We start from the raw sequence: 103586 nt of genomic DNA, 5'->3' as shown, positions 1-103586 counted from the left end.
TATTGTTATTGTGTACGTTTCACTTGGTAACTGTACCACGTGGTGCTGTTGCCAGAGGAAACGGGTGTGACTGTTGAATAGTACGCGTGCATAGTATTCGTTGTCGACGACGTTCCATTGTTAAGTATGGGTGCGTCGCAGTCAACGATTCCGGATCCCTTAGGTTGTATGGTGAAGAATTTTAAAAAGGGATTCAAAACTTGTGATTTTGGGGTTAAGATGTCTCCTGTACGTTTGGTTACTTTGTGCACTAGGGAGTGGCCTACTTTGGTTGCGGCATGGCCGCCACGTGGCAGTTTGGATCCAACTCTGGTACAGCGCTTACACGTGGCTGTATCGGGTAGGCCTGAACTTTACGGCCAGTTTCCTTATATTGATTGTTGGAGACAGGCCGTAAATGACTCGCCAAAATGGCTCCAGACATGCCACGAGGAGCAGTGTCGCCTCATGGTAGCTAGGACTTGTTCGTCCACTAGGACTGGTGTTAGGCCCATTTTGGACACGCCCCCTGAGTCCGAGATCCCTTTGCCGCCCCCTTACTTTCCGTTAAGAGGAAGTGACGCAAACGCAGGAAGTCCTGCACCCCTCCCCTCATTACCCTCATCCACTTCCGCTTCCTCCTCCAGTACAGGATCCACCCCCCCTCGTACTAAATCTCCCCTTCCGGAACCAGAACCCACCCCCATTAGAAACGAATATCCTGATTTGGCGCCACTTCAGACTTCCGGTCAAGCTTCATCTAGCTCGACTCGAAGTGTTTTATTTACAACCTTTTCCCAAAACCAACCTCCCACATCCCCATACCCTATCTCTCCCCGACCGGAACCCATGACTGACGCCCCTCTACGTAGCCCCATCCAAACCCGACAGTTGACTGGTGCCCAACAATTAAAGCACTATCAGATGCCTCTTCGTCTGAATCCCGGGTCAGCTTATATCGATGCCGCAGGTCAAATGGCACACGCTGACCCAGTCTTCGTATATGTCCCATTTACCACAACCGATCTTTTAAACTGGAAGACCCATAATTCCTCGTATACTGAGAAACCACAAGCTATGACTGATCTGTTCACCTCAATAGTACAGACGCATAATCCGACATGGGCTGATTGCCAGCAGTTATTAATGACTTTATTTAACAATGAGGAAAGGACAAGAATAAATCAAGCAGCCATTAAAGCATTAGAAGATAAAGCCCGTACTTTGAACCAAGCTAATCCAGCAGCATGGGCCGCAACACATTATCCCAACACTGATCCCGATTGGAACGTAAATGGTGCTGATATGGTTCAACTCTATAGAGCCTATAGAGACGCTATAATTGCTGGCATGAAAGCCGGAGGAAAGAAAGCTATTAACATGTCGAAGACAGTTGAGGTGATCCAGAAAAGCGATGAAGCGCCCAGTGTCTTTTATGACCGATTATTGGAGGCATACCGCTTGTATACCCCCTTTAATCCGGAAGACGCAGATAATTCCCGAATGGTTAACTCCGCCTTTGTCAGCCAAGCTTACGGAGATATTAAGCGCAAGCTACAAAAGTTAGAAGGGTTTATCATGTCCATCACCCAACTAATGGAGGTAGCAAATAAGGTTTATATGAACAGGGATACAGAAAGTAAGAAAGAGGAAGAGCGCAAGATGCGTAAAAAGGCTGATATGCTAGCGGTAGCGATCGCAGGCGTAGATAGACGGGGCCCGGATAGAGGCGATAGTAGATGGAATGAGGAACCTCTAAGTAGAAATCAGTGCGCTTACTGTAAGGAAGAAGGGCATTGGAGAAATGAGTGTCCGCGAAGAGAACAGTCTGAGAGAGACAGACCTAGGTCAGGTTACGGAAACTTTAGAGGCAGAGCGAGAGGTAGAGGAGGCCCCGGAGGGAGTAATGGTAATAGAGGGAGTAATGGGAACAGAGGAAGTGTTAGGGAAGACAGGTATATTCCAGCAGCGCAAAGGTCCCGCGATAGAGAAGGTAGGGACTTTGTAGGATTGGCTGACACGGTCATGGAGGACTATTGATACCGACCGGGCTCCATCCCCCTTGGTCGAGCGGAGCCTATGGTCGATGTATCAATAGGGGGAAAAAGGAGTGCGTTCATGATTGACACTGGTGCTGAACATTCAGTGGTGACTAATCTAGTTGCTCCTCCATCTGGAAGGACTATTACTGTGATAGGAGCAACTGGAAGAAGTGCTGAAAAACCGGTTCTTAAAAGTCGACTCTGTACATTGGGAGGCCACGTAGTAAAACATCAATTCCTTTATATGCCTGAATGTCCAGTCCAATTGCTGGGACGTGATATGCTATCTAAGTTACAAGCGCAGATTACGTTCCTACCAAATGGAACAACATCTTTAAAGTTTAATGGACCTTCAGGTATTATGACTTTATCCGTACCAAAGGAAGAAGAGTGGCGACTTTATACAGTGTTGACTAGCCAAAACCCTAGGAGTGATGAATCCTTATTCAACATACCAGGAGTTTGGGCAGAGAACAACCCACCAGGACTGGCCCGCAATATTCCACCTATAAAAATTGAACTAAAACTTGGGGTTTATCCAGTAAGCCTAAGACAATACCACATCCCGCAGAAGGCTAAGAAGAACATTCAATCTTATCTGGATAAGTTCATACGGTATGGTATCCTAAAATTCTGTACTTCCCCCTGGAACACCCCATTGCTGCCTGTTCAAAAGCCCGGTACAGATGAGTATCGACCTGTGCAGGACTTAAGAGCAGTCAATGATGCGGTTGTTAGTATACATCCAGTCGTGCCCAATCCATATAACCTGCTTGCTTTAATTCCGGGCGGGGCTACTTACTTCACAGTCTTAGATCTCAAAGATGCCTTCTTTTGCCTCCGAATTGCCGCAGAAAGTCAATGTATTTTCGCTTTCCAATGGGAGAACGCTGTAACGGGCTCAAAACGCCAGATGACTTGGACAAGACTGCCCCAAGGGTTTAAAAATTCACCTACCCTATTTGGTTCAGCTCTAAGTCAAGATCTACTGGATTTCGAGTCTATCCCAGGAGAGTGTGTATTGTTACAGTATGTAGATGACTTGTTGATAGCAGCAGTTACAAAAGAAAAATGTCAGCAAGCAACGCACGATCTACTACACATTCTCTGGAAGGCAGGATACAAGGTGTCTAGAAAGAAGGCTCAGTTGTGTTTGCCAACTGTCAAGTATCTGGGATTCCATATCTCTGAAGGTCAAAGAATTATGGAGCCAGAGAGAAAAGAAGCTGTCTGCCAAATACCAATACCCAAGAATAGAAGACAAGTGCGAGAATTCTTGGGGGCAGCAGGCTTCTGTAGGATATGGATTCCCAGCTATGCGATACTGGCAAAACCTCTGTACGCAGCCATCAAAGGTACAGAGCACGACCCCTTCTTATGGACCCAAGAACAGCAAACGGCATTTGAAGATGTGAAGAAGGCTTTGATGAGTGCCCCAGCATTAGGTCTACCTGATCACACACGACCATTCTACCTGTATGTACATGAGCAAAGAAGAATGGCTGTGGGAGTATTGACACAGTACTTGGGATCATGGCAAAGACCTGTTGCCTACATGTCTAAGCAACTGGATGCAGTGGCCAGCGGACTTCCACCTTGTCTAAGAGCCGTAGCTGCAGCCGCCCTGCTAGTAGCTGAAGCCGATAAACTCACTCTGGGTCAAGAACTTTATGTACGAGTCCCACATGCAGTACAGACGTTGTTGGATTACAAAGGAAATCATTGGTTTAGTAACAGCCGTATGACCAAGTATCAAGCAATGTTGTGTGAAAACCCAAGAGTGCATTTAGAGACTGTAAACACCTTAAATCCAGCTACCCTTTTGCCACAACCTACTGAAAGTCAACATGATTGTTTGGAAGTAATGGATGAAGTATTTTCAAGTAGACCAGATCTTCGTGATTTTCCCATCCAGAACCCCGATGTTCAATATTACACCGACGGCAGTAGTTATGTGAAAGAAGGGATCCGCTATGCAGGATATGCAGTAACAACAATAGACAAGGTGATAGAAGCTCGGCCACTGGCAAAAGGAACATCAGCACAAAAGGCAGAATTGATAGCACTGACACGAGCGTTACAATTGGCTGAAGGTTTAAGAGTAAATATCTATACGGACTCTAAGTATGCGTTTTTAACCACTCATGCCCACGGAGCTTTGTATAAAGAAAGAGGACTACTGAATTCAGAAGGCAAAGAAATCAAGTACGCAGCTGAAATCCTACAACTATTGGAAGCAGTGTGGGAGCCGAAAGAAGTCGGTATTATACATTGTCGAGCGCATCTGAGAGGAGATGGTGATGTAACCAAGGGAAATCGGATGGCAGATAGTGCAGCTAAGCGTGCTGCTGAATCAGGAAGACAGGAGTATGTGGGGCATATAGCTGCTCTAATACCAACCCCACTGTCTCAATGGACTCCAGTTTATACAACTCAAGAAGAGGAGTGGTTAAAGACTGAACCGGGAAAGTATTTGGAGAACAAGTGGTATCAGCTAGAAGATGGAAGAATAGTTATACCAGCATCACTAGCAGTAGAAATTGTCCAGAACTATCATAACGGGACACATTCTGGGAGAGACAGTACAGAAGAATCTCTCAGGAAACATTTCTACATACCAAGATTGTCCAACTTGACTCAGGCCATTGTACGCAGATGTGTAACGTGTGCTAAAAATAATGCAAGACAAGGACCAGTAAAGCCACCAGGAGTCCAGTTTATGGGGGGACTCCCCATGTCCGATCTACAAATAGACTTCACAGTGATGCCTAAATCGGGTGGACACCGTTACCTGTTGGTAATTGTGTGCACCTATTCAGGCTGGGTAGAAGCATGTCCTACTCGTACAGAGAAAGCAGGAGAAGTTGTGAGATTCCTGCTACGAGAAATAATACCCCGATATGGACTACCCTGTTCTATAGGATCGGACAATGGTCCAGCTTTTGTTCATCAGTGCCTACAACAACTGACTCATATGCTTGGTATAAAGTGGAGGCTTCATACCGCATATAGACCCCAGAGTTCTGGTAAGGTAGAGAGAATGAATAGAACTATTAAGAACCAGTTGGCTAAAATGTGTCAGGAAACCCAACTTAAGTGGAACGTTCTCTTACCCATAGCTCTATTGCGAATCCGCAGTACCCCTACCAGAAGGATGGGCCTCTCTCCTTTTGAAATTATGTATGGGCGACCACCTCCCGTACTTGGTAACTTAAGGGGGGATTTGAGTCAGTTGGGAGAAGGAATTACCCGGCAGCAGGTTGTAGAGTTGGGTAAGACTATGGAGGAGGTACAGAAATGGGTACAAGATAGATTACCTGTGAATATTTATCCCCCTGTTCATAGTTATCATCCAGGAGATCAAGTGTGGATTAAAGAGTGGAATAATGTGCCGTTAGGGCCCAAGTGGAGAGGTCCTTATGTTGTTCTTTTGTCTACCCCTACAGCGATAAAAGTAGCCGAAGTGACTCCGTGGATACATCACTCCAGGGTTAAACCAGCAGCAGTCGATTCTTGGCAAGTTACAGCAGATCCAGAGAATCCCTGCAAGATCCGGTTGAAACGCACTACTCAGTCGGAGTAACGAGGAATTATTGTGGATTACAAATTTTATTGTTACAGGGATTTGGTACGTGAGTGAGAAGGCCATAATAAAGCCTGTCCGCTTACCAACACATAGTTTATAAGCCAGGAAAGTCCCGAAGGGACACCTGTGAAGACGAGCAGAACTCCATTCCCTGCAGCCCTCACATCCTGGAAGCTGAGGCACCTTCGCACGGACGAAGACTGAGGATGACGGCGAAAGATGTGCTTTTGATTGTGTTTATTTATGTGTTTTTATATTCAGGAAGGTAGAGGTACCGACACTCCTAGCTGTGAGGTATGCATTAAGACTACGAGAACAGGTAACCATATTTCCCAAACCCTAATCTGGCATTCACAATACGAGTGTAAAGGAGATGTATCGAGATGTAGATACCTAAATATAGACTATAGTGTGTGCCATTTAGGAGTAGGAGAACCCAAGTGCTTCAGTCCAGAGTATCAACCTCGTACAATTTGGTTGACTCTCAGGAATGGAGATCCTCAGGGGACCCTAATTAATAAGACGGTGTTAGAATCCGTATATTCTTCGGGTGTTCTGCTATTTGATGCATGTAAGGCGATATCAAGTGGTAGAAAGCCGTGGAATGTATGTGGGGATCTTAGATGGGAGAGGACGTATGGGTCTAATGATAAATATATTTGTCCCAGTAGTAAAAATAAATATGTGAGTCCTAGATGCCCAAATAAAGACTATAACTTTTGCCCATATTGGTCTTGTGTGGGGTGGGCGACTTGGGGACAGACAGTAGACAAAGACATGATAGTGACTAAGTTGCCGACTAGCCCTTATTGTAAGTCTATGGAATGCAACCCAGTCCATATACTTATAAATAACCCCGACCAGTTCTTAGATAAGTATGGAAATTTATTTGGGTTTCAGATATACGGGACGGGTTTAGATCCTGGGACATTATTGTTTATAGGAATAGAGACTGATACGGTATCCTCCCAGACTCATCAAGTATACCATTCCTTTTATGAAGAGATGAGTACAGATAATAAGATCCCCCATAACGCTAAGAACCTGTTCATTGACCTAGCTGAAAGTATTGCCGGTAGTCTTAATGTTACCAACTGCTATGTGTGTGGAGGTACTAACATGGGAGACCAATGGCCTTGGGAAGCAAAGGAGGTAATGTCCGGTTCTGAGGCAGTTGACCAACTAATATCTACACAAGCCGATTATCATTTGAGTGTTAGAGGTAAATCTGAGTGGAGATTAAAGACCTCCATCATAGGTTATGTTTGCATAGCAAGGAAAGGAATAATGTATAATACTTCTGTAGGAGAATTAACTTGTCTAGGGCAAAAAGCTTATGATGATGATACTAAAAATACAACTTGGTGGTCGGCTTCAAATGTCTCAGAACCATCTAACCCGTTTGCTAGATATGCCAGTTTAAAGGATGTGTGGTTTGATCTATCTATCACATCTACCTGGAGAGCCCCAGCAAATTTGTACTGGATCTGTGGTAAGAAAGCCTATTCGGAGCTGCCACAGGACTGGGAAGGGGCATGTGTGTTGGGTATGCTCAAACCATCCTTCTTCTTGTTACCGATTGAAACAGGTGAGACTTTAGGTGTTAAAGTGTATGATGTGAATCATAGGAAGAAAAGGGGACCCTTAGAGATAGGCACCTGGGAAGATAATGAATGGCCTCCCCAGCGTATTATAGATTATTATGGGCCAGCCACGTGGGCAGAAGATGGTACCTTTGGTTATAGAACCCCTATTTATATGCTCAACCGCATTATAAGATTACAGGCGGTGGTTGAGATTATTACTAACGAAACATCACAAGCGCTCAATCTCCTAGTGAAACATAATACCAGGATGAGGACAGCAGTATACCAGAATAGATTAGCCTTGGATTACCTTTTGGCAGTAGAGGGAGGTGTATGTGGGAAGTTTAACCTAAGCAATTGCTGTCTTCAAATAGATGACGAAGGGCAAGCAATAGCTGAGCTTACTAGCCATATGGTTAAACTAGCGCATGTGCCTACTCAGGTATGGAAAGGGTATAATCCAAGTAGTTGGTTTGGTAGCTGGTATGAGTGGTTTGGAGGGCTTAAGGCAGTGGTAGGTGGAGTCCTACTGATTTTACTGTTGTGTCTACTCCTACCGTGTCTTATACCCTTAGTAGTTAGGTCTGTGCAAAGCCTGATAGAAAATATAGCAGAAAGGAAGGCTGCTGCACAGATAATGGCGATATATAAGTATAAGGCTCTAGATCAAGGAGAACCAATGCAGGAAGATGAATGTTGAAGATTCACATCATAAGATAAGTCTGGTCTGGTTCAAGGTAACTTGCGGTGTAAGCAAAACTAAGGTTATGTGATGCCTCAAGTAATTGTAAAATATCAAGAGGCATCAAAGGGGGGAATGTGGTGGAATCTCGGTAAAAATAAATTTAGTAGGCCGAGATTACCACGTGGCATGTGTACGTGCATATGCTGACGTATCGATCAGTTGGTTGCACGAGGCAAGATACGATCAGTAGTGTACGGAGCATGTGCAAGAATACAGGATATAGTATTCCCCTCCTCCATTGTGCTGGACAAGCCATGCGGTCAAACAGGAAGTTAATTCTTATTTGTGTTGATTGGTTAAGAGAATGTGCGGGTGGAGCTTAATATGGGAGGAGTTATATGCCTATATAAGGAGCCTGCACTATTGTCCGGGGCTCAGAACTTGTGGTATTTTGGTGACGCTAGTCCCTCTGAGTCCCGATCGGTGATCCAATAAAGAATCTCTTCCTTCCTGAAGAAACCTGTGTCCATCTCTCTGTGCTTGGCTTCCGTCAGTTTCTCCGGTATCAATATGCAAGAATTTGCATTGTGATTTTAGAATGTATACCGGTAATTAAATAATGATTTTGCTATGTTATAACTATACTAATACACACACACACACACACAAATATATATATATATATATTTATATACACACACAAATATATATATATATATTTATATACACACACAAATATATATATATATATATATATATATATATATATATATATATATATATATATATATATATATATATATTATTATTATTTATAAAATATTTTACCAGGAAAGATACATTGAGATTTCTCTCGTTTTCAAGTATGTCGTTTTCAAGTATATATATATATATTTGTGTGTGTGTGTTTATATATAAATTTAATTCTAATGTATCATATATAATTATTCTATTTTATATATTATATATTGGAGGACCTGCCTGACAACCCAGGCAGAAATATCAGAGAATTTAATTAGCAAATCCTATTTTTAATCCTGTAAATTTCCAAAACCCAATAAAACCTGCAGATAAGGGGTGCTGTTGTACTTGCGAAACATTGCTGAACACAGACATGACTGTTTTAAAACAATAAAAAGTATAATGACAGTATCATCAGTGAAGCTGCAGTTTTTTGTGAAAAATGCAAAAAATAAATCTGAACACTAAGTTTGGCCAGGGTTTGTGACTAAATGTATTCCTGACACTACGGTATTTAACTAACTCTTTAGGTGACCAGCCCCTCTCCGACTGCATGGGAAAGGTGAGTTTAGGTACCTTTATTCCCACGCCGCGTTGGTCTTGCCGCGGCTTGCCCCACCTCCATGACTAAGATAATCAATCTTGATGACCTCAGACAATCCACTTAGGAAAGCATTAGAAATGCTATTCAAATAGGAAAGCATTGGGAGGCTATTGCACATGTGTGACAAAACGCCACTTTGAGCCAATCGGCATATCCTCATAGAGATGCATTGAATCAATGCATCTCTATAGGGTGCGTTTAGTGTGATGCTGAATGCCAGTGCTGCAGAGAAAGTACCTCTAGTGGCCTTCTTAGTGACTGTCACTAGAAGTGTTACTAGGCAGCAATGTAACCACTGATTTTTCTCTCAGCGTTTACATTCTTGAGCTTCAGGGACATGCTACAGACACCAGAACCACTACATTAAGCTGTAGTGGTTCTGGTGACTATTGTGTCCCTTTAAGTTGTTATGGTGCCAAGACTTAGGAGTGTTCCTTTAAATCAAACTAAGGGCAGTTTGGGTGTTCCTCCTTTTACTGTATGAGAATATAAACAGTGGACAAAAGAAAAAAAAAAGCAAATATGAGAATATGATACACATTTGAATGTATCTATACAACTCTCAGAATAAGTTAAAAAAAAAAAAAGTTAAAAAAAAAAACAAAAAAAAAAAAAACTGTGTGGCTTGTGCAACATAAGATTAGTAACTAAGCCATATAGCTAGTTTTATCTTTAAAAATCCTTCTGATCACAGGAATTCTACATTGCTCAAAATAAATACCTAAATTGTGTGTACGTACACTCACTTTCTGACACTTAATGGCCAAACCATGCAATGTATTAAACACACTATGTTTATTTCCCCTAGTCTTCTGGTTTCAGAACGTTAGCAGGCTGTGTGTGTACACTGTACGTTGCTGTGTTACTACCCAGTAAGCTGCCATTCTACAGCCTGTGCTGTTACTGGTTAATTCATAACGTGCAGAGAGCACCGGTCACATGACAGCTTTCAGCCAATAGTAGTTGAAGAGTCATTCGTGATATCACATGCCATTTTGCAATAGTACTTTAACCCTGTGTCTGCAAGTCAAGCAGGTAAGAAGAACCCCTGCAGCTGCAGCTAGATCCAGTACAATACTGTGTTATAGAGCACAATAACCTCCTGACAAGTGTGTGCACTGTATTTTAATTGCATACCACAGACTGAAAGAGGCAAAATAGACACTTGGTTACATGTTAGCAATCAGTAATCATAGGGGTCACTGGGTCTCCATGTACAAAGGTTAATATATCACCATCATTATGGGTACAAAATACATGCAAGTATGTGGTTCTTTATTTTTGTTTTTGGGGTAATTAGCATTAATGTTGATTCTAGGTAGCACTGTTTTGCACCCATTGCTTTATATAAACTAAAGCAAAGGTCTCATGAAGGTAGAAATCCACCCTTCTCTCAGACAAGTTTCAACAGGGAACAGAGATGGTGAACATATTTATATGAGAGGGAGAGGGGTGGGTGCCTGTCTGTGCAAAACACAAAAAATGTGTGTATCAACAATGTAACAGAACACATTTACAAACAACAGTGTGTGTTCTTAACCCCTAAATGGACCCTATAGTCACCAGAACAACTACAGTTTAATGTAGTTGTACTGGTGTGTATAGTATGTCCCTGCAAGCCTTTTAATGTAAACACTCCCTTTTCAAAGAAATTGTTGTGTTTACTTTCATTTTGGCCTTTTATCCGTCATTATTTGTAAGTTGCACCATTTGCACCTGCAAGGCAACCTAAAGATAGGAGGAAAAACCATTTAAAGCTTTTTTCAATCTGTTCCTTTTCTCTTCCTTATTCCTAAACTTTTCTTCTTTTTCAATCTATTTCAACAAAAATACATAAGGCAAAGTAGGGACTTCCCAGCCTCATGTATTTTTCCCTAGCTTGACCAATCTTGACAAAAGGAACAGAGTTACCTTTGTCAAATTGTGTCACTTATCACATCCATCGCTAGTGATGTCTGGGGAATAATGCATTGTCTCGCTCATCTCAAGACAAAGCTGTGATGGACAGATTCAGGTAAGTAAAACTCACTTTCCCCTGGATCCCATGGCCACCAGACACCAAGCAGTGAAGTTGCCCCAAAAAGTGACTGTAACGGACCGTTTCGCTCACAAGGGGATAAAAACCGGATAGGCGATAATCCCCTTTCCCATAGACCAGCAGCTACTGCAAGCACCAATCTCCCGAACTGCAAACTGTACAAATCTTCCAACACCCGAACTGGAAACACACAAACCCTGGAATAGCTGAACAGGAAGAGCATATAATCCGCTTACACTCCTGGCAGTCAGCATACAATCCAATTCCCCCAATAACGAGACGACACTTCATTTTGAGGGTCAAGCAGAATCTCAGGTGCTGGCACACCCAGCCTGGTTTTTATTACAGTCAGGTACAAACAGAACACACCCAGGGGGAGGTATAAAACAACCAATAACATAATAGTACAGCCCACAGTTTCCCTCCCCTCTGCTTGGGAGATAATTGAGTTTCCTACTATATCTACTCAATTATCTCCAAGCTAAAACGTACACATTTTTATAACTTTAAAACCATACATCACATTCACATAAAAATACATATCCACAATCAATCCATTCAGGGGAACAACATATTAAAAAATGGCATGAATCAGACCAGGGGTTCAAAAGTTAGTAAAAGTATCTTTTGTTCCCCTGGCTGGCAGCATAGAAATCTGGCTCAAACAGGTTTTACAGGGGCCTCTATCCTGGAGACAAAGGGGAAAGTAATCCGATTATCCAGGGCTAGAGGCAGACTCCATTGAGCACATGGTTGCAAAAAGACATAAAACACTTTCAAATACATAAAGTCACCTTTTACACATAACACACAGACATTTCACATATCCCCAGATAGCTGGGATCTGAACACACAAAACTACCGAATAGCGCTCAGATCCTATTCACACAGTTCAATTGCCATGGAGCTAAAGTCTTTCCCATAGTCTTTCATTATATGAATAGGCTCCATGGCATAGCTATCTGGGGGTATCACCGCTCACACAGGGCAAGTACCGAATGGCCCCACTGTGTTTAAAGGGCCAGAATGAGTGACATGCACTCTATTAGGGCCGAATACGTTTTTTAAAAGGGCCCAATCTCCCAGGGCCATAGTCCAAAGGCAGAAGGCGGGCAACCAGGCTCCTCCAATGCAATGTGGCGAGATTGGTCTTGTCACATCTCTCCCCTTTTCCAAACAGACTAACAGGGTACCTGACCTCCTGCCGGTCAGTGCCCTTGTTAGTCCAGCAGCCCACCCACAAAGCAGAAAAAACAGTACAGCCCACCCACAATAAATGGTTACTACACCTGGGTAGAAGAGAAACTTTTCCATGTCCAGGTGCCTCACCACGGCTGTGTGGGGGACTGGTAGGCTGCCTTGGTGGGTTGCTGAGTGGGCAGAGACCAGCGGTACTCTGTCCTGGTGCCAGTACTACCACAGGAGTAGTCTGGTTGGAGCCTGGTTGCTGGAGACCGACTGTCTCCCCTTTAGCTGCACAGCTCTGCTGCTGGAGACCGACTGTCTCCCCTTTAGCTACACAGCTCTGCTGCTGGAGACTGACTGTCTCCCCTTTAGGTGCACGGCTCTGCTGCCGGAGGGGGAGACTGACTGTCTCCCCTTTAGCTAAACAGCCCTGTCGTGGGGGGGTAAGTTCAGAGACCACGGTCCCATCTGCACAGCTGTGGGGCTTACAGTCTCCCCCTGGTACATTAAGATGTCGCTGGGGAGAGGGGATACCAAGCTCCTCTCCCGATAGAACACTCTGCCGCTGGGGAAAGGAGACTGAGCTCTCTATTCCCTGCCCATTAATGATCCGCCGCTGGGGAGAGGTGGTAGCAAGCTCCTCTCCCATACATACTTTCATCCTCTGTGGAGGGAGACCGACTGTCTCTGCCCCCAATACAGTGTCCTGCTGCTGGGGAAAGGAGACTGGGCTCTCTATTCCCTGCTGGACACTCTGCCACTGGGGAATGGAGACTGGGCTCCCAATTCCCGGCACATCACTCGGCCGCTGGGGAATGGAGACTGGGCTCCCAATTCCCGGCATATCACTCGGCCGCTGGGGAATGGAGACTGGGCTCCCAATTCCCAAAAAATCACGCTGCTGCTGGGGGGCAGGAACAACTACCTCTGCCCCCTGCAACTCAGCCTGCCGCTGGGGAGGGAGGACGCTGCTCTCCTCTCCCTGCATTTCACACTGCCTTCCCAGCATATCACTCTGCTGCTGGGGGGCAGAAACAACTACCTCTGCCCCCTGTAACTCAGCCTGCCGCTGGGGAGGAAGGACGGCTCCTTCTGCTCCCTGCGGTACACACTGCCGCTGGGGAGGAAGGACGGCACCTTCTGCTCCCTGGGGTACACACTGCCGCTGGGGAGGAAGGACGGCACCTTCAGCTCCCTGGGGTACAATCTGCCGCTGGGGAGGAAGGACTGCACCTTCAGCTCCCTGGGATACACACTGCCGCTGGGGATCCTCACAGGACCAGTCTAGGATATCTGCTACCTCGGGTACCGCTGGTTGCTGTTGGGAAGGAGGACCGGTTGTCTCTTCCCGGGCCTCATTGATGAGTCGCAGGTAATCCCCCTCCAGGTTCCATTCTTTGGCGACCAAATACTGTAGGTCTGCCTCGAGGTCAATAGCGCTAGGGAATCCCAGCATGTCTTCTCGGTCGTAACACAGGTCCCAAAAACGAGAGTCGGTAGCTTTCCCAAAGTCCTCATCGTCAATATTATCCCAAAATCGGCCAAGGTCAGTGTAATCTCCGCCTTCTGGGAACTCATACTCTGCCATCTCGGGGACACACTGAGCTGCGTACCATTGTATCGCCTGGTATGCGTCGTCTAGCGCCAGTTCTGCATATACTAGAATCTCGAGTCTAGTCATCCACGTTTCTTCGGTCTGTTTTCTCAGGAGGGGCATCCGCTCTGCCATTCGAGCCAGGATTCGCTGCCTTCTGCTGCGGCGCCGATCCCCTCGCGAATACTGTACTTCCTCTAGGGCTTCGTCCCACAACCTGGCTCTGACAGCTTCTCTGTACATCAACATGTCCTTCTCTGAGACTGCTCCAGACCCCAGGACGCAATCTATCTTGAAACTTCTCCTCCATTTTCTGAGTTCCTTTGTAGATAGGGTCGCTGTACGGGTACTAGCGTTGCCCTCAATTTGTAATCCAGGAATGGTGTTGTCTGTAGCTGTCCCTCTGGTTGTAGGAACGATCCCGCCGCTTGCCACCCGCCGCTTGCCACCAACCGTTTCGCTCACAAGGGGATAAAAAACATTTAGGCGATAATCCCCTTTCCCATAGACCAGCAGCTACTGCAAGCACCAATCTCCCGAACTGCAAACTGTACAAATCTTCCAACTCCCGAACTGGAAACACACGAACCCTGGAATAGCTGAACAGGAAAAGCATATAATCCGCTTACACTCCTGGCAGTCAGCATACAACCCAATTCCCCCAATAACGAGACGACACTTCGTTTTGAGGGTCAAGCAGAATCTCAGGTGCTGGCACACCCAGCCTGGTTTTTATTACAGTCAGGTACAAACAGAACACACCCAGGGGGAGGTATAAAACAACCAATAACATAATAGTACAGCCCACAGTTTCCCTCCCCTCTGCTTGGGAGATAATTGAGTTTCCTACTATATCTACTCAATTATCTCCAAGCTAAAACGTACACATTTTTATAACTTTAAAACCATACACCACATTCACATAAAAATACATATCCACAATCAATCCATCCAGGGGAACAACATATAAAAAAATGGCATGAATCAGACCAGGGGTTCAAAAGTTAGTAAAAGTATCTTTTGTTCCCCTGGCTGGCAGCATAGCAATCTGGCTCAAACAGATTTTACAGGGGCCTCTATCCTGGAGACAAAGGGGAAAGTAAAACAATTATCCAGGGCTAGAGGCAGACTCCATTGAGCACATGGTTGCAAAAAGACATAAAACACTTTCAAATACATAAAGTCACCTTTTACACATAACACACAGACATTTCACATATCCCACGATAGCTGGGATCTGAACGCACAAAACTACCGAATAGCGCTCAGATCCTATTCACACAGTTCAATTGCCATGGAGCTAAAGTCTTTCCCATAGTCTTTCATTATATGAATAGGCTCCATGGCATAGCTATCTGGGGGTATCACCGCTCACACAGGGCAAGTACCGAATGGCCCCACTGTGTTTAAAGGGCCAGAATGAGTGACATGCACTCTGTTAGGGCCGAATACGTTTTTTAAAAGGGCCCAATCTCCCAGGGCCATAGTCCAAAGGCAGCAGGCGGGCAACCAGGCTCCTCCAATGCAATGTGGCGAGATTGGTCTCGTCACAGTGACACAGACGCTTTAATAGCCTGGAAGAGATTTGGGCTGAATTTGCACTTGGAATTTTCAGCTTTTATAGATCAAACCTCCTAGTGTATCTTTGAATATATCTTGAATGAATCATACATAGCAGATAAACTTCTTGCATTTCATCAGATTAATTCTAATATAATCCATTTATTGGCATGGTATCAGGTGGATTTTAATTCACAATCAATCATTGTGTGCTAACCAAGGGACACATCTACCACTATAGTGACTGTGCTATCCAGACATCTCATCTTAACAGTGAGATTCTGCAAGGCTGGGACTAGATTGGATTGTGATTATATGTTCTCTGTTTAGGGGCACTCTTTTAGATAACTTTTCCCACATATAATTTTCTGTTATTTTATAGCAGACTACACTAGCCCCATCCACTTTGGGGCATTACTTAGGTGGGCACTACTTGTGGAATTCCCATAGATACCGTTAGACCGTACTGATACATTGTATATATGCGCTACTTGAGCAAGTGTACCGTGCAGACTACAGTTACGATTCTCTGGTGTGCCGTATGTATCAGATTGATGTTTTGAGATTAAAATAGATATTGTTAGCTTACAATAAGAAACTATACTTTTGCTACGTTTGGCTAACATATCGTACATTGTGTACAGCCACCATTTTAGGGACATATCTACTTCACCGTTTTCGGTGACCTGTGCCCCCGTCTTTTTTCTACGTATTTTGTCCTTTCACTTCCCGTTTGTACATACTCCTCGCTTAGTACTTGTAAGTTTAAGTCATCTTTTCTGCCTCAGTTATCCATCACTGCGGCAGGGATGACCATTGATTTTGTCATTACCAGTGTGTGTTTTTAGATTTATTTAATAAAGGATTTTTATTGATTTTTTCTGACATTACACAGGGACAGAACTGCTCTCTTGTTTCTTCGTATAATTCACAATCAAGATATTTTCCTGGAAATAAGACATCTTGCCTGCAGCAGAGGAGGCTGTGTGAGTCCGGACCCGAGTTGAAATGATAATAAAGACTGTATGCAGGATAAGAGTGTGCAAAGCCACGTGGTGTTAATCCTTACTAGTGTTGCCATCTTTCGCAGCTGGCTACGGGAAGAGGTTGATGTCCATGAATTGTGACCAATCAGAACAGACAGGTGCGTGCTTCAAGAAATATACATGAATAAGGTTTTACATCTGTTAAGAGAGGCAACATGGAAAGAATATTATTGAAATTAAGATCTATAAAAGAGACTTTATTAATCATAAAAGAGAAACGTCTTTTTTTTTAGCTGCAAATAGTTTTGGTGATAAATTGTGCAATAGTGCTAGACAAATTAATAGCAAATTTATGTCTTTACATAAATAATCAATGTAAAACATTTGCTGTCTTTCAATCTGACTGTAAGAGACTGTCATATTGCCCTCAAACACAGCATCTGACTCAACTTATTTTCTGGTCTTTCTCAGGAACTTTTTATTTTGTATTAATAAGTGAGAATGTCTGTACATCTGCCTGTTCACCCAGCATGCTTGCATTTTGCCTGATATTTTCTTTGATCTGTCTCAAAAAATTTTTTATTGGACAGATCTGTAAGGATTTCTGTACATCTTCCTGTTCACTCAGCTCTAAAACCAGATGTTACCTCAGCCGCTACTTCTCCCTTGGCTGAAATCACAGATGATCTCAGCCACTGCAATGCTTAACAAAAGGGAAGCATTGAAGGCTAATGCGCATGCATAGCAATCGCCACTCAGTCAGTTTCTCTTTATAGTAATGCACTGGCTCAGTTCATCTCTGTGGAAAGCTTTTGGCATCTTCATGTAGAGCGTGAAGAAGCTGATTTTTGGTCCTCAAAAGATTGCAAGACCACTCCAGAAACCTTATTAGACATCCACTATATTTCCACCTTAGGAAACAGTGTAAACGTTTCCTCTTCCCATTGCTGAGACAGTAGGAAAATTACAGGCTACACGGCAATAGCAATACAAAATCAGAGTTTTATTGTCAGATGAGCCTTTTTGTAAAACATATGTTTTGGCTTCACTGCCTTAAAGGAACTATGTATTCCTAATACTATAGTGCCCTAGTCACCATTTAGGTGAGTGGGCTCACTGCCAGGGTTGAAAAGGGGAGTTTACTTACCTTTTCTCCCTCTCAGCGCTGGTTTCCGATGATGATCTCAGCCAATCTAGTCCTCTCTGAGACCATCTTATTAAAATTGTGGACTTTTACATCTCTATACATTTCAAATGTCAAGCAGTTGTGTATTTTAACATTATACAGAACCCAAAGCCATTTTAGTATGGTCTTGTCAAAAAGATTGATCATATTGTAAAGCCTGTTAACTTAAAAAGACACTATAGTCACCAAAACAACTACAGCTTAACTACAGTTCTGGTGGGTATGATCATTGCCTTCAGGCATTTTTATACAAAGACTGCCTTTTCTCAGAGGCAGTGTTTACATTGCCCCTAGGGACACCTCCAAGTGGCCACTCCTCAGATGGGCACTGGAGGTGCTTCCTGGCTCAGGGCTGCACAGTAGGCAGCAGTGCCGTTCAGCGTCTCCACGCTCTGCATGGGGGCGCTAAATTTTCCTTATAGAGATGGATTGATTCAATGAATCTCTATGAGAAGGTGCTGATTGGCCAAAATGACGCTTGGCTCTGCCCCCTTTGCCGATTTCAGTCAATCCAATGCGTTCCCCATGGGAAAGCATTGGATTGGCTAAAAATTGCCAATTCTGATGATGTCACCAATGGGGCTAGCTCCGGCAGACCCGCGCGGCACTGGAAATAAGGTGAGTTTTAATTGCTTTTAAGGGGTGGCAAGCATCCTAAATGGTGGGTTAAACACTATAGGGTCAGGAATACATGTTTGTGTTCCTGACCCTATAGTGTTCCTTAAATTGAAAATGTCGATACAACAAACATAAATAAGATTTAAACAAGGACCAAAACAGCTTTAGCTTAATAAGGGTGGGTTTGGTGTATCGATCATGCCCCCTGCAGTCTCACTGCTCAATTATCTGCCATTTAGGAGTTGAACCACTTTGTTTATTCAGCTATAGCCACATCTCCCCTGGCTGAGATGCACACAACTTTAGCTACATACTTCCTAAAAAATTATCATATGTGTTTAGCTTCCCTTATTGCACAGTATGTTTGATTTAGAATTTTGTATCTCCTGCTCTGTTAATAGCCTGAAACAGCCTCCTGTGTGTGATTAAAGTTCAATTAACAGAGCATAAAAACTTCGTTCCTGTTTGAAAATGAAACCTTTTTTCATGGAGGCATTGTGAGTCGCAGCCATGAGAGGTATGGTTAAAGGACCACTATAGTGCCAGGAAAACAAACTTGTTTTCCTGGCACTATAGTGCCCTGAGGGTGCCCCCACCCTGATGGCCCCCCTCCGGCCGGGCTGAAGTTGGAGGAAGGGGATAAAAACTTACCTTTCTCCAGTGTCGGGCTCCCTCGGCGCTGGGGACTCTCCTCCTCCTTTGGAAGTCATCGGCTCAATGAGACAGCCACTAGAGGCTGGATTAACCCATATGTAAACTAAGCAGTTTCTCTGAAACTGCTATGTTTACAGTAGGCAGGGTTAACCCTAGAGAGACCTGGCATCCAGACCACTTCATTGAGCTGAAGTGGTCTGGGTGCCTATAGTGGTCCTTTAAGGCTGCATAAATGGCAGAGAATTGTGCAGTGAAATTGCAGGGGCAAGATCTATACACCAAAACTGCTTCATTAAGCTGAAGTTGTTTATGTGCTTATATTGTCTCTTTACAATTACAGGTTTCTTCGTTGCACAGGAAATAATATCTTGACTGAAAACTCCAAGCTAGGGTCACCCACTCTAAAACTAATGTTTTAGCCCTTGAGCCTAAAAGGATCTCCCACATTAACATCAATGTTTTTGCAACTGCACCAAAAAGCCTTAGCCTGTTTGTATAAATAAACTTGTTGACTTCAGAAAAACCAAGTGCATCTATCTGAAAATCCACATATTTCTATTCCTGATCATTCGGTTAGCAAATCTACAGCCAAAATAAACTTTACCTTTTCCATTCATTTTTGTATGTCCACACAAAAACAAGGACACTGTGTTAAGTAAAGATGATGATGTAAATTAATGACTTGGACCCCAGCACTTTGGTTATATTACGGGACCACTGTATTCAACTCTGGATCATGCTGCACCTTGTGTGCCAGACCCTGTTAATTTCCTGTTTTTATCCCGGAATGTAAAGGGAAGCGAAAGTAGTTCAAGACCATGGAAGTAGGTCAACTGGTGATGCTTAAAGATGGTGGGTGGGGTGCTGCTCTGACTTGTTGGGCTCTGCACACTTAACCCCATGAGATGCCATGCTCTGTTCAAAACCAGCTGCATCTTTAGTCATCAACAAAGGGCAATATAATCATATATATATATATATTTATTTTTCTAACGCACATTTAAAAATATAAATAGTCCTTACAATGTCATTTGTAATAATTTTTTAAGCAAAAATGTTTTTGTTTTTGTCACAACTTTTTTTCTTAATAATTGGTTTATTCACTAAACTAGAAATTGTAGCGAATTCATAAAGGAATTGCAAGTTATAAAGGAGCTTTAGTACGTTATTACAATGTAGTCGTTCTTATGCTGAATAATGTGATGGTTTTTTTTTCCACTTATACTACTCATATAACACCAAATCCGTCAGCTGGCTCTCATTCCCACACTAATTTACATTTTTAAATATCTTACCTAATATAGCACTACAAACTTGGAGGATAAAAGATAATGACAGTGGAAGAATTGACAGAGGATCCTTGCAAACTTAAAATATTTTGGATGAGAAAAATATAACTACCTACAGAAGGTTATATATATATATATATATATATGCTAAAATGTCCCTTAAATATGGACATTGAAATACATAAATCTCAACCTTTGATGAGATTATCAAGATGTGATGAGCTGTTTGCTATCACATGTTCACATAGAGGTCATCTCACCAGGCTTCTCCTCAGAACATCTTTCTTATTTGACTTGGTGGGGACATCCAGGGTAGCCTAAATAATTCATCTAAACTAAGTTGCTTTGGTGCATGGAGGTCCTGGGTGTCATCTTACCTTAACAGTTTAAACTGTTTAAATATAATTTAACCCCAAAGTGGTCTAGATGACATATCTTCAACCTGAGTTCCTGGTTTCAATGAGGAAAACTCAGACTTTGCACCAGTAATAGGCTGACTGTGTTAACCCTGTCAATGTCCAGGGTTCTAGGCAGGGGCCCGAATCTATTTAATGGAAATTAATTTGTGTCTGGACAAGTAGATTTGGCAAATTTACAAACCCCTGGGAGGGGCTCAGGCTTTGAGGCTGGAAAAGCCCTGTTTTTTTCCCTCCAAACTCTCAAAAGCAGTTTGAAGAAGACTGGAGTGACTACTGACAATTTTCCCTGTAGTGATTATGGCACTTTAAGTTATTTTCTTTCCCTAATCTTGTTTTTTCTCTCTTTTCTTCTGATTTTCTTTCTCTTATTTTCTAGGTGACGAGTTTCCTATATTGGATGCCTTTAATACTGTCTATTGTTTCATTAAAATGGTTATATATTTTGCCCAATATTGTTACGCATTGCCAGCCCTCTTGTTTTCATATCCTTTCTACCCATTCCTTTCAAAAATATATGTGTGGTTTATATTTTAATTTCAGACAAAATGAACGTTAGAATTGAGAGACATGGGACAATTCTGACAATCGGCATCAACAGGCCCGAAGCCAGGAATGCAGTTAACCCTCAGACAGCTGCTCAGCTTGTTCATGCCTTTAATGAATTTGAGAAGGATACATCCTTAACTGCTGCTATACTTCACGGAATAGGTAAGTAATCACTTACATCAAGGCTTGACAAATCCCAGATGCCAGGTCGCCATGGTGACTAGCAATTTTAGCCTGGGTAGTTGTCAGCCCATTCCCTCTGAGGTGGGCTGCTGGCTGGGGTAGAAGGAGGTGGGCGGCAGTCTGGGGGAGAGTGGAGGCAGGAGGCTGTAAGGAATGGAGTCAGCGAGGGGACTGTACTCTTCTTGCTCTGTTCCCTTGCGTGCCCTGCAGGGAGCTGGAATCACTAAAGGGCATGCAAAGGAGAAGAGCAGGAAAATGACAGCAGCCCCAATTGATCCTAGGAACAGGATCCCCACTGGACCCCAAGGAAAGCCAATCCACTCCAGCTCTCCCAAAGGTAGGGCGGGTGGACTTAAATTTAATTAAAACAATTATTAATTTTTGAGTGTATAAAAGCATGTGTGTGTCTATCAATGACTGTGTGTGCGTCTGTGCAGCACTGAGACAGGAAGCACGTTTGTGGTCATCTGAGTGACTGCCACTAGAGGTGTTACTAGGCAGCAAACTAAACACTGCATTTTCTTTGAAAAGGCAGTATTTACATTGAAAAGCCTGCAGTAACAGGCAGTAGACACCAGAACCACTACATTTCTACATAGTCACATACAACCCACATTGTTCTCTATGTAGGCACAATTTGAGTGCATACAGGATAATGTATATGTGAGAGGATTATCCAATATGTGAGGAAAGTATCAATGGTACACATTCAAAAATGCTATTTATATATAACACTGTTTTTCTTATCTGTAATGCTTGGTAGTGAAATGGTTCAAGCCAGTAAAATGGTCTGTGAATTTAGGATTGCGACCATCTTGAAAGCTTTTGCCCCATGGCATGTTAACAGCACAGGATTACTTTGAATGTTTGCATCTCGCTATATTATTGGCAAAATGCTTCAACAGCTTCAGATAAAAAGAACAGGGTAGTGTTTATTTTCAATGAGTAAAGGAAATACTTATTTTTGAAGCGATAGTGCCAGGAATATCCCTTTAAGATCCCTTTAAACGTGTGTTGGCAGAAGAAAAAAATCGGAAAAAAAGCATTTCCTTAAATGGATGCTTCTCATAGTGAAGAAGTGAAACGAATAAGAAGTATTAGTACCTGCTCACAAGGTAGCATCCTTCCAGAGTGGGGATTCACAAATTCACAAATCTTTCACCACCCCTGATCTCCCTTGAGTATCTTTGACAGCTTTGTTCACTTAAATCTTCAGCTGTTAAACTAAGAGTTCTGAGTTGATCTAGCTATTGAACCCTTAGCCATTATGGCTTGATAGATCAATGAGCACTTCTCTGTCTGTAACTTAAGTAATTATAGTCGTACTGTATGGTCAGACCATAATGCCATTTCATTAGAGCTGAAACAAAACATATCTGAAGGAAAAATAACTAATTGGTGCATGAACAACCTTATTTTAAATGACAACAAAGAAATAAAACAAATTAAAGAGAAAATTAAGGAATATTTCCTACACAATAATAACAAGGAAGTATCAGCACCTATAGTATGATGTACCTTTAAGTATGTAATAAAGGGTCACCTAATAAAAATAGGAATGCAAATTAAAAAGAAAAACCCAACATATCTTCCGGATCTATAAAACTAGCAGAAAGATAAGGAATCTCCCACAATCATTTTGACCCAGATGATATAAAATATGCATATACCGGTAAATAAAATAATAACCGAAGATGGCCCTCAAATATCTCCCCCAAAAATAGGAGAGGCATTTAATAATCCAGATTTAAATAATGATATTATTGAACCAGGTAAACCTAATGAGATGAAAACTATTACAAAAGAACAACTTAAAGAATTAAACATACCTTTTACAGTAAGATAAATGTCATTAGCTATAGATTTATTTAAAAAAGACAAAGCTCCTGGCCCAGACGGGTTCCCAAATATATTCTATAAGATATTTAAGAATGAAATAATGGAAGAGTTGACTAATACATTTAATGAGATGGTAAAACAAAAAACTATGCCGGAAGCGATGCTATATGAAAATATTGTCCCTAGTTTGAAACCTGAAAAAGCTCCGGAACTAATATCAAACTATAAACCAATTTTGCTGGTAAATTCGAATACACAAATATATGCATCGATATTAGCCAATACAATACAAAAGATAATGATGAACTTGATCGATTTAGACCAGACAGGACTCATAAAAGGAAGATCCTCTGTAAATAACATAAGAAGAATGATGGATATCTTAGACAATGTAGACAGATCAGGAATCCCATTTGTGGCCCTATCTCTAGATGCTAAAAAAGTATTTGATAGGGTCAGATGGGACTACCTGAAGTCAATATGTAAAGAACGAGGACTGACTGGTTAGATTTATGAAGCAATATGGACATTATATGCAGGCCCTAAAGCAAGAACGATGGGGGGGATATCTTCATATTCAGGGTGACTAACGGTACTAGACAGGGGTGTCCCCTGTCCCAATTATTATTTGTATTGTCCGTTGAGTCTCTAGCAGATGATATTAGAAATAATAAAAAAAATGAAAGGGTTCGTAAGTAATAAGAGAGAATATAAGATCTCTTTGCGGATGATGTTCTTATAACACTGGAAGATCCACTATCTTCACTGAAAGAATTAATGAGAAGTATAGTTGAATATAGTAAACAATCTTAACTATAAATTAAATATAGACATTGATTATAGATAAAAATCTAAGCTCAGACATTAAAAATAAATAAAATAAAGAGCACATATGAGTTTAAATGGGCAAAATAACGAGATTCAATATCTGGGTATAAATTTAACAAGAAACCCTAGAAAAATAATGGAGAATAATGTACTGTTCTTAATTAAACAAATGAATAAACAACTTAATATCGTCAAGAACTCTTATCTTGGTTACGAAGAGTAAATATAATTAAAGCCTATGTTTTTCCAAAATGACTATATATCTTACGAATGATACCTTTAAAAATACCAAAACTTTAGTTAACAATGATCTAATCCTACTTTAATACATTTATTTGAAAAAAAATTATCTAGAATAAATTTTAAAACATTATCTTTAAGATTTAAAAACTGGGGACTGGGCTTCCCAAATATATTCCAATTAAATGAGGCATGCATAATTTCTCATATAATAAATAACCTAAGACAGGAGGCAATAGAGGAACCATGGTACCACATAGAAATAGCAAGTATGGGAACCAATGATATTTTAAAAAAAATCTGGAATTTAAATAAAAAACAAGTAAAATCGTTGATAAAATCTTCAATAATAATGAAAGATATGTACCCAGTATGGGATAGCATAAAAGATAAGTTGGATATTCAAGTAAAACTGATGGATGAACTTCCAATTGAAGCTATAGAGATAAACATGGAGAATCTAGACATGAGGAAGTGGAAAGAAAGGGGGATAAAAAACAAAAAGGGGAGCTTATAAAAAAAACAAAGATATGTTATCATTTGAGCAACTTAAAAAAGATTGGAAGTTATCACCAACAGAAAACTTTTCATATTTATGAAATAAAAATAAAAAGTTTTCTAACAAAACATAGGAAAACCAATCCAACAGACCAATCAATTTTTTTTGTTAAAATGGCAAAAGAAAGCGGGGGGTGTGGCCGACCGAGCAGCAGAGAAGACGTGTTTACACAGAGCTCTGTCCCAGAAATCAGAAAAGACGATCTAAACGCGGATTCCAAATCCCAAAACACGCTAAGCGACAACCGCCCTCGTACAGAAGGCTCCATGGGGCGAAAGCACAAAAAATCTTACCGTCCAGAGGCTCCAAAAATGCAGGATATCAGATTATCCTTTGAGAGGCCTACACCACAGGCCCGAGCCAAAATGGCTCCCGACCCGCCTAGCGAAGATGAGGCCTTGGAGACTTACCAAGAGGAAGAGGAAACCCCGGCCTCACAGTCGGAAGGGACCCCCTCTAATGAGTCAGTCAGATGAGGATTCCTCTCCAGCGACGAAAATAGATATTAAAAATCTCCTGCTGGATATGCGACCTGTGTGGAAGGCTGACCTCCTAGACACACGCACGGAAATAGGGACCCTCAAACAACGAGTCACGGAGATCGAGACAAGAGAATCTGCCAGAGACCAGAGTGTGCAAGACGCCCACAATAAGCTGCAAGCATTAACTGAACAAGTAAGCAAACTTACCAAATCGCAGCTAGTGATGGAGTCCAGACACAGACGGAAGAACATCCGCCTCCGAGGAATTCCGGAACACATTGATGGGGACGCAGTACTACCCTTCCTCAGACGCTTCATAACCTCACTGGGTATAGGGGGCCACTCAAATCCAGAGACACTAACGTCAGCGTTCCTGGTCCGCAAATCAGCGGCTGCCCCAGCTGACGCCCCAAGAGATGTAATAGCCACGACAAAAGACATCACAATCCGGTCAGGGATCATGGCCAAATCGAGGGAGATGGGCACCATACGCTTCGAAGGATGTGATATTGCCATATACGGAGACCTCCCATTTGCCGTCCTCGCAGTCAGGAGACAGCTAACGCCAGTGGCCCAGCAGCTAAGAGAGGCGTGAATCAGATATCGGTGGGGGATAGATGGCTCCCTCCTGGTAACACACGGCAACGATGTACTCACCCTCTCCTCTCCGGAGAATAAAGAGACTTTCCTCCAGAAGTTGACTCCGAGCAAGAATATCCCAGCGACAATACAAAAGCCGGGAACTGACACACAGGGTCCCACCAGAGTTCGCCCTTTAAACCCACTGACTAGACTCCTAGTAAAACCACGCCACCTGTAGAGAGACCACACACATAGCGGCCTTTAGTAATTCCCAGCGGCCCTTAGTAATTCCCAGTAGCCAAACGACGAGACACACAACAGTGGCCCAGCATTGTCCTTCAACGAACCCTCTGGTGGATAGCACCCATCAGCGGCATCCAACGCAGAATTCTGCTAGAGAGCATGACACATAATAGCTGCACGACATTCCCAATTATGCATACAGGTGGAGACAGGGAAACAGTAGCTTAACCCTCTTATGGGCCTACGACAGTCACGTCAACCAATGGGTATTAGTGGGGCCACATACACAACGACTGAAGGATCCCCCTATCTCCACACATAAGGCTCAATACGACCAAAATACAAGGGCACCTTTGGACTGCCAATATTCCACATATCGCCCACTCACAGTTTATTGTTCCAGATTTAATATGTGAACTTTATCACTTCTTGTATTATGTGAACGTTATCATTTTTTATATTTTGTTCCAGATGTATTTTGCATTTTCCATTGTGAAAACTCCAATAAAATACAAATTTAAAAAAAAAATGGCAAAAGAAAAAAGAGTTATACAACGATAACTAAAACAATGCATTTAATTTCTCTATATACCAAACATAATGAAATTCTGGCTATAAAATCCTGGAATAAAGATCTACAGTTAGAAATAGGAAATAGAGAATTGTCTAAAATGCTAACTCAAACAAGCAAAGCCATTCATTAACAAGAACACAATGTGTGCTGGCACTCAATTACGCAAGGTGCAGGTATTCGAGGTTTAACCCCACAACAACCTCCTAATCTCAATCATAAACAAATATGAATACCGCACTCAAAGAGATTTTTGGCAATAAAACTTATTGCTAATCCTGCTTTTTATTTCAAAATATTTATTGTATTGATTTTAGATGAATTCATAAAGATAATCGTATTTCCTCATAGTGACACTCATTTCAAACTATTTACATATATATACACACAGAATCCTCCCTCGTCCGTGATAAAGTTCATAATATATAGGTAATGATCCAAAAATAGAAAAAATAGAAAAAATGAGAAAAAATAGAAAAAATATGAAAAATAGAAAAAAGTAGAAAAAATAATAAAATAAAAATAAAAAAGAGAAAAAGAATAATAATAATAATGCAGTCCTGACTAGGTAGCAGTCCAAAATATAGTGCACTATATGTTTCACTTTTTTATGGATGGATCTCACCAATGTATCAGTAGCTGTTTGATGTCCATAGTAGGAGGATGCTGAAGATTACAGATGTAAATGTAGTAGAAGGGGATGAAAAAAGATTCCTGTTCAATGCAAAAGCGGTCACTTCATCATCAGTGTGCTGTATGATCCGGTCAGACTGGCAGGTCGCTGGGCAATCCTGTAAATGGGCCATTCATTGCCTAAACTAAATAGAGGTACAATACAAGTTGGCTAATAGGTGGTACTATGATCCCCTAAAACTATCTAAAATATATTCATCTAGATCATCTGAGTGTTGGAGGTGTGGTAAAATGATATGCATATATGGTGGTCATGCCCTGAAATACGCAAGGTTTGGCAGATGATTTTTAAATGGATAGAGAAGTGGACATCAAAGAAATTAGAGTACTCTTCCGCACCCGCATTTCTACATATAGGATGGCAAAAAATAGAAAAAGACAAGCGAGATCTAATAATCCATACTCTATTAGCAGCAAAATTACATATACCGGTAGCAAAAATTGGAAATCCAATCATCCACCAAAAATAGTAGTGATAAAACTCCAAATTATAAACCAGTGCCAAATGGAACAGTGAATAAATGAACATTTAATTTAAGCAATGATACAAGTTGGGAAGAATGGATAGAAAAGATCAAAAAAGAGTAATAGTAGAAAGGAAAAAGAAAAGAAAAAGATAATAGAAAAAGGAGGACAAATTATATGTAAAATATTGATAATATAGGCAAATAAGTTACTAGAATGTACGCTATAGGGGGAAAAATCATAAGAAATAAATATTTATATAGTTGTGTTATCATTATGTTCCCATAAACTTACTATATGATTAAGGAGAGACCTATCCCGGATATTGAAATTTGGGAAAAAGATATAGATATATAAAAGGGAAAAGAAAAAAGATGAAAAGATAACTTTAAAGAAAATGTAAGGTACCACATTGTATCAGCACTAGTCAATATGATCTGTAAAGTCTGTAGGATAATGAGATATATTGATGTCTTTTTGTTATTTGTTATGTTAAGCAGTCATTGGTTCAAGATAGAATGGGTTGATATTTACTTAATACGAGCACTTTGTCTTTCTGGGACTCTCTATGACGTAATATAGTTATGATAACATTTAGAAGTCAGGAAGACAGAAGAATAATTGTAAATAATTACAATTATTGTTTTCATCATTATATTTATTATTATTATTATTATTATAATTTTTTCTTTTTTTATAAATTTTCTATTTACATTGCTATTAGCCATGATGCTCTGCCTTTCCTCGATCTCAGACTGTATTGTGATATGTGAGAAGCTTTGTTTCTGCCTAAGCATGGTTCTGACTATATGCTCATCGCAAACCACCAGCCAGAAGAACTCTGTGCGTTCCAACATGAAACGCATGCTATTAATGACGACGTCATAGACACACACGAAAGTGGATACTCACCATGCAACACACGCCGGTCCAGATGCCGAGTATTATTCCTCAAGCGCACTAGTATATAAGAAGACTCTCCTGGAACATCCACATTGATCCCTGAGGAAGTCCCAACGAAACGCGTAGGACTTGTGTATACTTTTTTTAAATGTTTTATTTCATTTGTATATTTTATTGATTATCTTCCACCCTGCATGTGTATTTCCAGAGCTTCCTGCTAGCCTTTGAAGTCTGGTCACCACGCTGGTTGTGGAGATATGCTTAATTGTATCTGCTATTCTGTAAGTGCAATGTTGTCTAATAAATTTGTTTAATTTTAATACCATCTGCACTATATTATTCTTCTTTCTGTTACTCTGAGCCATCGGGAAGATGTTGCATGAAGATAATCCATCTACTTTCCTGACCCTATTTATGGAAGAAATGCTTGAATATACATCCATCTAGTGAGTTCTCTACCACCCGCACCCCGATATTTATATTTAACATACTACACCATATATATTTTTTACTTATTTTACAGAATACGTTGTATTGTTTTCTCAGGTTGTATATATATATATATATTTTTATTATTCACCTATTTGGTATTTGGTTACATATATTTTGTATCTATTTATTTTATTTAGTACCCTTTTTTCTTTTTTTCTTTTTGTCTTTACTTAACTTTGAGTGTTTTAATACGGAACACTTTTCCTTAAAGTGTCTATTTGTGTTTTGGGAGCATATATTGAACCATTCTTGTGTACAGGAAGACACTCAATGATATATGATTACATCAAATTGGACTCCATGGATGGATAGATATCCCAATTAATAGCCTCAAAAACGCTCAGAAAGTAATCAAATATCTCCCTTAATTAGCCTTTCCTACTATGTTTGTTTTCCAGTTATAAAACTAATCTTATTGGGAATGTCTTGTTCTTTTAACATATTCATCCTTCCCTTGCGGTATCTTCTCTCAGCGGCCATGCGTCAGTGTACCTGACTCCTGCAATATGTTGATGAACGCCGGCCGCTGCGGATCCATGCCAAATTATAGCCCCTCGTCTGCCCTCGGTGATGACGACGTTGTCGTGCGTGTGACGTCACGCGGGAAACTCGCGCGCACGTTCTGGAGTCAAAGGCTGATTTCGGCCAATCAGATTTGTAAAGGGCTTAATTAAGCGCATTTTTACTTCTCCTCATTGCCCTGTCGTGGTTTCCCTTAGTGGTTGTCTGACCTGTGTCCCAGACCTCGGCAAGTATTCTGACTATTCTTTGGTACGTTAAGTCCGGCCATTCTAAGGCCCAGTAAGACGTTACCTTTTAGTCCTAGGTGTGATACAGTTCTACGTGTTGGATCAATTAGTAATCCTGACAGTTCTATACTTGATATGTTTTATACTCTTATTTCCCGTTATTCTGACATTTAGCGGGTGTTATAATAATTACCATGGACAAAGATTTTGTATTTGTTTTATGTGTCTTCTATGTAATGTATTTATAAAAAAATTGGAAGCATGTCAATAAAGAATACGAAAAGTTAAAAAAAAAATTATAGTCGTACTGTATAATTTCATTTAAATGTAGCTGTAAAATATAATACAGCCTTTAGGTGGCACCAAAATCTGTTTTATTCTAGCCTTTATGTTTACAAGCACCATTTGAAAAATTATAAAATAGTTTTGCATACAAACAATAGGTTAGTAAATTATATTTTAATTATTTCTAATTATAGATAAAACTAATTGTGTGATCTGTATTTAATTACCAATTGAAAATTATTCACAACTATTTATTAATATACATTTGTGTTGTCATTTTATTGACAATAAGCAGTTAAACAGAAATATTTTTATATACTTTAATGCAAATTCTATACACAATATCTAACCATTTCATCTCACTGAAGTGGTAATGTTGCCTGGAGTCTCTTGATGTAATTTCACTGTTCAGTGTGGAATCATTTTTTTAAATTCTCCAGGGAACTGAAGGCACCAGAATCACATTAATGAAAGCAAATGTTTTGGTGCTGGGAATATTCCTTTAAATCTTATTTAAAGGGACAATATAGGCACCCAGACCACTTCAGCTAATTGAAAATGTCCCTTTTGCACTTAGTGCTGCAATGTTAAACTTTGCAGTTCTAGAGATCTACCAGACAGCCACTAGAGGGCTTCCGGAATCGAAACTGACTTTTGGTCCGTTATCTGACACTGGACATCCTCACGCTCTGCATGAGCATCTCTAGCTTCAGGTTTTCCTCATAGGAAAGCAATGATTAATGCTTTCCTATGGAAAAATCCTAACGAGAGTGCAGCCATTACCCCTTCAGCCCCGCGGGAGGGGAGGTGCGAGGAAGGGGGGCTCCTTAGAAACTTATAGTGCCAGGAAAACGGCGTTGTTTTCCTGGCACTATATGATACTTTTAAGTTGGAGGACAGATAACTGTCATTTTACTGATTTGTAAATATTAGTTAATTTGCCTTATAAATAATGTTTTTATTTTTTTATTAGAACAAAGACCTTAATATTTTTAGATAAGCTATTTATATTACATTGTTACATAGTTACATAGTTACATAGCTGAAAAGAGACTTGCGTCCATCAGGTTCAGCCTTCCTCACATTTGTTTTTTGCTGTTGATCCAAAAGAAGGCAAAAAAAATCCAGTTTGAAGCACAATTTTGCAACAAGCTAGGAAAAAAATTCCTTCTTGACCCCAGAATGGCAGTCAGATTTATCCTTGGATCAAGCAGTTATTACCCTACATTGAAAGATTATATCCTTGAATATTCTGTTTTTGCAAGTATGCATCCAGTAGCTGTTTGAACATCTGTATGGACTCTGATAAAACCACCTCTTCAGGCAGAGAATTCCACATCCTGATTGTTCTTACAGTAAAAAACCTTTCCTTTGCCTTAGACGAAATCTTCTTTCTTCCAGTCTAAATGCGTGGCCTCGTGTCCTATGTAAAGTCCGGTTTGTGAATAGATTTCCACACAATGGTTTGTATTGGCCCCGAATATATTTGTATAATGTTATCATATCCACTCTCAGGCGACGTTTTTCTAAACTAAATAGGTTTAAATTTGTTAACCTTTCTTCATAGCTGATATGTTCCATTCCTTTTATTAATTTTGTAGCCCGTCACCGGCACTTTTTCTAGTGCCATAATATCCTTCTTTAGAACAGGTGCCCAAAATTGCACCGCATATTCAATATGTGGTCTTACCAGTGATTTATAAAGAGGCAAAATAATATTCTCGTCCCGAGAATGAATGCCCTTTTTCATGCATGACAATACCTTACTGACCTTGGCCACTGCTGATTGACATTGCACATTGTTGAATAGTTTGTTGTCTATAACAATTCCCAAGTCCTTTTCGTGTGTTGTTATCCCCAATTCGCTTCCATTTAGGGTATACGTTGCTTGTGTATTATTTACGCCGAAGTGCATAACTTTGCATTTTTTTAAATGTCATCTGCCATTTGATTGCCCAGTCCCCCATTCTATCTAAATCCCTCTGCAGCAAAGTAATATCTGGCTCACATTGTATTATTTTACAAAGTTTTGTGTCGTCTGCAAACACTGAAACATGACTTTCAATGCTGTCTTCAAGATCATTTATAAACATGTTAAATAGAAGGGGTCCCAGAACAGACCCCTGAGGGACACCACTTGCCACCTCTGTCCAGCTTGAAAATTTACCATTAATGACAACTCTTTGTACTCTGTTTTTAAGCCAATGTTCTACCCAAGAACAAGCATTTTCATCTAGACAGATTTCCTTGATTTTGAACACTAATCTATTGTGTGGAGCTGTATCAAATGCCTTGGCAAAATCCAAATAGATCTCATCCACTGCAACACCCTGATCTATACTTCTACTTACTTCTTCGTAGAACGCAATCAAGTTAGTTTGACATGGCCTGTGCTTCATAAAACCATGCTGATTTTTGCTGATAACCATGTTCTTCTCAAGGAATTCTTGAATATTATCCCTTAATAAACTTTCAAATATTTTACCAGCCACAGAAGTTAAGCTCACAGGTCTATAATTTCCAAGCAAGGATTTTGAACCCTTTTTGAATATAGGAACCACATCTGCCTTCCTCCAATCCTCCGGAACACATCCTGAAAGAAAAGAATCTTGAAAGATTAAAAACAGAGGTTCACTTATTTCTACACTTAGTTCCTTAAGTACACGTGGATGGATACCGTCAGGCCCTGGAGCTTTGTTTATATTAACTTTCTTTAGTTGCTGCAGCACCTTGTCTTGAGTTAACCAATTACAATTATTCTGCAAGTTTTTAGTAGCAATCATTTGCACATCTATTGCCATGGGTTCTTCCTTAATATATACTGAGGAGAAATAGTTATTTAAAATTCCTGCCTTTTCCTGGTCTTCATTAACTAACACCCCCTGTTTCAGTTTTTAGTGTACCTACACTTTCATTTTTGGGTTTCTTAGAATTTATTTACTTAAAAAATGCTTTGGGGTTGGTTTTGCTTTTTTTAGCTATAATTTTTTCATTTTGAAGTTTAGCAAGTCTAATTGCCTTTTTGCACGCATTATTTGCTTCCTTATATCTTTTATAAGATGCATCTGATTTGTCCGATTTAAATGCTTTAAATACCCTTTTCTTATTTTTAATCTCTTGTTTTACTTCTCTACTAAGCCACGTTGGTTTTAATTTGTTTCTTTTATACAGGGAGTGCAGAATTATTAGGCAAATGAGTATTTTGACCACATCATCCTCTTTATGCATGTTGTCTTACTCCAAGCTGTATAGGCTCGAAAGCCTACTACCAATTAAGCATATTAGGTGATGTGCATCTCTGTAATGAGAAGGGATGTGGTCTAATGACATCAACACCCTATATCAGGTGTGCATAATTATTAGGCAACTTCCTTTCCTTTGGCAAAATGGGTCAAAAGAAGGACTTGACAGGCTCAGAAAAGTAAAAAATAGTGAGATATCTTGCAGAGGGATGCAGCACTCTTAAAATTGCAAAGCTTCTGAAGCGTGATCATCGAACAATCAAGCATTTCATTCAAAATAGTCAACAGGGTCGCAAGAAGCGTGTGGAGAAACCAAGGCGCAAAATAACTGCCCATGAACTGAGAAAAGTCAAGCGTGCAGCTGCCAAGATGCCACTTGCCACCAGTTTGGCCATATTTCAGAGCTGCAACATCACTGGAGTGCCCAAAAGCACAAGGTGTGCAATACTCAGAGACATGGCCAAGGTAAGAAAGGCTGAAAGACGACCACCACTGAACAAGACACACAAGCTGAAACGTCAAGACTGCGCCAAGAAATATCTCAAGACTGATTTTTCTAAGGTTTTATGGACTGATGAAATGAGAGTGAGTCTTGATGGGCCAGATGGATGGATTGGTAAAGGGCAGAGAGCTCCAGTCCGACTCAGACGCCAGCAAGGTGGAGGTGGAGTACTGGTTTGGGCTGGTATCATCAAAGATGAGCTTGTGGGGCCTTTTCGGGTTGAGGATGGAGTCAAGCTCAACTCCCAGTCCTACTGCCAGTTTCTGGAAGACACCTTCTTCAAGCAGTGGTACAGGAAGAAGTCTGCATCCTTCAAGAAAAACATGATTTTCATGCAGGACAATGCTCCATCACACGCGTCCAAGTACTCCACAGCGTGGCTGACAACAAAAAGGGTATAAAAGAAGAAAATCTAATGACATGGCCTCCTTGTTCACCTGATCTGAACCCCATTGAGAACCTGTGGTCCATCATCAAATGTGAGATTTACAAGGAGGGAAAACAGTACACCTCTCTGAACAGTGTCTGGGAGGCTGTGGTTGTTGCTGCACGCAATGTTGATGGTGAACAGATCAAAACACTGACAGAATCCATGGATGGCAGGCTTTTGAGTGTCCTTGCAAAGAAAGGTGGCTATATTGGTCACTGATTTGTTTTTGTTATGTTTTTGAATGTCAGAAATGTATATTTGTGAATGTTGAGATGTTATATTGGTTTCACTGGTAAAAATAAATAATTGAAATGGGTATATATTTGTTTTTTGTTAAGTTGCCTAATAATTATGCACTGTAATAGTCACCTGCACACACAGATATCCCCCTAAAATAGCTATAACTAAAAACAAACTAAAAACTACTTCCAAAAATATTCAGCTTTGATATTAATGCATTTTTTGGGTTCATTGAGAACATGGTTGTTGTTCAATAATAAAATTAATCCTCAAAAATACAACTTGCCTTATAATTCTGCACTCCCTGTATTTATTTCCCAATGGTACATACTGAGAAATGTACCTTTCTAATATTTGTTGGAAGATGATCCATTTATCCTCAGTGTTCTTTTCACTAAAGAGTTTATGCCAGTCAATATATTGTAAAGCTTCCCTTAACTTATTGAAATTGGCCTTTTTAAAATTATATGTTTTAGTATACCCCATGTGCTTTTGTTTTTTTTTTGTTTATTTCAAAGGACACTATATTGTGATCACTATTTCCCAAGTGCTCACCTACTTGAATGTTGGTCAAAAGATCAACGTTGTTTGTTAAAACCAGGTCCAGACACGCGTCCATTCTAGTTGGTGCTTGTACAAGTTGTGTCATGAAGGTGTCATTTAACAAGTTTAAAAACCTAATTCCCTTTGTTGAGCTACTAGTCCCTCTGTCCCAATTTATGTCCGGGTAATTTAAATCTCGAATAATTAACGTGTTACCCAGATTTGCAGCTTTCTCAATTTGCTCAAACAGCTCTTGTTCCCCGTCAATATTAACATTAGGTGGTTTATAACATATCCCAACCAATAGTTGTTTTCCCATATTTTCCCCCAAGCAGATGATATATATGATTTCATACTTTTTAGTAAAATGGAAAAAATATTTATTATTTAGAAAAATATTTTAATATATTATTTTATATTTGTTGATATTTCAATATGTTGAAGAAATAATTTAAAAAAATGTATCCAAAAATGTTAAATCATTTGAAAATCTTAAATCGAGGCCTAATTTAGCAATATTTATCACATGAAATGGCTCTCAATGATTATTCTAATGTGCCGTATCCAAAGCTTCTGATAACAGTACGGTGTTTCTCCTCAAAGTGAGAATAGTACAACTATTGAGGTTATTTGAAAAAATAAACGTTCATGGCCCCTCACAGAGTCGGAATTTGTTAGACTGTAATGATGTACAATATTTCTCTAAAATGTACTAAAATTGTACTTGCAAGAAAAGTAACATTGTAGTGTATAAGTCTAGTGTGTTCCCTTTTAATCCACACATTTGTTTTCCACAACCTCTATTTGAGAGAAAATGACTAATCTTGGTTACTCCAACCTTTTTTATTTTTTTATTTTAAGAATGCCATATTAGACATTATTTTTAAGGTTCACTTCCCCCTAAAAGATGCTTTGGATCCCCCCTAAAAGTTTTAAAATAAAGTTTACTTACCTATAACTGAGCTCCCGGCAATGCTCAGTATGCCTCCTTGTGACATCATGGGTGCACATATGTGCACTTGAAGCCAGCGGCAAGGAGGGGATGGAGTGGAAAGGGAAAGGAGGAGGATCAAGGGCTGGAGAGAAACAAATAGTGGTGGGTATAGGTAGGAGGGAGGGCTACAGTTAAGAAGAGATAGAAGCAGAAAACATCTATCACCAGCGTGCAGAGAGCGCTGACGACATGTAACATATGCACAGAATCGACATTAAGCAGCCCAGAACAGAGTTCCAGGCTACCTAAGTCGTAAGTTCCAGTGGTGTAGCACGCTTCCGGGACACAATTGCAAATAGCTCAGGATTTACACTGCACATCCAGACTCTTACCACATTGGCCAATTCAAAAAGCATAAGTGTTCATGATGGTTGGAGTAGTCCAAAATCCCGACTCATAATTTTGCTTGACCCTTTAACCACAACTATCTTAAAGGGACACTCTTAGCACTCAAAACCACGTCACCTTAATTAGTGTTTTGGTGCAATAAAATCTGTACCTATATTCTGGCAGTATTGGGTCATAAACACGCCTGTAGTGACTGTCAGACTGATAACCACTAGAAGTACTTTCTTATTGGAGACTTTCAGTTATTCAAAATGCTGTGAATGCTTCTCGTAGAGAATCAATAGATTCAGTGCTTCTCTATGAGAAGCATCTAATTGGCTGAGCACAATAAGGCAATGTATTGAACAGATGATCTCCTTTTAAAAAGCAAACAGTTCCATATACAGTATCTCATAAAAGTGAGTACACCCCTCACATTTTTGTAAATATTTTATTATATCTTTTCATGTGACAACACTGAAGAAATGACACTCTGCTACAATGTAAAGTAGTAAGTGTACAGCCTGTATAACAGTGTAAATTTGTTTTCCCTTAAAAATAACTCAACATACAGCCATTCATTTCTAAACCTTTGGCAACAAAAGTGAGTACACCCCTAAGTGGAAATGTCCAAATTGGTCACAATTAGCCATTTTCCCTACCCGGTGTCATGTGACTTGTTAGTGTTACAAGGTCTCAGGTGGGGAGCAGGTCTGTTAAATTTGGTTTTATCGCTCTCACACTCTCTCATACTGGTCACTGGAAGTTCAACATGGCACCTCATGGCAAGGAACTCTCTAAGGATTTGAAAAAAATAATAGTTGCTCTACATAAAGATGGCCTAGGCTATAAGAAGATTGCCAAGACCCTGAAACTGAGCTGCAGCATGGTGGGACAGGTTCCACTCAGAACAGGCCTCGCCATGGTCGACCAAAGAAGTTGTGCACATGCTCGGCGTCATATCCAGAGGTCGTCTTTTTGAAATAGACGTATGAGTGCTGCCAGCATTGCTGCCAAGGTTGAAAGGGTGACGGGTCAGCCTGTCAGTGCTCAGACCATACGCCGCAGACTGCATCAAATTGGTCTGCATGGCTGTCGTCCCAGAAGGAAGCCTCTTCTAAAGATGATGCACAAGAAAGCCCTCAAACAGTTTGCTGAAGACAAGTCTCCTGCAAATATTAGATAATTGACTGGAAATAAAAAAAGTTAAAACAGTCAGAAGTTTTGTTAGAAAAGATATTGTGGACAAAATATACAAAAAAAAATATACTAGAGTGCAAGAACTAAAAAATAACAATAAAAACATATTTAACAGCACTTAAATTTGGTTTTTATTTCTTGCAAGAAGCTGTACCTAAAAGTCAGAGGTCAACATTTAACTTTCTGAACATCCTTTTTAAAATGTAAAAAAAAAAAAAAAGACAGAGTTGTTTTAAAAAGGATTTGCCGTCAGACTGTAATGCTATCCAAAATACACTAATCCCAGTAGTACTTTTGACGTTTAGGCTGAGAGGCCAGGTGTAAGTTTCCATGTTCCCCATTCCTTCATTCCACACACATATACTGGCTCCTTTTTTAAGTATTTGCAAAGAAAATATGACTTGCACCTTTTGTTACATAATCAGGATGTCAGAACTGCGGGTTAGGAAGCTATTAACTTTTAACTTTTCTGAGGATCTTGTTTTTTCTTTCACATCCTCCTACATTTTGTATCTGTGGAAAAAAAAATCTGCCATAATTGGGCTCTGACTGTGTGAAAGACCCACTTATTATAAGTTTAAATGTAGTGACATCATTGATGAAATCATGTTTAACCCATTCACACTCATTAACCCTACAGTGTAAAATTTAATGTTCTTGTTTTTAGTATTCCTCTAAAAAGCTTTTGAGTTCCTAATAATGGTGGGATTTTTGTTTGTTTTGTTCATTAATATAATTTTTTTGCTGAACAATGTTGTTGGTTACTTAACTTACTTTTATTCCAATACAGCACCCATCAAAATTATGTGGCTTTCAGTAAATTCGTTTCACTTGTTCATTCACAACTACTGTAGCCATATTCCCCCACTACTGTATGTAACCATACAGAACAGCCATCTTGGACTTGCCTTATTATGAGTTTTACTAATTGGTGCAAGTGTATGATGAATTGGTATGGAGTTTTGAAAAAAACACCATCATATTTCAGGTAGTACAAATAATACATGTATATAAAATGAAATGTAAAGTATTCTTTACATTTTATCTTTTTTACATATAGTAAAATTACAATAGTGCTTCTGATTAACCCATTGTCCATTAACTGTACATAGGCAACTGAATACATTTTGTAATTACATTTTCTGAATGCAAGGACTCTTGGGGTATAGGGAATAGAAACATAATGGCTTTTTCTTGGTCTGAACCCTTACTATTTGATAAAGGTTTTCCACAGCATTATAGAGGCACTGCATTAGAACCATCTTTCTAGGCAAATTATAAGCGCCCATAATCTCCCATAGATCCTTGTTTTTAACTGTCATGGAAGTGTAAGAGTACACTAGTGGCATGGCTACTGGTAGATTAAGCTGCAAATAGCCAAAGAACAGCATTGAGAAGAAAATAATGATGCCAAACAAAGAAATGCTCAGATAAGTGTATCTACCTTGGGCGAGTCTGTGTAAACTGCCCAAAGTGCTCACAACTTCTCAAAGCTCTGGAAATTTGGACAGATGAGGAATATTTCCTCATCACCTAGGCGGCAGAAACATGGGCGTCCGCAGGAATTTTTCCAGGGGGGGTGCATAATTGTAATGACATCCATGCTTGGTCCCTTTTTGACAGTGTCATGAAGGGGAGGAGCATATTCAATATCACATAAAGCCAGGGTGAATAGCATTTTCACAACTATGGTGTCAGAAATACATGTTTGTATTCCTGACACTATAGTGTTCCTTTAAGCAAATTAAAGGAACATTCTGGTCACCATAACAACTTCAGCTAAATTAAAATGCTATGATGCCAGGAAGCCCCTGGGTCAGTGGCATACATACCAGGGTCGCAGGGGTCGCGACCGGGCCCGGCCCACCAGGGGGCCCGGCCGCCCCTGCGACCTGGTATGTACGCACTGGGCCAGCCTCTTCTCCTGGGGGGCCCAGGAGCAGGCCACCTCTGGGCCCCCCGAGGCTGGCCCTGCTTACACCCGGCTGGCCGGTGCGCGAGGGAGCACTCTCCCCTGAAAAAAAATGCGTTAGTGTGTGTGTGTAAGTGTTACTCTGAGTGTTAGTGTGTGTGTTAGTGTTACTCTGTGTGTTAGTGTGTGTGTTAGTGTTAGTGTGTGTGTTAGTGTTACTGTGAGTGTTAGTGTGTGTGTTAGTGTTACTGTGAGTGTTAGTGTGTGTGTGTTAGTGTTACTGTGAGTGTTAGTGTTACTGTGAGTGTTACTGTGTGTGTTAGTGTGTGTTAGTGTTACTGTGAGTGTTAGTGTGTGTGTTAGTGTTACTGTGTGTGTTACTGTTGGTGTGAGTGTTAGTGTGTGTGTTACTGTGTGTGAGTGTTACTGTGAGTGTTAGTGTGAGTGTCAGTAAGTGTGTGTCTTCTAGTGAGTGTCAGTGAGTGTGTTACTGTGTGTGTCTGTTACTGAGTGTGTTTGTGTTAGTGAGTCTGTTTGATGTCTGTTAGTGAGTGTGTCAGTGAGAGTGTATGTTTTGTAAGTGAGTGTGTATGTATGTCTGTCGCTGAGTGTGTCTCTGTCAGTAAATGTGTGTGTCTGTTAGCTAGTGTGTATGCGTCTGTTCGTGAGAGTGTGTGTGTGTCTTCAGCACTTACCTTTCTCCAGCGCCGGACTCCCTTGGCGCTGGGGATCCCTCCGCTGCTCAGCTCCGAATGCGCATGCACGGCAAGAGCCTTGCGCGCATTCAAACCGCCCATAGGAAAGCATTACTCAATGCTTTCCTATGGACGTTCAGTGTCTTAGAATCGCGGAAGCTCCTCTAGCGGCTGTCAGTGAGACAGCCGCTAGAGGCTGGATTAACCCTCAGTGAAACATAGCAGTTTCTCTGAAACTGCTATGCTTTTAGCTGCAGGGTTAAAACTAGAGGGACCTGACACCCAGACCACTTCATTGAGCTGATGTGATCTGGGTGTCTGTAGTGGTCCTTTAAGTGTGTGTGCATCTGCATGCACTGGTGTACATGCAGGGGTCGCAACCCTGCAACCCCTGCGACCAGGTGCCCGCCGCCATGTGTTGCGGCCCTGGCCTGCGCAGAGTAAGCGTGCGGGGGGGTCCCACGGATCAATTTTCGCACCGGGGCCCCATAGGTCATGTGTACACCACTGCCCTGGGTGCTCTCTTTCCTTTAAGGGGTTAAACTGCTCTCAAATGGTTTAACCCCAAAGGCTTTCTCCAGCTCCAGATTTCCAGGTCGCTCAGTGGTATTCGGCTTCTGAAACGGAGTGTCAGGAAGTGCAGATTGACGTCAGGCATGGGTGCTACAGATTGGCTAGAGTGGTCAGTTGACGCTCTAAGCCAATTGCTAGTTCCCGGTTCATAAAAATGTTTTACATTTTTTATGAATGGGGAGCTACTGATTGGCTTAAAAGTGACAGCTGACCGCTCTAGCCAATCAGCAGTGACACCCCTCCCCAGCGGCCCTCTGTGCTTCCTGACACTCAGTAAATAAAAGTGAACACATTAACACTGATATTTTATTTTTACCTGGGGAGATGAGAAAGTCCAAAGTTTCCCTGCCAGGCCCAGGTACCAAAGCCTTATGATGTGGTGTCCAGAATAAAGTGGAGGGTTCACTTGTCCTTCCTGCTCCAATCTCCTTTTCTTCTCCTTCATTTGACACAGTCTTTTTTTTCTTCTGACACTGTCTTCTTTCCTCCTTGGTCCCTTCTGCTCCTTTCTGCTTATTGTGCTCCCCCTTCGGCTCCTTTCTCTTTCTGATCCCTTTCTGCTCCTCGTAGACCCTTTCTGCTCCTTCTCCTACTTTACCTTTGTGCTCCTTACTGTCCCTTTCTGCTCCTTGCTACATTTTTCTGCTCCTTCTCCTACTTTACCTTTGTGCTCCTTCTGATTCTTTCTGCTCCTTTACCTTTGTGCTCTTTCTGTCGCTTTCTGCTCTTTGCAGACTCTTCCTACTCCTACTTCCTACTCCTTGCAGACCCTTCCTGCTCATTTCTGTTCCTTCTCCAACTTCACCTTTGTGATCCTTCTGTCCCTTCCAGCCCCTTTTCCGCTCAATTCTATTCCTTCTCCTTTCTGCTCCTTCCTTCTCCTTTCTGCTCCTTCTCTTACTTTATCTTCCTGGTTCTTGCTGACTCTTCTTGTAGGCTGTCTCCCCCATCCCTTACTTACCTGGTCTATAGGCTGCCCCCCCCCCCATGCCCCACTTCTCTGATCTGTAGGCTATCACTGCCCCCCATATGCCTCCCTTCCCTGATCTGTAGGCTATCACTGCCCCCCCCCCATATGCCTCCCTTCCCTGATCTGTAGGCTATCACTGCCCCCCCCCATATGCCTCACTTCCCTGATCTGTAGGCTATCTCTGCCCCCCCCCCATATGCCTCACTTCCCTGATCTGTAGGCTATCACTGCCCCCCCCCCCCATATGCCTCACTTCCCTGATCTGTAGGCTATCTCTGCCCCCCCCCCATATGCCTCACTTCCCTGATCTGTAGGCTATCTCTGCCCCCCCCCCATATGCCTCACTTCCCTGATCTGTAGGCTATCACTGCCCCCCCCCCCCCCATATGCCTCACTTCCCTGATCTGTAGGCTATCTCTGCCCCCCCCCCCCCCCCCATATGCCTCACTTCCCTGATCTGTAGGCTATCTCTGCCCCCCCCCATATGCCTCACTTCCCTGATCTGTAGGCTATCTCTGCCCCCCCCCCATATGCCTCACTTCCCTGATCTGTAGGCTATCTCTGCCCCCCCATATGCCTCACTTCCCTGATCTGTAGGTTATCTCTGCCCCCCATGCCTCACTTACCTGATCTGTAAGCTATCTCTTCCCCCCCCCATATGCCTCACTTCCCTGATCTGTAGGCTGTCTCTGTTGCCTGCATGTGTTGCTCCCCCGTGGATTCAGTCAGAGAGAAGCAGGGATAAGATGCAGCTTCCTATCCCTGTCTCTCTCCATATATCTCTCCTATCCCTGTCTCTCTCGCCAGTATTGCACTGTATTTTCAATCTCACACGAAAATTAGCAGAACAAGCTGAAAAATACAGGAGGGTGGCAAGTGCCCCCTCCTGTGGACGCCCATGGGCAGAAAGGGAGGCCATTGAGTCCAGGTGGACTCTGTTATTTGTCAAATAAATTGATAACAGTTTGACAAAATGAGACAGTAGTCAAAGGTTCCACATCTCTTTATTAATATAATATGATGTTTAGACTAGAGTTGCTCTTTAGAACTTTAGAAAAGATAAGAATTATGATTATCACGTCTTGTCATTGAGACAAGGAAATATTTGCAAAACCCATGGAATGAATGCAGGAAACATTGGGTTACTGGTTTGGCATTAAGAAAGAAGGAAAATTGGTTCTTGACATGAAATATGATTTCTAACTTGAATTCATTACAGTAGATTTACAGAGAGTTGGAAGTGTCACAAAAACCCAAGAGGAAAGCAAAACATTGTGGGCTACATTTATTAAGTAGTGCTTCAGCGTTCCACAGGATTCTTTACAACCCATTTAATAGACCCTGAAGGTGTTTTCAGTAGCATAATGATCCTTTAGCACACAGTGATGCATATGAAAGCTGTTCTGTTATGCTTGTATTGGCTGGAACATTTTTAGCTGTGGAACAAAAACATTTGACCCTTTATGGCCTTTTGGAATGCATGCGTGATAATAATCTATAATTTCTGATGCTGTGCTAAGCAGCATTTAGCTACATTCCAATTTCTATTAATATGTACTAGCAATTTTCAGATAATTCCACGGATTGCCAGTGGGATTGAGAGCAGCATGTAACACAAACATTGTAAAATATTCACTTGCTGAATCACTTCAATGGTGCATTAGCCTTGTATTTGAGATATTGTCCTGCTGTCAGATTCATCTCACTTTATAGTGTGCTGGGATTGTAGCTTGTCATTGTATCTTGCTCTATCTGTTGTTATCCCAGTAACTGTTAATCAGCAAACCCTACACTTTGATGCTTCTACCAAAATTAATCATTATTGTTATGGTGTGGCTTGAGCCATCTACATCTTTGTTTTGCTCCATGTATAGTTTTATACAAAAAGTGCTATCTTTGTATCGTCTGACCCCAACAGCTTTTTTGCACCTCTTGCACTAGCTTTGCAACAAACTCCAGATGTGCATGCAGATGATACTTTTCGAATATGCAGTTCATTTTTTTTTTCCGATATACTGATTTAGTCACTGGAATTACTTGGGTAATTAGACATCCACAGCCAGACCATGGACATTTTGCCTCCACTGTTCACATAATAGGTTCAGATGTATTTAGCAGATATAATGATCATCAACAAATAGTCGATAATAAGAGTCAATCTACTTTTAGAATCTGTTCAACCTAACGTGCAAAAGCAAAATTATTTAAGCAGTATAGTTACTCCATTTATTTTATCTAAAGCAATGGAAAGATTCAACGTTTCAGTCAGTACTGGGGATACTTTATAAATGCAGTTTTCTTGAAGAATTATGATGTCAGACTTACTCTTTTTCACCTCTTTCTAAAAAAAAAGTCTTGGTTTATGAGGGAAGTTAGGATCCTTAATATTAATGGGGATTAAACTAATATTGAATCCCATTAGATAGAAATTGAGTAACATGGTTTAGAATTTCTAATTCTCCGCTTGCAGCATAGCCAAAAAGAAAAGAGCAGGAAAAAAGCAAGACAAGGGTAATATTAAGAAGAGAAGTATTTTAGTAATGCAAACATAGGCCACTATTTAATAAGTTTCCAAATGATTTGTTGACTGAACTCTATGGAGATTCTTGGGGATAAATAATTTGGAAAGTTTTCTAACAGTATTGCATTAGAAAGCTTAATAAATTGAAGCCATGATGTCTGGACTTATACAAAAGTCAGGTGTACAGCACCATAGAGCAGACCAAACAAGAGTAGTTGATCAGCATTAAAAAATGTTTCAGTCTCACTAACGTTCTATGCTTAATAACCATCTTTGCCATTCTTGTCTAAACATCCTCCACTCTGGAGCTGAGGGCACTAATGTCCTGAGCTACAACTAGCTGATTTCTCTCAATATCAGAGTCAATACATTCCTGTACCCCTGGTAAACAATTCAAGATGGCTTTTATATATAGGATGTAGTGGCCAAAGGTTTTGAGTTACAGAGGTTGTAGTTCCTGCCTGTGAGTCTTCCATGCATCTCAGTGTTAAGTTTGGGGCAACAATTGGATCTTTGCTCTTGTTTTAATTAGGTGGGACCAGTATATAGTCAAAATGGTTGACCCAGTGTGAAGGTAAGCAGGTGCATAAACATTTTATGGAAAAAAATAACTTCCAAGAGATTTAGTACTTGACAGGTTGTATTCAGGTATAATAAGCTGAAAGCAATGTCTGTATTTGTCTTGCTTTGGTAAAGAGGGACATACAAACAGAGGCTGTCAAAATCAAATATCTGATATTCAGCAAGTTTTAACGTGCAGGGTGGCAGATGTGGTCTGTAGGAGGCCATTATATCAGTGCAAAGTGGGACAAAGTCAACACCATGTGGTGAAAATTCTGTCCAGGTTGCTGAACTAGGTGACGTTGCAGCTGCTGAGGTCAGAGAGAGACCACAATTTCTAGTGCTGTAAAATAAAAATAAAAACTACACCCGCACAATGATGCATAACTGAAGACAAGGCACATAGGGGAACTCACAGTCAACAATAGCAGGTTAGAATGGTGCGAATAATTCAATAAGTGCAGGATTCTGCAATATAAAGTCATATCCAGTATAATGGACATCCCGTTCAGCTAATGCCTCGTTTCCACTGAGCGGAACGGTTCGGGTAGGTACAGTTTAGAAGGGTTAGAATGGTCCAGCCTATTCAGGTGAGCGTTTCCACTGCAAGTCAGACCTTCAGGGGCCATGCGGGGTTTAGAAAAAATGCCTAGCATGTTATTTGTTGTAAGCCAATCAATGGATTGTATATTGTGACACTAGTAGCTCCGCCCTAACTGTACCGTACCATTTCCTATGGCCCTACATCTGAAGGAGGACCATGAATGGTGCAGTACAGTTCGGTTGTATGGGCTACTTTCATAATGGAAACTCAAAATAGCGTACCAAACCGAACCGATCCACTCAGTGGAAACAAGGCACAAGCCATACCCCTTCATGCCACACTCCTGAAGCTCTTTTAATATCTGTGGGATTTGTATGTTTATCACACTGGCATGCTGATTTTAATGCTAGCACATCTATATGTGAATGGAATATCCTAGCATTTCCTCATGCCCCAGGAAAAGAGTGAAACAAAATAGTTACTTTATGCGTTTGCAATTCTACTAGCACAACGTATGGATTAAATCCTTTGCAGTTTAAAGTGACAAGCACCTCAAGTCATGTCAGGCAAGGGAGGCACACTTTCAGATTTCTATAGGTGTTCAGGACAGCAGTCGCTATCACAAAATCAATAGACTCAACCAAACAATTTTCACTGTTTATTAAACCTGACCACAAGCATGCGGCACTTCTTTTCGACCTTTTTTGAAAATTGATGTAGGTCAACAACTATATTTCTGCTGCTCAGGAAGCACAGCTACCAATACATATGAACATTACAGCTCTGGAAAAATATGAGTAAGTCAGTAAGTGGGTGCTAATCCTTTGTCTGAGTGGTACTTGCCAATAGTTTAGTTTTCAGTTCCTGTTACTCAGAACAGTCAGTCCTGTGTTGGTGGGCAGCTTTGGGAGAGATTTGTCACTGTGTTGTAGTGGCACAGAACCCCTTAGCACTATGCCGTGAGATAAATCACGTAATTATGGAAGGTCTATATGCTTTTGGCCATGACATTGTGAGTTGGCAATGCAATACATAACTCACATCATTGCTAACCACGCAGAAATATTGGATAAAAAACACTCAGAGGTTGACTCTTGCATACCAACTGTTTTTAATAAAACAACACTTTTGTAACTAATAAGCAGGTTAAGGAAAGTAGAATTTCACCTATAGTCAATCTCCTTTTTGCATGTCAAAATTAAAACGATATCTGGTCCTGGACAAGAAACTCTATCCTCCAGAACACACACATATATATACTACTTCTTTACAGCTTGCTCAAATATTTGTATGTTTTCTGAGCTGTAGGAAACAATTGCTAAGTATGAGGCATGCAGGGTGCCTGATATTCCTTTTTTTCCTTGAATGGTCCCTACTCCATCCTGTGCTGTGATGAAGTCTAATAGAAAATGATGAGTTACTTAGAATTTCTTAACAACCAGCATGGGGAAGACAAGTGCTTTCTTCGCCATGCCTTCTATAGGCTACATCTCTCACCATCTGTGCTGTGGGAACAAATAATGTTCAAGAACAAATAATGTAGAACCAGAGATGCCCAACATTTCTGATAGTATACGCACAATCAGATGAAGTCCTTATCATAAAATGAAATCTCGGTGCCACACATTTGCTCTAAAATATATGCAGCTAGTACTAAGCATTATCAAAATTCATACTACGTGGTTGTAGGTCTTTGTTTGATAATGATGAAAGTGATAATGTCTCTAAAATGTCACCTGCCGTTTCAGAATAGCTAAACAGCTTTCAGTAACAATAATGACAACGTTTATAACATCTTTGTAATGTAAAAATATAAGAAAAGGATCACTTTAGGATCCTTGTAATTGCAAGATGCTTGACTGCTTGGCCATGACAGGTGATGACATTGCTGTGTGAACACATGGCTGGATAACAGCTGACTCCAACCTAAGATCACTGAAATCTTTGACCACTTTAAGCAAAGGCGAGAAGTTGGAAATCTATTATCTCATCCATTTATGCTTGCATCATTAAATGGTAACCGACCTTAAATCAAGTGAAGTATACATAACATAGAAATAGTACTCCAAAACAGTCGATACAGCAGCTGTCGCACATGGAGCAAAGTGATTCACAAATGCATATTTAAATGTACATAACATGTACTTGGAGTGAATCACAGGGCATTTGTGAGAACTTCACCTTCAACACTCAGAATATAGGAATCCCTAATTGAACACCACCAGGCAGCCCATTATCTTGACACCACTTAAGAGGCTGGCATGGTACCAGTTAACGTTAATTAAATTATGAGCATGCCCACTCCCAGCACCATCCCCACCAACCTCGCCCTCTTCCAACTATTATTACTAAACAAAATACTTTCTCAGTGCATAAATGAAAAAATATACTGAAATATAATGTATGACACAGGAATTATAGTTGGTATTACTTAGAAACATAGAATGTGACGTCAGATAAGAACCATTCGGCCCATCTTGTCTGCCCAATATTTTAAATACTTTCATTAGTCCCTAGCCTTATCTTATAGTTAGGATAGCCTTACTTCTGATGCATTAACCAGGCTGCATTTATGGAGCAAATTATACCTTAAACAATTTGCTTATATATATATGTATTAGACATGTGCAATTCGTTTCGGTCCGAATTAAAATTCGGCCGAATTTCCGATAATTCGGGCATTCAGGTGCTTCCGAATGTCCGAATAGTTGAATTGCCGAAGTGCCGAATTGCTGAAGTCCTGAAGTGCCGAAATTACCGAATTTCCGAAGTGTAGTAGTGCCGAATTGCTGAAGTGCCGAAGTTGCTGAAGTTCCGAGGCGTCAAAGTGCCAAAGTTCCGAAGCACAGTATTGCCTAAGTACGAATATACTGAAAGAAGAAGAATGTTACATTGTATACAATTTCAAATAAAAAGTATACAAACATAGACAGGATGCAGCTGTAAGCATTTGCAACACTTACAACAATCAAGTAACATACATTCATATAAAATGTAAGTTACTTGGCCAGTCAGTGTAATGACAGGAATGAATAAGTAGATAACTCCCTAATTCCCATGGTATTAGGGAGCTATCTACTGAAAGGCTGAAATACCTAAATTGGTCTTTCAGCCAAATTTACTAATACTAAGTAAAGATTACTTAGTATTAGTAAATTATGCCCCTACTCGCTATACCGTGAGTAGGGGCATGTCTATTAAACAGTGAGCAGTCTGTGGCTGCTCACTGTTAAAAAAAAAGGTCCCCTTTCCCGAGCCCCCACCCGCGCATTTAAACTAAAGGGGGGACCAATTGCCCTCTCTACATTTACCTGTCACAATTCAGCACTTCGGCAAAAAAAATAAAATAAAAAAGGGTCCCCCCTCCCTGAGCGGGTGGGGGCCCTAAAGTAAAAAAGGGGGGAGGACCTATTGTCCTCCCCACCGGCACCCACCCCTGAGCGGTGGGTGGGGGCCCTAAACACAAATGGGGGGGGACCTAATGTCCTCCCCCCTGGCCCCCACCACTAAGCGGTGGGTGGGGGCCCTAAACACAAATGGGGGGGACCTAATGTCCTCCCCCCTGGCCCCCACCCCTGAGCGGTGGGTGGGGGCCCTAAACAAAAATAAGGGGGGGAAAACCTAATGTCCTCCCCCCTGGCCCCCACCCCTGAGTGGCGGGTGGGGACCCTAATTACATATTTAACCCCCCTCCCCCCAGGTGACTAGGGGTCCAAAAACCCTTAGTCACCCTCTCCCCCCAAAAAAACAACTCCTACCTACCCCCCTCACCCTAAAAATAATGAGGGGGGACCTTTAACTAAATACCTGTAAAAATAAATAAAAATAAACTTACCATTCAATGTTTTCTTTCTTCTAAAATCTTCTTTCTTCAGCCCCAAAAAGGGCAAATAAAAATCCATAATAACCGACACAATAAAAAAAGAAAAAAAAAAAAAAAAAAAAAGAGCGCAAAAAAAAAAATCCATCTTCACCAGGCGAGGGCTCCACGCAGACTGAGCTCTGCAGGGCGGGGGAAGGCTTATAAAGCCTTGCCCCGCCCTGCAGTTAGGCTCAGAGCACTCTGATTGGTGGGTTTAAACCATCCAATTAGAATGCTCTGACAGGTAAATGAAGAGACTGACAGGTAAGTCTCTACATTTACCTGTCACAGCACTCTGATTGGTTGGATATGAGTCAAATTACACAGCGTGGGAAAATGCCGAAGTTGCCAAAGTTGCCGAAGTGTCTAAGATCCGAAGTTCCGAAGTGTCTAAGATCCGAAGTGGCGAAGTTCCGAAGTGGTCAAGTGCCGAAGTTGCCGAAGTTCCGAAGTGTTGAAGTGCCGAATTGCCAAAGTCCCGAATTGATGAAGTCCCGAATTTCGTAATGCCGATCCGAGCCGAATATTTTCCCCATGCACATGCCTAATATGTATTAATATAATATTGAAAAAAATAAAACTCATATTTCCAAAGCTGTAAAATGTTTTGTTCTTCACCACCAAGCCTTAACCCCTTAAGGACACATGACATGTGTGACATGTCATGATTCCCTTTTATTCCAGAAGTTTGGTCCTTAAGGGGTTAAAGAAGACAAATAAACCAGTTCCCTTCCAACTCAGTGATTTTCATCCAGATGTTTTGCAGCGAGAGAAGCGTAGTGTAATTAAAAATACATTTTGATATTGTAAAAGGAAAAAGTTATATCTCTGAAAATTTTTCAAATGAGTTTGAGTTTATATATGAGATTCTGTGGTGGTTATGGTAGGGGAGACTTCAGCTTTTCCTGACTACTCTACTTCTTGTTACTCTGATTCGCAATACACCAACCAAATAAATTGTCCCTTCCGTCCTAGGTGGCTGATTTTTCTTTTTGCTAACCATTCAACATTTATTATCAACATTTAACTCATTTTAAGTTACATATGTTGCCTATTTACTAGCCTTATTCACGAGAATAGTATTTAGTGTTGGGTGTTGGGTTGCAAATTAGCATAAATCAATTTAATGTTCTCACCTTGTAATAATCTAGCATTTGTCAAATACATCTGATCTCATTTTCCAGGAGGAAATTTCTGTGCAGGCTTTGATTTGAAGGAGGTTGCGCACGGCTCCAGCACACTGACTATAGAGCCCGATGTAACTAAAGGCCCTGGTCCAATGGTAAGCGTAATTAGATGCAGTTATGTTTATAACTTAGTGAACATTGTAAATGATGACAGTTATCGAAGATGAAAGGATTTACTTAAAGCATCACAACCACTACAGCCCGCTTATTTAATCGCCATTCATTGGCTGAGAACGTCAGCTGACTGGCACACTGTGTAAAAAACATTTGTACAGAATTGATATTAGCCAGCCTACAACTAGATGGAGGTTAAGTGGAGGTGCTAAGGGAGGTGGAGTTACCTCCGGTATCCATTGGGTTATACTCGATATGTGCAGCTATTGCACTGCAAAACTCTGTACATAAAGGCAACTGGAGAAAGCAGCACAGAGTGGGAGAAAAGGTAAAAAGTAAACTATCATGGCTCCAGGCGGCACTCACAGGGGCGGCATTCACTTTTCCTGATCAGCTGCTCCGCCAGGGTGGGAAGTGAGGCCGTCCCAAATTCTAATACGTCAGGGGCGTCGTGAAGACAGTGGAGGGGTTGCCCAGGCACAGGGTTATGGGAAGGTACATGCAGTGCGAGACGGAACTTCAGCATTCAGGTGCTGTGGCAGGGCTGCTGCTGTTGCTGTAGGTTGGGCAGAGCGGCAGAATCCCACTCCATGTCTGACATGCTACCACAGGGCAGCAAAGACGGCAGGACATGGAGCTCCCTAATGCAGGAACCGGCAGACAGGAGTCAGGCAACAGCGGTGGGGACGTGAGGAGCAGGGTAAGTTTCATGATTGGCTGTAGTGCACACACTGCATGTTGCATATAGTAAGCCAATCCCAGATACTCGTAGACACACTGCACTTCCCCCCCAGCACTCACACAGGCACACTACATCCCCAGCACACTCATAGAACCACACTTAACCAGTGGCATCACAAGGCAGGTGCAGGGGGTGCGGAACGCACCAGGGTGTGCATCATGGGGCGGGGTAACACCAGGGCCGGCGCATCCTTTAGGGTGCACTGGCTCTGGGGGGCGCAGGATATGAGCGACCTGGTAGGAGAGAAGCGCACAGCGCTCCCTCCTGCCAGTCACTCTCAGTAGCGTGGCCAGGTGGGGCGGACTGCGGTACAGGAGCTTTTTGTACCCGGTCAGACTTACAGGAAGTGCTCTCTCAGTGAGCACTTCCTGTCAGTCCGGCCGGGTACGGGAAACAGAAGCTCCTGTACCGCGGTCCACACCGCCCAGCCAGGCTACACAGGAAGGTAGGAGGCACACAAGGGAAGGGGAGATACCACCGGGGGGAGAGGGAAGAGACCACAGGGGGGGGAGAGGGAAGAGACCACCAGGGGTGGGGGGAGAGAGGGAAGAGACCACCAAGGGAAGGGGGAGAGAGAGACCACCAGGGGAGATGGGAAGAAGAGAGACCACTAAGGGACAGGGAAGGGGGGAGAGCACTAAGGGACAGGAGGGGAGGGAAGTTTACTAAGGGACACACAGAGGGGCTCAGGAGAGAGACACACAGAGGGACCTGGGGATGGGAGGGGAAAGACACACAGAGGGGCCACAAACCCTCTCTTTCACACTACACACATACACAATGCATCCTTACACATACACAGAAACACACAATGCATCCTTACACACACACACACATAAACATACAATGCATCCCTATTCACACACCGAAACATATATTGAACCCTACACACACACTTAAACACACCATGCTTCCCTTACACACTCAGCCTTACACACAATGCATCCATTACACACACACAATGCATCCCGCACACAAACACACACACAATGCAGCCCTTGCACACACAATGCATCCCTTATATACAAAAACACACAATGCATCCCTTATGCACACACACAAATGCATCTCTTACACACACAGAAACACAATGCATCTTACACACACTCAATGCACCCTTTACACACCACAGAAATACACCTTGCATTCCTTACACATCTAAACACAGATTCACACAATGCATTTCATCCTGGGACCCAGGCAGCACAATGTCTTGGGCCGGCCCTGGCTCTGCCTCTGTCATATGGTAATTGGAGGCCAGGTTGCTGGGGACTGAGCATCTCTGCTACACAGTGAGTAAACCATTTACCAGTACTGCTGGACCCAGCACCTACAGATAACAGGCAACATAACCACTTCAACAAACGGTTTAAGTGGTTATGGTGTCTACAGTGCTCCTGTAAGGACTATATTTTGCTTTGCAAAGCAAATGAAACCAATAATATGTATACGGTGAACATACTACCTAGGATAATCGTAAATGTATATTGTGCAGGGAGTTACAGCAGCATTCTTACTTTTGAGTTGTTTTAAGTATATAGTAAACAGGCTAAACAGACATGTCTAGTTCAGATTGCTAATAAGAGATAAGTGTCTATTGTAGATCGACATGTTAAGATGAGGCAAACAATTAATAATCAAGCTTACATACCATATGTCAGCGAGTAGAGAACTAAAGAAGTAAATAAAACAGGCTAAGCTTACTGACTAAATGGTTAGTCGTAGTAAAAAAGTATTTGAATGCAAGCAATATCATCAGGCTAATTCTTAATAGAGAAGTGTAGTACAGGAGTCCACTACAATGTAAGTGTAGATGATGCTTATGTCGATGGGTTCACTACAGTGATTCCATGAACCCAGTGTACCTTCAACTAATTCCCAGTTGGAGGGGAGACTGCAGAGCTCTCAGTAGGAGATTCCCTGCAAGTGGGTTTTCGCCTTTTGGGAGTGCCACTTGTGAATGCTCACCACACTGCCACGTGATCCGCCACAGAGTATCTGCATAGGTATGCCGAGTAGTTGCCTTCCTCTCCTCCCCAACCTGTTTCAGGGCCATCACCCCTAAGCCACGGCCTCGATAACTTTGCAAGGCCAAGTCCATCCCATGTGAGGGGCAACTGAGGTCCTTGATGATTTGGAGCCTATTTCGGCCTTCGGGCCTTCGCTGGTATGGGCGGTGTCGTGGGCGCAAGCTTCTTTTGTCCCTTAGTCTGGGTGGGCGGACAGCTTGGGTATTGCCCTGGTTGTACCCTCTCACCTTCTCTCCCCGGTGTCTCTGTTATTTCACCATAGGTGAAGGGCGTAATGTCGTCTCGTCCTTTTTCAGGCGGACGAGGGGGGGCAGATATGTTGCGCTGTGCGACTGCATTTGAATCTTGTGATGAGCTGCAGCTCCTACTGAGCTTCCTGGCTTGACTTTGCTTACGTTCTAATTTCAGCCAAAAGTCAGTGAATATTTTATCAAGCCGGGCCAAGCTTGTCCCCAGTGGGTCAAGTGCAGTAGGGGCTTTTGGGGGCTCCGCCATTTTAACTCGATCGGTGTCACAGGCTTTGTGCAGCCGAGGTGCTAGCCGGTCCACAGTCCCTCCAGCAGCAGGTAGGTAGAGTCGATTAGCTGATGCCGGGATATCCCTCACCAGTGGCTCCCACACAGTAATGTAAATAGAGCCGATACATGTCTTCCTGCTTGTGTTCTTTAGTAGTATTGCTGTGACAGAGCTCTCCTCCCAGTTGAGCCTGGGCCTTAAGGGAAACCCTTGGCGCAAGTCACGGCCTGGTCACGGCAGGGTCACGGCCTGTGGGTGCTCCAGATGTTGTGGAACCTTCTGGGTACTTGGGTGGCAGGGTGGACATACCTCCTGGTGGACCCCAGAGCAAGACCGGTAGTCTAGCACAGAATCACAATTCTCCGGCAAATCAGGTGGGGTAAGAGTGCTCAATCAGCTGTGAATTCGCCTCCAAAACTCCTGGCAAAGCATTTCAAATTGGGTCCTGAAATGTTCCCACCAGGTCCCATTCTCCAAGCCCCCTTGAGCCCGAAGAAGCTGTGGCTCAGCGGCCATCTTAGGCACACCACATGGTCTCCAATGCGGCACTACATTTTGCTGGTGCAGAGAGGTGAGTATCCCCAGCGGTGACCAGTATATCCCCCACCAGTCTAAAGTGAAGGTTGCGGGGGGTGGCAGAACAGATGCTGTTTGATGTGTGCCAAGTAGCAGGAGATCGGCCACCTCCCCCGGCCACAAGGTGATCAGGCCTTGTACTTGAACGGTGAACGTAATCCCGGGCTTCCACTGCGTATACCAGTTGTGTGCTGCTCAATCAAGGTTGCCTCCAGTTCAATATTGAGTAATAAATGCTAATAAAAGTTAGCTCTGTATTGTGGGAGCTGAATAGAAGCATGTCCGGCCATCTTGGCTGCGTGGCCCTGCCCCCTACTTTTGAGTTTTTCAAATAGGATAGTTTATATAAATAATTATTTTTACTGTATTTGAATTTATTTGACATTCCAATCCAATCACAAAACATACATGAGACAAAGTAAGGGCTACATTGTCTCATTGACCCAATTGTTGGCAAAATACAGCAAAGAACAAATCTGCTTCCACATCCTGTCGTTTTTCATTAGCCATCGCTTTCAACAGTTGATGTGAACATTTATATTCTCATGTGATGCAGAGTAGATGCCTGTGGTATCTTAAAGGGTGTGCAAGAGAAGACCAGTGCAAGAACTCATGGTCTTGCAGGTTCTTCCATATATCACCCATTTTGTTTTTGATTGACATGGCTTCTGGAAATGGAAACCACCAGAAACCAAAGGAACATAAATAGTGGCCATGCAAGTGGACATGTCATCTAGGAGGGTCTTGGTAAATAATGTAAAGAACCCACAAATGACAATTCCATTTTAAGCCAATGCAGTGTAATGCAATGTACCAACACCCTTCAGCAACTCTTTTCTAACATTAATATTGTCTATTTGTTTTATTAGACTTTGATGCTTCGGATTCTAAATATTATTTTTTTTTTTGCATGAAACTCTTTCATAGGGATAAGCAATTATTGCGATGTTTTCACAGGGACCATCAAGAATGCAATTTTCAAAACCTGTTATTGCTGCAGTGAGTGGTTATGCTGTAGCTGGTGGTCTTGAGCTGTCACTTCTGGCAGATCTTCGTGTGGTGGAGGAGAGTGCCACTTTTGGAGTGTTCTGCAGACGTTTCGGTGAGGTTTTTTTTACATTAAATCTTTTAAATAGTTTCACTTCTTTTTGTATTACTTGTATTACCGATACAGGAGCCAATTTAGTAGTTCTCTTAAAGACTCGCATAGTGCAAAATAAAATGTGTTAGGCTTATAATTCAGAGCTGTAGCAACTTGTATGTGAGCCTATGAGATCAAAGGAAAACACACACAACATTGCTAAAGGCAAAATAAAAGACTAAAAATACCTAGATATGTAATTTACATATTTTAGGTATTTTGATCTATAGGGCTTCAGAAGATCATTGGATACACACATTGCACACTCTTGTTATCTAGAGACATTTCTAGACATACATTCATTGACATATTTCTATTTTGATACATATTTTCTATTTATTTTCAATAGTGTACATGACTGCAAGCACCCCAAAAGCATTAAATTGAGGTGTTTGTTTATTACTAAAGCCCATACTTTTCCTGTAGTTTATTTATTACACTACCATGCAATATGTGTTATAGTAGCCACATCTACAGTATTTGTAAAGCATTTATAAAATGGCCAATTTTGTGACACATATTTTGAGATTGATTTATTGATCGTCTTGTATTAGCTAAAGTTTTCAAAACAAACATATTTGCTACTATCTTCTTGTTTCTGGTCTATTTCTGCATATTATTCAGTATTGTGCCTTTATTTTATAACATTTTGTTAATCATGTTTTAATGTTTCTCTCAGATGTAGCTTCTCTTTTCAAAAAGAAAAGTGTTGTGTTTGTGCTTCTCTGTTTGCATATAGAATTTTTCACTATTTAGTCATTTTTGGCTTCTATTCATTACTTTGTGAACCTTCTATATAATTGAGGAAGCACTGCACTTGATTTAAATGAATGGGCCTCTTTGCAAACTGTATTTCCACAGCAAATTGGCTTTTTTCTCTACTAATAAACAGAAGGATTAGTTAAAAAAGCTTCTGAAAGGCAACATATGTTGGGGGATAATTAGTATCTCCCAGAAGATCCAATAAGAAATAAAATGGAGTGTAAAGGGAGAGAATAAAAAAAAAAAAAAAAGGTGGAGGAGGTAATAAAAGCATTATTTTGGAGAGAAAAATACAAGGGCTGCAATCAAAAAAATAACCACTGTTCCTAGAAATACTGAAAATAGTATATCAAATGTAAACACCTTAAAATGCTTAGATTACCTAAAATGTGTACAAAGCTCTATATGAGGTAGGGGAGACAAGAACAGACAGGTCACACTTTAAAATGCTTCAACTACCAAAACATACATATAAAAGATCCTACTGAGATAAAGTGTTCAAACTAGGAATTAAAACTGTTACATAAATAACAGAACTTTGTTTTAAGTGCAGGATTTTAATGCAAAATGTCCCTGGTGTCAGGTTCCCTGCCTCCGCGCTGCTTGCTGCGTCCTTGTTTACCCCATCACCGCGAGCGGCGTCTTCCAGTTCCTGTCCACGGCTTGCGGCTGTCCCTGCCACCGCTCCCCAACCTGACAGTGTTTCTGACGCTGTCTGCTCCAAGGCAGCTTACTTATATGTGTGTCAGACCTGGTCATGTGACCCGACACACAGTGATGACTTCACTGATCACAAGAGAAGGAAAAGACACATCCCACGTGTTGTAATTAACAATAATGAGAAGTTAGCGAATCAGACACACCCTGTGTGTATATAAGTTTACCTCCCCCTTGTCTCAGTGCCCAGTTGTGGTCTTTCACAGACCAATAGTTTGTTTGTATTGTGGTTCATTCTCTGGTTATTGACTTCGTCTCGTTTCTCGTTTACTGTGATCCTTGACCTCGGCTTGTACCCTGACTACTCTATCTCTTTTGCATAGCCCGGCCATTCTTAGGACCGGTATTGCAATTCTGTGTGTCTGTGATCTGTCAGCGTGTTTGGGTTCTTCTGGTAATCGTGACACCTGGTGTGCTGAAAAAGTCTATGGGTGTGATAAATTCAATTGTAGTCTTTCAAAAAACCATCTGTGGTCTTTGATATCTCTCAAATGCAGCCAGACATGAAAAACAAGACAAAGAGGAAGAAAACGGCCTTTTCAGTGTTTACATTGTCCCTAGGGACACCTCCAAGTGGTCACTCCTCAGATGGCCACTGGAGGTGCTCCCTGGCTCAGGGCTGCACAGAAAGCAGCCCTGCCATTCAGCATGGAGACGCTGAATTTTTCCTCATAGAGATGCATTGATTCAATGCATCTCTATGAGGAGGTCCTGCTTGGCCAAAACGGCATTTGTCATGCCCAGTGTCGATTATAGCCAATCCAATGCTTTCCATATAGGAAATCATTGAATTTGCTAAAAATCGACCATTTTGATGGTGTCACAAAGTGGGCGCAGCGAGCACCGGTGGACTCGCGCAGCGTTTGAAATAAGGTGAGTTTTAAACTTTTATAGGAGGGTTAAGGGGGGGCAAGCAACCTAAATGGTGGGTTTAGCACTATAGGGTCAGCAATACATGTTTGTGCTCCTTTTTACCAAAAGTATTTTTTTCACAAGTTGTTTAAAACAAACAGATGAATTGAATTCTCACTTTTGTATATCACTACACAAGTTGGTGCAATCACCACCAGAGTTCTTGTGCACCTTCTGCAATGCTGTGTTCCATTGAATGCAGGGTGATTTGAGAGGGGCTTCTTCTGGGCTTTGTGCCGTCCAGTTAGTGTAGAGGATAAGAATATTGAAGAGTTGTCATCCTAAGCATCCAGATGCGTTTTGCCCCATTGAAGGTTGGGTGTCTGTAGCAAATTTCATGTTACAGTATTAATAAATCTTTATTTGCACATGTCTGTGCCATCAGAAGCTGCAGTAACCCCTTAATGACCAGTTACAGCATTTTCCAGCCAGGACTGTTTCCTTACTGGTAACTGGGAACCCTGGATATAATGTAATACCTGTCAGCTTGGGCAAAATAAGTGACCCCACACTGACCAGTGAGCTATACTCAACACCCAAAAATGAGCCCTTTGCATGCAGATTTATATCCCAGAACCTGCAAATTGGTCTGAGCAGAGTTAAAACCCTGCTCATGTCAAGAAGACTGAGATATCAATACCTGAGGCACCCCTCTGTTAGCTGGGGCCGTTTTTAGCATTCTGTATCAGAGGTAGTAAATTTAAAAGGTTACTCCAAGCACTGTGACTACTCCAGTGTTTTGAAGTGATAATGGGGCATGACGTTTGTATGTGCAGCATTCTCACTCTGGAGACTACATGTTAATGAAGCACACAGAGGGACACTATCAGCCACTACACGGGCAATATTTGTAGACACTGAGATGGGCTACATACCAAGATTGGTTCTTTAACAATTTCACCTTCCATGCCCCCCCCCCCCACAGTGCATACTTACCAGGTGGGATTAATTGTGGGGACATGCCTGGTAACTAAGGCAGTCCCCCCAGGACCCAATCGCCATGAGTTGCATGATTACAATGTTACAATGCTCAGTGACTCTGCTTCTCTCTTTCCTCACCTTGATCTGGGGCACAATTGCATCATGTACAAAAAAAAAGAAAGAGGAAGATAAACAAAAGTGGGGAAAAAAAAACAACGATAATCCTATGAATCTAAAAAACTATCTCATGTAAACCATAAATTAACAATTTAAAATGGTTATTATTTAATAGAATTGTAATTTAGAAATGTCAGAATTGTTAAGAGTACAGGTCACGAAAAGCTCCATAGAGTGGATCCCTTTATTCAGCTACAACTTTATTCAGCTATAGCCAAATTGATGCAGGAATCTGTGTCTATGATGCATTATAGAGATGTCTAATGCCCAGTTTCCACTGAGCGGTTTGGTTAGATTCGGGTAGGTACGGTCTGGTTCGCTACTTTGGGTGTTTCCATTATGAAAGTGGCCCATACAACCGAACCAAACCGCACCATTCCTGGGTCCCCTTCAGATGTAGGTCCATAGGAAATGGTACGGTACGGTTAGGGAGGAGCTACTGGCGTCACACTATACAATCCATTGATTGGCAGAAAGGAAAACGTCAGTGCTCACGACAAATGACACGCTAGGCATTTGGTCTAAACCCTGCATGCTCCTTGGCCGTCCGACTTGCAGTGGAAACGCTCACCCGAATAGGCTGGACCACTCTAACCCTTCCGAACTGTGCCGACCCGAACCATACTGCTCAGTGGAAACGAGGCATGAGTAGCCAATTTTTATACCCCTTAATTGGTAGATCACGATGATGTAATAAGAATAATGCTGAGATCAATTTCACATGAGTGTCAGATACATGAGAAATAGTTTTTTAAATTACAGACCAAAAAAAGTAAGCTCAGGACAGTCCCTACAAATATGTATATAAGTACCAATGCTTCAAACTAACAAACAAACTTGAACACACACGCACACTAGGTATGCTTGGGGAAATGCAATATAAATAACCATCTAAACAAGATTTTATCACTGGACTAGTAAGCTCCTCTACTGGCCATCTCAGTGACTGCTAAAAGAGGTGTTCCTAGGCAGCAATATAAACACTGCTTTTTGTCTGAAAACAACTCAAAAATAAAAGGTTAGGTCTTAATGGTTGACAATTTCTTTCTTGTTATATGTAAATGTTACACAGTGCCTAAATTACATAAAACAAAGTGACATATAAAAGGAATGTAGACAAATGCAAAAAAAAATTAGTTGTGGTTCAATAAAAGCCAGCTCACTCTAACCTCATAGCCAGTTTATTATACCTGGTTTATTTAGGTTACTGGAGCAAATCCACCTCGGAACAACAGATAGATTGTCTCTAAGATCCTTATATGTGTGGATATGTTGTCATACAGACACATAAATGACCTATGATCAAAGGGGTTCACTTCGCGCCAGAAGAGACCAAGACAAGAAAACCAGGTTAACTCCTGAAATGCTGGGACAGATTCATGCCCTCAGTGCATGACACACCTACATTCTTATTAAATAATTACAATGAGAATGATTCTTAAATGGATTTAAGGTAACAATACCAAAAAATAATCAAACCATGTATTTAGATAATAAACAATACATGTGTGTGTATGTGTATGTATAGATAGACAGATAACAGATTTACTGTCACCACATTTTACATATTTACATAAAAATCACTGTGTTTTTTATTTTATTTTTGTCTCTCCATCACAGTGAAAATCACAAAATCTTGAATTTGGAGGATAGGTGGTATCTACTATTAAGAGACCTTATCCTATTTAATTAGCATTGTGCATCTGAGTTTATATTTTTCATTCTGTAGTTCATGCAACAGAAAGCAGCCTGAATATAATCAACATTTTAATGATCAAAGTATCAAATATTATTTATTTATGTAGCCCAGGAAGATCAGCTTATTTCCCGATGCATCTTTTTCACCATGGTATAAACAACAAGGGTTAATATGTTCATAAAACTTAAAAAAAAGTAACTCATAATTGTAAGTTTGTTTGCTTTTGGTATTTTGCTGGATTGTTGTATTTTTTTTTTTTTAATTCTTTATTTTACTTGTGCAAAAGAATAACACGCATGAACAATGTGCCACAACAGCACGCATTCATATGACAACGATGGGTTTGTACTGGGCACAGAGCAAACTGCACATTTTTATTTTTATAGAAAGGTGAAGGCTATGTTAACATCTGGCAGGCTAGCTTATCTACCCAGTCATCATCATGGTGTTAACAGTGAATATAAACTCTTTGTGTGTCTGTTTGGAGATAAGGGATCATTGATAAACAGAATCCTTGGTAGGTCTCTCATTACAGGTATATGGATATAACGTTATGACCTGTAAATGGACAGCACAGTTTAGGTTTTAGAGGTGTATTCATGAGTCTCAGTTGGTTTAAGTCAGGTAGGGGTTTATGAGGGCTAGTGGTCGTTCCGTGTGGGGTGGGGGAGGGGGGGCTGTTAGTGCTTCATCTATGTTTAGGTGGAGCTCTGGGTGTGCGCCATAAGCCTATGGTGGCAGTCTGTGGGTGAGGGTGTTTGCTGTATGTCTGAAGGTAGGGCTATACTAGAGGTCAGCGTTGGGGCCCGTGGTCATGGGGGGTTAAACTGTGCTGGTCGGTGTTGAGTTTAGGTGGCTCCGAAGGGGTGGTGTCTCGTCCCTGATGTGCGTGAGTTAGCCCGTTGCTACATGTGGGGTGGGGGGTAGTCTTGGGTCTCAGTCCCCTGTTTCTTATTTCCTACTACATAAGTGTTAATCCCACGTGGAAAACGCTGTAGCAGGAGGGTATGGAAGTTGAAATAAAGGTAAAGTAGAACCAAAGGAGGAACATAAAATAACACAGGCAAAGTCAATCAGAGCATTTGAACGTCAACTGCTGGTGTGGCCGCCAGTCCCAGTGGGTTGGAATCCGCCGGACTCTGCAGAGTGTCCATGGCCAGTCAAGTGGTGATCGCCACATAGGCGCCTGGCTGCGTCCCCTGGGGTACAAAAGGGAGCACTGTGTCCGGGTTCCATGTGTGGGTTGCTGGGACCGTGGTATGTGGTTTGGCTGTTTTCAGGGCATCCTTAGGCAGTCCCAAGATAGGCAGCAGGTCGCTAGTTTCCCGTAGATCCCGGATAAAGTGTGTTGCAGTGCCATGTTGGACCTCCACAAGGTGTTGTAATTTCCATCAGTATGAGATGCCTTTGGCTCGGAGCAGGGATGTGAAGGCCTGCAGTGACCTTCTCCATGCCATGGTGTATCCTGAGAAGTCCCTATAGAATGAGAGCTGCATTCCTTCAAAGGCGTAAGGTGAGTCGTTTTGGACAGCTCCCATAACTGCTAATCTATCCTTGCTGCTCTGGAATCTCAGCAGTAAGTCTCTAGGTGCTTTCGCCGATTTAGGCAAGCGGAAAGTCCCCTCCAGGCCCACCTGTTTTGCCTGCTTGGGTGGCAGCAGCGCTGCAAGGAGTCGCCGCAGCATGTGTGGTATCTCAGTCTCCGAGGTCTCCTCTGATATACCTCTTATCTTGAGGTTTAGACTGCGCCTCTGGTCCTCCGCCGCCGCCAGCTTCTGATCAGTTCTAGCTTGTTGTGTCTGTAGCTCCTGTACAGCCTGCTGAAGTTGGGCGGTATGCTGGGTATTTTTGCGGGCATCACTTTCTATGGCCCCCATGACGTTTGTTAGGCCTCGTACCTCTTGTCGGAGTTGGGCCGTGTCGGCCTGGAGGTTCTGTCTGAGTTCCGCAAGGAGCTCCCTCATGATTGCGGTCGTTACCGGAGCAGATTCTGGCGGAGAGATGAAGGGTTTGGTGGTCTGCCACTCCACTGTGCTCCCCTCCGCCATTCCCTGGGAGTAATCCTCCGAGATTTCTGTGTCTACATCTGAGCCGTCGGCCATCTTGGGCACCTCTCCACTGCGGGCCTGGTGCCACAGGTTGCCGATATTCATGCCCATATGCGGTTTTTCGGATCTCAGCTTTTTGTTTTTCTTCCCCATGGCTGGTGGGTCAGGGCTCGTGGTGATTTGCCGGTAGTTTGGGGCGTTAGAAGACCAATTATGCGGCTATATAAGCGTTCGTCGGCTCGGAGCCTTAGTGACATGCGGCCGATCGGTTCAGTTGAGATACAATTATTTGTTGTGACTACTTTTTTTTTTTTTTTTAGTCTGACTAGTTAAAATTATATATTTCTGTATCTATTCATATTATTCTAAATCTTATTCTATAAATTGCTTTATCCTTGGTTAATTTGTGTTGATCCGTTCTACATAAATTTATAAAGTACACATATCCTGTCCATATTTACTACAGAGATCCTATATATAAAGAAAAACTGCAGCAATGTCAGGTAACCCTCCAAATTCCAGTTGTGTGCTATTTATTGTTTATTTGTGTGACATTCAGTAGATGAAAAAATAGTGATCCATGGTCCTTTTTATACATGTAACTTTCCACACTTGATGTTGACACATACGTCACACACCCATCATTCCTCAATGGTTGATAACGGAAGCAGATTGACGTGTATATTGGTCATGAATTACGTGGTGAACCTGTATTATGTGCCATTCATTGCAGGGTAGTCAAACTTTGTTGACAGCTCCACAGGACTAAAAAAAGAGACTACTTCACCACATGTAAACATAGAGACCTGCTTCCATGAGCTCTGCTACTGAATGTTTACCATCATGTGGTCTGTTTTAAAGCCACACAAGCAAATTGCCACCTTTTTTTTTTTTTTTTTTAATAAAGTGCCTATTTTGACAACGGCCATGGATATATCTATCCTCATATTTTCCCAAAATGTTGGCTCAATGATTTTTAACCCACCCTTCATATCCTTTTATGCATGAGATACTTCAGATTTATAGAATATGCACTAACAAAGAAAAACAATGAGCACAAGGAATGTTAACATGCACACCTCTAGAGACCTGTAAACTGCATTATTTGCCAAGATAGAATATATGTAAAGAAATAGAAAGAAGTAGGGCTACTGGTTGGCAACTCGAAACCGGATTGCCCTCCAAATAGACCTTATATCCTTATAGTACAGAAAGGCTTGTACTGCAGATACCCACTGTGGGGAGTCTTTTCATGCAGTGAGCCAAAACAAAAACTCTTTAATAATCCCTCTTAAGGAAAAGAAAACATAAACTGTGTTATATGTACAAGTGTAAGTTTAAAATTGAGGACCTAGTGGGGTAGGGATCATAGCTACGCCTGGCTTTACTGTAATGAACACATAAACTAAGGAGATATCAGTGTGGCTTGAAACATATGTCGAATACTCCACTAGAATATTTGTGTCAAAAGGACCAAGGGTACAGAGTATGCAGTAACAGTTGCTAAAACATCCGGTTATAATATGTATCAACTAGTAGAAGCTACAATATATGCACCCAGAATTCCAAAATGCAAGTACAATAGTACCTAATACATGTTTAAGTGTATTCCAGATTAGATATCCCTTATTGTGTGAAAGAAATGGATACAATTGTAGGGAGTATAAACCTGGAAATAGCTTGAAGGCTGTAGACTGCAATGCAGTATAGAAATATACCTTTGAGCGCTATAAACTTATATCCAGTGCATAAAACAAATTTTCCAGTAGTATCCAGTGCATTTTAAGTATATTCTGAGTACATATCACTTTTTATGTGAGGATACCTGGAGATAGCTAAAGAACTGTTAGGTTACAATGCAATTCAAAAATGGAGATATACCTTTAAATGCCATAAATATATATCCAGTGCAAGAGACAAATCTTGATTTTTAAGGCAAAAGGTATATAGAGACCCATATTAAATCATAAAGGAAGGCATAGTAATGAAATATGTAACCATATGTACAAAGATGCCTAAACAGCTAAATGAGATTTGGGGGTAGGAATCCCTAGCATCTTGTGCATATCATATACATATATACTTAAGTGGTCTTTAAACAGTGCTCAGGATCATAGAGATGTCACAGCCCCAGAATTGTCCAAACAAAAAGATAAATTAAAATAGGATGAACCCGCTCATAGAGAGCTGCTCAACGCGCGTTTCGGCGATACACGTCGCCTTTGTCAAGAGCCGTTTGTAGAGTGGACGGCGCCTCTTTTTAAATGAGTCTTAGGACTTCCCACAATATGACGTAGAACTCCCTGTCCAATCGGAGATTCCGTATGGACGGGAGGGGGCGGAGTAATCCCTTTACTAGGTACAAGGTCCAGCTTGCAGTTAACCCTAGTCGGGAAACAAAGTGCCGGTATAGATCACACTCAAAAGACTCGGACACTGCAGAAAACTGTAAGGGATTGATTGTTCTCCTGTAAAATCCCAAAACAGTAGCAATACTAAGACACTATTATGAGTCAATAGAAATAGAGGACGTCCTAAATAAATGGAACTAGTACTTAAGGGAGGCTGGAATAATCCAGTATATAAACCAGAGTACAACGAATCCAGTTATTATATAGGACAGTATTTTGCTATACCATGATAAGGGACCGAACTGGAAGTTCTAAATATGTATAAAAAGAGGCGAAAAATGGACATTTATAGAAAGATAGATAAATGTTCATTATAAGTTGAAAGAAGTAATAAGCTTCTAACATATAGAGAAAAACAGAGAATTTGTTGGGATGGACGTGTTGTGTTGACATGTATTATTAAAAGGTTAATAACTTAACCTTGGGTAGGTGAAAAGGGGGGGGGGGGTGGGGTTTTTTGTCGACCAAACATCTTTTAGATGTACATACGAAATATTTACATAGTATTTACAAAGTAAATTTTGCAAATTTAGCAAAAATGACCTGGCAGGATATTTGAATTGGTATTGTTTAGATAAATGGGGCGAAGGAAAAACCTTCATTGAGACCTTTTGGGTGTAATGTTTTGAGTTGGAAAATCCAAAAACTTTCCCGTTGTCTCAGAAAACGGTCGTAATTGCCCCTGCGTCTATCTTTGCGGACCAATTCTAGTCCACAGAACCGAAGTCCCTGTGGATTGCCAGCATGGGCCTCTTTTAAATGACGACCTATGGGGGTATCAACGAGCAGTTTAGGTGATCTGACATGCTCTTTGATACGCTCCTTAAAGGGTCTAAAGGTTTTTCCCACGTATTGCAGGTGGCAGGTGCATGTGAGGAGGTATACTATGCCTGCGGTATTGCAGTTGAAAAAAGATTTGATCTTAAACGATCTTTTTCCAGTGCTATCGAAGATGATCTTGGAGTCACGTTTGATAAATTTACAAGCCACACAGTGGCCACATTGATATGATCCCACCGTGGTATTATGTAGCCAGGTACGTAAAGGGGGGGAGTGGAAATGGCTCGGAACGAGGATGTTTCTGAGGTTTTTCCCTCTACGAGCGGTCATTTCGACCCTAGGTCCCAAGACCCTTTTGAGGTGAGTATCATCCAAAAGGCACGGCCAAAACTTTTGAAATACCGTTCTGACGGCCTCCCAGCCTGAATCAAATGTGGCTATCAAGCGTGGGGGTTGTGGTTTAGTGGTGAACTCCACTTTCTTAGGTAATAGAAGGCTATCCCTGTCTGCCTCTAAAGCTCTTTTATAAGCCTTTTTAAGGCATTTGTTCGGATAGCCCTTATCCCTAAACTGCTGTCGTAGTGCATTGGCTTGTACTTTAAAATCTTCGATATTACTGCAATTCCTGCGGGCCCTGATATACTGCCCAGTGGGAATCCCCCGTTTGAGTGGTTGGGGGTGAAAACTTTCCCATCGTAGAAGGCTATTAGAGGATGTTGGTTTTTTGTATAATGTGGTACTGATGGAATCTCCCCTTAGTGTAATCGTGAGGTCTAAAAAGTTTAGTGTATCTCCCCCAAATTCCGATGTAAAGAATAAATTCAAGTTATTAGTGTTAAGAAGTGATACAAAGCTTTTAAATAGATCCTCACTGCCTGTCCACAGGATCAAAATATCGTCAATGTAACGAGCCCAATGATGGATAAAGGGTCTATATGGTGCAAAGGTTGTGTCTGTCGCCACAACTACTTCCTCCCACCAGCCCAGATGGAGGTTGGCATACGATGGGGCACAAGCCGTCCCCATCGCAGTGCCCTGTACCTGATGGTAAAATCTCTCGTTAAAGAGGAAGTAGTTGTGGCTAAGAATAAATTCGAGCAGCTCCAGAGTGAAAAGGGAATGGTCACTAAAAATAGGGCCCCTTTTATCCAAGAAATGTTTCACATGTTGAATACCCCCCTTGTGTGGAATCGAGGAGTATAGGGCCTCCACATCGAGGCTACAGAGTGACACAGACTCAGGGATTTTTAAACTTGAAAGGCGGACCAATGTCTGCTTGGTATCTTGTATGTAAGACGGTAGTTTTTCCACGAATGGGCGGAGAACCCTATCAAGGTAGATACTGCCATTTTGGGTGAGGTTGTCAACACCGGATACAATGGGGCGTCCGGGGGGATTAGTTTGATTTTTATGGACTTTGGGCAGGCAGTAGAAGGTAGCTATCCTAGGGAGTTTATTGAGAATAAAGTCGTACTCCTCCCTGGATAGCACCCCTCTACTGCGGCCCATATCCAAAATCAATCGATAGTCCTGAAGAAATGTATTCGTGGGATCTTTTTCAAGAGGTTGGTATGTGTCTCTGTTTTCAAGTATCTTGAGAGACATCTTGATATAATCAGTAGTGTTTAAAATGACAATATTCCCTCCCTTGTCGGCTGGTTTGATAGTAATTGTAGTATCACCTTTGAGTGCTTGCAGAGCTTTGTTCTCAGATCTCGTGAGGTTCATATTTGGCTGTATGTCCAAATCCTTCTGGTGAATGTTATCAATTGCAAACTTAACTGATTCAAGAAAAAATTCGTTGTACTCTGGTTTATATACTGGATTATTCCAGCCTCCCTTAAGTACTAGTTCCATTTATTTAGGACGTCCTCTATTTCTATTGACTCATAATAGTGTCTTAGTATTGCTACTGTTTTGGGATTTTACAGGAGAACAATCAATCCCTTACAGTTTTCTGCAGTGTCCGAGTCTTTTGAGTGTGATCTATACCGGCACTTTGTTTCCCGACTAGGGTTAACTGCAAGCTGGACCTTGTACCTAGTAAAGGGATTACTCCGCCCCCTCCCGTCCATACGGAATCTCCGATTGGACAGGGAGTTCTACGTCATATTGTGGGAAGTCCTAAGACTCATTTAAAAAGAGGCGCCGTCCACTCTACAAACGGCTCTTGACAAAGGCGACGTGTATCGCCGAAACGCGCGTTGAGCAGCTCTCTATGAGCGGGTTCATCCTATTTTAATTTATCTTTTTGTTTGGACAATTCTGGGGCTGTGACATCTCTATGATCCTGAGCACTGTTTAAAGACCACTTAAGTATATATGTATATGATATGCACAAGATGCTAGGGATTCCTACCCCCAAATCTCATTTAGCTGTTTAGGCATCTTTGTACATATGGTTACATATTTCATTACTATGCCTTCCTTTATGATTTAATATGGGTCTCTATATACCTTTTGCCTTAAAAATCAAGATTTGTCTCTTGCACTGGATATATATCTATGGCATTTAAAGGTATATCTCCATTTTTGAATTGCATTGTAACCTAACAGTTCTTTAGCTATCTCCAGGTATCCTCACATAAAAAGTGATATGTACTCAGAATATACTTAAAATGCACTGGATACTACTGGAAAATTTGTTTTATGCACTGGATATAAGTTTATAGCGCTCAAAGGTATATTTCTATACTGCATTGCAGTCTACAGCCTTCAAGCTATTTCCAGGTTTATACTCCCTACAATTGTATCCATTTCTTTCACACAATAAGGGATATCTAATCTGGAATACACTTAAACATGTATTAGGTACTATTGTACTTGCATTTTGGAATTCTGGGTGCATATATTGTAGCTTCTACTAGTTGATACATATTATAACCGGATGTTTTAGCAACTGTTACTGCATACTCTGTACCCTTGGTCCTTTTGACACAAATATTCTAGTGGAGTATTCGACATATGTTTCAAGCCACACTGATATCTCCTTAGTTTATGTGTTCATTACAGTAAAGCCAGGCGTAGCTATGATCCCTACCCCACTAGGTCCTCAATTTTAAACTTACACTTGTACATATAACACAGTTTATGTTTTCTTTTCCTTAAGAGGGATTATTAAAGAGTTTTTGTTTTGGCTCACTGCATGAAAAGACTCCCCACAGTGGGTATCTGCAGTACAAGCCTTTCTGTACTATAAGGATATAAGGTCTATTTGGAGGGCAATCCGGTTTCGAGTTGCCAACCAGTAGCCCTACTTCTTTCTATATATTTCCAGGGGTCAAGCCCCACTATATCCTATAACCACCACAACACTGGCGGAGGGATTTTATCCATCTCCTTCCAGTGTTTGTTCTTTATCTTCTTTTTTTAGGTTTCAATACCTAGGTTGTGTAAATACTGTGTGTGTTTGACTATTTAATTTGGGTGTTCGACCATCATTTATAGTGACTATGGCAGGTTTCCTTGCTAACAAACTAGACAGCACTATGTGGTGCAAAGATGCTGATAAAGTTTTCTCCAACGAACTATTGGAAAATATGGAGGTTCCCTCCGATATTCACCAGAGTTTTAACAAACTTAACAAAACTTACAAACAACAAATAAGGGCCAGCTGGGAGATCTCCTCCCTTGATTTCTATTTGAAAAAAAGCATGATTCCAAGAGGGCTTAGAGTTCATACGGTCCCCTCCTCCCATGCTGAAAACCCAGAAATGGTTAAGGAATGGGAACTAGCAGCAGGACTCTGCTCTAATACATTTATGCAAATTATCTGTAAATTTGAAAAACTTAAATTGGAGGCTACGGATAAACAACTTGAATCTGAATTGAGTAATATCCATCAATTTCAATCTGACCCCATTTTCAACCAATTAGAACTTAAACTGAAACAGAATCTAGACAAATATCAACAAGTGATCAAAGTTAGAAAACATCAAAAATTTCTGAGGGATTTGAAAGATTATGAAACCGGTAATATCTACAGTACGTTTAAACGCCGCCTAAGAACCAACTCCGAAAACGCGCTTACCTCAGATTATGACTCATCCGATAATGATTCGGAGAATAGATCACGGACACAAGTTTGTCCATCAGATTCTGATTCCAACACTTCCAACCAGGGTAGTTCTAGAGGCATTTTGAAAAAAGGGGTGAATTTTTTAGAGATGGGCCATTTGGACGACCCAATACCACGCCAACCCCCATACTACACGCGAAACAGGGGCCGGGGAGGGAGAAGCACAACAAGGAGACGACGGTACTAACCAATAAACTCCAAATTATCAACCTCTCCATGCACCCTCTAACCTCTCAGGAAACAAGTGTTTTATCTAAGGGCCTCTCTTTTGTGCCTATTCCACCCTTTAACAAGTTTACATGGGTGAAAGATTTACATCTATTTGTTAGAAAACTTGCTTTATGCAAGTATCATCAAATCAAATTAGATAAAAAACTGAAAGATTTAGGCATTCTCGACAAGGATTATGATTGCTTAATGACTCTGATATCTCTCCTTGACGAGAATGATATTGACACCACTACCTATCAGACAAATTTGAAACCCCCGAGTCGATTTACACCAAATTTGGGTAATTTCAAAAATATCGAATTTTTTCTTGAATCAGTTAAGTTTGCAATTGATAACATTCACCAGAAGGATTTGGACATACAGCCAAATATGAACCTCACGAGATCTGAGAACAAAGCTCTGCAAGCACTCAAAGGTGATACTACAATTACTATCAAACCAGCCGACAAGGGAGGGAATATTGTCATTTTAAACACTACTGATTATATCAAGATGTCTCTCAAGATACTTGAAAACAGAGACACATACCAACCTCTTGAAAAAGATCCCACGAATACATTTCTTCAGGACTATCGATTGATTTTGGATATGGGCCGCAGTAGAGGGGTGCTATCCAGGGAGGAGTACGACTTTATTCTCAATAAACTCCCTAGGATAGCTACCTTCTACTGCCTGCCCAAAGTCCATAAAAATCAAACTAATCCCCCCGGACGCCCCATTGTATCCGGTGTTGACAACCTCACCCAAAATGGCAGTATCTACCTTGATAGGGTTCTCCGCCCATTCGTGGAAAAACTACCGTCTTACATACAAGATACCAAGCAGACATTGGTCCGCCTTTCAAGTTTAAAAATCCCTGAGTCTGTGTCACTCTGTAGCCTCGATGTGGAGGCCCTATACTCCTCGATTCCACACAAGGGGGGTATTCAACATGTGAAACATTTCTTGGATAAAAGGGGCCCTATTTTTAGTGACCATTCCCTTTTCACTCTGGAGCTGCTCGAATTTATTCTTAGCCACAACTACTTCCTCTTTAACGAGAGATTTTACCATCAGGTACAGGGCACTGCGATGGGGACGGCTTGTGCCCCATCGTATGCCAACCTCCATCTGGGCTGGTGGGAGGAAGTAGTTGTGGCGACAGACACAACCTTTGCACCATATAGACCCTTTATCCATCATTGGGCTCGTTACATTGACGATATTTTGATCCTGTGGACAGGCAGTGAGGATCTATTTAAAAGCTTTGTATCACTTCTTAACACTAATAACTTGAATTTATTCTTTACATCGGAATTTGGGGGAGATACACTAAACTTTTTAGACCTCACGATTACACTAAGGGGAGATTCCATCAGTACCACATTATACAAAAAACCAACATCCTCTAATAGCCTTCTACGATGGGAAAGTTTTCACCCCCAACCACTCAAACGGGGGATTCCCACTGGGCAGTATATCAGGGCCCGCAGGAATTGCAGTAATATCGAAGATTTTAAAGTACAAGCCAATGCACTACGACAGCAGTTTAGGGATAAGGGCTATCCGAACAAATGCCTTAAAAAGGCTTATAAAAGAGCTTTAGAGGCAGACAGGGATAGCCTTCTATTACCTAAGAAAGTGGAGTTCACCACTAAACCACAACCCCCACGCTTGATAGCCACATTTGATTCAGGCTGGGAGGCCGTCAGAACGGTATTTCAAAAGTTTTGGCCGTGCCTTTTGGATGATACTCACCTCAAAAGGGTCTTGGGACCTAGGGTCGAAATGACCGCTCGTAGAGGGAAAAACCTCAGAAACATCCTCGTTCCGAGCCATTTCCACTCCCCCCCTTTACGTACCTGGCTACATAATACCACGGTGGGATCATATCAATGTGGCCACTGTGTGGCTTGTAAATTTATCAAACGTGACTCCAAGATCATCTTCGATAGCACTGGAAAAAGATCGTTTAAGATCAAATCTTTTTTCAACTGCAATACCGCAGGCATAGTATACCTCCTCACATGCACCTGCCACCTGCAATACGTGGGAAAAACCTTTAGACCCTTTAAGGAGCGTATCAAAGAGCATGTCAGATCACCTAAACTGCTCGTTGATACCCCCATAGGTCGTCATTTAAAAGAGGCCCATGCTGGCAATCCACAGGGACTTCGGTTCTGTGGACTAGAATTGGTCCGCAAAGATAGACGCAGGGGCAATTACGACCGTTTTCTGAGACAACGGGAAAGTTTTTGGATTTTCCAACTCAAAACATTACACCCAAAAGGTCTCAATGAAGGTTTTTCCTTCGCCCCATTTATCTAAACAATACCAATTCAAATATCCTGCCAGGTCATTTTTGCTAAATTTGCAAAATTTACTTTGTAAATACTATGTAAATATTTCGTATGTACATCTAAAAGATGTTTGGTCGACAAAAAACCCCACCCCCCCCCCCTTTTCACCTACCCAAGGTTAAGTTATTAACCTTTTAATAATACATGTCAACACAACACGTCCATCCCAACAAATTCTCTGTTTTTCTCTATATGTTAGAAGCTTATTACTTCTTTCAACTTATAATGAACATTTATCTATCTTTCTATAAATGTCCATTTTTCGCCTCTTTTTATACATATTTAGAACTTCCAGTTCGGTCCCTTATCATGGTATAGCAAAATACTGTCCTATATAATAACTGGATTCGTTGTACTCTGGTTTATATACTGGATTATTCCAGCCTCCCTTAAGTACTAGTTCCATTTATTTAGGACGTCCTCTATTTCTATTGACTCATAATAGTGTCTTAGTATTGCTACTGTTTTGGGATTTTACAGGAGAACAATCAATCCCTTACAGTTTTCTGCAGTGTCCGAGTCTTTTGAGTGTGATCTATACCGGCACTTTGTTTCCCGACTAGGGTTAACTGCAAGCTGGACCTTGTACCTAGTAAAGGGATTACTCCGCCCCCTCCCGTCCATACGGAATCTCCGATTGGACAGGGAGTTCTACGTCATATTGTGGGAAGTCCTAAGACTCATTTAAAAAGAGGCGCCGTCCACTCTACAAACGGCTCTTGACAAAGGCGACGTGTATCGCCGAAACGCGCGTTGAGCAGCTCTCTATGAGCGGGTTCATCCTATTTTAATTTATCTTTTTGTTTGGACAATTCTGGGGCTGTGACATCTCTATGATCCTGAGCACTGTTTAAAGACCACTTAAGTATATATGTATATGATATGCACAAGATGCTAGGGATTCCTACCCCCAAATCTCATTTAGCTGTTTAGGCATCTTTGTACATATGGTTACATATTTCATTACTATGCCTTCCTTTATGATTTAATATGGGTCTCTATATACCTTTTGCCTTAAAAATCAAGATTTGTCTCTTGCACTGGATATATATTTATGGCATTTAAAGGTATATCTCCATTTTTGAATTGCATTGTAACCTAACAGTTCTTTAGCTATCTCCAGGTATCCTCACATAAAAAGTGATATGTACTCAGAATATACTTAAAATGCACTGGATACTACTGGAAAATTTGTTTTATGCACTGGATATAAGTTTATAGCGCTCAAAGGTATATTTCTATACTGCATTGCAGTCTACAGCCTTCAAGCTATTTCCAGGTTTATACTCCCTACAATTGTATCCATTTCTTTCACACAATAAGGGATATCTAATCTGGAATACACTTAAACATGTATTAGGTACTATTGTACTTGCATTTTGGAATTCTGGGTGCATATATTGTAGCTTCTACTAGTTGATACATATTATAACCGGATGTTTTAGCAACTGTTACTGCATACTCTGTACCCTTGGTCCTTTTGACACAAATATTCTAGTGGAGTATTCGACATATGTTTCAAGCCACACTGATATCTCCTTAGTTTATGTGTTCATTACAGTAAAGCCAGGCGTAGCTATGATCCCTACCCCACTAGGTCCTCAATTTTAAACTTACACTTGTACATATAACACAGTTTATGTTTTCTTTTCCTTAAGAGGGATTATTAAAGAGTTTTTGTTTTGGCTCACTGCATGAAAAGACTCCCCACAGTGGGTATCTGCAGTACAAGCCTTTCTGTACTATAAGGATATAAGGTCTATTTGGAGGGCAATCCGGTTTCGAGTTGCCAACCAGTAGCCCTACTTCTTTCTATATATTTCCAGGGGTCAAGCCCCACTATATCCTATAACCACCACAACACTGGCGGAGGGATTTTATCCATCTCCTTCCAGTGTTTGTTCTTTATCTTCTTTTTTTAGGTTTCAATACCTAGGTTGTGTAAATACTGTGTGTGTTTGACTATTTAATTTGGGTGTTCGACCATCATTTATAGTGACTATGGCAGGTTTCCTTGCTAACAAACTAGACAGCACTATGTGGTGCAAAGATGCTGATAAAGTTTTCTCCAACGAACTATTGGAAAATATGGAGGTTCCCTCCGATATTCACCAGAGTTTTAACAAACTTAACAAAACTTACAAACAACAAATAAGGGCCAGCTGGGAGATCTCCTCCCTTGATTTCTATTTGAAAAAAAGCATGATTCCAAGAGGGCTTAGAGTTCATACGGTCCCCTCCTCCCATGCTGAAAACCCAGAAATGGTTAAGGAATGGGAACTAGCAGCAGGACTCTGCTCTAATACATTTATGCAAATTATCTGTAAATTTGAAAAACTTAAATTGGAGGCTACGGATAAACAACTTGAATCTGAATTGAGTAATATCCATCAATTTCAATCTGACCCCATTTTCAACCAATTAGAACTTAAACTGAAACAGAATCTAGACAAATATCAACAAGTGATCAAAGTTAGAAAACATCAAAAATTTCTGAGGGATTTGAAAGATTATGAAACCGGTAATATCTACAGTACGTTTAAACGCCGCCTAAGAACCAACTCCGAAAACGCGCTTACCTCAGATTATGACTCATCCGATAATGATTCGGAGAATAGATCACGGACACAAGTTTGTCCATCAGATTCTGATTCCAACACTTCCAACCAGGGTAGTTCTAGAGGCATTTTGAAAAAAGGGGTGAATTTTTTAGAGATGGGCCATTTGGACGACCCAATACCACGCCAACCCCCATACTACACGCGAAACAGGGGCCGGGGAGGGAGAAGCACAACAAGGAGACGACGGTACTAACCAATAAACTCCAAATTATCAACCTCTCCATGCACCCTCTAACCTCTCAGGAAACAAGTGTTTTATCTAAGGGCCTCTCTTTTGTGCCTATTCCACCCTTTAACAAGTTTACATGGGTGAAAGATTTACATCTATTTGTTAGAAAACTTGCTTTATGCAAGTATCATCAAATCAAATTAGATAAAAAACTGAAAGATTTAGGCATTCTCGACAAGGATTATGATTGCTTAATGACTCTGATATCTCTCCTTGACGAGAATGATATTGACACCACTACCTATCAGACAAATTTGAAACCCCCGAGTCGATTTACACCAAATTTGGGTAATTTCAAAAATATCGAATTTTTTCTTGAATCAGTTAAGTTTGCAATTGATAACATTCACCAGAAGGATTTGGACATACAGCCAAATATGAACCTCACGAGATCTGAGAACAAAGCTCTGCAAGCACTCAAAGGTGATACTACAATTACTATCAAACCAGCCGACAAGGGAGGGAATATTGTCATTTTAAACACTACTGATTATATCAAGATGTCTCTCAAGATACTTGAAAACAGAGACACATACCAACCTCTTGAAAAAGATCCCACGAATACATTTCTTCAGGACTATCGATTGATTTTGGATATGGGCCGCAGTAGAGGGGTGCTATCCAGGGAGGAGTACGACTTTATTCTCAATAAACTCCCTAGGATAGCTACCTTCTACTGCCTGCCCAAAGTCCATAAAAATCAAACTAATCCCCCCGGACGCCCCATTGTATCCGGTGTTGACAACCTCACCCAAAATGGCAGTATCTACCTTGATAGGGTTCTCCGCCCATTCGTGGAAAAACTACCGTCTTACATACAAGATACCAAGCAGACATTGGTCCGCCTTTCAAGTTTAAAAATCCCTGAGTCTGTGTCACTCTGTAGCCTCGATGTGGAGGCCCTATACTCCTCGATTCCACACAAGGGGGGTATTCAACATGTGAAACATTTCTTGGATAAAAGGGGCCCTATTTTTAGTGACCATTCCCTTTTCACTCTGGAGCTGCTCGAATTTATTCTTAGCCACAACTACTTCCTCTTTAACGAGAGATTTTACCATCAGGTACAGGGCACTGCGATGGGGACGGCTTGTGCCCCATCGTATGCCAACCTCCATCTGGGCTGGTGGGAGGAAGTAGTTGTGGCGACAGACACAACCTTTGCACCATATAGACCCTTTATCCATCATTGGGCTCGTTACATTGACGATATTTTGATCCTGTGGACAGGCAGTGAGGATCTATTTAAAAGCTTTGTATCACTTCTTAACACTAATAACTTGAATTTATTCTTTACATCGGAATTTGGGGGAGATACACTAAACTTTTTAGACCTCACGATTACACTAAGGGGAGATTCCATCAGTACCACATTATACAAAAAACCAACATCCTCTAATAGCCTTCTACGATGGGAAAGTTTTCACCCCCAACCACTCAAACGGGGGATTCCCACTGGGCAGTATATCAGGGCCCGCAGGAATTGCAGTAATATCGAAGATTTTAAAGTACAAGCCAATGCACTACGACAGCAGTTTAGGGATAAGGGCTATCCGAACAAATGCCTTAAAAAGGCTTATAAAAGAGCTTTAGAGGCAGACAGGGATAGCCTTCTATTACCTAAGAAAGTGGAGTTCACCACTAAACCACAACCCCCACGCTTGATAGCCACATTTGATTCAGGCTGGGAGGCCGTCAGAACGGTATTTCAAAAGTTTTGGCCGTGCCTTTTGGATGATACTCACCTCAAAAGGGTCTTGGGACCTAGGGTCGAAATGACCGCTCGTAGAGGGAAAAACCTCAGAAACATCCTCGTTCCGAGCCATTTCCACTCCCCCCCTTTACGTACCTGGCTACATAATACCACGGTGGGATCATATCAATGTGGCCACTGTGTGGCTTGTAAATTTATCAAACGTGACTCCAAGATCATCTTCGATAGCACTGGAAAAAGATCGTTTAAGATCAAATCTTTTTTCAACTGCAATACCGCAGGCATAGTATACCTCCTCACATGCACCTGCCACCTGCAATACGTGGGAAAAACCTTTAGACCCTTTAAGGAGCGTATCAAAGAGCATGTCAGATCACCTAAACTGCTCGTTGATACCCCCATAGGTCGTCATTTAAAAGAGGCCCATGCTGGCAATCCACAGGGACTTCGGTTCTGTGGACTAGAATTGGTCCGCAAAGATAGACGCAGGGGCAATTACGACCGTTTTCTGAGACAACGGGAAAGTTTTTGGATTTTCCAACTCAAAACATTACACCCAAAAGGTCTCAATGAAGGTTTTTCCTTCGCCCCATTTATCTAAACAATACCAATTCAAATATCCTGCCAGGTCATTTTTGCTAAATTTGCAAAATTTACTTTGTAAATACTATGTAAATATTTCGTATGTACATCTAAAAGATGTTTGGTCGACAAAAAACCCCACCCCCCCCCCCCCTTTTCACCTACCCAAGGTTAAGTTATTAACCTTTTAATAATACATGTCAACACAACACGTCCATCCCAACAAATTCTCTGTTTTTCTCTATATGTTAGAAGCTTATTACTTCTTTCAACTTATAATGAACATTTATCTATCTTTCTATAAATGTCCATTTTTCGCCTCTTTTTATACATATTTAGAACTTCCAGTTCGGTCCCTTATCATGGTATAGCAAAATACTGTCCTATATAATAACTGGATTCGTTGTACTCTGGTTTATATACTGGATTATTCCAGCCTCCCTTAAGTACTAGTTCCATTTATTTAGGACGTCCTCTATTTCTATTGACTCATAATAGTGTCTTAGTATTGCTACTGTTTTGGGATTTTACAGGAGAACAATCAATCCCTTACAGTTTTCTGCAGTGTCCGAGTCTTTTGAGTGTGATCTATACCGGCACTTTGTTTCCCGACTAGGGTTAACTGCAAGCTGGACCTTGTACCTAGTAAAGGGATTACTCCGCCCCCTCCCGTCCATACGGAATCTCCGATTGGACAGGGAGTTCTACGTCATATTGTGGGAAGTCCTAAGACTCATTTAAAAAGAGGCGCCGTCCACTCTACAAACGGCTCTTGACAAAGGCGACGTGTATCGCCGAAACGCGCGTTGAGCAGCTCTCTATGAGCGGGTTCATCCTATTTTAATTTATCTTTTTGTTTGGACAATTCTGGGGCTGTGACATCTCTATGATCCTGAGCACTGTTTAAAGACCACTTAAGTATATATGTATATGATATGCACAAGATGCTAGGGATTCCTACCCCCAAATCTCATTTAGCTGTTTAGGCATCTTTGTACATATGGTTACATATTTCATTACTATGCCTTCCTTTATGATTTAATATGGGTCTCTATATACCTTTTGCCTTAAAAATCAAGATTTGTCTCTTGCACTGGATATATATTTATGGCATTTAAAGGTATATCTCCATTTTTGAATTGCATTGTAACCTAACAGTTCTTTAGCTATCTCCAGGTATCCTCACATAAAAAGTGATATGTACTCAGAATATACTTAAAATGCACTGGATACTACTGGAAAATTTGTTTTATGCACTGGATATAAGTTTATAGCGCTCAAAGGTATATTTCTATACTGCATTGCAGTCTACAGCCTTCAAGCTATTTCCAGGTTTATACTCCCTACAATTGTATCCATTTCTTTCACACAATAAGGGATATCTAATCTGGAATACACTTAAACATGTATTAGGTACTATTGTACTTGCATTTTGGAATTCTGGGTGCATATATTGTAGCTTCTACTAGTTGATACATATTATAACCGGATGTTTTAGCAACTGTTACTGCATACTCTGTACCCTTGGTCCTTTTGACACAAATATTCTAGTGGAGTATTCGACATATGTTTCAAGCCACACTGATATCTCCTTAGTTTATGTGTTCATTACAGTAAAGCCAGGCGTAGCTATGATCCCTACCCCACTAGGTCCTCAATTTTAAACTTACACTTGTACATATAACACAGTTTATGTTTTCTTTTCCTTAAGAGGGATTATTAAAGAGTTTTTGTTTTGGCTCACTGCATGAAAAGACTCCCCACAGTGGGTATCTGCAGTACAAGCCTTTCTGTACTATAAGGATATAAGGTCTATTTGGAGGGCAATCCGGTTTCGAGTTGCCAACCAGTAGCCCTACTTCTTTCTATATATTTCCAGGGGTCAAGCCCCACTATATCCTATAACCACCACAACACTGGCGGAGGGATTTTATCCATCTCCTTCCAGTGTTTGTTCTTTATATTATATGTAAAGAAACATATTGTTAAACCACCTCTTGTCATCCTGATATATTCATTTTATAACAAAAAGTTTAATATCCCATTTTCAGCAGTTTAGTGTTACTTTCATTTAACAAAATTGTAATGAAGTTGTAGTTGTAATCATTGCTGTCAGATCTTCACAATGCAGGTGGACATTTTAGAATTGCATTATACTTTTGAAACCTGTAGAAATAGTAGCTGTGACTGAACACCTGCCACCCCGACTGGGTGCCTCTGTCGAACGATGCTTTTAGTGCTCGCCAAGGACCATCAGCACCACACTCGACACCATAACCACCGCCAACCCCACGAACCGCCGCCGCTTGGTTTGGGGTTTCGACGTCCTCCACCCACCCTGGACCCAAGACTGGGCTCCAGCTATCTAGTGGGTGAACCTCTCCTAAATCCAGAGAGCAGGAACCAGGAACAAGAACAGCTCTTACAAGAGCTAGTGATGATACTCTGGAGAGTATAGTGATTATAGCAATCCCCAGAGTGTAGGTCTCCAATCCCCCAAACATGAGCCAAGACTTCATGAAGGGGTAAGCAGGTCTGGTTTATTGAGTGTAAGGGCATTTCTTTTATACATATTTTCAGGCCAGAGGCACACCCCCTGGACCTGATGGTAAACTGGGACAAAAGGGACACAAACCAATAGGAACAGTAATTAGCACAGCAACACTCCCACATACAGTCAGCAATCCCTCCCCTCTGACTGTGATATAATTAAGCTAGCTAATGGAATAACCTAATTATCCACAGGCAGAAAATATCCATTTATACCCAAAACACAAACATATCCCCACAAATCCTACATCCCTACATACTTAAACAATCATCTCACGAACACAAGGAAGTAACCTTGGACAATGGACCTAAATCAGGACGTTTGGGAAGTTTGGAACTTAAAGTTGACATTAACTCAGCACCCAATGGTGCTATGTTCACAGACATAGTTGTGTCCAAGTTTTGGCATTTTAGATAGAATCTAAATTATTGTCATCTCTTACAAAAGATCAATCAGCGAGGTAGCTGATGATCGTTTAGTCAAGTGCAACATTAATAAATGAAAAGTATCTCAAGGATTTTCATTTAAAATCATACATTTGTTTGTTCCAGTGGATTAGCAAGCATGTTCTATTCTTGTATAGTATTGTTTTAAATGGGTCAATTGCTATTTTAAGAAAACCCTAAATATTCCTAAATATGTAAATTATGTTGCATTATTTCCTAACTTTCTTTGTTTTCCCATTATAGAAAGTAGAGCTTTATATAACAATTTGAAAAACATACAACTTGGTTTATTTCACAGGTGTTCCGCTGATCGATGGCGGTACAGTAAGGTTGCCAAAGCTAATTGGACTTTCCCGAGCTCTAGATCTCATCCTTACAGGGCGGCCTGTAAATGCGCAAGAAGCATATCAGATTGGATTAGCCAATAGAATTGTCCCTGATGGTCAAGGTCTGTATTATTGTCTGTATTTTTCTGCATAAATGAGAATTGGGTTGGCATTATAATCACCGCACTATACAGAAATCATAGTTATTGCTAGCTAATCACAGTATTACCATAGTTTTGTCCACCTAATATGGTATGTAGGGATTGACATATAGAAGAATGCATTTGATTTTTCTACACTGTAAGGACCTAATGCTGACTGCTTTTTTTTTAACTAGTCATACAGTTCATGGTTTTTTTCATGAATAAATCGTAGGCAAGGAACCTATTTAAAAAATACAAACATGTATTACTGACACTATAGTGTTAAACACACTGTTTGTTTTTCCAGCCCCCCTGTCAGAGCAGTGAAAAGGTGTTTAAACTTGATGATCTCAGCCAATTCAATGCTTTCTTTAGGAAAGCACTGGGAGGCTATTGCGTATGCACGGCAAAACACTGCACTGCACCAATCAGCATCTCCTCATAGAGATCCATTGAATCAGTGCCTCCAGGGACATTCTATAGACAACAGAACCAAGACATTAAGCCCTTAAGGACACATGACGGAAATATTCCGTCATGATTCCCTTTTATTTCTGAAACTGTGTCCTTAAGGGGTTAAGCTGTAGTTGTTTTAGTGAGTATAGTATCCCTTTAACAGAACATTATAGCTTTAAGAATACAAGCATCTATTCCTAATGCATTGGTTAAAAAAAGTGGAACTTATCTTATATCCTGTGGCACATTGGTCTTTTTACTGTCATTCCAACAAGATTGATGACCTCAGCCAATCCAGTGCTTCCCCCAAATGCTCTCTTTGAGAGTAATGTGATCTATAACCAAGTTTAACTCGTTTATAGCTGTGGATGTTTCTAGTAGCCACAAAGACAGCCACTAGAGGCGTGGTAACCCTGCAGTGAAAACATTGATGCTTCTGCCAAACAAGCTTGTCAGTCGAAGGGTTAAAAAGACAGGGGTTCTGCGCAGACCACTTCATTGAGATGTAGTCCCTTTAAGGACTTATACTATTTTTCTTGACATGACAATCTTATTCCCACAGTACTTATGGGAGCATCGATTATCCTGCATTTTTTCCCTAAGCTATTCCTTAAGTCAGTAGAGCATAGACCACAAATATTCCTTAAGGGATTAAGAATTAAGTGCTTTTTGTAGTTTAGTATATTCAATTTTGTTTTTTTTAGCAGACATATGTGAATGTTTGAAGGAACTACATACAGATTTTGATGCTCATATTTTTTTGTTTTTTTGTTGCTGTTGATATTTTTTTATCATATCATTCTGTGTTTCTAGCTCTACATAACAATCCTTGATTTATCATTTTGTAGGAAGGTAAAAGTTAAAGTAACATGTGATAAACATATGCATAAAATCATATTACGTGCATCTTTTATGCAAGGAGCTATGGATGCAGTCACAGATGTGAACACCAGCTGTTACACAGTAATGTTAAATAGAAAATGTGTTTATATAAATAAATGTAAAAAATAAAAAATATTTTATAAATACAATGTAAAAAGTCAGAGTCAGAATTTACAACTTTGTGTAGTGTGCAGTTCCCAAACCAATACTTGCTTTCCAATTGGATTTAATTGGAGCTGAGTGTATTACATAGATATCTGCCAAGCAGGACTGTTTATTTCACCATTTGATAACGGTTACATTTATCACATAAGAGTAATGAATCTACTGCCTATGCTGAGGGCAAAAAAATGCATTGGCAAAAGTTCTGCTTCTACACAATAAACTGTGAAATAGTAGGTGGGGACTTACTACAGATGAAGAGTACTGGGATGTTCATATGTGAGTGAGGGTTGGGCATATAGTTCCAGCAATTTTGCATTTTATTGCAAATGTAAGACACTGTATGCACAGACACAATTATGGGAACTAGAATGCAATATTCAATAAGGATAGATTGTTACTGTGCTAAAGATAGACTGTTCCTCTAAAATAAAATGTTGTCGTTAGTTTGGTATGGTAACAGATGTGCTGCCTCTAGGTTTAGCTGCCTAACTCCGTGTATCAAACATCTGGCACAGTGAATATATCTTACACTGTGCGACTGGTCTTTCAGTGTTCCATAAGATCCACTAATACTGTGGGTAGCTATGGAATTATTTTCATGTGGGGCGCAAGATAAAAACAAGTAACTAAATTGAACCCTGGATTACATTAGACATAAAAACTATAGGGGACTCCAATATACAGCTAGGCAATTAAGGAGACTGGAAGTCTTACATAATTGCTAAATGGAAGAAGTCCATGAGTACCCTACCTACTAGCCCATGGTTGACAATAAAGTGTTCTAAGTTGTATTATGTGAAGATAAGGTCTAATCTGTAATCATCTATGATATGGTTTATCTTTTACTAACATGTACACTGATCAGCCACAACATCAAAACCACTGACAGATCAAGTGAATAACATTTATTAAATCATTACAATGGCAATGTCAAGAGGTTGGGTACTTTAGGCAGCCAGTGAACAGTCAGTTCTTGACTTTTTATGTGCTTGAAGCATAAAAAATGGGCAAATGAAAAAATCTGAGCGACTTTGACAAGGGCCATGTAGTAAAAGAAACATAGAAACATAGAATGTGACGGCAGATAAGAACCATTCGGCCCATCTAGTCTGCCCAATTTTCTAAATACTTTGATTAGTCCCTGGCCTTATCTTATAGTTAGGATAGCCTTATGCCTATCCCACGCATGCTTAAACTCCTTTACTGTGTTTACCACTTAAGCTGGAAGGCTATTCCATGCATCCACTACCCTCTGTCACGTTCTGTTCCTGGTTGCGGATCATTCTGGTAATGGCTTCTGGTATCCAGTACTCCTTTTGCTATTCTTGTTTAATATTTATTGGTTTTTGGGTTTCTATTCTGTGTCTGGTTTTCTTTATGCTGGGATTTCTGGGTTCATTCCTATAGTTCGTCCCTGGATTTCCCAGTCTCCAGGTTTCCTTTAAATGTTTGTTTTATTTGCCACACCCTTATGTTTCCAGCTTTCATTATGTGTTAGAGTTCCTGCAGGCAGCGGCTCAAAGCTTCTGTCCTTTCTTGCAGGTAAGTGCTATATATGTGTTCTTAATCTGTGGTTGTTTTAGCATACATTAGGCAGTGTAGGACCTGCCAGATATGGGGTACATTGGCGTTGTTGGCAGGCTTATGCAATGTATGATCATATAGTGTGACTAAACCCCCATGATTTCCATATGTAGTACTTGGTTATTTCTCCTCTTGTTTTGCCTATGTTATCTTGTCGTGTCTTAGTTTGTATATACCTGTCCATGTTCAGCCCTGTCCCGTCATGCCCATGTTTAGTTAATGTTCCCTTATGTATTGTGTCATGTTCTGGGTTTAGCTTCCTATCCTTCTCTGGTTCTGGGTTCTACTAGTTATGTCCTGTTTTCATGTTTGGTGCCTGTTCTAGCTTTGTCTTGTTTCTAGTACTGGATACACCCTTGCTGCAGAGCCTCCCTATACAGCTCCTGGGAGGTCTGTTTATTTCCTAGCTCCTAGTTCCTTGGATCCGCAAAAGCTGAATCAGGGTTCTGGTTGTGGCTGCACAAACGCTGGTGCTCAACACCAGGGGGCGTGCGGTTACCCTGCACCAGACCCTGCTAATCCACCTCCACGCTGAAGACTCCCACTTCATCAGGCATTATGGGTCCCGGTCCATGCGCCGCCACCTGGACACTGTGTCTGGGTTCCGGGCACCGGACTACCACCCTGACTTATGGCCGTAAGTACAATGGAGTTCGTGGAGTGGACCCTGCAGCTTTCCTGATCTGTTCTATCTGTGTCATGTCTTGCCTGGATTTCGCAGCATCAAGAGTACCTGTATCCTCAGTGGTTGTCTTGCCCTGCTTGCCTGGCCTGACTGTATCCTGTTCAGTCTGGATTATGCAGCATTCAAGGGTACCTGTATCTGCAGGTTTCATCTTGTTCTGCTTTTGTTCCTGTTTTTCCGGCATGCAAGAGAGTCTGTATCTGGACCAGTCTGCTGGAGATGTCTTCCTCATTCCTGTTTTCTGTTTTGGAGGGGGTCAATCTGCTAAGCTGTTCGTTGGTCGATTCTGGTGTTCTCTTGTGATGCCTCGTTCCTGTTTGCTGACATACTCCTTTTCTGGTGGTGATCTTCATTCATTGCTGGAGGCTCTTTTGCAGGAGGCCTTTCCGGTGGGGGATGCTTGCCTCCGTGGAAGTCAAGAGGACTTCGTTGCAGTATCCGCTCACCATTCCTGGTCTCTGCCTGAGAGCTGTTGGGAGCATCCGGACATTCCTTTCTGGTGGTTCCTATGCAGGAGACCTTTTGGTTGGGGGATCCTTGCCTTCGTGGAAGTCAAGAGGACTTCGTTGCAGGATCCGCTTTTGTTCTTGGTCTCTGCCTGGGAGCTGTTTGGAGCGTCCGGAGTTCGCTCCTTAAGAGGGGAGTTATGTCACGTTCTGTTCCTGGTTGCGGATCATTCTGGTAATGGCTTCTGGTATCCAGTACTCCTTTTGCTATTCTTGTTTAATATTTATTGGTTTTTGGGTTTCTATTCTGTGTCTGGTTTTCTTTATGCTGGGATTTCTGGGTTCATTCCTATAGTTCGTCCCTGGATTTCCCAGTCTCCAGGTTTCCTTTAAATGTTTGTTTTATTTGCCACACCCTTATGTTTCCAGCTTTCATTATGTGTTAGAGTTCCTGCAGGCAGCGGCTCAAAGCTTCTGTCCTTTCTTGCAGGTAAGTGCTATATATGTGTTCTTAATCTGTGGTTGTTTTAGCATACATTAGGCAGTGTAGGACCTGCCAGATATGGGGTACATTGGCGTTGTTGGCAGGCTTATGCAATGTATGATCATATAGTGTGACTAAACCCCCATGATTTCCATATGTAGTACTTGGTTATTTCTCCTCTTGTTTTGCCTATGTTATCTTGTCGTGTCTTAGTTTGTATATACCTGTCCATGTTCAGCCCTGTCCCGTCATGCCCATGTTTAGTTAATGTTCCCTTATGTATTGTGTCATGTTCTGGGTTTAGCTTCCTATCCTTCTCTGGTTCTGGGTTCTACTAGTTATGTCCTGTTTTCATGTTTGGTGCCTGTTCTAGCTTTGTCTTGTTTCTAGTACTGGATACACCCTTGCTGCAGAGCCTCCCTATACAGCTCCTGGGAGGTCTGTTTATTTCCTAGCTCCTAGTTCCTTGGATCCGCAAAAGCTGAATCAGGGTTCTGGTTGTGGCTGCACAAACGCTGGTGCTCAACACCAGGGGGCGTGCGGTTACCCTGCACCAGACCCTGCTAATCCACCTCCACGCTGAAGACTCCCACTTCATCAGGCATTATGGGTCCCGGTCCATGCGCCGCCACCTGGACACTGTGTCTGGGTTCCGGGCACCGGACTACCACCCTGACACCCTCTCAGTAAAGTAATACTTCCTGATATTATTTTTAAACCTTTGCCCCTAATAGCTAGATGACATCAGAGATGGTACAAGTAAGGATAATCAGTGAGCAGGCATCAGGCTCATGGACGCCTAAGGCTCACTGATGCATATAGGGAGCGAAGGCTATCCCATCCAGTCCGATCACACAGCTATTGTAGCTAAAATTGCTAAAAAAAATAAATAATGCTGGCCGTTATAAAAATGTTTCAAAACACACAGTGCATTGCAGTATGTGTATGGGGCTGTATAGCTTCAAAACAGTCAACGTCCACATGATGACCCCTGTCCACCTCCAAAAATAACTGGGGGTGTTAGCATCAGAATTGGACCATGAAGCAATGTAAGAATGTTGCCTGGTGTGATGAATCATGTTTTCTTTTAGATCAGGTTGATGGCCTGGTGCCATTTACCTGGGGAAAGATGCACTATGGGACAAAGGCAGGCCAGTGGAAGCAGTGTTATGTTCTGGGTAATGTTCTGCTGGAAAACATTGGGTCTTGTCATTCATGTGGATGTTACTTTGACATGTACTACCTACCTCGAGATTGTTGACGACCATATTCACCACTTAATGGAAATGGTGTTCCCTGATGACAGTGGCCTCTTTGAGCATGATAATGCACCCTACCACACTGCAAAAATTGTTCAGGAATGGTTTGAGAAACATAACAAAAAATTCAAGCTTTTGTCTCAGCCTCCAAATTCCCCAGATCTCAGTCCAGTTGAGCATCTGTGGGATGTGCTGGGACAACAAATCCAATCTATAAAAGCCTCGCAACTTGATGGACTTAATGGATCTGCTGCTAATGTTCTGGTGCCAGAAACTACAGGGCACGTTCAGAGGTGTTGTGGAGTCCATGCCTCCATGTATCAGAACTGTTTTGCCAGCACGAAGGAGACCTATATGATATTAGTTGATGATAAATAGTTACATTTTAAACATTAAAGGAACACTATAGTGCCAGGAAAACAAACTTGTTTTCCTGGCACTATAAGGTTATTAGATTCCCCCTGTCCCTCGGACCCCCCTCCCGCTGGGCTAAAGGGGTTAAAACCCCTTTAGCCACTTACCTTAATCCAGTGCCGGGCTCCCTCGGCGCTGGTGACCTCTCCTCCCCCTGCCGACGTCAGCTCCCAAGTGGAGCGGAATGCGCATGCGAGGCCAGAGGCGCGCGCACGCATTCAAACCGCCCATAGGAAAGCATTACTCAATTCTTTCCTATGGACATCCAGCATGAGTTCAATGCTATTTTCACACTGAAACTGCTATGTTTTCAGCTGCAGGGTTAAAACTAGAGGGACCTGGCACCCAAACCACTTCATTGAGCTGAAGTGGTCTGGGTGCCTATAGTGGGCCTTTAAGTGTCAGCATAACAGATTTGTTACCAGCCCTTTAATAATTATAAGCCTCTTTGTTATTTGTAATCTAAAAACATAGCAACAGGAATAGGTAAATAGGTAAAAATATTAAATAGCACTACTTTCAACTAAGCTGCAAAAAAATAAAATAATTCCCACCATTCTCAAGAGGTGGTATCTAATAAGTTGATTCTATCTCCTTACCTTTTATCATATAGCTTTTGTTTGGCAACTGTAATGTAAAGTATTGGTAAGCTATACTAACTACTGCGGCATGCTCCGATATTGTATTTTTTTCCAGGGAGGTCTTGAGCATAAGCTAATTCCCTTCAGTATTGGATTTCTGTATAAATGAGAGTTGACTTGGTTCCTGTAAACATCTGGTGTAAGTCATGTTAAGCCTCACATTAATATTTTGTCATATGGGTTGAATGCCAAGCTGGACCAGTTCTCTGACTCATCAATGCCACTAAAGAATGCAGAGATCTTAATACTTATTTTAGAGGATTTCATTTTCCTCTTGTACAGAACAAACCTCTGAAATAAAATTGTAATTTTGGAAAATATTACAAAGTAAAACTAGAATTACTGTATTAATTAAATAAACAGTCATATGAAATTCTTTCCCCTTGAGTCCACATAATTTCCAATTTTTTATTTCTCAGAATACAATATCTCCTCAGTCACCTGCTAGCCATGAATTTCGTGGTCAGAAGGTAAAACATGGGATGTGACCTTCCATGGATCATAAAGGCAACTTTTTGCTACTGCAGAGCTCATAGAACTAGTCATAGACAGTGGGGCTGGGGGAGATGTGTATTCATTGATTTTATTTTTTTAATGTGTCATGCCATTTAATCACAGTCAAAATACATTCATAAATGTCAACATTCACAAAGTCATCCCTGGCATTTATGACTATTTCAAAAAGTCTGAACGATTCCTTCCTCACATCACAAGGTTTTTGTACACAATCAGACATTTTAAATATTTTTATTTTAATAAGTAAAGGCAAAATCGTTAAAAAACTGAAAAATATTTACAAAGAGAATTTATCTTTTATAAAACAATATTTTTCAAATAATGCATTAACCATGTTTAAAAAGAAAGGTTGGAGGAAAGTGTTTGGACCATAACAACTTTGTTAAATAGAGTGGTCATGATATTTAGAGTGACCCTTTAAAAGGTCAGTATCCAAACATGAAACGTGTAGGTTATGGTATTTGTATTTTATGGTATTACGGTGTTTTGTATCTGTACAACAGAATGTTGATTGTGCATGTAAGGCACAAATACCATAATCTAAACATTTCCTTTTAAAGAGTCAACTAAATACCATGACCACTCATTTTACTGAAATGATTATGGTCCATAGAACGCTTTCCTATAAATTTTCTTTTTAAACATGGTTAAGTCAGGAGAGATTGTGGTTGTATAAATAAAATATATATTTTTTCTGTTTACATATTCTGTTTATAAATGGGAGATACTTGCTATGAAATAGAAATGAATACAGTTTTACCACTATTTTACATTTTTTTTTTTTTTTAATTCTTTATTTTAGTTGTGCATACAATTATAACAGTCACTTGTGAGGTACCCCAAAGGCAGTCCTCTAGCGCATGGTAAACAGTTTAAACATAGGGGTAGACGGTGGATCTAGCACATTTTTTAAGTAAATAAGGTTATGAACAGTATATATTTACGTTGCTTAAGCATTTCAATACATAACACGAAACAACATCCCTTGTAACTTTCTGGATGGTAGGTTTTTACGCTATGTCATAAGCTAGTCAAACATAAAATAATTATACGAAACATACATGCGTCAGGTAAAGTAACACTTTGCTTCTTTGGAGTTTGCACAATATATAATTATTGTAGTATATCATGCAAGGCGAAGTGTGCGCTCACCACAACCAGTCGTGCATAAGATTATAGGTGTATTGCACCTTTTTATAGTGTAGCACATTTTTATAGGGCAGCATGAGGCTTACGTGTGCGCATGAAACAGTGTTAGTAAATCGATTGTCTGTTGTGATACAGGCTAGTGGGTTACAATACTATGATTGTTACTCATGGGTAAGTGTTGCTGTATCATGTCCTTTGCTGTTGCAGAGGTCTATTTTTAAAGTATTTCACCAATCTGTATCATGTGTTTCTGTGTGTAACAATCAGTAGTTTTTTTTTAAATTGATATATCACACTTTGTATATTTTTTTCTTAACAATATTAAATAATTCAAGCAAACATTGAAATAGTGCTAATATTTTCTGCTAAAATTAAAATTAAAAAAACAAACTAAAAACTATTTTTATAATTATTTACACATGCACACATTTACACAGTGCCTAATGCCAAACCAACCTTAGATCTCTGATTATTTTCAGTTAGCACTAGAGATGCACAAGGCAAAGCTGGTTTTGCTTAAGAGTACAATATTTTTGTCCTACAATACCATTTAGGTGTGTTATATGAAACTCTATAGATGCCTCTCTTCAGGCTCTAAAAAAAATTAGTCTGGCTCCTAAATAGATTGAGCTTGAAAACCTATTTTCCAGGCTCTGGACTCTCTCCTTTGTTATCAAAGTGTGCCAGCTTCAAAATTTGGGGAAAATGTGTTTACATTTAACCCCAGGTTTCCAGAATGGTTTATACATTTGTGCAAAATGACCAAATGACAAAATGTGCAGATCAACAGTCAGTCTGATTCTTCAATCTTACTTTTTTTTTTTAATGAACACAATTGCATAGCAAGTGCTATAAAGGAAAGATAATTTTGCATTAAAGGAACACTATAGTCACCTAAATTACTTTAGCTAAATAAAGCAGTTTTAGTGTAGAGATCATTCTCCTGCCATTTCACTGCTCAATTCACTGTCATTTAGGAGTTAAATCACGTTGTTTCTGTTTATGCAGCCCTTGCCACACCTCCCCTGGCTATGATTGACAGTCTGTATAAAAAAAAAAAAAATTAAAAAAAAACCTGGTTTCACTTTCAAACAGATGTAATTTACCTTAAATAATTGTATCTCAATCTCTAAATTGAACTTTAATCACATACAGGAGGCTCTTGCAGGGTCTAGCAAGCTATTAACATAGCAGGGGATAAGAAAATCTTAATTAAACAGAACTTGCAATAATGAAAGCCTAAATAGGGCTCTCTTTACAGGAAGTGTTTATGGAAGGCTGTGCAAGTCACATGCAGGGAGATGTGAGGGGGGGGACCTTGAGGGTGGGGACACCCTTAGTGCACTATAGTTTTCTGACACTATAGTGATCCTTTAACATAAGATAATTCTGTACTAAAGGAGGTTACAGTGATATTTTAAAAAAATACTCCACTTAGTCAAAGTTTTAATGTAATTGCATATGTACTTTTGATTATATATTATTGTGATTTTTATATAAGTGATATTTTCTGCCCAGTTGACACTTTATATAAGCTATTATTATTGAGTTAAATTATCCCCCCTTTTATGTTTATTATACAATGATATATTTAATTTGCAGTATTTTCTTGTATGAAAAGCTCTAGTTGTGGACTATTCTCCGTGCTATTTAAAAGCCATTGCACTAATCAAAAGGCATCTCCTTGACAGAAAGGCAGCAAAGTGGAACCAAACATTAATTTGAGAAACAATGTAAAGGTGTATCAGGCTGACATTATACATGTTCTGTTCTCTGGGTTTCATTTTGCACTGCTTTTATCACTACTATTATTATTATTATTATTATTATATAGTGCATATTTGATATTTTCCTGTAGGGTGTGAGTGTTGAGTTAATGTTTGTGCTGTTTCCCTTGCAACATGAGATGCGCAAATGGTACATTTTTTTCATGTCTGTAAAGACTAATTTTTGCATTTGCTTTGGCAGTCAACCCATCTTAGTCATATTTCCTATACTGAATAATAAATGCTGAATAATAGGATTGATGGAGTAGATTTAACATTGCTTTTAACATGTGCTTATAATGACAATAATTGCCAGCATACCCTGTTTATGTTCCCAGTATTTTTCCTCTGGTAGCAGAATATGGTGGAATTTTATCTCGTGACCCAGATGTTCTGCTGTTTTTACTAATGTAATGCATTTTTAGTTGTTTTATTTTACGGTTGCTCTTTGTTACTTTTAGATTATAGATTAAAATGACTTGCAGTGCACTAAATGGCTATTTCTCTCATTGATCAAAAAACGATGAACACCCGGAAAAAAAATAAAAACATTTTGGATAAGGTGTTGACAGATTTTTGTTGGTCGGCAGTCTAAATCCTGTTTTTTTGAATACTCCAGTCCAGACCAGAAACACACAATGGAAATAGGAAAAATGATCATTAAAGGACCACTCCAAACACCATAACCACTGCAGTGTCGTAGTTTGATGTCAGGAATGCCCTGGCGCTCCCCGCACTGGAATTATCATTTCTGTACAGTTTGACTTCTGACTTGGGGTCCAGCTGACACCACTCCACACCTCCATTCCTAATGCCGGAGCACCAGAAGCAGGAACTTCCGTTAGCACTCCTAAGCAGCCCATCGCTTGTTGGATGAGAGCAATCAGCTGACATTCTTGACTCTCCAGCATTAGTAGTAAAGGTGGGGACTCGGGAGTGATGCACTGCAGACCGCATGCAACAAGTTAGAACATAATAGAAATGGTATGACTATTTGCAGTGGGAGAGGGGCGCCATGACACTCCTGGCTCCATAACCACTAGAGCGAGCTGTAGTGATTATGGTGCTTGGAGTGTTCCTTTAACCCCTTAAGGACCAAACTTCTGGAATAAAAGGGAATCATGACATGTCACACATGTCATGTGTCCTTAAGGGGTTAAACCTAAAACTCTCCATGGGGGGAGCATTTGAGCAAGGTCATTTTGTTTAATGATTTAATTTAAATATTCCCTTTCTATTATTGTAAGTGGCTGTGGAATATGTTGGTGTTATATAAGTACTTTAAATAATAATTTTTGTTTCTGGAGGAATTGCTGTTCAGTTTTTCCCGAGTTCGGGAACAGACCTTATGTTTCAGAAAATATAAATCCAAGAGGAAGAGACAAGTTGGTATCACACACCTAGTGTATATCAAGGGGCGGGGGGGAAATCCACTCTATCATGCCTCCTGAATCTGAGGAGGTCACCTAGCCTGTGCTCCATATTAAGAGGTAACCCTTAAACCACTAAAACACTGTTTTGGTTATAGTAACCCTTTCATTTACTTTAATATATCCATACAAATAGTTGACAAACATTTCGGTTCTGATTGTGTGAGGTGAAGGAATACAGACATCATGGGCGTCCGCAGGGCACCCCCTCCCCCCCCCCCCCTGGATTTTTCAGCTTGTTCTGCTATTTTTCGTGTGAGATTTAAAATGAACTGCAATACCGGCGCCAGCCAGTAGGTGGCGCGGTGTATGGAGAGAGACAGGGACAGGAAGCTGCATCTATCCCTGCTTCTCTCTGCTAATTGAAACCTAGGGGAGCAGCACATGCAGCCAGAGACAGCCTACAGATCAGGTAAGTGAGGGTTGGGGGTTTAAAATAGCCTATAGATTAGGGGAGTGAGGGATGGGGGGGCAGCCTATATATTAGGGGAGTGAGGCATGGGGGGGGCAGCCTATATATTAGGGGAGTGAGGGATGGGGGGGCAGCCTATAAGGGGAGTAAGGCATGGGGGGGGCAGCCTAGAGATTAGGGGAGTGAGGCATGGAGGGGCAGCCTATAGATTAGGGGAGTGAGGCATGGAGGGGCAGCCTATAGATTAGGGGAGTGAGGCATGGAGGGGCAGCCTATAGATTAGGGGAGTGAGGCATGGAGGGGCAACCTATAGATTAGGGGAGTGAGGCATGGGGGGGGCAGCCTATAGATTAGGGGAGTGAGGCATGGGGGGGGCAGCCTATAGATTAGGCAAGTGAGGCATGGGGAGGGGGCAGCCTATAGATTAGGCAAGTGAGGCATGGGGGTGGCAGCCTAAAGATTAGGCAAGTTAGGCATGGGGGGCAGCCTAAAGATTAGGCAAGTGAGGCATGGGGGGAGGGGGCTAAATGAAGAGGCTGCAAGGAGCAGGAAGGGTCTGCAAGGAGCAGGGGCAGCAAGGGGCAGGAAGGGTCTGCAAGGAGCAGAAAGGGACAGAAGGAGCAGAAAGGTAAAGGAGTAGAAAGAATCAGAAGGAGCACAAAGGTAAAGTTGAAGAAGGAGCAGAAAAGGGACAGCAAGGAGCACAAAGGAATCAGAATGAATAAGGAGCAGAAGGGCGCAAAATAAGCAGAAAGGAGCAGAAAGGTAAAGGAGCAGGAGGAGCCAAATATAGAAGACAGTGTCAGAAGAAAAAGAATACAGTCAAATGAAGGAGAAGAAAAGGAGTTTGGAGCAGGAAAGGCCAGTGAAGTGAACCCTCCACTTTATTCTGGACACCACATCATAAGGCTTTGGTACCTGGGCCTGGCAGAGAAACTCTGGACCTTCTCATCTCCCCAGGTAAAAAAAAATATCAGTGTTAATGTGTTCACTTTTATTTACTGAGTGTCAGGAAGCACAGAGTGCCGCTAGGTAGGGGTGTTGCTGATTGGCTAGAGCGGTCAGCTGGCACTCTAAGCCAATCAGTAGCTCCCCATTCATAAAAAAATTATAAAACGGGAACTAGCGATTGGCTTAGAGCATCAACTGTCAACTCTAGCCAATCAGCGGCACCCATGCCTGACGTCAATCTGCACTTCCTGACACTCCGTTTCAGATGCCGAATACCACTGAGGGACCTGGAGCTGGAGGAAGCCTTTGGGGTCAAACCATTTGAGAGCGGTTTAACCCCTTAAAGGAAAGAGCACTCAGGGGCTTCCTGGCATCATAGCATTTTCATTTAGATGAAGTTGTTATGGTGACCAGAATGTTCCTTTAATTTGCTTAAAGGAACACTATAGTGTCAGGAATACAAACATGTATTCCTGACACCATAGTTGTGAAAACGCTATTCACCCTGGCTTTATGTGATAATCACTATGCTCCTCCCCTTCATGACACTGTCAAAAAGGGACCAAGCATAGATGTCATTACAATTAGCCCCCCCCCCCCCCCCCCCTGGAAAAATTCCTGCGGACGCCCATGACAGACATGTCTACTGCTTTGCATCTAAATGACTATCATAACCATAAATATAGTTAGTTCCAGAAATATTTTGACACTGGCACCATTTTCATAATTGAGACTCTGTATGCCACCACAATGGAATTGAAATGAAACAACCGAGATGCAATTGAAGTGCTTTTAATTCAAGGGGTTAAACAAAAGTACTGTATGAAACATTTAGGAATTGCAACCATTTTCATGCACAGTTCCCTTAGTTCACAGGCTGAAATGTAATTGGACAAGTGAAGACAATCATTAATAAGTTATTTAATACTTTGTTGAGAATGCTTTGCAGGCAATGAGTGCTTGATGTCTCAAACGCATGACATCACCAAATGCTGGGTTTTCCCCTTCAGTTGTTGTTTGGTCGCGGGTCTTTCTGCCTTAAGTTTTGTCTTCAGCAAGTGAAATGAATGCTTGACTGGGTTGAGATCAGGTGACTGACTCGGCCATTGCAGAATATTCCACTTCTAGGTCTTGAAAAAACTGCTGGGTTGCTTTTACATGATGTTTTGGGTCATTGTCTATCTGTAAAGTGAAATGCCATCCAATCGACTTTGCTGAATTTGGCTGAATCTGAGTAGACTATATATCCCTATACACTTCAGAATTCATCTGGCTGCTTCTGTCTTCTGTCACATCATCAATAAACACTAGTGACCCAGTGCCATTTGAAGCCCTGCATATCCATGCCATTACAAGATAGCTTTCCCTCCACTCCCACCCCAACTATAATTTTAAGGCAGTCTACAGATTATTTAATAAGCGACTCAGAGAGACCTTTGCTATGTTCATATTAGACCTAGCCCTTTGCTTATATAATTAAGAACTATATGTAAGCAGACATATATACCAGCGCTGCGGAATTTGATGGCGCTTTAAATACCTAATTAAATGCCAGTAATAAATACAAGTAATAATATCTATTTGCACTTAAAACCGCCAGACATGTGCAGTACTCTGATTTGAAAAGCAGCCGAGCACAGTTCGAAACTATGTCACAGCTTCACGTATTATCACTTGCAGTGCGTAATATTATTATTTTGTTTTTATTTGTGTGTTTATCGTTAGCAAATGAGTATCATGTAGGGAGAACCTGGGGAGGCTGATCACATAGAAAATGTATTACAGCACAGAAAGTTATTCAGACCTCCAGAAGCTAACATCACTTTGTATCCAGAAAGTGACTAATGTCTCTGCAGATGCGTTGCAGCTGCCGTGTGCCCTGGCTATATCGTTGCCCTGATTCATTTTAAAATATGACTGTTTGGGTTGGCAGGTGATGGTCTGTCTCTAAAGCTAATGCTAATAAAAATCAAGTGCTGTTTACAAAATACACGGTAAGCAAGGGAGAACTACATTTGGCATATATTTTTTTTTGGCATGTCATTTTAGATGAAGAAAGATTGGACAGAGACCCACGTTAAGAAGGGTAAAAATGAGACGACTTGGCTTTAAGATTCAGATGTTCAGAATGTGAATTTGAGGCAGACACGTGCAATTCAGGAAATTCCTGCATCGTAGATAAAATGTTTAACTAAATCCCATTATTTCCAAAAGAACAGTAATGGCAAAAATTGCACTTGTATTCATTCATGTTTTGAAAGATTTTTTTCCCTAAGGAACTGCAAATAGAATGATTCCACAACAAAGTGATTCTAAGTAAAACAGTTTATGTATGTGTTAGTGATTTTTGTTGCTAAAACACAATCTGATAAGGGGTAAAATGTGAGGTCCATCTTGTTACTTTATACGTACCCTTGTCTGTTTATATTCATGTATGCTGTTGCCATTTAGTAAGCTGAGAAATATTTGGGATTGTGTGTTTATTATTAAATGATTTAATTGGATCTTAATGCTAGGTCAAGCTGCTTTTCAGTTTGTGATGATAAACCGCATCTGCCACAGTCTTGTTCAACCGCAAGCTGTAGGTTATCAACAGCTGATGTAGTCTGCCTGAAATATAGTGTTTTATTACATTCTTGTATTCCCGATATTCTCTGCACACAGTGCAGGTTAATTGTAAACCATTGAGGTAGCTCAGTGATTATTCCTCAAACTGCATTGTATCAGGGTTGCTCATGCTGTTCCTACCCAAGATTGATAAACCAAGTACTACTGAGTTGGGTAAAATAACCAATCTATAACCAGTCGGAGAACATACTTCAATAATAGCTAAACCTAAACTGAATTTCCCTTTTTAAATAGTTTAATCTTATAGTTTAGTCTACAAAGAAAATGGGTGCAATTTGTGTAGTGCACAATTATTATTAGTAATCATTGTTAAAATACACTCTAAAAGTAATTTTTAAAAAAGTACTCTTACCCTCCTTATGGTGCGAAACTGATCCGTGTGAGACACACACACATACAGAGACACAGACACACACATACATACACACATACAGAGACACAAACATACAGATACACACACACACATGCAGAGACACAGACACACATACATACAGATACACACACACACACACACATACAGAGACACAAACACATACATACACACATACAGAGACACACACACACATACACAAAATGTCTCCTACCTTTTGTGAATTTCCCTGGGGTCCAGTGGTGGCTCAGCCTGATGGGAGTCAGAGTTCCCACTCTGACTCCCTCCTTCCTGCTTCCTCCTTCCGGCTCTCTGTATGCTGGGAGGAGTGACCGGGGAGTCACTTCCTCCCGGCAGTGATGTCATCACAGTGTGCCCGGTCGCGCTTTTAAAGCACCCAGCGCTGACCGAGCCCCCTGACAATCCATGTCCATCGGGTGGCCCTGACAGCATGGGCCACCCGATGGACCCCTTAACATGCAGCTGGTACCCGGTCGCAGGGCAGCAGGGCCCCCTGTAGTGACGGGCCCGGTCGCAGGTGCGACCCCTGCGACCGCGATCTATACGCCACTGATTGGAGCCAAGGGACACCTACAGTGGCCACTCATCAGATGGATACTAAAAGTGTTTCATGGGGCAGTGCATGAATTGATTCAAAGCATATCTATGAGGAGATGCTGTTTGACCAGGGAAGCATTTGGCTCCGCACCCGGCCCCCCACCTTGGCTGAGATCATCAGAATTGACAATCTCAGAGGGACCCTTTAGTGTTAGGAATATTTGTTACCTCTACTGTGGAGATTTCCCTTATAAAACAGTAGGAACACCAACTTCCCAGAATCCCAGTAAAGGATACCACACATTGTTGTTGATTTTAGTTTAGGGCACCATTTATACAGTTGTGCAAAGAAATGGTGTGACACTGTGCCCTGGCAGGCCCTGAAACGCACACTCGTGAAGGAAACCGACTGCTATTATATTACAGTCAAAAAAGTTTTTTTTTGTTAAATGCAAGCTATTGTGACACCAGATATGAGTGGTGGCACTTGGCAAGTGGGCACAGTATACGCTGTGATCCTGACACACACGCTGGCAGACAGCTAACTGCTATTCAATCTATTACAGTCAAAAAAATTATATATTTTTTTAAATGTACAGTACTGTTACACCAGATATGAGTTGCACTGGTGTGACACTGTGCCCTGGCAGGCCCTGAAATGCACACTCGTGAAGGAAACTGACTGCTATTATATTACAGTCCAAAAAGTTTTTTGTTTTTTTTAAATGCAAGCTATTGTGACACCAGTGAGTGAGTGGTGGCACTGGACAGGCCCTGAAACGTACACTAGTGAAGGAAACTGACTGCTATTATATTACAGTCCAAAAAGTTTTTTGTTTTTTTTAAATGCAAGCTATTGTGACACCAGTGAGTGAATGGTGGCACTGGGCAAGTGGGCACAGTATATGCAGTGAGCCTGACACACAGGCTGGCAGGCAGGCAACTGCAATTAGATTACACAGAAAAAAAAAGCAGACTGATGTTCTAGCCCTAAAAAGGGCTTTTTGGGGTGCTGTCCTTACAGCAGAGATCAGATGAGTCCTTCAGGACTGTAGTGGACACTGAATACACTAGCCTAGCTATCAATTTCCCTATCAAATCAGCAGCAGCTACACTGTCCCTACTCTCACTAAGAATGCAGCTTCACAATGAATGTAAAATGGATGCTGTCCAGGAGGTGAGAACTGGGAGGGAGGGTCTGCTGCTGATTGGCTGGAATGTGTCTGCTGACTGTGAGGTACAGACAGGGTCAAAGTTTACTCAATGATGACGAATAGGGGGCGGACCGAACAGCACATGTGTTCGCCGTCTGTGGCGAACGTGAACAAGCGATGTTCGCCAGAAACTATTCGCCAGCGAACAGTTCGGGACATCACTACTCCTGAATAGTCTCTTTCAAGACTCTGTCTCTCACACAACTCATGTATATATTCCATAACCTATAAAGATAGAGATACCTCATCAAACCTCTATATTGCTGACTAATGCACCTCCCTTGCATAGATAAGGACAGGGTTTTATGAAATATGTATGACAATCATGATTTTATTAAAGACACAGAGACAGGTATTGTATTTCTATTTTCTTTACTACCCTAAGCAGCAAAGAAAATAAATATTAGTCACAGAACTTGAATGCATAAGAGGTACTGTAGGCACCAAGACCACTTCAGCTCATTGAAGCTTTCGGAGTGCAGTGGCCCATGTCCCTTAACCCTGAGCATGTAATTATTGCAGTTTTCATAAACTGCAATAATTACCTGCTAGGATTTACTCCACCTTTAGTGGCTGTCTACCAGACAGCCACTAGAGGTACTTCTGGGCTCGAAGGCGACTTTTGGTCACTTAAATGATGCTGGACGTCCTCACGCTATGAATGAGGACTTCTAGTGTCACCAGAATCCCCATAGGAAAGCATTGAATAATGCTTTCCTATGGGGAAATCCTAATGCGAGTGTGGCCATTGGCGAGGGACATCGGCGCTGGATCCAGGTAAATGACAGAAGGGATTATTAACCCCTTCTGCACCACGGGGAGGGGCCTTGACAGAGGGGGCATCCCCTTTAAATATTGAAAAAAAGTTTTATCACACCTGCCTCAAGCCAGTTAAATTCAAGCTTTTTTTGTGGTCACCTAAACCAAAATGCTTCCAACATAAAGCTTGTAGATGAAATTGCAAACGATTACCTTAAAGCCACCAAGAAACAGAAACCTGAAAAAATATGGAAATGTGGTTCATGTGGAACTGAGTTCTGTGAAAAAGAGATTGTTTACATTAGGAAAATCTGAGCAATCAATCTGTAAGAAAATGTATTATGACACATTGCACAGTATAAGGCAATCAATGAAATAACCTAAGCGATCATATAGTGCATGCTAAGATTACAAATAAACCATAATATTGACTCTGCACATATAAGTATAATGGATGGGTTGATAAATGTGCAAACATCTAATTTTCTTTAATAAAATCATGACTTTCTGAAATTTACAATAAGCTTTCCTTAAATCACGATCATCTAATATTAGCAACATTTTATTACAAGATATGAAGGATGTTATTATGTAACTTTAAAGTCGATTAATGTATAAATAATCAAAATTTCAAGTAGTTTAAATTAGCTTTCTTGAAGGCTGAACCTGAATCTGCTGCATTCTGAACGCTTTTACATTAAGCCATTTAAATCCACATACCTAGAGGGCGAGAGCCCTGTTGTGGTTCCTGTTTACACTTTTCATTCTGCTACCCCGGTTATTGACTCAGCTCCCTTGTCGTGGTTCCTGATCTTTAGAATTCCTTGACTCGACTTTATGTTCTTTGTACTGTATCTCTTTATATCCACAATGTTGGCCATGTTTTGGCTTTTCTCTCACCTGTGTCAGGCTCTACGTCCCTTCCCCTCTCTATAGGTAATTACGCTTAAGGAATACTGTGAGCACTATAACCATTTCATCACATTGAGTTAGTTATTCCCTGGCACTGTCCGTTCATTCAGTGTTAAACCATTTTCAAGCAGTTAATCACTAGAAAGGGCCCTGGATAACCACACCCCAGGTCCCACTAAAGGTATAGATGAGGTATTGGGTGACTTCTTGTCACACAAATGCTATGACAAAGCATATGTGTCTTCTTATATATCAGGGAGCTCCAGACACTATATAAACACTTCAATGAGATGAAGCAGTGACAGAATGGTGATCGGTGATATATGGCTACTATTCTTAACTTTTGCCCGCTGACCTATTCTCTGTAATTTAGGGTTAGTCTATTCTTGACATCAGTCTGCTGACTTCATAAAATCTTACGGCCCAAAACCTGTGGAGAATGCTTTGCAATCCATGACAACTCAAATAATTTGCTCAATGTAGTTCAATATTAATTTTGTCTGACAGAAGTTTACATGTCATGACTGCTGCCCTGACAATCTCTGGCACCTCAGGTGTAGATGGCCAACTGCTCCCAATTTTTTTTAAAATAGATTGCCAGATAATCAGGGTACTTGAGTTCTGGATCATCTGGAGAGGAGGGTGGAGGGGAAGGGGGAAAGGGGGTCTGGGGAGAGGGAAGTCAAGATATATATTTGGCACAAGTTAAAAGGTGATGCAATCCCTGTGTAGATTGTAATGTAAGGCAAGCTTGCCTTGCTTGCCCTAACTAAGGTTGGAAAAAGGTATCTGTCCTGGGAGATTGTAAATTATATATAATTATGGTTTATAAAAATATAGAACACATTCCAGTTCAAACTGTATCACAAACCATATAAAAACATAACATAGCAACATGTGTTATAACGTTGTTAAGGAGTAAAAGTGACAGAAATATAGTTTTATGCTTTTTTCCAGCTGTGAATTATAGCAGCAGTATAAAAGTCAATAACAATTTACACCACAACTTAACCTTTTCTTTCAGGTCTAATGTGTGCAATCGAGTTAGCTCAACAAATCTCCGCATTTCCTCAGACATGTATGCTTGGTGACAGAGCTTCTGCCTACTACAGCAGTTTTGATGCCTCCAACTTTACAGACGCAATGCAATATGAAATGAACCATGGATTGCAAGCACTCAATGAAGAAATGGTTTCTGGAGCAAAGAGGTTCAGTAAAGGAGAAGGAAGGAAAGGAAGTAAATTATAAATTAGTCTTCAGAAGGAATTAAAACATCCATGGTGTTTTGGATTCATAACTATGACATTATTAACATACTGCACTAGTATATTGGTAACATGTTAGTACAGTAACAGTACAGCACACATCTGGTTTACTAAATACATAGTGAAATTGCAATGTAAACATTGCCGAAAAGTTAATTAAATAACGTTAAAAAAAATGGCCCATTGTTAGGCTTATAACATATCAAATGAGATACCCCAAAGTGTCTACCTTTCTACTTTTGCAAATGTAGATCGTGAATTCAGATTAGGGGGTAACTTGATCTGATGGTCTGCTAATATACTCCACAATAAGATATCGGTCTAGCAAAGGAATATGTTGGGATTCCAAGTTTGAAAACTAAACAGGACAAATATTTCTAATTTGTCTGTGAAATATCTAAAAACAAAAACAAAAAAAAACCTGTAAAGGGTTTATAGGAGAAAACGGCTGTACTCAGGAGTTGCAGTTGAGGAGAATATCAGCAATTTAAATTTCGTTATGAAATACACAGAAAATGCAATGTTTGTGTGTATGTAAAAACCACACAATATGACCATTTATTTAGATTGGTGGACAATGAAAGTGTCATAGTGCCTCTATCTAAATATTGTAGATTGCCTACTTTATGAAAATATTTACTCGATTAAGAATCCAAACATACCAAATTCTAAAAATATTAAGCTTTAAAACAATATTGTACCTCTTGTAAATTGTGACCTGTAACTACCAAAAATTACTGAAATCTTAGACATATATACTCCATAAATCAGGACAAATAAATCATTTGTGAAGCACTTTTCTTTACCTGTGCCATGTGTATAGACGTTATTATATGCAAAACTGTGCAATATGCTTGAGTGCAATAAATTAATGGAAATTATGGTTGAAAACAAATGCCAACTTTGCTTGTGTCCTTAAGTACCAAACAAGCAAAATGAGTATGTGTCACTACTATGGGTGAAACACTTACCTTCTGGCATTGATAGTCAGATTTAATGTGTGATGATAAGGCTGACAGTGTTGTGCTCCAGCACAGAGCGGACGTGTGTGTTTCTTATAGTAAAACAATTGTTGTCTATGTGCACTGCATCATACTTCACTACGAGAAGTATTCTATT

General features: G+C 41.1%; 1 protein-coding gene across 2 annotated transcripts; it reads left to right on the top strand.

Moving 5' to 3' along the window:
- Nucleotides 1-10188: 10188 nt before the first annotated feature.
- Nucleotides 10189-103104, top strand: LOC134607930 (enoyl-CoA hydratase EchA19-like). Of its 2 annotated transcripts, XM_063450525.1 has the most exons (7): nt 10208-10258; nt 16496-16744; nt 21293-21460; nt 50713-50810; nt 55651-55795; nt 81351-81500; nt 102227-103104. In XM_063450525.1, the coding sequence occupies exons 2-7, from the start codon at nt 16711-16713 to the stop codon at nt 102448-102450; spliced, it is 819 nt and encodes a 272-aa protein (XP_063306595.1). In that variant the 5' UTR covers nt 10208-10258; nt 16496-16710; the 3' UTR covers nt 102451-103104. The 2 variants fall into 2 exon arrangements, with proteins under 2 accessions (XP_063306596.1, XP_063306595.1); XM_063450526.1 differs by lacking the exon at nt 16496-16744 and having other exon boundaries at nt 10189-10258.
- The last annotated feature ends 482 nt before the right edge of the window (nt 103105-103586 follow it).

This window comes from Pelobates fuscus, chromosome 4 (genome assembly GCF_036172605.1).
Source record: "Pelobates fuscus isolate aPelFus1 chromosome 4, aPelFus1.pri, whole genome shotgun sequence".
Classification (NCBI taxonomy): Eukaryota; Metazoa; Chordata; class Amphibia; order Anura; family Pelobatidae; genus Pelobates; species Pelobates fuscus.
The sequence above is the reverse complement of the archived record's forward strand: the minus strand, read 5'-3'. Positions and strand labels throughout refer to the sequence as shown.

Bases quoted from the DNA above. Each gene is read 5' to 3' on its own strand.
- LOC134607930 (XM_063450525.1), top strand. From the start codon at position 16,711: ATGTCCATGAATTGTGACCAATCAGAACAGACAG. The intron at 50,811-55,650 runs GTAAGCGTAATT...ATGTTTTCACAG, and splicing joins CTAAAGGCCCTGGTCCAATG to GGACCATCAAGAATGCAATT. The intron at 55,796-81,350 runs GTGAGGTTTTTT...TTTATTTCACAG, and splicing joins AGTGTTCTGCAGACGTTTCG to GTGTTCCGCTGATCGATGGC.